At 46.6% G+C, this 144,179-nt stretch overlaps 6 protein-coding genes and 2 pseudogenes across 6 annotated transcripts; 3 read left to right on the top strand and 5 right to left on the bottom strand.

The window, feature by feature from the left end:
* Positions 1 to 47,361: 47,361 nt before the first annotated feature.
* On the bottom strand, positions 47,362 to 47,964 carry LOC136465120 (uncharacterized). Its single transcript, XM_066463982.1, has one exon. It carries the CDS (start codon positions 47,962 to 47,964, stop codon positions 47,362 to 47,364), a length of 603 nt encoding a protein of 200 aa, XP_066320079.1.
* A 4,256-nt stretch (positions 47,965 to 52,220) lies between these two features.
* LOC136465119 (receptor like protein 22-like) lies at positions 52,221 to 64,613 on the bottom strand. Its single transcript, XM_066463981.1, has 3 exons — positions 62,906 to 64,613; positions 57,942 to 59,751; positions 52,221 to 52,239 (listed from the first exon to the last, which is right to left on the bottom strand). The coding sequence occupies exons 1-3, from the start codon at positions 64,599 to 64,601 to the stop codon at positions 52,221 to 52,223; spliced, it is 3,525 nt and encodes a 1,174-aa protein (XP_066320078.1). The 5' UTR covers positions 64,602 to 64,613.
* LOC136466573 (3-isopropylmalate dehydratase large subunit, chloroplastic-like) lies at positions 52,287 to 57,047 on the top strand. The gene is made up of 14 exons (XM_066465017.1): positions 52,287 to 52,452; positions 52,538 to 52,663; positions 52,772 to 53,095; positions 53,236 to 53,304; positions 53,396 to 53,512; positions 53,944 to 54,018; positions 54,107 to 54,184; positions 54,266 to 54,361; positions 54,536 to 54,585; positions 55,254 to 55,308; positions 55,395 to 55,526; positions 55,629 to 55,676; positions 55,768 to 55,926; positions 56,546 to 57,047. The coding sequence occupies exons 1-14, from the start codon at positions 52,399 to 52,401 to the stop codon at positions 56,684 to 56,686; spliced, it is 1,524 nt and encodes a 507-aa protein (XP_066321114.1). The 5' UTR covers positions 52,287 to 52,398; the 3' UTR covers positions 56,687 to 57,047.
* Positions 64,614 to 66,224: 1,611 nt separating the features above from the next.
* LOC136465117 (uncharacterized) lies at positions 66,225 to 71,963 on the bottom strand (annotated as a pseudogene).
* Positions 71,964 to 72,107: 144 nt separating this feature from the next.
* Positions 72,108 to 73,149, top strand: LOC136465116 (uncharacterized). Its single transcript, XM_066463979.1, has 2 exons — positions 72,108 to 72,113; positions 72,685 to 73,149. The coding sequence occupies exons 1-2, from the start codon at positions 72,108 to 72,110 to the stop codon at positions 73,147 to 73,149; spliced, it is 471 nt and encodes a 156-aa protein (XP_066320076.1).
* Positions 73,150 to 89,444: 16,295 nt separating this feature from the next.
* On the top strand, positions 89,445 to 94,198 carry LOC136466572 (3-isopropylmalate dehydratase large subunit, chloroplastic-like). The gene is made up of 14 exons (XM_066465016.1): positions 89,445 to 89,626; positions 89,698 to 89,823; positions 89,941 to 90,264; positions 90,404 to 90,472; positions 90,564 to 90,680; positions 91,095 to 91,169; positions 91,258 to 91,335; positions 91,417 to 91,512; positions 91,687 to 91,736; positions 92,403 to 92,457; positions 92,544 to 92,675; positions 92,778 to 92,825; positions 92,917 to 93,075; positions 93,698 to 94,198. The coding sequence occupies exons 1-14, from the start codon at positions 89,573 to 89,575 to the stop codon at positions 93,836 to 93,838; spliced, it is 1,524 nt and encodes a 507-aa protein (XP_066321113.1). The 5' UTR covers positions 89,445 to 89,572; the 3' UTR covers positions 93,839 to 94,198.
* A 485-nt stretch (positions 94,199 to 94,683) lies between these two features.
* LOC136465115 (receptor like protein 22-like) lies at positions 94,684 to 107,614 on the bottom strand. Its single transcript, XM_066463978.1, has 4 exons — positions 107,567 to 107,614; positions 107,172 to 107,311; positions 102,929 to 104,517; positions 94,684 to 96,947 (listed from the first exon to the last, which is right to left on the bottom strand). The coding sequence occupies exons 1-4, from the start codon at positions 107,612 to 107,614 to the stop codon at positions 95,038 to 95,040; spliced, it is 3,687 nt and encodes a 1,228-aa protein (XP_066320075.1). The 3' UTR covers positions 94,684 to 95,037.
* Positions 107,615 to 108,102: 488 nt separating this feature from the next.
* On the bottom strand, positions 108,103 to 109,439 carry LOC136465114 (receptor-like protein 9DC3; annotated as a pseudogene).
* Positions 109,440 to 144,179: the final 34,740 nt, after the last annotated feature.

The following is a 144,179-nucleotide window of genomic DNA, read 5'->3' as shown; positions in this document are numbered from 1 at the left end:
CGGTGCGCGGCCATGTGCGACAGTGGCACGACTATGCCGGCCACCCTAAACCACTGCACAGCTACTGGCTAGCATGAGAGCATCACTAGCTTACCCTAGTCATGGCTACGGTGATGGTTTGGTTGGAGATACCCTGAGCAGGGCTGGCCACGTGCGGGCAACGGGAGGCAGCGGCGCTCCACGATGGCGCGACCATGTCAGCAGCACCGGTGTGGGGGGTATGACCTCGGATACCCACGACAGACCACATGGGCACAACTCTGGTCGGCGGCTTCCGCAAGACATCTGGACAATATCCTGAAGATACTACGAGATCTGTTAGGATTTGTATGATCCCAAGATTTCTGTAATCAGTTATTACTTTTCGGCTATCTCTCAGATCTAACCGACTTGTAACCCTGCTCCCCGGACTATATAAGGCAGGCAGGGACCCCCCCTCCAAACGCACGTAATATCATACGATAGCTAATACAAACCAACAGACCACAGGAGTAGGGTATTACGTCATACTAACGGCCTGAACCTGTCTAACTCGTGTGTCTCTATTGCCTTCTTATTCTAGATCTCACGCTCCTCTGCCGATCAATCTACCTTCATGGGAAACCCCTCGGAGGACTACCGATGATATTCTATCGACAGTTGGTGTGCCAGGTAGGGGACTGCGTTCTGTTTCCTTGTCGGACAAGATGGTTTTTTCCGTAGGCTCTTCGTCCCTCCCATAGCCTAGCTAGATCTTCACGGTCAGATCGATCTCCTGGATCATCAACGCTGACGGAGTCGGAGAGCTCCTCGAGCCGGTGCAGATCATTTCTACGTCGATCATCCCCGCACCTGCGACTGCAGATCCGATCTCGGAATCACTTCCGAGGTCACCTTCATCAGCAACTCGCTGCACGCTTCCTCGGTACCAGAGGAGGCAGATCAACAATGACGATCTGGTCGAGTCCATCGATTGGGTCGGTGTGAAGCTTTCCGATTGCCTCTCCATCGCCGAATCGGCCCTGGACACTTTGGTTCAGCGCCGACCACCCTTCGATCCAAATCTATCAGAGGCTGCTCAAAAAACTCCAGGAGTTGCGGCTATGCCCTTTGTGCTCACCAACATTGCCGCCACTTACCAAGATGCCCTGAGGGGAAATTTCGCCAACCAGGTGGAAGACGCCCATCCACCCGCCGACCAGCTCGCCATCCAGCCTTCGCCAGCCGTCAACATGCTACACATAGGCCGGTGCCCCGGGGCATCCCTCCAGACCATCCCAAAGGAAAACCCGGGCTCTAAGTCTCAGGGCTCTACGGAGACCCTTGCCAAACCTTCACCGAGCAACTCCTCCTACCCTTCCGGGGTGGCGCGATCTTCAACGTCAGCGTCGACAGCCCTCCTCAGAATGACAAAACTGAGGAGGAACGTGTCACTCATGAGAACCGAAATGTGTCACTCGTGAGAACCAAAACATCAACCGAAATGTCAACTAGTATAGTTCGTTGATCAGCTGCGCCGAGATCCAATCGCTGCCCCAGTCAAAGCCATTTTGCTAATCAGTCATTACCTCTCCAGGGGGGAGCCAAGGGCCACCACGCCGAACACCATCGCCAACATGACCAGGAGGTCGAACAGGACGCTCGAGTGCACCTCAGCAACCTCCGGGATGCACGATGGCATATCGAGCAACATCGCTTCGGTCACCATGAAGACGAAGTACGCCGCCGCCAGGAGTACGAGCACAAGTACGGAAACTCGGACTTAGCTCTCGAGCCGATCAACGTCGGCAACGCTACGGCCGATGCCGACCACAACCCTGAAGGGCCCCTAGCGTTTATGAGGGTGCTTCAAACACTTCAGTGGCCCCGTGGTTTCAAAATCACTAGGGTCGAGCCCTACGAGGGAAGGATGAATCCAACACTATGGCTACAGGCTTACACCACCGCTGTCCGCGCTGCTGGAGGAGACACTTGTGTCATGGCAAACTATCTCCCCATCATGCTCACTCCACCCGCCATGAGTTGGTTTACTAGCCTTGCCTCGGACTCCATCAGATCCTGGGAAGAGCTAAAAAAAGTCTTCACCGACAATTATAAGGCTACGTGTACTCGGCCGGGCACCAAGCATGATCTCAACCGCATCAACCAGAAGCCATCCGAGCTCCTCCGTAGCTACATCCGACACTTTTCCAAGATGAGGAATTCTATTCCCAACATTACGGAAGCTGAGGTCATCATCGTCTTCACCCGAGGACTCCACCATCGCGAGCTTCACTCCAAGTTCAACCGCAAGCCGCCACATGCATTGGTGAGATGATCACTACTGCCAACCAATACGCCGACGCCGAGGAAGTTGAGGTGCCCTTCAATGAGGATGCGGGCACTCATCGCCCACCTCACCACTATGGTGACAGCCCCGATGACCGACGCCACAATGACTGCCGCTTCGACGACCGCAGTTACCATCGTGACAGCGGCCATGATCGAGTAGAAGGACCCAAGTCTAGCCAAAATTGCCGCCGCCGACCAGACCACATTGTTGCCGTTGTCAGTCAACCTCACGCCAAGCGCAACTACAACGAGCAGTACCAAAAGATCCTTGATAGCCCGTGCCCTCTTCACAAGAACACCAAGCACACGATGAAGAACTGCCTCATCTTGGCTAAGCAGTTTCAGGACAAAAAGCTAGAAGACAACACCAACGATGGAGCCTTAGGCCACCGACCGCCAGGGGGCAACAACAATGCCATCTAGGACCACGACAAGGTGGTTGCCACCATCTTTGGGGGCCTCGCCTCCACCGAAAGTAGAAGAGAACGGAAGCTCGCCGCATGGCAGGTGCTCTCTGTCGCTACGGAAGACGCCACCGCCAACCCCAGTTATCGCCCATGGTCCGAGGTACCCATCAGCTTCAGCAGCGCCGACCAGTGGGTGGACATCCCCTACACAGGGCGTTTCCCCCTCGTCCTCGACGCAACCATCCAGAAGGTGCTTTTTAGAAAGGTGCTCGTTGAAGGGACCGTGACACCTAAGAGGGGGGGGGGGGTGAATTAGGCAACTTAAAAAAACTAACTCAAAACTATGGCCTCTTTTTCTAACCTTAGCAAAACCTATGCAAAAGATAAACTATCTAAATGTGCAACTACGGTTTTGCTAGTGTGTTGCTATCTCTACCGCAAAAGTAGTAAAGTAATCAATGTAAATGCAGAAGCTAAAGAGCAAGGTAGAGATATGCAAACTCCCGTCGACGACTCCGGTATTTTTACCGAGGTATCAAGAAGCGCGCAAGCTTCCCCCTAGTCCTCGTTGGAGCCCCTCGCAAGGAATCCTCGTAAGGGCCAAGCTCCCGGTTGGGTAACTCCATGGATAGCCTCGGGCCTTCCCCACGCACAAGTGGGTCTCTGATGTGCCTCTCGGCAAGCCTCTCTTGGATGCTCCCCGCCGTCTTCACTATCAAGCTTCCGACCGAAATGCCGCGGCCCTTGTTCCCTCCGGTACACGGTGGCGGCCACACCACAAACGCGGTTGGTGTGATCTCGCAAGACTTCAAGCCCCTTCAATGTACAATACTTGTGCTCGCAAGCATGGGGTGGCAAGAGGTATGCAAACCTCACTAAACACTAGGCATAAACCTAGAGCAAGCGCATAAGCGGTGGTCTAATCAACCTAAGCACTTCACAAAGCACTTATGCTAATCACCTAATAAAACACTAAGCACTATGCATGTGGAGATCACTAAAATGATGTATCAACACCCTTGGTATGTTTCCTCAGTTCCACACATCTCAAATGGCCAGTTGGGGGTTGTATTTATAAGCCCCCCTGAGAAAGTAGCCGTTGGGGTCGAATTCCCGCGAAACTGCTACTGACCGGACGCTGAATCGTCCTGACCGGATGCGTCCGGTCGTCCCGACCATTGAGCCGGCAATGTGCTGATCGGACGCTGGCCAGCGTCCGGTCGCCTGCCACAGAACGCGTCCGGTCACAGATATGCCGCTCTGGAACCTTTCTGTACTCGATCGGACGCTGCGTTCCTACGTCCGGTCGGTTGCCGCCAGCGTCTGGTCCTTGTGTCCGGTCGCCTGTCTGCCGAGCCACCGGTCCAGCGTCCGGTCGCGCTTCCAGCGTCCAGTCCAGCGTCCGGTCGCCTCTATGAGCTCATTTCTTCGCGATCTTGTGTACGGCTTGGTTCCTATCTTCATGCTTTGACTTTGCTTGATATCTTGGGTCTTTTCTTGTGCTCCTAAAGTCTTGCTTAAGGTGTTGATCATCGGATCATCACGTCGCCTTTGTCCAAGTCATGTCTTGCACCCTGTTGGACTACAAAACAAACACTTGCAAATTCATTAGTCCTATTTGGTTGTGTTGGTCATCAAACACCAAAATCCAAAGTAAATGGGCCTAAGGTCCATTTTCCTTACAATCTCCCCCTTTTTGGTGATTGATGACAACACGACCAAAGCAAGCAAATAATAAGAATTTGGAAGTTAAAAACTACCTACTTGCTAGGATGCAATGCGAAGGGCAAGGTTATATGATACTAATTGACAGATACCAATTAAAACTTTACTTAAAAGCTTATCTTGCCCTTGCAAATGTCCCCATGTGATATTATGGATTAAGGCCTAGCTTTCTAAAAAAAAATTCTCCCATTACTTATACTAACCCATAATTCACTTTCCTCCCTTTTTTAGACCATTACCACTTGTAGACATCAACTTGATGCTTGCCTTTGGTCCTTCAAATTCTCCCCCTTTGGCATCAAACACCGAAAAGGAAGACATTTGTAGTACAAGGAAGGGTCAAATTTCGTGATTCTTTGTGTAGAGAGTGAAATGGATCACAAAATTTGACTCTCACATTATATAGACTAAGCTCCCCCTAAATATATGCATACATATGGTAGAAAGCAAAGCATATGCATAATTAGCAATTTATTGCACAAGGGAGGTTAATCTATATAATGCATGGAGAAAGCAAATAAATATCAAAGAGAGATCAACATGGTGATATTGGTTTAGAAATACCACATGTGAAAATCAATTTGATTTCTACCAATTGAAGTATAATGCTTTCCTCCGGGGACTCCATTTTCCTTGCAATGAGACCACTACACACAAGATAAGCTTAAAAATGTGTTAGTCTCAAGGCATCCAACTTGCAGATTAAGCTCCCCCTAAATTTGTGCACACAAGTGTTGAATACTTGTAAAATTTGTGCACATTGATTTAAGTATCAAAATACCATTTGAAAGATGATATTTGGGAGAGATTATCTACAATTTGGACTTTGGCACATATTAGATAAATAATTGTAAAACAAGCTATGTGCCATGCTCCTAAACAATTTTAAACCATGTAGGTTTGCTCCAAGGGTTGATCATGAAACCGAGCAAGCCTACCATATGATATACCTATTGAATGCATGACAAAAGATTTAAGCATGTAGATGCAAACATAGGTATGAAAGATAACTAGATGCTTTAAGGGTAAATCAATTGAAAAACAATACCAATTGAAATAAAAACTAATTGAAAGTAATGACATCTAGTTACCTAACATGGGAAGGGGAATTTGGGTCCATAGTATTCACTAACCCACTTGGCAATGACTTTGTCCATCATGATGCACCCCATGAAATGCACCCAAACTTTGCCAAGTCTCCAAATTCCCCGATTTCCAACGGACTCCTCACTTCCCTTTCGGGATCCAAACCTTCTTGGTGCTCTTCATGTTTGAGATGATCTCCTTTGGCACCCAAAAGCGTTTGACCCCATTGTTGGCTTGCTTGTTCACCTTGATGGCCACCACTTTGTCATTTTTCTTCTTCTTCAAGAGATAAGGTGTGGAGGCCTTCTTGTCCACCATGTTGGTGTAGGTGTTGGAGAACTTGCTTGTTTGCTTTTTCTCCTTCTTCTTTGCTCCTCCCCCATTCTTCACCTTGCACTCATAGGACTTGTGACCTTCCTTGTGGCATACGTAACAAACCACGGTTTGTCCTTCATCAAGCTTCTTCACTCCCTTGACGGTGTTATCTTGATGAAGTTGGGTTTACTTCGCCTTGCCTTTCACTTGAGTCAAGTCCTTGGTGAGGCAAGCTACTTCTTGCTTGAGTTGCTCATTTTCCTTTGCAACCTCTTGTGTGTATGTATCTACAACAACTTTCTCAACACAAACTTGGTTGCACAAAGGAGAGTCTAAACATAAATCATTGCAAGAAGTAGAGACATCCTTTTTAATGATAGAACTTTTCTTTTTAGATGCCTTGGTGGGGGTATTTTTGATGGCTTCAAGATTAGCAACTTTAATAGTTAGCTCATCACAATGTTTGCACATGATTTCCAATTTAGCAAGCAAACTTTGATAATCATTTTCTGAGCTAGCTAACTTTTCTTTTAATTTTTCATTTTTCTTTAAAAGTTGCTCATCATTGATTGTGCATGCATTTGTTGTTGCACTAGCCTCAAGTTGCTCAATTTTAGTAGATAGTTCAACATTGAGATTTGCAAAGTTTTCATATTGTACAAGCAAATTTTTGTATGCTTCTTGTGAACTACCTAGCTCTTCTTTTAAATTTTTGAGCTTCTTTTGTTGACTAGTGCAAACTTTAGCATATTTAAGATTTTGTTGCACAATTGTATTATAAGAAGGCAAATCATCATCACTATCGCTCTCACTAGAGGATGAGCTTTCATTACCTCGTGCCATAAGGCACACACGAGAAGAGCTTGATGATGAGTGCTTGCGCCCTTGCCTCTTGTGATAATCTTCTTCACTTGAAGAATCATCCCATGACCTTATTGATGTGAGAGCTTTGTTCTTGCATGCCTTCTTCTTTGCCTTGGGTGTGGGCTTGTTTGGACAAACTTCCACAAAGTGCCCCAACTCGCCGCATCCATAGCATCCTCTCTTTCTTTGCTCGTTTCTTTGATTAGTGAAAACGAGGTCTTGAATTTGGATGGGCACACCCTTGACATTGAGCCTTACGATCATCTTCTCCACCTTTTTGATAAGTTTGATTGATTCTTCATCAAGGTCGGAGGTGGACGAGGAAGATTGATCATCATCACTTGATTCTTGTTCATCATCATCATCATCCTCATCTTCTTTTTCTTCACTTGAGGAGCTTGAGCTTGAGCTTGACTCAACTTTCTTGCCCTTCATCTTTTTCTTTTCGCTACAAGCGAGAGCTTTGCCTTTGCTTGATGAAGATGCTTCTCCTTGACCCATCTTACGTGACATTTCAAATGCCACTAGCTTGCCAATGACAATGCCCGGGGTCATGGTGCTCAAGTTCTCCGTGTTGTGAAGGATGGTGATGATGCTTGCATATTTCTTTTGTGGTAGAATGGAGATGATCTTCCTCACGATGTCCGCATCATCTAGCTTTAATAATCCTATTGAATGGAGCTCATTGATAATTAGATTCAATCGAGAATACATATCACGAACAAGCTCATCATCATTCATAGCAAAGGAATCATAATGTTGCTTAGCTAGACAATGTTTTTGCTCACGGACATTACTTGTGCCATCATGGAGCTCTTGGAGTTTTAACCAAATTTCATGTGCCGTATTTAAGGTGAACACTTGGTTAAACACATCCATGCTAAATGATTCAAACAAGCAATTCTTAGCTCTAGCATTAAAATGCATTTCTTTTTCGTCACTCCTTGTGGGCTTTTCGGGATTCTTAATGGGTTTCATCACGTCACGAGTGACTCTCCATACACCTAAATCAACTGCCTCAAGGTGGCAAGCCATTCTGGCCTTATAGTAGAGGAAGTTAGTGCCATCAAATTGTGGAGGCCTAGTGGTATCCATCCCAACCACTCTACAATAGCGTCGGCTCAACGACGGTTAAGCCAAAGGTCCAAATATGAGCCAACCGGCTCTGATACCAATTGAAGGGACCGTGATGCCTAAGAGGGGGGGGGGGGTGAATTAGGCAACTTCAAAAAATTAACTCAAAACTATGGCCTCTTTTTCTAACCTTAGCAAAACCTATGCAAAAGATAAACTATCTAAATGTGCAACTACGATTTTGCTAGTGTGTTGCTATCTCTACCGCAAAAGTAGTAAAGTAATCAATGTAAATGCGGAAGCTAAAGAGCAAGGTAGAGATATGCAAACTCCCGTCGACGACTCCGGTATTTTTACCGAGGTATCGAGAAGCGCGCAAGCTTTCCCCTAGTCCTCATTGGAGCCCCTCGCAAGGGCCAAGCTCCTGGTCGGGTAACTCCGTGGATAGCCTCGGGCCTTCCCCACACGCAAGTGGGTCTCTGATGTGCCTCTCGGCAAGCCTCTCCCAGATGCTCCCCGCCGTCTTCACTATCAAGCTTCCGGCTAAAACGCCATAGGCCTTGTTCCCTTCGGTACACGGTGGTGGCCACACCACAAACGCGGTTGGTGTGATCTCGCAAGATTTCAAGCCCCTTCGATGTACAACACTTGTGCTCACAAGCACGGGGTGGCAAGATGTATGCAAACCTCACTAAACACTAGGCATAAACCTAGAGCAAGCGCATAAGCGGTGGTCTAATCAACCTAAGCACTTCGCAAAGCACTTATGCTAATCACCTAATAAAACACTAAGCACTATGCATGTGGAGATCACTAAAATGGTGTATCAACACCCTTGGTATGTTTCCTCAGTTCCACACACCTCAAATGGCCGGTTGGGGGTTGTATTTATAAGCCCCCCCGAGAAAGTAGCCGTTGGGGTCGAATTCCCACGAAACTGCTACTGACCGGACGCTGAATCGTCCTGACCAGACACGTTCGGTCGTCCCGATCATTGAGCCGGCAATGTGCTGATCGGACGCTGGCCAGCGTCCGGTCGCCTGCCACCGAACGCGTCCGGTCGCAGATATGCCGCTCTGGAACCTTTCTGTACTCGATCGGACGCTGCGTTCCTACGTCCGGTTGGTTGCCGCCAGCGTCCGATCCTTGCGTCCGGTCGCCTGTCTGTCGAGCCACCGGTCCAGCGTCCGATCGCGCTTCCAGCGTCTAGTTTAGCGTCCGATCGCTTCTACGAGCTCGTTTCTTCACGATCTTGCGTACGGCTTGGTTCCTATCTTCATGCTTGGACTTTGCTTGATATCTTGGGTCTATTCTTGTGCTCCTAAAGTCTTGCTTAAGGTGTTGATCATCGGATCATCACGCCGCCTTCGTCCAAGTCACGTCTTGCACCCTGTTGGACTACAAAACAAACACTTGCAAATTCATTAGTCCTATTTGGTTGTGTTGGTCATCAAACACCAAAATCCAAAGTAAATGGGCCTAGGGTCCATTTTCCTTACACTCATTGACGGTGGGAGCATTCTGAATCTCGTCTTCGCCGAAGCCCTAAAGGAGCCGGGCCTTGGGTTGTCAGATCTCACACTCTTTGACTCCTCCTTTTGGGGTGTGGTACCTGGCAGGGCCTCCAAACCGCTTGGAGAGATCACCCTACCAGTATAGTTTGGCACGGCAGGCAACTACCGCATCGAGTGCCGAACACATCAACTTCTACGTCGCCGACTTCAACACCGACTATCATGCCATACTTGGTTGGCTAGCTCTAGCCAAGTTCATGTCTATACCACACTACACATATCTAGTGATGAAGATGCCTTCTCCTACAGGAGTTCTGGCCCTGTGGGCCAACATCTCCATCTCCTACGCCTACAAGACAGGGAGTCTCGCTCTCGCCGAAGACACCGACCTCTCCATCCAGATGGCCAGCGTGGTCACCGAAGCCAAGATGTTGCCCGCCGATGACATGGAGATCCCAGAGCTGGAGCCTCCCCGTGCCTCCGCCAAGTCCAAGAAAATAAAGGAGGTCGGCCTCAGCCTCGACGACCCCTCCAAGAATGTGAAGATTGGGGCTCACCTTGACCCCAAATAGGAAAGCACGCTCGTCTCCTTCCTACGTGCCAACGCCAACGTGTTTGCTTGGAAACCTGCAGACATGCCAGGGGTACCACGGGAGAATATCGAGCACTCCTTGAATGTCTCGCCGACCGCCAAACTGATCAAGCAGAAACTCCGATGATTCACACCAGACAAGAAGGAGGCTATTAGGGTATAAATAAAATGGCTCTAAGTTGCTAGATTTATAAAAGAAGTGTATCATCTTGAGTGGTTGGCAAACCCTGTTCTCATTCGAAAAAAGAATAAAGAATGGAGAATGTGCGTTGATTACACTGATCTTAACAAGCACTGCCCTAAAGACCCCTTCGGTTTGCCTTGGATAGACGAGGTTGTAGACTCCACCGTCGGCTGTGAACTGTTCTCCTTCCTTGGCTGTTACTCCGGCTATCACCAGATATCCCTCTAGGAAGTAGATCATATCAAGACATCGTTCATCACACCCTTTGGTGCATATTGCTACACCACCATGTCCTTTGGACTCAAGAACACCGGGGTGACCTATCAAAGGGCCATCTAGATGTGCCTCGATCAACAGATCGGCTGCAACGTCGAAGCTTACATCGATGATGTGGTCGTCAAGTCTAGGACTACCGACAATCTTATTGCCGACCTCAAAGAAACGTTCGCCAACCTAAAAAAGTACCGATGGAAGTTGAACCCTTCAAAGTGGATCTTTGGAGTTCCATCCGGAATACTGCTGGGCTACATCGTCAGCGCCCGTGGTATCGAACCCAACCCTGACAAGGTCTCCGCCATCACCAACATGAAATGGCCAACATGCGCCAAGGATATATAGAAGCTTATAGGCTGCATGGCTGCTTTAAGCCGCTTTATATCATGCCTCGATGAAAAAGGGCTACCGTTCTTCAAACTCCTCAAGGCCTCTGAGCGTTTTCCTAGTCGGAGGAGGCATATACGGCTTTCGAGCAGCTCAAGTTGTTTCTAACAAAGCCTCCGATCATGAAGGCACCACGGCCAGACAAAACTCTCTTGATCTACATTGCTGCTACTTCTCGCGTCGTCAGCACAGCCATCGTGGTCAAACACGAGGAGGCTGGGCACGCCTATAAGGTGCAACGTACGGTATACTTCATCAGTGAGGTCCTTAACGAGCCCAAAACTCGTTATCCTTAGGTCCAAAAGCTGCTATACGCCATCCTGATTACATCACGTAAGCTCCGCCACTACTTCGAGTATTATAGGATCGCTATGGTCACCGAGTTCCCTCTGGGGGACATCATCCATAACAAAGAGGCCAATGCCTGTATCATCAAGGGGGCTATTGAGCTCGGCACTTACTCCATTGAATTCAGAAGCAGGCCTACGATCAAGTCTCAAGCGCTTGCTGATTTCATCGCTGAGTGGACCGAGATCCAAGAGCCCATCGTCGCCACCTGCCCCGAGCACTAGGTGATGTACTTCAACGACGCCCTTAACATCAATGGTGTTGGTGCGGGCATTCTGTTCATTATGCCAACCAAGGATAAGCTCCGATACGTTCTCTAGATACACTTTTTGGCCTCGAACAACACCGCCAAATATGAAGCATGTCTCCATGGACTCCGTATAGCTATTGAGCTCAACGTCAAATGCCTCATGGTATACGGGGACTCCGCGCTAGTCATCAACCAGCTTAACAAAGACTGGTCTTGCTCCAGCAAGAAGATGGATGTATATTGCGCCGAAATTAGGAAGCTTGAAGGAAAATTCTATTGCATCGAGTACCACCATGTGGTACGCGACCAGAATCAGCTCACCGACCATTTATCCAAGTTGGGCTCTTCTCGCACCGTGATCCTGCTGGGGGTCTTCATTCAAGATCTCCTAGCGCCATCCATTAAAGAAGATAAGGAAGTTCAGCCCGCCGAGCAGCTGGTACTAGCGGTACCTTCGCCAGTCGCTGATTGGAGGGAACAATTCATCAAGTACCTCACCAGCATCGACATACCCGCCGATAAGACTAAAACCGAACGCCTAATCCATTGAAGCAAACATTACATGCTGGTGGACGGCAACTTGATGAGGAAAAGTGCCAAGAAAGGGATTCTACAAAAATGCATCACCCAAGATGATGGAGTGAAGTTACTTCTCGAAATTCACGCTGGTTCCTATGGGAACCACGCGGCTTCAAGAACACTGATCGGTAAAGCTTTCTGAGCTGGTTTTTACTAGCCCACGGCCATCTCCGATGCAGAAGACCTCGTCTGACATTGTGAAGGATGCCAATTTTTCGCCAAGCAAATACACGTGCCGGCACAAGAGCTACAGACCATTCCAGCTTCCTGGCCCTTTGCATGCTAGGGACTGGACATGATTGGCCCTTTTAAGCTAGCGCCAGGTGGCTTCCCGTACGTATACGTTGCCATTGATAAGTTCTCCAAATGGATTGAGTATAAACCGCTCGTCTCAGCTACTGCAAAGAAAGCAGTCGAGCTCTTTGAAGATATCATCCACAGATTCAGTCTCTCGAACAGCATCATCACCGACCTCGAAACTACGTTTACTGGACATCACTTTTGGGATTTCTACGAAGACCGTTGCATCTCCATCAAATATGTCTCCGTTGCTCATCCTAGAGCCAACGACCAGGTCGAACGAGTGAACGACATGATCCTTGATGCCCTCAAAAAGAGACTATATCAGAAAGAAGAAAAACACTCGGGCAGATGGATCAAGGAGCTACCAGCTATAGTCTAGGGACTGCATACTCAAGCTAGTCGCAGCACCAGTGTGTCTCCATACTTCTTGGTCTATGGCTCGGAAGCCATACTACCAGCGAACATTGCCTTCCGAGCACCTAGGGTAGAAAACTATGATGAAGGGTAGGCCATAGTTGTTCGGACGAAGGACGTCGATAGGGCCAAGGAAGAACACCTAATCACCTGTGTCCGCACAGCCAAATATCTGGAAGGCTTGCGGAGGTACTACAACCGCAACGTCAAAGGTCGTTCATTTGCTATCGGCGACCTCGTTCTCCACAGAAAACAAAAAAAGAAGGGATGCACAAGCTCTCCTCCCCTTAGGAAGGGCCTTACGTCGTCAAAGAGGTCACCCGACTAGGGTCTTATCGCCTATGTGACTTAGAAGGAATCGATGTTCCCAACTCATGGCACATCGAGCACCTCATATGTTTCTATCCTTGAAACACCCCAGATATGTACTCTCCACTTTATGATGAACAAAGTTTTGGTCTCCATAAATTGTCTCCACTTTTTCTCCATTATGATTTAATCTCCACTTATGGTCGTCGAGCTCCATGCTACTCCATAGCGAACTCCAATACAAAATCGCCATAACTGCGGCGACCACGTTTCTCCAAATCTCCAACGTTATCGCCGAACGGTTTTCTCCAAATCGCCGAATGATTTCTCCAAATCGCCGAACGATTTCTCCAAATCGCCGGCACATTTTTGCCAAAAATCATCGAATAAGTTTTTTCCAAATCGCCGAACACATCTTCTCCAAATTGCCAACGTATTTCGCCACAAGTTTTCTCCAAATCACTGAACATGTCTTCTCCAAATCGCCAACGTATTTCGCCACACGTTTTCTCCAAAGCGCCGAACACGTCTTCTCCAAATCGCCAACGTATTTCGCCACATGTTTTCTCCAAACCGCCGAACACTTTGCTCCAAATCTCCAAGATTTTTTGCCCATCAGCGAGCAACATACTTTATTTTCTGTTCTCTTCGGAGAAGACCTAGTCTCCGATCTCTCCCTACACGTGCCACGGGCTCTGCGCTCTACGTTATGGGTGGTCGGCTATGGTTCCTTGGTCATGCCTATTCCTCCTACATGTCCACGGGCTCCTCGCTCGACGTTATGGACTATGGGCTGGCCAAGGCTGAGAGCTCAGCACAAAACTAATTGCTCGGACGCCGCTTATACTATATATATCTCCAAGTTATTTCGATAACCGCCGAGCAGCACACGTTCTGCTCTTTTCTCTGTGGAGAAGACCTAGTCTTTGATCCCTCCCTACATGTGCCATAGGCTCCACGCTCTGCGTTATGGGTGGTCGGCTGCGGTTCCTTGGTCATGCCTGTTCCTGCTACACGTGCACGGGCTCCGCGCTTGATTATTTAGACTATGGGCTAGCCGAGGCCATGGGGGTCAGTAGGGAATCAACTGCTTGGACGCTACTTGTACTATGTATAATTGCATTATGGTTAAAACTATGAAGATTTTTTCGCCAAAATATAAGCTAATTGCATACACATGCACCTTATAACATTTATCATATACATAAGTGTTTTTTGCGCTTTCGCGCGTTCTAACTACCCCAACCAGATGTTATAGATGTTACCCTCCGAGCAGATCACCGAGATTCACCATCGCCATCTATCTCACCAAACAGGTCAATGTCGTCGGCCAGCTCTTTCGCCACGTCCTCCACCTTGTCCTCCAGCTGCTGAATCTCCGCCTCGCCCATCCTTTGGTGAATCTAGCCCCTATCGCCTGAAGGTCAGTGGCTGGATAGTGGGACCGAACCACAGCAAGGGTGTGGGTAGCGGCGGAAACAACGGCGTCATGGCTAAAGCTCTTGAAGCTCTCCCATGCCGCCTTGCACCTTTCGATAACGATGTCCGGGCGCAGCGGCCTACCATCGGGCTGAGGAACCACCTCTGTGTTGATGCAGTCGAGCACTGGTTTGATGCTGGCAACTACGGCATCAAACTAGTCCCTCTGGGTCCGGGCATCCTGCTCCAGCACATCGAACTGTGCCTTGACCCTCTGATGATAGTCTGCAAGCATTACAAAGTTCCATCAAGCAAGGAAATTACTACAGCAGTAACCCCGACTAGGGAGTACTCACCGTTTAGCTCTTCGACCAGTTTGTTCGCTTGCCCTGTCTCCTTCACCTTCTCCTCTCGAAGTTGTTCGAGGACCTGGCGTAGCTGGCTGAGCTCCATCTTGCTCAACAAGCACAACAGTCATCACCAAAAATAAGCATATCCAACTATGCAAAGTGCTTTCGTCGATCACACGTACCTTTCTTCTGCTCGGAGATTTTCTACAGCTGCTCCAACTGCTTGGAAGTGTCCTTCAGTTGTGTGGAGGCAGTGGCCACCTGCTCAGACTTGCTCCGTAGCTGTTCAGACGTAGCTGCTAGCTGCTTAGACAGGACCCCCCTCTGGTGTTCTAGGTCCCGCGCGTAGGACTCAGCGAGGTCTCACACGCGCCGGGCCCTCTAGGTATTTCTCTTCAAGAGGTTCATTGCATCCTTGAGTTTTTGGTTCTCATCAGCAAGGGGCTCCATCCTCTTTATCAACTGGTGCCGGTGTTCCGCAGTCCGAGTTATCCCCTAAAAATGCACGGTGACAATGATGGAATTCGATCTCCAACGTCAAAGATGAGTACTCAGGATTTAGTACTAACCTCGATTTGTTTTATTACTCCGCACGAGGGTAGATTTCAATCTTCTCGTCTCCTTGGGGGTGTCCTTCTCTTCGACAATTACCACTTCATCACTGTGCTTGTGGAGGATTCGGACAGATTGGATTTGAGGTTCGGCATGAACGATCTCTTCCACTTCGTCCTGCTCCGCTGCAGCTGGAGGCACCACTGGGGGGCTCTATGGCCAGACAGCGTGACCGACCATGCCCTGCGACGCCTCAAGCGGTGCCGTTAGCTCCTCAGACGCCACTAGATTCACCGACCTAGATTCTAGTGCATCGCCGTCAACTCTAGCTTCTGCTCCTGAGGGTCTAGTTGTACCTGCCATTGCTTTGGGTATTGTCAATGACCCGCCCCCCGGTGCCGACCTCTCGCCATCACCAAGTCCACCCCCACTGGTGGTTGACTCTTCTGCCAGCTGCCGAGCACTCAGGGATTCCGATACGGGAACCGTCGGTGCTGCCTCCGCTCCAGGATCAGCCCAAGGCTACTCGTTAGTGTGGGTGGATGGGTCCGAACCCTTCGTATGCCTTGCACTACATCAGATCATTTCATCAAAGCTCCAAAAAAGCTAAGATAAGACAGCAAAGTAAATCCAACATAAGGATACTTATCGTTTGTTCTGCCAGTAAATTTTTTTGATCAGCGATGCTCGCCCGAGCCCCCAGAAGGGGCTGTGGGGTCGACTCCCATGCACTGGGGTAGAGGTCTTGCCTCTTCCACAGTCGGCCTCTGCTATGCCTGCTGCTCCGGGACTTCCCCCGCCCGTCGCTCTAGGTTTACCTCCGCCTGTTGCTCTGGGACTCCCATCGCCCGCCCAGCGGGGACTTCTGTCGTCTGCTGCGTGGGGATTTTCTTTGCCTGATGCTCGGGGAATCCACTTGCCCACTGCTTGGGGACTTCTTCATTTCCCCTTGATTGCTCCTCCACGCGTGTGCTTCGCGAAGGTGCCTGTGTGCTCGGAGAAGGAGCAATTGGAGTTTCGTCGTCATCAGACCACTCGATCACCATGGTCCTTCACGTTCGAGTGGTCTAGTCACCTTCAAGCGAGATGCCACCCAATTTGAGGGGAGTGGCAGTCGCTGTCTTTCAATTCTTCTAGGCCGGCTCGTCTACCGCTGCCCTCTTTCCCTAGACTTTCTCTAACACTGGGGGCAAACTCTCCGTCTGACCAACATCGGTGCCTCCAGACTCTGAGGAGGCACTAGCAGCATCTTCCTTAGGCCGAGCCGGTGGCCGGGCATCTACCCCCCTCAGCCAATCACCCCTAGGCACGCCAGAGAAATACACCGTTGTTTCCTATGAATGGATCTTTGCATAAGTGAATCAGTTCACTGCTCGGCAATGCTTCAGGGTTAAAAGTATCGGGAATAAAAAATCGAGATGATTACCTGAGGAGGCGGATATGTGCAATTGAAGGCCCTCGTTTGCTTTGGCCAGATGAATGAAATGTTGGGATTGAACAGCTCTATGACCCGCTCTAGGACATTCTTCTTTGTCAGCCGCTTCATCCTCTCCCGGGTCCCGTCGTCATCACCTCTGTAGTCAAAGCCTGGGTGGGCCCTCTCCTTGCATGGCTGGACGCGGCGCACTATGAAGCTTGTTGCCACTAGTTTGCCTCTAATTTCCACGCCTTTAATCAGGTCGAGGAGCTCTCTCACTTATTCCATGTCAGTACTATGCAGTTTCTCTGACTAGCTCCTCTGGTTCTTCAGGATATGGTGGACATCGTAGCGGATTGCAGGGTGACTCTGTTTCATGTAGAACCACTTGGAATTCCACCCTTTTAGAGAAGTGTTCAGCGGTACATTAATGTACTCACTGGCCATTCCATCCCAGAGCTGTAGATATACGCCATCGACCACCTTAGAACCACCGCCGCCTTTCTTCTTCAACTAGAATAGGTGTCTAAAGAGGTTGAAGTGCGGTAGAACCCCCAGAAATGTCTCACAGAAATGGATAAAGATCGAGATGTGTAATATGGTGTTGGGGTGGAGATTGCATAGACTACTCACTCAAAACTCCAGCAGATCTCGCAAGAACGGATGAACAGGGAACCCCAACTCACGCCAGAAATAATCCTCAAAGACTACAGCTTCATCAGTGTTGGGCATCGAGAAGGGCTCACCGCTGGCTGGCCACCATCCGGCGGTGACGTGGTCAGGAAGCACGCCCGCCTCCACCAATCTCTCGAGCTCCGCTTCCCCCATGCGCGATGGCACCCACTCTTCGTCACGACTGGCTCCTACTCCTGCTTTCTTTGGGCTCGCCTTCTTCAGGTTCACAGCTCTCCTCTTCGGCACCATCTCTTAGATCTGGATGGGGACTGGCATCGGGAGCATGCATGGATTCGAATCTAGAAATGTGAGGACTGAGGATGAAGACGGGATGACAAAGTGGCAAAGGTATGAACGTGGGCTGCGGCGGTGCTGTTATAAAGCACTTTTCCCATCCTTTCGCATTCGAGGGTTTTTAGGAAACCATTCCCGTGATTTGTGCCCCTCCAAATTCTCCGACGTGGCTTAATGGGCCATAGCCTGGGCTTTCACGCAATCGCAGCCCATGTCACTCATTTATCGCCGCCGATTGGTTATTACTTGCCGAATAATCGCTGACTTCTCCGCCATTTATTGAGGCTCAAAAACAGTTACTGTACAACCATTACTCTAGTTTTCTCTCCACGGTTGGGTTTTTCAGATATGTCTGTAAATGACTCGAGGACTGGCTGCCTGCTCGGCTGGTCTTTTACTATTCTTCTACTTTGGACCCTGACACCACATGACTACGTCATCTACTTTTAGGCTCGGGGACTAAGTGGGCACACTTCACCTTGCGATGAATGTTCTCTCTCTCATTTTAGGGCTACGCTCGAGGATAGGCTACCTGCTCGGCTGGTCTTTTACTATTCTTCTACTTTGGACCCTGGCACCACATGACTACGTCATCTACTGTTAGGCTCGGGGACTAAGTGGGCACACTTCACCTCGCGGTGAATGTGCTTGCTTTATTCTGGAAGACTCCACGTCTCTTGAAGTTGAAGAAGACTATCTCCTTTTCTCGTGGTCGGACTCTAAGTGGGCACACTTGTTCCACTACGAAGAAATTTTTGATTCTAAAGTTGAGCTCCTTACACCTTTATGGCAAGCCGTGCTTGGGTTATGCTGCTCAGCTATGGTTTGTGCTGCTTGGTTACAATATGCGCTGCTCGGCAACTGCTAACAACTGCTTGGTAACTCTTCAATGTGGTCGGACCATGAGTTTCGACTGCTCGGCTTCGTTCGCACCTGCTCGGACAAGCTCAAGATGGTGTTCACTATGGGTACAAGGCGCTCGAGGACTAGCTATGGGGGGTACGACCCCAGATACCCGTGGTAGACCACATGGGCTATGCCCTTAGGGGTGGCCCAGCCCACAAGACAAAGCCTTGCGGGGCACAACTCTAGTCGGTGGCTTCCGCAAGACATCTGGATGATATCCTGAAGATACTATGAGATTTGTTAGGATATGTATGATCCCAAGATTCTTGTAATTAGTTATTACTTTCTAGTTATCTCTTAGATCTAACCGACTTGTAACCCTGCTCCCCGGACTATATAAGGCGGACAGGGACCCCTCCAAACGCACGCAATATCATACGATAGCTAATACAAACTAACAGACCACAGGAGTAGGGTATTATATCATACTGATGGCCTGAACCTATCTAACTCATGTGTCTCTATTGCCTTCTTGTTCTTGATCTCTCGCTCCTCTGCCGATCAATCTACCTTCGTGGGAAACACCTCGAAGAACTACCGATGATACTCTGTCGACAACCGGCGAGGCGGTAAGGGTGCAAGCGAGGCATGCAGGGTGTAGTGGAGGTGGAGGTGAAGCTCATGGGGCAGTTGGCTAGGCGTGGGATGGTGCGGTTGTAGGTTGCCCTTAGCCATGGCCGAACTCAGCCTTAATGGCATGGTAGCGGGAAAACTACAAAATTGGAGCTTGACAGTGCCTCCATCACGGCTTGGTAGGGTCAGATAGCAAGTAGGTGTGATGACTGAACTGTAGACATGCTGAATTGAGGTGAGGTGATCCCTCACTGGCTAACCACGTGGGCGTGGCTCCGACGGTAGCAGCGGAGAGGGAGAAAGAAAGACATGATGGGGCGACGGGGGGGTTTGGCATTGCTTTGGCTCTGCGGGACGCGAGCGACGCGATGTGAACGTACTCGCGTAGGCGCTATAGACAACATGCGCGTCCTCGACTGGCCATGGCCCGCGCAGCCGTAGTGCCATAAATGGCAAGCGACGGTGAGCTCGGGCACGTGCGCGCGACATCAAACTAGGCTAGCGGCGAGGAGCGGGCACAACAGACAGACATGAGCTCAACGGATAGGATAGTAGCCACAGCGACTGCGGCGTGGCATGAGGCAGTGGTGGTGTGTCAGCGCACGGAGAAGGGTAGTGCCACCCCGTAGTGTGAGCAGCAGCAGCGATGGCTCCACGTAGTCGAGCCAAGGCGGCCAAGACAGGGCAGCCGTGGCCGGCCAAGCGCGGCAACGTGCGTGCATGCGCAGAGCGCCCGACACGGTGGCGACATGTCCTCGAGGCATGGTGACTGCGCTCACATGGCGAACTCCCGTGAGAACATGTCATGCATAAATTTTAAAGCTCTCACCACGACAAAATGGTTGCCCCTAAACTTAAACAGTCTTCACTACACTCCAGATAGTATATAAGACTACCAATTCGAGCTTTAACACTACATCAGTCCTAAACCCTATTCCTCAAAATAAATTGCTAAACTTAGCAATGTCCAGCTGTCCACAACCTTGTAAATTCTTCTAAGTTTTTTAGCTGAACTTAATTTCAAGTTTCATTTCTAGGCCATTAGAAATATTAGCTGGCAAGGTTATTTTTTAACAACAAGTATTTCATTGTTATCTACAAAGTTTGTACTTCTAACCTTATTAAAGTTCCGTATATACATTCTATAGTATTTTCGTTCAATAAAAATTTGCGAACATACTTACTTGATAATTTCATAAGTCGCGAACAACGATCTTTCGTTTTAAGTTTTTATGGTTTGTTTAAATTACACTGCTTCACTTGTTCATATTATCACATGCAATAACATTTAAACATGATGCTTATGACAGGTTTTAGTAAATGATTTATGGTGTAACACCGAGGGTGTTACACCGAGGGTGTTACAACTCTCCCCCTTTAAATAAAATCTCGTCCCAAGATTTCCTATGCCTAGTGTGGAAAAAAGAGAGATAAGAATAAATTTTGATTTAAAATGATTACCTCGATGAACTAGCAAGAAGATGGGGATAATGCTTTGAGATATAGCTTTCTAGCTCCTAAGTTGCTTCGTCCTCCGAATGATTTTGCCACTGAACTTTATAGAACTTCACCACCTTGTTTCTAGTCACTCTTTCTTTCTCATCTAAGATCTTGACGGGATGCTCAATATAAGACAAGTCAGGCTGGAGGGGAAGTCCTTCAATTTCCACAGCTTCATCGGAAACTCAAAAACATTTCTTCAACTAAGAAACATGGAAAACATTGTGGACTGCTGACAAAATACCACGGAGTTGGAGGCGATAAGCAACAGGACCACATTGCTCCAAAACCTTATAAGGACCAATATAGAGAGGGGCTAGCTTTCCACGAACACCAAAGCGATGCACCCCTCTCATGGGAGATACCTTGATATACACATGATCTCCAACTGCAAATTGCAAAGGCCTTCTTCGCTTGTCAGCATAAGTTTTCTGTCGACTCCGAGTTGCCTTCAAATAGCTCTAAATAATACTAACTTGCTCTTGAGCCTCTTTGATAAAATCAGGTCCAAAATATCCACGGTCACCCACTTCAACCCAGTTAAGCGGGGTTCTACATTTCTTTCCATATAGAGCTTTCAAAAGGTGCCATATGAATGCTTTCTTGATAGCTATTGTTGTAAGAAAACTCAGCTAAGTTCAAGCATTCGTCCCACTTCTCAGGGAAAGAGATGACACAAGCTCTCAACATATCTTCAAGCACCTAACTTACCTTTTCTGTTTGCCCATCCGTCTACGGATGATAAGCTGAACTTTAGAGGAGATGAGTACAAAGACATTTATGGAGCTGCTCCCAGAATCAGGAGATAAAGTCTGACCCTCTATCAAAGACGATAGTAAGAGGAACTCCATGTAGGGTCACAATCCGGTCTAAATATAACTTGGCATATTTCTTGGCTGAATATCTGGTATCCACCGGAAGAAAATGAGCGGACTTAGTGAGGCATCCACAATGACCCAAATAGATTCGTAGTCCTTGGAAGTACGAGGTAAACCCATAATAAAATCCATGGAAATATCCTCCCATTTCCAAACAGAAATAGGCAAGGGCTGTAAAAATCCAGGCGTACGCATGTGGTCCGCCTTAACTCTTCCACAAGTATCATTCCACGATGTACTGGGTGATATCCTACTTCATATTTGACCACCAATATAAGTGGCACAAATCATGGTACATCTTGTTACTGCCAGGATGAATGGACAACTTGGAATTATGAGCTTCCTCCAAAATCTTTCTTCTAAGCTCCTCATTTGACGGAACCACCAATCTGTTCTTGAACTTCACTACCTCTTGGTCATCAATACTAAAATGGGGACCACGCCCTTCGTCAATCAACTTCTTTATGTGAGGAATTTCTGAAGTATCTTGCTTTTGCTCACTAATAATTTGCTCAAGTAATTTCGAGACTAGAGCAATGTGAGCTAGCACCTCCGCATGGTTGAGAGACAAGGCTACTTCTTCTGTCTGGTGTGACTTTTGACTCAAAGCATCAGCTACCACATTAGCTTTTCTAGGATGGTAATGAACCTCCAAATTATAATTCTTGATTAATTCCAACCATCTCCTTTGACTCATATTTAACTCGGACTGAGTGAAAATATATTAGAGGCTCTTGTGATCGATAAAAATATGAACTTTGTTTCCCGACAAATAATGCCTCTAAATTTTTAGAGCGTGCACCACAACAGCTAGCTCTAAATCATGGGTGGGATAATTCACCTCGTGCCTTTTTAGCTAACATGAAGCATAAGCTATCACACGCCCATCCTGCATAAGCACACATCCCAACCCCATCTTCGAGGCATCACAATATACATCAAAAGGTTTGTCAATATCTGGTTGGGCTAGAACAGGAGCAGTGGTATGAAAATGCTTCAGAGATCAGAAAACTTCCTCACAAGCTGGACTCCATACAAACTTGGCGTCTTTCTGGAGCAACTTGGGCATAGGTTGGGCTATCTTGGAGAAATCAGAAATGAAACGCCGATAATACCCAATAAGACCAAGGAACCGACGGATCTGATGCACTGACTTTGGAGACTTCCAATTTAACACATCTTGTACCTTGCTTGGATCCACCGTGATGCCTTCGGGAGTCAACATATGTCCCAAAAACTACACTCGATCCAACCAAAACTCACATTTGCTGAATTTGGCATACAGCTTGTGTTCCCTCAATCGAGTCAACACTATCCAGAGATGTTGGGCATGCTCTTCTTTGTTCTTGGAGTAGATCAAAATATCATCAATAAACACCACTACAAACTTGTCCAACTCTAGCACGAAGACTGAATTCATGAGATACATGAAGAATGCAGGAGCATTGGTGAGGCCAAAAGATATGACTAGGTATTCATACAACCCATACCTAGTAGAGAAAGTTGTCTTTGGTACATCCCGGGGTCTGATCTTAATTTGATGACAACCTAAATGAAGGTCAATCTTGGAAAACACCTTTGCACCAGCCAACTGATCGAACAAAGTATCAACACGAGGTAAATGATACTTGTTCTTAATGGTTACCGCATTGAGAGGGCGGTAATCCACACACATCCGAAGAGTGCCATCCTTCTTCTTCACAAAATGGCTAGACAACTCCATGGTGAAGAGCTAGGATGGATGAATCCCTTTTCTAGCAACTCCTCTAACTGGTTCTTCATTTCTGCCAATTCCTTCAAAGCCTTGCGGTAAGGACGCCGCAAAATAGGAGTGGTGCCAGGTTCTAACTCAATAGTAAACTCCACATCCCTATCTAGTGGTAACCCAGGTAGATCATCAGGAAAGACATCCAGAAACTCACAGACCACAGGAATGGAGGCAAGATCAGAAGAAGCTTCTGCATGAGCAACAACTGGTGAAGTTGGCTCAAAAAGCATAAGAAGAGATATTCTATCCTCAGAACAAGGAAGCCGTAGCTCAACAACTTTCTGTTTAAGGTTTAGAACTACCCCATAAACTCATAATCAGTTCATACCCAGAATTGCATCTATGCCTTATCCAGGCAGCACCATGAACTGGAGACAATAAGTGTGAGTGGCTAACACCAATTTGACTATGTCTGTCCTGGTATTAATGCACAACTGCGCCCCTAGAGTGCTGATTCTATAGGTGATAGGAATAGCCATAAGAGATATATTGTGCTTCTGTACGAACCCCATGCTCATGAATGAATGTGATGCACCAGAATCAAACAATACATATGCAGGGTGGGAATCAATGGTAAACATACCAGCCATAACAGGTTCAGTCTGCAAGATTTCCTCAGCCTCGGTGAAGTTGACTTACCCAGAGCGGCTCACTGGTACCTTCTTCTTGATAATCATCTGCTTGATCAGATAGGAGTTAGCTGAAGGATAGAAAGACTGTGCAGGCTGGCTCTACGGACACTCCCGAGCATAGTGGCCCTCCTTGCCACACTTGAAACCTGTCGCAGACAAGGCAAAACCTGCTGTCTCTGAGGCTATGGTTGCTCCTATGGAGTAGGCGCACGGTACTGCATGGGAGGTGGCTGGTGGGTTTGCTAAGGCTGACGGAACGACTGCCCACCTAAAGACTGATAAGGCAATCGTCTGACAACCTGAACCTTCTAAGCCTGCGAGTGCCTAGAAGACCCATAAATCACCCTCTTGCGCTTCCACTCAGCCTGGGAGTCATGCTGAAGTCCCTCCATGGCGATAGCTGCATTCATCATGGTGCCAAAAGTCTGGTAGTTTCCTGTGTATAGCTCCTTCTACAGACTACAAGAGAGGTGTCGACATAGAATTTCGTCCTATGCCGAGGACACATGCAGCAAGCTAGAAGGGTCCGCTCGAGGGAGCAGATCCGCCTAGCTTTAGTGCAAGGGTGGTCGATCCTACGCAATCCTCCCGAGACGTGCCAGTCAATTTGACCCTGTAATTGACAAGGAGAGAAAGTTTATCAGTAATTAAGGGCGGAACATGCCGGTCTTACCAAACAGTCCTGAATGTGCGGCTCTGAGAGCCGATATGAGAGGAGATCGACTAAATAGTCGATTCCAGCATATTCGTAAGAATAAATCAGTTAAAGCTTATGGGGTTGTGTAAGAAGAATCGGTTATCATTTAGAATAAATATCATTTAAGCAAACATTAATCAATGGCAACAAGATATCGATGATGGTCGGTTTATACTGAGCCAATGATTACAAGTAACCGAACTCCTGTTTATATAAAGAAACAATTCAACACCACTCAACTATCTAATAAAGATAAATCTAATGAACATGTTAGATCTCATCTATCGCTATGACCAGTGGGACATGAGGCAGAATAATGCAGGCTATAGAAACAACAATAAACTCGATGACCCTAACTCATTACTAATATCAGTGGGGCATGAGGCAGAATTATGCAGGTCGTAATACAATAACAAGATCATGGGGCCAACATATCTTTCAACTTATCTCTACTACAATGGTCTCATAATGTGATCTGTTCGTGAGAGCGCTCGATATCGGCTAAACAGCCGATTCAGGCATAGCGCACAGTTAAGGTCATGCCTTCTCAGGAACGGATCTATCAACTAGCGATCCCCACTCCACGGTGCTAACAGTGGGGTGAGAGGCAGAATCCCACAGGCCATGATAATGGGCCATGGAACGGTTCTCGCTAACCAATAGATCTACTCAGGATCGAACATGCCTTAACCGCACACTATGTACGATTAAGATTGATATAAAACAACCGATAAAAACATAACTCATCGTTGAAGATGTAGATTAGATCAGTTTTAGATTAGCAAACGATGGGTTAAATAAGATATAAGGCTGATCTAGATCAATCTCAATCGGGCAGAGTGATATTGCTGTAATTAGATAAACAATGCAAGCAATAAGCAATATCGGTAACTTAATGAATCTACCAAAGACTGCCATTCAAAGGTAGAGCTGATAACTTGACCTCGATCTAATTCCAGCAGTGGGGTGTGAGGCAGAATCACACAGGCCATACTTGAACTAGGCAAGAGTCGATAAATAGCCTATACCAGAGTCGCAGTGGGGGTCGACCGGATCGATGCAGCCATACGAACAGAGGTATAAACCATGACGGTACTTACAAACAAGCAGTAGAGGTCGACCGGATCGATGCAGCCGTACTCGCTGAAGAACTCGTCGAGATCTACTCTACTCCTACTCCTAAGGGGTGGCCAAAGCCAAAAAAGTAAATTGACTTGTATTTGATTGATTGTGTTCCTCTTACAATAGCCGGGGTTTGATATTTATACCCGGAGTCTAGACATGAATCCTACTCGAGCACGATTTGTTACAATCTTTGGCATAAAAATGAAAACATTCCTAATTTAAGATAACTTGGACTCTAATCTTTCCCTTTTTGTAGAGTCCAGCATGCCTCATCCCAGTGCCGATCATAGCTTCTGTCGTTGTCCGCTGGCGCTATCTAAAGAAAGCCGATTCTAGTGTTGTATCCGAATCAGCTGTTTTCAATCTACATGCAATTGATTCCTTGCTGACGTGGTTTTGGGAGCTTTCGAGCCTCTAAAATCCTTCTTCCAAATTCTGGTGTAAACACATGCCCCCCAATTTTGGGATAAAAGTAATTTGATTCCAAAATTATCCTGTCTGCATCCCTGATTGGTCCACAGTCACGGGTAGAGAACCTTGATCTGGGGTCCACCGTTCGTCACCGCTTGCGTCCATTCATGAGCCTATGCCCCAAAACTTTTGTGAGAGCACCACTGTTTCACGGGCATTTGGATTCATCTTCCCGGGCCAGCTGTAAAATGCTTATTCGACCCTAGCAAGAGCAACTCACTACTTTAGCCATGTTTCTTTTCCATCCGTCTTTTCGAGTGCTCCCAACTCCGCTGGACCCTCCATGGTCTATCCTTTTGTTATGATGATCTCGAGCGGTTAGAAGAATTCTTGTGTATAGGGTGATTGTGTCACTTATTCTAGCGCTTTGTTGAGCAAGAAGACCAGCCATCACGGTTAGAAGAATTCTTGTGATATTACCTAAGTCTTCTCTCCATGCTCACAAAGCTGTTTTAGTGTTCTGTGAAGGCTAGAATATGTGGACACCTTTCCCTTGTTCGTTCCATCAAATGCCTATCGGGAAAGCCACAAGCTTCTTTCTAGTGGCCTCCCAGTTACCGAGGAATTAGCTGGGTACCTGTTAGGCAGGTGGCTCTTCCCTTTCTCTTGCACAATCTTATCAATGGGCCAATGTGACTTGGTTTACGATGACCCTCGGCCTTATGGGGATCCAGACTCCCTTCAATCCAAAGAAGCCTTGGTGGGTAAATCTCTAGTCAATGTAGATTCTTTGTATCCGTCTCACGATGCTTCGTAATTTTGGGAAACAATAAGTTTGAATTTGTTATCTTTCTGTTATCCGTCCCCTGAATTCCTGGAGTGTCGATCCGCTTCTATTTCTGATTTCAATTTCATATCTCCTGGTGAAATCTATCTTCTCACCTTCCTGGGCTATATAAACGGGCCTTGGCAGTGGATCCAAGTATAACTCACTTTGCCCCAAACCCTCTGCACCCTTAGCATAGTTCCTACTTTTTCATAGGTCAGAGATCATGGAGAATAGCAAGAGGTCTCCTGAGAAGGTCTTCATCGTATCTGCATCATCGCATTAGTGCCTTCATCGTCAGGAAGGTGTATCTCGTGATGCCTCCGCTACCTTGGGGAATAGGGCTGACTCTGTTTGGCCTTCAGGGCCTTCCTCATCGATGGCTTGTCGCCAGCCCCCTTGCCATCAGATGAGGTAGATTGATAATGATGATCTACTTGCCTCCATTGATCGACATGGCCAGAGTCTCACTGAGTGTCTATCCCTCGTAGAATCGGCCCTGGCCATGGTTCGATGCCGGTCACCTCCTGTGGTCGATTCGGTGGAGGATAGGTTGGCCAAGGCCGAGGCCAGAATTATGGGTGAGATACTTGTCGTAACCTCTACTTCTTTTCAATTTTGTCTCCAAGACACTGATCACCTCCCCTTTGAACCTTTTAGATCTATCTGCCCAACTGGAGAGCCTTCGATCAGCTACAGATCATGCGGTAGGATTTGTCAATGCCAGGGGCGCCGTTCTGGTGGTTCGTTTGCATGACATCCCGAATTGTGTCAGGGAGGTTGCCCTCCATGGTGTTCGTCATGGTGCTGCCACGGCGTTGGCTACCGCCCAAGCCCGTTCGGGTCAAAACCTTCAGCTGCTTCCTCACGGTTTTCTAGATGCAGCATACCCTGGGGAGTAGGAGCGCTTGGTTGAGGATTTCATGAGTGTTGCCAATTCTGTAGCTTTTAATACCTTAGCCGATGATAAAGTAGGCAAGGTTTTCCTTGGCTAGTAGTTTGTAATAGGCGACATTTAGCAGATATTTTTCTTGTCTTGGCACTATGCGTATTACTTTGTTTATGCTTGCTTTGCCTCCATGGATGATACGCATTGTACCGGCTTTTACCCTTCTGGGTCTATTTTCGCACCAGCAGCGATACCTTTCTGGTATCGGCTATTAGAGCTGTCAGTCGAGCGGATTGGTCATTGAGTATCAATCCAAATGTTAGGGTAATATTCCTTCAAATATTTCCTATTGATCTGCTGAATCCTTCTTCTCCTCCCAACGTCTCCAAAATGTACCAAGCACGTAATGCCTGAGCCGATAAGGTTTCCCCTGATTAGGCGACCATACTGGCCATCTCGCCTTTTGGTCGTCATAAGTGTGTCTTCGAGAGCACTTCTAGATCAGCTAGAGAAGTCAACAGCCTATGGGAGCTGATGCTATTTGACTAGAAATACCGAGAGCGACCCATGGTGTCCCAAACTTGAAAGCTGCATGTCATCGCAGATCTTGTGTAGAACCGATCATATTCTCTGTTATTTACTCATGCTTCCTTCTTCGGCTAAAGAGCCGATTTGATACGGCCGATCCAGGTCCTTAGTTTAATCAAGTCTAAAAACAAGGCTTTTATTAAGAGAACCCTTCGATTTCTGGCCTTTCAGTTGCTCAACGCCGTATTCCCATCGACATTAGTGAAGTGGCGCTTCGCCTTCCATTAATTGTTGTTGCCTTTTACATGTCCCGAGACGTCCATTCCTTCGCTTCAGGTCTTCAAATATCGGCTGGTGGTTTTGGCCTCGAATACACCCCTACTCACAACTGTTTCTCCGTTCTTCTCCGCCTGTCGAAACCCAGTAGCGGTTCTCTTTCTCCCTTTTGTGGATCCAATCGTTCTTCATGGTCGGCGAAGATAACCGAGGCAAGCGCGCGGTGGAGGAAATCCTAGAAGAGAATATGCCGATGAATTAGCGTCTCCGGCACATGAGGTGAGATCGACATTTCTTGTTTATGATGATGAACAGTTCTGATTCACATATAGGTTTGTTGTGAATGACAGTCTCCGTCCCCTTCCCAGGGCTGGTAGTCCTTCTAATGCCGCATCTTCTGTGCCAGCCTCGTCGTCAGATTCTTCTGATTCCTACAACGGCGACGACGCCCGGCGCTATCTTCATGAGTGGAGGATGGCTCAAAACTGTTACTCCGAGGCAACTTGGGAGAACGACCAACTAGAGATTCGCCTCAGGGTTTCCCAGGCTGCCCTTCACGTGGTTGAGGAGGAGGCCAGCGCCGTCCGAGCGCGGCTAGCCGAATCCGACGCCATGGTGGCGGGTAAGATGAATCCCATGAAGGCTTTTGTTCTGACTTCCATTATCTTCATCTTGACCGTCTTCTTGTTCTCGTGATTATCAGCCTTGACAGCGTAGTTGGAATCTTTCCAACTGGCAGCGCCGTCAATGCCCAGGGTTCCTCCATCGATGCTTGTCTCTAGGACATCCCGGTCCACGTTTGAGAGATCGCCCTCCATGGCGTTCGTCATGGTGCAGCGGTGGCGCTAACCGTGGCACAAGTCCAAACGGGGTACAAGCTTCACGCCATGGAAATAGGTTTCCCAATGGGTGACGGCCCTAAGGAGCACGAGGACCTACTTGAAGAATTCACTATTGTAGCGGAGGCCGTAGTAGACATCACATCCGCTCAGGATGTGGTGAACAAGATCTTTGGTTAGTCTGTACTTAGGGCAATCTGATAAACAAAGACTCCTGTTCTTTCATAAATATGCCTTAATGCAATGCTCTTGTGTATGACTGTTAATGTTTCTTGTTCTTTTGTCTTTCGCTCTGTAGGCGATACATACCGTATCGGCTATTACCATCTTTGAAGATGTTTACCTTTTGAACTAGACGCGATACCCTCTTGGTACCGGCTATTAGAGCCGAGAATGAATTGGCTACCAAGTGTTGATCAGACGCTAGGATAACGTCCTGCAGAACTTTCAATATAAAAGGTTAGATGAGTAATCAACCCAGGTCAAGCATCCTATTAAGCGAAACATAACTTCTCTTAAGAAATCCATTAACTCTGAATCGCACTTACACTTTAACTCAGCCTTCACATACGTCGGCCTAAACCCATCTCCAAGATTTAATACTCATTTTCTTTTGATCCAACGGCCGACGTGAAGCTGTGACTTTTCTACTAAAACACACTCTCAGAGCCGATCGCTTGCCTCGGCTGTTGGCTTTCATTACTGATTTTAATGAAGCCTCCTTCCCATGTCTTGCCAGAGAAACATTCGAAACCTCCTAGTTCCCAAAAGACTGGATCGGCTATTGCAATGCTCATGGATTCATTAGCGTGAACCAATTTGACATCATCTCCATGCCGTTGAATCAAACACTGATGCATGGTCGACGGTATGTAGCAATTCGCATGAATCCAATCACAACCGAGGAGTAAACTATATGATCCTTTCCCATCAATGACAAAGAACGTGGTGGGCAGAGTCTTGCTTCCAATTGTTAGTTTGACATTTATTACCCCTGGGTCTTAGACGTTTTACATCCGAAGTCTCTGAGCATCATGTCGATTTCCAACAGATCTTCTGGTCCTTTGCCAAGCTTACGAAAAGTAGTATAAGACATAAGATTGATAGATGCACCTCCATCCACCAACATCTTGCTCATCGACTTTCCATTAACAAGACCTTTCATATACAACGCCTTCAAGTGCCGATGTTTGACTGGTCTGTCAAATATCGCTTGCTGCACGACTGTCAACTTGGCAACCATCTCTTCATACTCTGATTCATCGAAATCCAAATAAACTTCTTGATTTGCCGGAGCTCTGAACTCTGATGGCAACAGAAAAGCCATTTGGATACTAGCCGATGGTTGCTTTCTATTGGCTATTTGATTGGCATGCCATACTTGAGGTTTACCGGATACTTGAGCCTGTTCCAACTCTTTATTCCTTAGGCGCTGCACCCTCCTCTTCTGGCTTCTTGTCAATCCTCCGGGGCACCATTGGCCTTCCTGCTAGACATGCTCCCTTTGGTTGCTTCCTTCTTCATGATCAGCCCAGTCTTGGTCAATAATTCTTTTTCCTAGCTGATCATGAATATTTTTATTTTTTAAGCGCCGATCCATGTTATTATGATGATATGCATCCTGGGCATGGATAGAACGGTGGTTGATCTGAGATTGCCTAAACTCTCAATATTGATTGCTGCATTCTAAACAGTCATGTCTAGTAGGCAACTTCAAACCTTCATTCTAGCAGTATCTGAAGAAAGGACAATTACAATGTGATTTGGCTTGCCTCCTTTCATACCTCTCCTAGTTGACGCTGGTATTCTTGATCCTTTAACCATCGCTGATAATCCTTTTCCTTCTGCCACTGCCACTTATTCAATAAGATTTCGAGATGTAACTCACGGCTTTGTCGCCCCATCCTTTGACGCTTCCCCCTGTTCATATCAGCTCTTTTTCTGATCACGACGTTTTCTAATCTCTCTGTATTCATCGGCCAATATTTGCATCTTGGGATCAACTGTTCCAGCTTCTCTTGATTTGGCTGATGTTAGAACCTTAGTTTTTTCTTTGAACAACCCAGCATCAACCATGTTCTGATCTCCTAGGAAAGGATTATCATTGACTTTCATCTTCCGAGGTGTATCGAATTTGAGCCTCTCTTGCTGAATAGCTCTCTGTATATGCTGCCTGAAGATTCTGCATTTATTAGTGGAATGAGAAGTAGCATTATGGAATTTGTAGAACTTCTTGTTCTTCAACTGATCAGGGGGCAACATGACATGACTATCGGGCAACTTGATCTACCCCTTCTCAAGCAAGAAATCGAAGAGCTTGTCCGATTTGGTAACATCAAAGTCATAACTCTCCTCAACTCCTCTTCCCTAAGGATTTGGCACCATCACTGTCTTCTTGCCCCAATTCCATTCAGCTGCAGCAACCTCTTCTTCTTCATCTTCATAGCCGTCATCGACTGAATATGGATCGTAAGCTTCGGCCACTGAGGTACTCTTCTAGAATCGGGTATCTCTGCGTATGCTCTGGAATTGGCTATTAAGTGCTGCCACTCGTTGAGCCAATTGACCCAAGTTGTCAAATTCCTATCCCAGTAGTTTCTCTTTCCACATCGACAACATTCCTTAGACGGCTAAAGCAACTAACTGATCATCTGCTAAGCTCAACGAGAAACACAGATTCTTAGTCTCTCAGAATCTCTGAAGAAACTTAGTGCCTGATTCATTAGTCCTTTGTCTCATGGTTGTCAAATCGGTTATTTTCTTCTCTCCAGTCCTAGTGTAGAAATATGTATGAAACTTCTTCTCCAGGTCAGCCCAATTGGTAATGGAGTTGACTGGTAGTGACGAGAACCAAGTGAAGGCCGGCCCTGACAGGGACAAGGAGAAGAAATGAACTCGATGGGCATCCTCAACTGATGCTTCGCCCAATTGTGTAAGATACCGACTAACATGTTCTATTGTGCTTGTACCGTCTTGACTAGTGAACTTGGCGAATTCAGGGAGCCTGTAATTTGTAGGAAGAGCGACCAAATCATACCACTCTGGATATGGGTGTTTGTACGAAAAGGTTAGCCCTTTTGGCTTCAGGCCAAACTGATTCTTCATCATCTCGGTCACCTTCAGCAACAACTCGTCAGCTTGTGGATTTGGATTTCTTGGTACTTGCTGACCCATCTGTGGATTGAAATCCCGCGTGCCTTGATATTCTGGATTTGGTATCATGTGGAGGGTGTTATAATCCGTGCCATAATGATAGCCTTGTGGAATCTCAATCTGTTGGGTCCTTTGCTGGCTTGCTGCTTGAAGTCTTTGATTATAGACATAATGATCCATATCTCTATGGATCCTCTGAACGGATGGTGCTATCTTCTGAGCCAATGATGGTGTGTGGCCTAATGTGCCAAAATTGATCATCTGGTTATGACTTTTTCCCACCGGCTGTTGCACATGCTGTATTGACGGTCCAGGATTGTACTGTATCTGATTCATAGTAGTACCTGGAGTTTGTTTAGATGAACCTTGAAGTAACTGGACTTCACCATTACCAGCTGGTGCTGCTTCTTGATGGCTGGTGCCGACTTGATCTGGAATGTTGTCACAAGTCGATCCAACCTGACTAACTGGAATTCCATGAATCGCCTCTTTCATGGCGTTGTGAAATGCATCAACAAAAGCTTCATTGTGGCTTGATAGGGCATCACGAATAGATTTGTCTATGGCTTCCGCAAAGAAACGCCTGTCTTCAGCTTCAACTGTATCTGTCTGTCCATGTAGCAGAACTCTTGGTAGTGGAAATTTCCACATAACTGTGCTATCACGTGTTTTGGTGTAGGACAACGAACACTTCTTCTGAAATTCTTCCGTAGCTTTGTTGATGGTATCCCAATCTTCATCAGTTAGGTCTTCATAATGTACCATAAGGATGTTGTCATTGTTGTGAACCACCATGACGATTGTGGGGTCCCACCAAGCGTTCCAGAAATATGTGTCGACACAGAATTTCGTCCTGTGCCGAGGACACACGCAGCAAGCCAGAAGGGTCTGCTCGAGGGAGCAGATCCGCCTAGCTTCAGCACAAGGGTGGTCGATCCTACGCAATCCTTCTGAGATGTGCCAGTCAATTTGACCCTGCAATTAACAAGGAGAGAAAGTTTATCAGTAATTAAGGGAGGAACATGTCGGTGTTACCAGATAGTCCCGAATGTGCGGCTCTGAGAGCCGATATGAGAGGAGATCGACTAAATAGTCAATTCTAGCATATTCATAAGAATAAATCAGTTAAAGCTTATGGGGTTGTGTAAGAAGAATCGGTTATCATTCAGAATAAATATCATTTAAGCAAACTTTAATCAATGGCAATAAGATATCGATGATGGTCGGTTTATACCGAGCCAATGATTACAAGTAACCAAACTCCTGTTTATGTAAAGAAACAATTCAACACCACTAAACCATCTAATAAAGATAAATCTAATGAACATGTTAGATCTCATCTATCGCTATGACCAGTGGGGCATGAGGCAGAATCATGCTAGCCGTAGAAGCAACAATAGATTCGACGACCCTAACTCATTACTAATATCAGTGGGGCATGAGGCAGAATCATGCAGGCCATAATACAATAACAACATCATGGGGCTAACATATCTTTCAACTTATCTCTACTTTAATGGTCTCGTAATATGATCTGTTCGTGAGAGCGCTCGATATCGGCTAAACAGCCGATTCAGGCATAGCGCACAGTTAAGGTCATGCCTTCTCAGGAACGGATCTATCAACTAACGATCCCCACTCCACGGTGCTAATAGTGGGGTGAGAGGCAGAATCCCACAGGCTGTGATAACGGGCCAGGGAACAGTTCTCGCTAACCAATAGATCTACTCAAGATCGAACATGCCTTAACCGCACACTATGCACGATTAAGATTGATATAAAATAGTCGATAAAAACATAACTCGTCATTTAAGATGTAGATTAGATCAGTTTTAGATTAGCAAACAATGGGTTAAATAAGATATAAGGCCAATCCAGATCAATCTCAATCGGGCAGAGTGATATTGCTGTAATTAGATAAATAATGCAAGCAATAAGCAATATCGGTAACTTAATGAATCTACCAAAGACTACCATTCAAAGATAGAGCCGATAACTTGACCTCGATCTAATTCAAGCAGTGGGGTGTGAGGCAGAATCACACATGTCATACTTGAACTAGGCAAGAGTTGAAAACTAGCCTATACCAGAGTCGTAGTAGGGGTCGACCGGATCGATGCAGCCATACGAACAGTGGTATAAACCATGACAGTACTTACAGACAAGTAGTGGAGGTCGACCGAATCGATGCAGCCATACTCACTGAAGAACTCACCGAGATCTACTGTACTCCTACTCCTAAGGGGTGTCCGGAGCCAAAAAAAGTAAATTGACTTGTATTTGATTGATTGTGTTCCTCTTACAATAGCTAGGGTTTGATATTTATACCCGGAGTCTAGACATGAATCCTACTCGAGCACGATTTGTTACAATCTTCGGCATAAAAATGAAAACACTACTAATTTAAGATAACTTAGACTTTAATCTTTCCCTTTTTGTAGAGTCCAGCATGCCTCGTCCCAGCACCGATCATAGCTTCTGTCGTTGTCCGCTGGCGCTATCTGAAGAAAGTCGATTCTAGTGTTGTATCCGAATCAGCCGTTTCGATCTACACGCAATTGATTCCTTGCTGATGTGGTTTTGGGAGCTTTTGAGCCTCTAAAATCCTTCTTCCAAATTCTAGTGTAAACAAGAGGCCACGATAGAAACGGTCCCTGTTCTTCTCATTAGTGTTGATGTGGATCCTAGCATACTATGCCAGATGGTTGAACTTGTTCACATAATCCATCATAGACATACTCCCTTGCTTCAGGTCTAGGAACTCAGTCAACTTCCTATTTAGCAACCCAGCAGGGACGTAGTACTCTCTGAAAGCAGTAGTAAACTCCTACCAAGTCACACGGTGGTCCCCCAGCTACATGGCATTGAACGTGTCCCACCTTGCACTGGCGGAACCTAGAAGCTGCTGCGCCACAAAGTGCACCTTCTGCTCATCAGTTATGTTGAGCAACTGGAACTTTTGCTCCATAATACGAAGCCAATGCTTCGCATCCAGAGGCTCAGCAGTCGGTGTGAACATGGGTGGGTGCGTCTTCAAGAAGTTCTGGTAAGAACAAGGCCCCTCAGAACCATGGGCACCACCCCCGTTCCCGCCATTGCCTCCGTGGCCTCCACAAACGAAGCCACCAATAGCCTATGCCAATAGCTCCATGGCACGGGTCGACCCGTGATGAGCAGCCAACATCTCTGCCATCATCTCCGCATGAGTCATTGGAGGTGGTGGTGGTGGAGGAGGAGGTGCCAACAGTGGGGCCTCGTGGTTGTCTCCATTGGTGCCATTTTCCTCGCCACGACCATTCTCACCCCGATCTGCCCCAACGCTAGTACTCCCGTGACCAGACCTTAGGTTCATCTATAAACAGATAAGAACCAACCATTAGGGACAACTCCTCCAGATTAGGATCAAGAGACTAGAAAAATCATAAGGCTTTCTACAACATTCTTTTTAGTTATCTTGCCAATTTACTAATCAAAGTTATACGTGTGGGGAAGTTAATTTAAACAAGATTCTCTTATCATGATGCATGCATCGTCCTAACGTTTGCTCAAGCCGAAATATAGCGGCATTCAAATTTTTTTTGGCACACCGCACACTCACTTTTCGCTTGCTAAATGATTCTTACACAGCGTAAGTTAGTGTACCTATAGAAAATTGATTAGATAAAACTAGTGCGGCTATTCTAGATAAACCATATTGCTAGGGCTTATACTTATTTACATAATTTATCACATCCTACTTTTTCAAAAAACTTTTGTTGGTCAAATTTTAGGTTTTTGAAAAGACTTATGAAACTCGTAGCTCATTATTGGCTCTGATACCACCTATGGCAGAACCGTCCGAAATAGCACACTTACGGAGGCGCTCGTCTTCTATTAGACACTAAGCACCCCGAAAGTGGGTTACCTCTAGTGGTTCCATCGGGCACACCCCAAGGGAGAACCCGAATAATCCACATTTTTCATCTAGGATTCAATAATAAGAACGAGTTTACAATACTTAGTCCATTCCATACAATAAAAGTTCTTGGAAATAAATTATTACAATACCAGAGTTCAGAGTACGGAAATTAAATATCAGAATTAAAATAAACATCTAGCGATAAGATACAAGGATTCATCTGTGCCCACCAGAAGAATCCTCCACTCAAAAGCCATCCTTAAGCTGCACCTACAACAGGGGTAAATAAACCCTGAGTACACAATGTACTCACAGTTTCCCGACTCCTGGGAATAGTTTCCCAACTCCAAAGAATATGATAGGCTTTATGGCTTGCTGGTTTTCTTTTAGCGGAAAGCATTACTAATAGTAAATCCTTATGTTTGTATTTTATTAGCATTCAGGATTAGTGCATTAGCTAACCATTCTATGTAAGCACATGTTCAACTTTCAAGCATGAATTGAGTAATCAGATCCATTCTTCACCTTTCATCTTCCAGTTCTTACTACGATGCTAGATCATAGTCATGCCGTACCGCATCACATGGTGATTCGTGAACCAATGTAGTTCAGCTGGGTACCCTGAAACACCTGCCCCACATGTACCGTAGGCACAAGCGAGACCAACCCACTACCCTCCTGTCATGGGGTCTAGGTCCCCGTCCAAACTTGGACTCCAAGCCCCCGCTTCTGAGTCTCGGCCTCAGTGCAGTGCTTAGACCTCCACCATCACCGCCTCCAATTAGTCGGTCCGAAAAGTGCCAGAACTCATGACAAGAGAGCAATGAGCCTTCCCACGCCCATACACAAGTACACGTTTAGGATAATAAGTCTATGACCTGACTACCATCCATTGCAACGAACGGTCCTTAACCGACACGGATAGGGAAAATAGTGCGACCCAGTTATGCCCTTTTGGCCGTGGAACACAACCCGTTACACCCACCGAAACCCATACCATATCCCTGCCCAGCCTCCATTTTTCCTTTCACCATGTTATTATGAGAGTAATAGTAATAACCATCTATTGTGAGTAACGGCATGTTACTCACGCTACCGAAAACCTAAGCATAACAACTACACAGCTTGTGCTAGTAGGACTCATAGGTAGGAATATCTATGCATGTAGTTTTCATATAACTCCTGAAATGTAAATGCACACAACACACACACGCATATATATATATATATATATATATCCAATAACCATTTCAAAAATAAGGGTTATGCACCGGGGCTTGCCTTCAGCGGGCACGGTGTCAGCAAAGTCAATCACTGGTAGCTCCAGGGCTCCCTCCTATATGAGAACCTCCTCATACTCCTCGATCACCTCCTCGTACTCCTGCTCGCCCATGGTCACGAACTCCACCAACTCGTTCTCTATATGCATGCAATGATGATGCGACACTTAGTATTACAACAACAACAACTCTTAAAATAGTAATACACCTACCAAGCAACTAAGCTAATGCTAATGGCTATTATGCTAAGATACCCATCATTTCCACTAAACAAGTACGAAACCTATCAAGCACTACTTAGCAACTAAAATGCCTTCTCATTTCTATTAATGATTTAATATACACTTAAAAGGGGTAATTAGCTACCTTATTTCCCATTCTATCCTAGGGCTACAAAAATTACAGTGAGCACATAATAATACAATGAACATACTATAAAAGTTTTAGAGCCAAAGCTATTATCAATTAGCCACAAAAATTCCTACAATATTATCCTAAATAATACTAAGCTCTTTCAAATGAATTAATATACCTTAGCATCAAGTTAGACATGTATCCACTAATCATACCATCAGATAGACAATATTTTTAGGAACCAAACAGAATTTATTTCATCATTTTTGGACGTCTATGTGAATTGGTATGATTTTTCAAAGTCTAGCTCAGAATCTAAAAATAAAACCTATTTCTATTTTCTAGAAAAAGGAAAACGAATTCCACCCGCGGCCCACCACCAATCAACCCGCACGGATGCGGCCCAATGCAAGGCGGCCCACAATAGGGAGGCCCACGCACGCGTGACACATATGCAAAAACACCCCTAAACTCTAGGCAAACTAACCCGCAGTCCATGTCACTATATCTAGAGATAGCAACTATGCAACGAAACCCTTGAAAACTCCCTCCTTTACAACGACATGGTCCTCTGCCACCCACGTGCATGCCGGTGTGGCGGCGATGGCATTGTATGGCCATGCCACTAACAGGCCAACCCTTGTCTACAACCCAAGCGCCTACACTAGCCTAGGTTATAGGAGCGGTGGAGCTCATGGAAGTGGTGACCATAGCGTGCGGTCATGCGCGACAGTGGCGTGACTATGCCGGCCACCCTAAACCACCGCGTGGCTACTGGCTAGCACGAGAGCATCACTAGCTTACCCTAGTCATGGCTGTGGTGATGGTTTGGTCGGAGATACCTTGAGCAGGGTTGGCCACGTGCAGGCAGCGAGAGGCGGCGGCGGTCCACGATGGTGCGACCACGTTAGTAGCACCGGCGAGGCGGTAAGGGTGCAAGCGAGGCGCGCAGGGTGTAGTGGAGGTGGAGGTGAAGCTTGTGGGGTAGTTGGCTAGGTGTGGGATGGTGCGGTGGTAGGTTGCCCTCGGCCATGGCCAAACCCAGCCTTAATGGCACGACAGAGGGAAAACTACAAAATTGGAGCTTGGTAGTGCCTCCATCATGGCTTGGTAGGGTCAGATAGCAAGTAAGCGTGATGACTAAACTATAGACACACCAAATTGAGGTGAGGTGATCCCTCACTGGCTAACCATGTGGGTGCGGCTCCAATGACAATAGCGGAGAGGGAGGGAGAGAGAGAAATGATGGGGCAATGGGTGGGCTCGGCACTGCTTTGGCTCGACGGGACGTGGGCGACGCGATGCAAACGTACCCACGTAGGTGCTACGGACAACATGCACGTCCTCGACCGGCCATGGCCCGTGCAGCCACAGTGCCATAAATGGCAAGCGATGACGAGCTCAGCCACGTGCGCACAACATCAAACTAGGCTAGCGGCGAGGAGCGGGAACAATAGACAGACATGAGCTCAATGGATAGGACGGTAGCCACAGCGACTGTGGCGTGGCATGAGGCAGTGGCGGCATGTCAGCGTGCGGAGCAAGGCAGTGCCACCCCACAGTGCGAGCAGCAGCAGCGATGGCTCCACGTAGTTGAGCCAAGGCGGCCAAGACAGGGCAGCCATGGCTGGCCAAGCGCGGCAACACGCTTGCATGCGTAGAGCGCCCGGCATGGTGGCGATGTGCCCTCGAGGCATGGTGACCGCGCTCACATGGCGAACTCCCCCGAGAACGTGTCGTGCATGAATTTTAAAGCTCTCACCGCGACTAAATCATTGCCCCTAAACTTAAACGGTCTTCACTACACTCCAGATAGTATATAAGACAACCAAATCGAGCTTTAACGCTACATCAGTCCTAAACCCTATTCCTCAAAATAAATTGGTAAACTTAGCAATGTCCAGCTGTCCACAACCTTGGAAATTCTTCTAAGTTTTTTAGCTGAACTTAATTTCAAGTTGCATTTCTAGGCTATTAGAAATATTAGCTAGCAAGGTTATTTTTCAACAACAAGTATTTAATTGTCATCCACAAAGTTTGTACTTCCAACCTTATTAAAGTTCCATATATACATTCTATAGTGTTTTCATTCAATAAAAATTTGCGAACATACTTACTTGATAATTTCATAAGTCACGAACAACGATCTTTTGTTTTAAGTTTTTACGGTTCGTTTAAATTACACTGCTTCACTTGTTCATATTATCACATGCAATAACATTTAAACATGATGCTTATGACATGTTTTAGTAAGTGATTTACGGTGTAACACCGAGGGTGTTACACATCGAAGGAGAAGTGGACCCTTGCATACGACACCAGAGGTTGGAGATGGGGCTTTATGACTAGTAACATGGCAGAGATGTTCAATTGTCTTCTTAGAGGCTGCTGGGGTCTTCCTGTGATTGCTATTGCCTCGTTCATGTTCTACAAGTTGAGTGCTTGGTTTGTTGCAAGGAAAAAACATGCGAGACCTCTATGGATAGCAAACAAACCTTGGCCACTGTTAGTATCTCAACAACTGTCTTTCTCAAAGAAGAAGTCTAAAACACAAAAGGGAGCATGTTTTGATCCTTTGAACAACGGATATGAGATTCTATAGAGCGGTGGAACTAACATCGGTGGTGAAGACCATGGTGCTGCAAAGCATGAAGTAATAATCAATGATAACAAATGTTCATGTGGGAAACCAACCATATACCATAGGCCTTGCTCCCACATGATTACGGCTTGTCGGATTAGACGTGTTGATGCTGAGATCCCTCCCTATTTGGCAACTGAGTTCTCATTGAGAAACCTTATGAGCACTTGGAATCCTCTGTTTGAGCCATTTCTAGACGAAGACTAATGGCCGTTGTATGATGGCTTGAAGTATGTGGCTGATATTGCCTTGCTTTGTGAGAGTAGAGGGCCCAGGAGGCGGAAGTGGTTCAAGATGTACATGGACCGAGCCGCCAAAGGAAGATCAACCGCGAGTAAGATTGGGACACATTTTGTAGAGGACACTCAATGTAGCCGTTGCTCAAAGTGCCATAAGCTGGGCCACAATAGAAGGAAATGTCCCGAAGTACTTAGAGAACAGGTATCCAATGCATTTGTTTGCTTAGAAGTTACTAGGTTTCTTATTAATGTTTTGTTATCTTTTGCTGCACTTGTTTTTGTCACTGGTATATATTGATGTATTTGTTTTTCTTAGTGGTTACTGATGCAGTGTTTACTAGTTGCTATAGTGTTGTTATTTAACTTTTGTTACTTGTTCTCTTACCAATGTTTGTTAATTATTGTCATCAACACTAATGCTTTGTCACTTGTTAACATGCAGGATGGACCAGTTCCCCCTACTTAACCCATGGTATGATGAGAAGCACTAGGCTTGGAGGATTGAGTAGGGAGAGGTAAATTTCATTTGCCTCCATTTCTATGAATTCAACAAATGTAATACTTATTGTCTATTCTATTTGTTTTGCAGGTTCTGAACGTCTTGAGGCCAATGACACATGAGTCCGCTATGACCATGGTCTATGACAAGTGCTACATGCCCATCCTAAAGCATGCAAAGCTTGCTACCGTTGCTCATGTCTGTCGTCGTGGGGTGCCACCTTTCAACCCAGCGGCGCTGACAACGATGATTGATAGGTGGCGACTAGAGACACACAACTTCCACCTACCGTGTGGAGAGATGACGATCACTTTGGAGGATGCAACCATGATCCTTGGGCTAAAAATCTAAGGATTCCCAGTCACAGGAGACATGAAGTCTGCTGGATGGGAGGACCATGTGGCTCAGTTCTTAGGACGTCCCCTACCAGAGCTTTAGCCTAGCAAGAAGCGACGTAGCAGTGGTGTGCCACTGAAGTGGCTTCGGGAGGAGTTTCAGTAGTGCCCACCCTTAGCAGATGAGGTGACCATGAACTACTATTGTAGGGCCTGGGTCCTGCACATGTTTGGTACCATTCTATTCCCTGATGGCACCAAAGACACGGCGTCGTGGATGTACATCCCATGCCTTCTTAACTGGGATGATGCCAGGAATAGGAGCTGGGGCTTGATGGTACTTTCCTTCCTATACCGTTAGCTATGCGACACTTGCCGGCGGCCTGCAGGCGTGCACACTACAATGTCAGGGTGCACCACACTATTACAGGTAAATCAAAACTTGTCTAAGTATGAATTCTTCGATTGTTGTTTGTTTAACACATTTCTGTAACTTTTCAGATTTGGATGTGGGAGAGACTTCCAGTTAGGAGGCCACATAAGATTGAACACCCTTAGGCTTGGTTCCTAGCTAGAGAACCAGTCATTGCCCCTATTGTGGCACACCTCTACAAGCGAGCCTACAGTACTTACCACGTCTCCCGCCATGCGTACATCAGCTACACGAACGAGCTCGACATCCTATTGCCACAACACGTAAGTTTGCGAACACACTAACTAATATTTGTATTTGTGTACATAGTTCTCACCACATTGTATGCAGGTTGAATGGCATCCATATACTCAGGAAAGGATTACGGGGATGAATTTGAGCACACTATGCAAGGAAGATGAGGAGTTGTGGACGATGAGGTGCCCGCTCATTTGTTTCTACGCAGTGGAGTACCATCTTCCTCACCATGTTGGTAGGCTGCAGCCTTGTCCTCTGAAGGACTTCTACATGAGCTAGCAGCTCCACAAGTATGTAACCTCCACCATGTCACGTGTCATTGCAACATATCATTTTCTTTGAATTGCTGTCAATATTGCAGGTTGAATCGACAATGCCAAAAGAAGGTCACGAACTGGCAGAGCGAACACCAATGTTTCATCGATGAGTGGCATTTGTTTGAGCAGAACAACATGCGAATCCATGCCATTGATCGAGATAAGGCATTCTATGAGTACCTTGTTTAACTAGGGGAAATGACAAGGTTACATTTGAAGCCAGCCTAGACGGAGCAAGATATTGCTGAGATGGTGAGCTCGGATGAAGGTGACAACCCCTATGACCAAGCTACTCAAAGAGGATGACAAGTTGAGGTCACCCCTCTCTTAACCCGAGCGATGAGTGAGAACCAAAGTTTGTTTTTTAGTTTTGGTGGGCAACGTATTAACGAATTGCTTGATTAGGGCAAGGAAATCATGAGGACAGTAGCAGAGCAAGGGGTGGCATTGATGATCCTAAGGGTGATCCTGATGAGGCTAGCCTGCTACGACAGGCCCTTCAGGTGGTCCTCAAACTTTTTTTGTCTTTAGACTAGGATATTCAACATTTGGTTTACTTGCATTGTGTTTGAGAGCGAATAGGTCTCGGGAATTGATTGATAGATTAGCAGCAGTACATGGTACAATATATAGGCAAGGATCAATAGGGTTTATAGAAACACCCAATCAATGGTGATCCTTGCCTTATCAATGTAATCTATCTATCTTAACCCCTAAGGCAGCCAGCCTAACAGGCTAGGCATCAGGCCCAAGGCCAGCACATTAGGGCGCCTATTCTAACATGCCCCCACAGTCAAATCATCAGCCACTCTACACGTTTAGACTAGACCTAAACTCGGTGAAAACTGAAGTATGCAGCCCTTTGGTGAAGATATCTGCATATTGCGAAGAGGTGGGAACATGCAGAACACGAAGATCACCAACGGTGACTCGCTCCTAGACGAAGTGAAGATCGATCTCAATGTGCTTGGTGCGCTGATGCTGAACCGGGTTGGAGGTCATGTAGATGGCACTGATGTTGTCACAATACACCAGTGTGGTGTGTCGTAGAGGGGCATGCAGCTCCAGAAGAAGCTGGCGGTGCCAAGTAGCCTCTGCAACTCCGTTGGCCACTGCGCGATACTCGGCTTCAGCACTGGATCTTGACACTGTGTTCTAGCGCTTTGAGGACCAGGAAACAAGGTTGTCACCAAGGAACATCGCATAGCCTAAGGTGGACTTGCGAGTGTCCGGACAACTAGCCCAGTCAGCGTCGGTGTAGATGACAAGATCAGTCGAAGTAGACGGTCGCAGCAGGAGACCAAGGTGAAGAGTGCCTCGAACGTAGCGAAGAATCCTCTTCAGGGTAGCAAGGTGAGGCTCACGAGGATCATGCATGTGGAGGTAGACCTACTGAACTGCATATGCAATGTCTGGGCGGGTGAACGTCAGGTACTAGAGAGCTCCAGCAAGGCTGCGGAAGTCTATAGCATCAAACACAGGGCCCCATTAGTTGCAGCAACCTTCGGATTGGTGTCAACTGGAGTAGAGCATGGCTTGCACTCTGTCATCCCTGCATGTTCTAGAATGTCCAGCATATACTGTCGCTGTGAGAGGAGGCCATCACCACTTCGCTGAACCTGCATACCAAGGAAGTGATGCAATGCACCTAGGTCTTTCATGGTGAACTCCTGCTGAAGCGCTGAGATAATCCACCAAAGGAGATCGGGTGAGGAAGCTATGAGGACAATGTCATCCACATAGAGCAACAAGTAGGCTGTATCTGATCCACGCTGGTAAATAAAGAGTGAGGTGTCTGACTTGGCTTCAACAAACCCAATAGACAGCAGGAATGAGGCCATCCAGTTATACCATGCGCGAGGAGCCTGCTTCAGGCCGTATAGGGATTTCTTCAGAAGGCAGACAAAGTCCGGGTGAGCTGGATCTTTGAACCCGGATGACTGTTGGCAATACACAATCTCAGACAGATTGCCATGAAGGAAGGCATTCTTCACATCTAGCTGGTGGATGGGCTAGGTGCAAGAGAGCGCCAAGGAGAGCACCGTGCGGACAGTAGCGGGCTTCACCACAGGACTGAACGTCTCATCGAAGTCAACACCAGGCTACTGGGTAAAGCCACAAAGAACCTAGCGTGCCTTGTACCGCTCAAGGGAGCCATCGGACTGAAACTTGTGCTTGAAAATCCACTTGCCAGTGACAATGTTGGCCCGAGGAGGTCGAGGCACGAGGTCCCAAGTGTGATTCTGCAAGAGAGCACTGTGTTCTTCTTCCATAGCCGCTCGCTAATTGGGGTCAGCGACAGCGCTACAAAAGGTCTTTGGCACTGCAGAGAGGGGGGCGGCATGGTAGGCGGCAGGCATCCGATAGCCGCTCTTCGACCGTGTGCCCATAGCATGCTGGTTTGTCACTAGAGTGACAGCAACTGTGCCCTTGGGTAGCTGGGCGGTCGGTGCAGGAGCAGCCGGAGTAGGCGGTGTCGGGGTGGCTGGTAGATGAGTAGCCAACAGTCGGGGTCGACGCGTGTAGTGGTACATGAAGGCCTGATCCGATCGGAGAGGTGGGAACCCGGGCGGGGGTCCTGCGCCTACACGTAGGGCAGGCAGGATGTAGAGCAGGGAGGCCTCTCCAGGCGTGTTGGGCAACATCGTGGCCACACGTGGCGCGGTAGGAGTCCCCGACGCCCGCAGCGCTGGTGGAATGTAGAGCGCGGGCGCCGGTGGATCATCAACATCATCAGCAGGCAGGGGCGCCCCAGGCACAGTCGTAGTGGGACCGGTAGGGGCGCTGGAGACATCAGCGGCGCTGGGTGGTGTTCCTGTAGACAAAAACTTGTGCATCAGTCCAATAGGAGGGAGCACAGGGTTAGTAATATTGTCATCGAGGAACTATAGGTCCGCTGGAGCACTAGGACCATGGCGCTCAGCAAAGGGAAAGGCTGTTTCATCGAAGATTACGTGCTGGGAGAGGATGACTCTATTGGAGGAGAGGTCAAGGCAGCGGTACCCTTTGTGATGAGCGGAATAGCCTAGGAAGACACACAGGATAGACCTAGGGGCGAGTTTGTGGGGTGCAGTAGCTGACATGTTTGGGTAACATTTGCAACCGAAGACTCGTAAATGATCATATGCTGGTGGCTTGCCGAACAGGGCAAGGTGTGGCGTGGAAAACTGTAGAGTCTTGGTAGGCAGTATGTTGAGCAGAACAGTGGCTGTAGAGAGGGCCTCTACCCAGTAGGACGGAGGCATGGACGCCTGAAAGAGCAGTGAGCGAACAACATTATTGATGGAGCGAATAATGCGTTCAGCTTTACCATTTTGAGATGATGTGTAGGGATAGGACATGTGAAGGTGGATGCCCTGAGTGAGGAAAAACTGACGGGAGCTAGAGTTGTCAAACTCTCTCCTGTTGTCGCACTGAACAACCTTGACCCGGGCACCAAACTGGGTGGAGGCATGAGCGATGAAGTGAGCAAGCGTGCTGAAAGTGTCAGATTTAAGCCGCAAAGGAAACATCCACAAATAATGAGTGTAATCATCAAGTATGATCAGGTAGTATTTATAACCAGAAATGCTAACAACTGGACAGGTCCATAAATCACAATGTATAAGATCAAACTTGCTAGCCGCATGAGAGGTGGACTCATGAAAGGGCAAACGAACATGACGCCCTAACTGACAAGCATGACATAACTCTGAGCAATCCTGAATATGACAGGAGACACTAGACGCGAGCTTCGACAACGCCTCATGACCGGGGTGGCCAAGACGCCGATGCCACAGCGGGGAGGAAGCCTAGGCGATAAGGGAGTGTGCTGGGGGTAGGCGCAGAGGGTATAGCGGCCTAGAGCTATTGCACCTGATGATCTCAGTCCGAGATGGAAGAACCTTCATAGAACAACCAGCGGGGTCAAACTCAACAGAACAATTATTATCGGTAGTAAATTGGCGAACAAAGATAAGATTCTTAATAATTTGTGGCAGTGACAGGAAGAAGAGAGCCATTACCGACAACAATGGATGAAGGAGTAGGGTACCATGGGAGAAGAACATGTGAAAGAGAGGAGTACCGAGATGTCATATGTGAAGTAGCACCCGAGTCAAAGTACCACTCATTGGACGTAGGAGGGGTCAGCGACGTTGTGTTGAAGGCGGAGGCGAGGGCCGTTGGGTCCCAAGAGGGGAGTCCGGCCACCGGGTTGTAATACCTGGGGGCGACCCACTGTCTAGTGCCATCAGGAGCAGGGAGGGCAGCGACCTGCTAGTGGGCAGCAAGGGCGTGCTGCTGTGGTTGGGTGAGGAAGGCCTGTTGCTGCGCCTGCTGCTGCGTGTGTTGTTGTGCCTACTGTTGTGCCTGCTGCTGCACCTACAAGTGAGGAGGCACTGGGATGGGTGCCAGCGGTGGACGAGGTCCCCCCTGGCCACATCTGAATGGTCCCGGTCCAGGGGTTGTAGATGCTAGGCCATGGCCACCTGCCAGCCGGCTGCTGCTATTGTTGTTGTGCGCCACTAGTGGGGCGTGACCCCTGTCCAGGAGGGCCACCGCCGCCGCTGCCTTTGCCGCCACCGCCGCGCTTGCTGCGACGGTTGTTAGGCGGCTTGGAGTTCTCGCATGCGCCCGTGCCGGAGGACGCAGGGGCAGGGCTGGGAGTGGTGGAGGCAACGAGCGCAGTGGCAGGTGCGTCCTTGCGGGTCTCCATGGTGAGTTCCTCAAGGATGAGGTCATCACGAGCCTCCAGGAAGGTGGGGAACGGTCGAGCGTGACGAAGGAGCATCCCAACGTGGTTGAAGCGCTCGTTGAGGCCACATATCACGTTGAGGACGAGCATGCGGTCGGTGACGACCTCGCCAAGGGCCGTGAGATCATCGGCCATCTTTTTTAGCTTGCGGCAGTAGTCGGTGACGTAGAGGTCACCCTGGACAAAGTTGCGAAACCGCATCTCGAGGTGGATGGAGTGAGCCTCACGGTTGCCAAGGAACTGCGACTCGACGGCGAGCCAGGCATGCCGAGCGGTGGAGCCCTGGGCAGAGATGATCTCGCCAAGGTCGTCAGTGAGCGTGGCGACGATCCAGGACTTGATGACGTAGTCCATCCGGGCCTAATTAGGAGGAATTGGGGCTAGAGGTTCCTCTCGAACGTGATCCTAGAGGGAGAACTTGCCGAGCATGAGAAGAAACTGATCACGCCAGCGGTTGAAGTTACCGAAATCGACGTCGAGGATGGTGGTGATGTGGTTCCGGATGTTGCTGACCGCAACAGCCTGAGCATGGAGCTGTAGAAGGGCAACGGCCTCGTGATGCAGCATGGCAGCCCAAAGATCGGGTGGCGGCGCTAAAGTGCCTCTAGGTGCGGCGCCAAAGGGTTCCAGAGCAACGGCGGCCACCCGCTCCTTGACAGCGCGCGCTAGTGCCTCGCTAGCGCACTGGGCAGTGGCGTCGCGATCCTTAGTCGCGGTTGTGGCCTCCTCCTCGGCCTGTAAGGTGCGTGCTAAGGCAGCATCACGCGCAGCCTGACGCTCGCGCTCGAGACGCTGAGCAGTAGTGGTAGCCTCGTTGGCCTTCTCCGTGGCAAGGCATTGGGCGACGGCGTCTGCCTGGATGGTGGCAGAGGAGGCGTCCAGATCTTCCCCAGCCCTGGGGGTTGCTGGAAGGGTGGAGGGCATGGTGGCGCAGCACGGTGGGTACCGGCGCGCGGAGGGGCGCAGCGCGGCGAGGGGCCAGCGGCGTGGAGTGGGCAGCGGAAGAGGAGACCTAAACCTAGGCGGCTGATACCATGAGAGCGAATAGGTCTCGGGAATTGATTGATAGATTAGCAGCAGTACATGGTACAATATATAGGCAAGGATCAATAGGGTTTATAGAAACACCCAATCAATGGTGATCCTTGCCTTATTAATGTAATCTATCTATCTTAACCCCTAAGGCAGCCAGCCTAACAGGCTAGGCGCCAGGCCCAAGGCCAGCCCATTAGGGCGCCTATTCTAACAGTGTTGACAACCACAACGTGCCATGTATCGCCTACGCAAAATAGCAGCATGCATCAGATGTCGACATGGCCAAGATGTTGTAGTCCCACCATAGCTTGTTGTTGCTCCATCTGGTTCACATGGTGCAGGCCCATTGGCTTCACATGGTGGTGTAGGTACGTCCAACACTGCCCATGAAGATGACGAAGGAGAACACCAAGGAGGCAACCAAGGAGAAGATGATGATGATGACTATGACAATGACAATGACAACAATGACTATGATGAGCTAGGCATGTCATAGCTTGATGATGCACCTTAGGGAACTCAGGGATCCTCTACTACTAGACGTCCGCATAGGACGTCCAAACCAGTCGATAGGTTCACTCTAGGGACGTATGCACTTGGTAGAGGCAAGCATAGGACTCGGCGTTCACGTTAAGGTACAATCCTTGCCTTTGAATGTTACATTGGTAAACCCCTTTGTGCTATTACTCCAAGCCTTACTCAAAGCCCCTTTGTGCCTTTCAGTGGTTCACTCTTGTATAATGCATCATGTTAAGTGAAGTGGGCAAAGTTGAGCCAATGCCATCTTACGACGCACACGAGTGGTTCCTTTTGATGTGCCAACTTTTGTGTGTATTGTTGGCAACATGTATTGCCTATGTTGAAACAAAATGGATGGATTATGTTGCAAACTTGTATGGACCATTCTACCTCTTTGAATAATTACTAGGAACTATGTATGCAACTTGTATGAACTATGTTGTATGAACTATGTTCAAATGCTATGTCTGGAAATGGTGTGTATTCAGTTATGTGCAATCCTTTAATTTGTGTTGCCAATACCTACTAAAAAAGGTCGGCGGTCAATCAAAAAGCGCCGAGATATGTAACCTCGGCGTCACACTATTTACAACCAAAGTGGCCGCCCGGAACCAGTTCCTTACTGAATTTGGGGTGCTCATGGCGCCGATATGCCCTACCTCGGCGTGTGGTCCAAAGACGCCGACCCATAGAGCTCGACGCTGCCCAACTCGACGCCGAGCTCTGCCGACCCCTCCTGCATGTCAATGGGCCGAGTCCCATATCTCGGCATTGCGCTATTAGGCCCAATGCTTGACGTGAGGTCAAAAGATGCCGATATGCCCTACCTCGGCGTGCGGTCAAAAGGCAACGACCCACAGAGCTCAGCGCTGCCCGACTCGACGTCGAGCTCCGCCAACCCCCAACCTGCATGTCAATGGGCTAAGGCCCATATCTTGGCATTGCGCTGCTGGGCCCAACGCTCGGCGCTCAAAGACTCATCGCCGAGAACTAAGCCGTGTTGCGTTGGTGGGCCCAACGGTTGGCACTCAAGCACTGACCGCCGAGGCCCAGCTGCCGGCGTGGCCCGACTCAGCATCGAGCCATCATCCGCTTCGCTCTGCTGGGCCAACCATCAGCTGGGCCCAAACCTCGGCACACAACGATTCAACGCTGAGCCCCAATCTAAAAGAGGCGTCTGGTCTCTTCCAAGGCCCCCCTTCCTCATTCCAATCCCCATCGCACCACGCCTAGGGTTTTGGGTCGCCGCTAGCCACCACGCTACGTCGTCAGCGGTGCACCGATGCCCCACACCGCCGCCGTCACCAGTGTGAGCAACCGACTTGCTCTACCATGAGCAGTGCACCCCCGCCACACACCACCGCCGTGAGCCACATCGGCAGCCACCATGCTCCGCCGTCAGCGGAGCACCCACGCCATGTATCGCCGTCGTACAGCCATGCCAGTAGCCGCCTTCGCCCCTTATCCTCGTCTCCGCTCTGTGCTCTTGCCTTGACCATGCCGCTAGCAGCTCGATGTCATTGCTTTCTCTCCCGATCCGGTACGTACACTACTTTTGCTCGTTCAATTTTTCTTCCCTCTTGCAGATCTAGACTGTTCTCAAATTGTGAACTCTAACATTTTCTTCCCTCTTCCGTCTGGCTATCCAGACAACTCTGGCACCATCATCAACAACTTCCTGCTCACCGTCGGAAGCTACTAGGCAGAAGTTGCATGCAAAACGTGCGTAGCGAACAAGCAAGACAGGTTTACTGTGATGCACATTCCATCATGTCGTATTTTTAGTGATGTCCCGCTGGCCTTAGCTATGTGAAAACTTTTGCATCATATTCCATCATATTCTAACCACGGCGCCGAGCTGCCTGTAAACTCAGCGTCAGCAACGATGGCGTCGAGTCTAGAGTGAAAAATTTTCAAAAAAAAACTAAAAAATAAAAAATTCGGGCGGCCTCGCTGCTGTCACCGCGGCGTCGGCCGAGGCGCGTGCGCAGTTCACCTACATCATTCACCTGTGACCTGGCCATCCGGCGCTGTCCGTCGCGCGCCAACGGTGACGGCGAGGCGGTCCTCCGCCGCCTCCTTCCGCGCCGAGGCCGTGCGTGCTCTACTCCTACCAGCACGTTGCCACGGGCATCGCCGCGGGGCTCACGCCCGAGCATGCCTTTCACGCCGCGGCCCGGGAGGGCGTCCTGGCCATATGTACCTCGACCAGGCGCGGCAGCTGCACATCACCCGCGCTGGCTGCCGAGCTGCCGGACGCCCTCCGCGGATCCGTGCATGAGAGCGTGCAGGCGCAGCCACGCAGCGCAGGCCACCGCGCAGTCCAAATGGCTTCACCTTGGGCTCCGGTGTCCTAAAGTGGGCCGTTTGCGTCGTTGCGCTGGGCTGAGCTTCAGTGGGCTGCCAAATTAGCATACGTGGGAAGAAGAGAACGCAAGTGAGTGGACATGGACCACGTGCGCGTATTCATCCACGGGCTGGCAAGACAAAATGAGCAAGCGTAGCGGCCAAGTTTGCAAATGCTGCTTGCTTCTCCAGTAGTTTTGTCCAAGTTTGCAAATGCCAATCGGGGAGAGTAGTGGCCAAGGAACCATGAGTTCCAAAAGATGAACCAAATAATTAGCTAGCAAAAGAGAACACATGGCTGTTAGCAATAGCTGAGTAGATTTGTTCTTTTTTTTTGTTAAGGTAGTTCTGATGAAATTTGGAACGGGTTGACAAAATTATTACTCTATATATAACAAGTCATAAATTATAGGTCACTATGTAAGTTTATCCTCGACAATCAGTAAAATCATACACATGTTTCTAGTACAAAGTCCATGCCCGGATTATGCTGTTTTGTAACAATTGGTAAATATTGGAATATAAACAGTGAAGCTCAACGATTTTGAAGATCTTTTTTATTTATACTCAAATGTGCTTTTGGAGGGAGGAAACCCTCCAAGTAAATGCCATTTTTTTCCATGTCATGTCAAAGCTAGCCTAAACAGCTCATAGCTCAATGGGTCATATACCGACATCAAAGCCGTGCTCATTTTGCAAACCCATTCACCTCAGCTCTTTCCCCACCGTTATATATTGGTCCCACTCGCAGTCGCAGCTACCACCGCCTCGTGTGCTCGCCCACTTCCCACCTCACCCGGTGACCCTCACGGGCCCACACGCCGCACCATCCCGCCCCAATCCCTCCCTCTCTCTCGCTTGACCCGGCCGACCGCGCGCCGCCACGCCATGGCTTCCTCCATCTCCACCGCCGCCAAGGCCTCCGCGGCCTTCGCCCACAAGGTCCGTCCTCTCCCCCCTTTTCTCTCTCCCTCCTCGCCCGCTCGCGCCCCGTTACTGACCGGCCCCCTTCCCTTTCCCGTCCCAGAAGGAGCTGGCCGCGCCGGCGCCGTCGCAGCACCGCGCGGGCTCGAGCCGCCGGACCAAGCCGTGCCGCGTGCGCGCCGTCGCCTCGCCCGCGCGCGCCCCCCGCGCCCCGTCGTCCACCGGCTCGGTACGCCCCCCTCTCCTCCCTGAATCCCGAACTGCTGTCGCTGTCGCCGCGTTCGATTCACACACACACGAACTCGCGCGGCCGCCCCGCCCGCCTGCCCCTCTCCAGGTGAAGAGCGCGATGACGATGACGGAGAAGATCCTGGCGCGGGCGTCGGAGCGCGCGGCGCTGGAGCCCGGGGAGAACGTGTGGGTGGACGTCGACGTGCTCATGACGCACGACGTCTGCGGGCCCGGCACCATCGGCATCTTCAAGAACGAGTTCGGGGAGGACGCCAAGGTCTGGGACCGCGAGAAGGTCGTCATCATCCCGGACCACTACATCTTCACCAGCGACGAGCGCGCCAACCGCAATGTCGATATCATCAGGGACTTCTGTGTGGAGCAGAACATCAAGTACTTCTATGACATCAAGGACCTCAGCAATTTCAAGGTATGCCTCCCACTCCTTTGCTTCTCGGTTCATTTCAATTCATTCATATCTTAGCTTCTCTGCCTCATAGTACTAAAGTTTAGGTTCCTTCTAGTTTTTTCACCCTTCCGGAACAGTTTACATTTCAGAGTTGTTTGCAGGCTAATCCAGACTACAAAGGCGTCTGCCACGTCGCACTTGCTCAGGAAGGCCACTGCCGACCAGGCGAGGTACCTTGCTGTTTTTCAAGTATACAGGTCACCTGTGATTGTACAACATCAGCATGTTGGGGAGCGCTAACCTGCTCCAATTGCTGTCTAGGTTCTCCTGGGTACTGATTCTCATACATGCAATGCTGGAGCCTTCGGTCAATTTGCAACCGGAATTGGAAACACCGATGCAGGTTTTGTGTTGGGCACTGGAAAAGCTCTTCTCAAGGTATGCCCATGGTTCTTGTTACTCTCCGAAGGTAAAATTTTGAAATCAGTCTTACAGAACCAAAATCATAAAAGAAAAGAAAATAAAAGAAAAAAAGACAGGGTATACGCAAACTGAACTGTACCTCTATTTCTTCTATCGGTCAGGAGAGTGACAATTTTTTTATATATTACAAATCAAAGTTCAAGATAGATGAGAATCAATAAAATATTATTGTTGTTACACTGACTTGCATTTCATCAAAGGATAACAATAATAGAAATATTGAGTATTGTATCCAGTATTTCAGTTAGCACTACTTATGCATCAGTTATATTTATCTTATCGCATTGTCATATATTGTGGATACTGGATACTGGATACGCTTCACAGCTTCAGTCAACTCCAGAAAAAGAATACAGTGTTTTGATCTGTTTTAATGTTCATTTCAGGTGCCCCCTACTATCAGGTTTGTATTAGACGGAGAAATGCCGCCTTATTTACTTGCGAAGGATCTGATTTTGCAAGTAAGCTTACAAGCTGTGCTAAATTTGTTCCTTTCTTAGGATCTACCTGTAATCGGGACTTCTTATTCTTGTTAATTGCTACTTACAGATTATTGGTGAGATTTCAGTATCTGGTGCAACCTACAAATCAATGGAGTTTGTTGGATCAACTGTAGAAAGTCTAACTGTGCGTTTCCTGCTCAAGATTATCTTAATTAATTGCCACACTTCGTAACATTGAACTTAGTCCTTTTCACACACTTGCTAGATGGAAGAGCGTATGACACTATGCAACATGGTTATTGAAGCTGGTGGAAAGAACGGTGTTGTGCCTGCTGATGAAACTACATTTAAATACCTTGAGGCACAAAACTAGTCCCCTTGAAATGCTCATAATAAAGCTGGACCAATATGCTTTTCTTTCATAACATTCCAATAACTTTGAGAGAGTGCTCAGAACAATTTGCAAAAATGAGCTTCTACTGTTTAGTTTGTAGAATAGTTCTGACATCATTGTTGTTATGCTGGTATACTGCAGGGTAAGACATCAATTGATTATGAACCTGTCTACAGTGATGCTCAGGCCAGGTGACTATAGGCTGTCCCTGCTTTTCTTGACCTTTAGCTCATGTTATGTATGCATCTATGTGCATGTTTTCAGTTTTAAAGTTATTTGCCTTACAGATCACGAGTCCTTGTTAGACAACATCAAACTTCGAAAGTAAATGGATAAAAGATACACCACTAGTTTTTCCATATTCTCTTATCTCTTGTCTTTAAAAGTTGATTATGTTATGCACATACAAGAAGTACAATTTGTTGTCTAATTCTTTCCTTCCAGACATTTGGCTCTGTAGTCTCTGTGTGATCATCTTTTTTTTGAGCGAGAATACAGCAGGGGAAGCCCCCACTGTAAGATTTTTTTTATTAAATAAAAAAGAGGAAAAAGGAACAAGCCTGTACAACTATACAACAGACACCAAAACAGAAAGAGCAACAGGTCTAAGGATGATGGAAGAAGAAGAAACTAAGCTAGGGAGTCTATACAAAGAGAGAGCCGGTCGTTTAGCATCACTGAATCTCAAAGCTTGCAGTTTAGCTTCCTCCATGAATAGCCTCTTCCAAGAACTAAAGGAGGGACATCCTCTATCAAAGATGAAGTCATTTCTTTGCTTCCAAATTTGCCTCTGTGTGATCATCTGATACGGCTTGCGCATGATTTATTGCTTATTTTATTTGATTGCCTTTGTTCCCAGATTTTTTAGTGACTACCGTTTCGATGTATCAAAACTGGAGCCAGTAGTTGCCAAGGTTTGTTGATGTAGTATTTTGCAATCTTCATCTTTTGTTGATTTTCCTATAGAAACGAAGCAATAATAACTGTCTTGAATCTGCAGCCACATTCGCCCGACAACCGTGCTCTAGCAAGAGAATGCAAGGATGTCAAGATCGACCGAGTCTATATTGGTTCTTGCACTGGTGGTAAGACTGAGGACTTCCTTGCTGCTGCAAAGGTGTTCTTAGCCTCGGTAAGAAGCTTGAATCCTATCATGGTGTACGTACTTGTTATCTTTCAGACCTCCTATCCCATGGCTACTTGACTTACTGGAAACTTTTTCTTTTTAATCCAGGGAAAGAAGGTTAAAGTTCCCACATTTCTTGTCCCTGCTACACAAAAGGTGACATTTAGAATAAAAATATTCCAATGTGATCACCATGTAGAGTGTAGACTTGTTCATAATTTGGAAATATTGTGATAAATCTCTGCAGGTGTGGATGGACGTATATAGCCTCCCTGTACCAGGATCTGGTGGCAAAACTTGCTCCCAGATATTTGAGGAGGCTGGTTGTGATACACCAGCAAGTCCTAGCTGTGGTGCTTGTTTGGGTGGCCCTCGTGATACATATGCACGGATGAATGAACCTATGGTAAGTATCACATGCAAATCTAGAAGCATTTCTATATAATAGGCATGGTACTTAGTATATACCTAGGGTGGGGAACTATGGTTCTAGTGCACAAATTAGTATGTTGCTATGTTATCTTAACTATTGAATGATAAAGCTCTGCCTGTTACCTTAAAAAGCAAAGAACTATCAAATGATAAAATATATCTTGTGCACATACAAATTTCACACTCTGACTGGCTAACTGATGCGCAAATTATGCTTACTTGGGTACATAACTGTACCTCCATCTCAGTTATGTGCTAGGTTGCTGTTCTAATGTTGTTACTGAATAGTTATGGCTGTAATCACTAAACAATAATGCACCCTGTGCAGATTTAGCACTAGCACCTTCTTATTACTACTAGACCCCTCCGCCCTCCTGTTGGGGGATGCATATTCTTTTTCCTTTCTTTTTTTTTCTCTACGTGTATAGATGCTATCAATGCCAGTTGAAACTACAAGTATTGTAGAATTTTTTGTCATTGATTGAAGTCCTTCAGTCTGTGAAGGAAAACAAGTACTCTGAAATTCTAGTATGTTGACATGTGCGGCTTTGATGAGATGAATTTAACATATGGATCTGGTAACCTGGATGCAGGTCTGCGTGTCCACTACGAACAGGAACTTCCCAGGCAGGATGGGGCACAAGGAAGGGCAGATCTACCTGGCGTCCTCCTACACCGCCGCCGCCTCGGCCCTGACGGGGTACGTCACGGACCCCAGGGACTTCCTCATGTAACCATCTTGAAACAACAGAGATCATGATGTAACACAGTTACACAGTGCGTGTAGGCTGTACTGCGGTTTTTTTATATATATATAATGTACTGCTGTTTTTCGTGTTGAACCTTAGTTTAGGCATGTCTTTCGTTGAGGAATAAACTGCATGTCGGGAGGTTCGCATGTAAGGTTTTTCATTATTACAGTGTACTACCAAGAATATACTTGACTGTTTCAAGGAAAATACATTCTTGTGGTTCATACAAAAGGTAGTTCCTAGACTCCCTACTTCTTACAAAAGGCCTGTTGAGAGATCTTGTGGTTCACACTGGATGCTTTTCTTACAATGAATATGAGAAAGAAGCTCAACTGATCTTTCATATTCTGCATGTCAGTGCTCTGTACTAGGTGCGAATGTCATATTGTGAGTATTAATAATCAACCCATATAAATGACAGAATCTATAGCCTAGTTGGAAGGCTAATATATACACTCCATACATCATGTTACTCATGAGAAGAAAGGAAAACATGCGCCTTCATCCAGGAGCAGGATCCCCTGGGGAATCCTGCTGGGGTTTTGCAGTATGTCATGCTTCCCACGGAACCCACTTCTATCTTGCAAGCCATTGCAATTCTACTAGTAGCATACTTTTTTTTTTTGGAAAGTACTAGCTAGTAGCATAATCTTGACTGACATTCACAGATGATATAGCGTACTCTCGTCTGGGTGTCACCACAAGCCTAATGACACACCCGGGATATATACTTCCTCATCAATCCTAATTATATATACCTCTTGTTACCGTATTTGGTGAGTGGTATGCAGGCCCAATCTGCCATCAATGTAAAGGAACATGGGAAAGGAAACACATGCATTTAGTTTATAATAGGTTTGATTTAGAGCAAAAGTCACTGACAAAGTAGCAGTTTCTTGGACATTGACAAAATGTGTACTTGTCATCTACATGACACCACTTTGATGAGCAATGATCACTGATAACATATAGTAACAAGACCAGCAAGTACTAGTAAGCCAAGGTGCCAAACAAACCTAGGTTCCACAAGATTACATACACAAAACAACTAACACTTATCTTGATGTGCTAAGGATAGCCTAAACCATACTGTATAATTAGGTACCGTAGAATATGCAGTACCACCAAGTTGTTTGTGCATGACATATTGCACCTCCTTTATAGCAATCAGGCACCTTCAAGTCAACATAGAATCCTGAAAATATGGAACCACCTGCTGATCCAATAATCCAGTTTCAATAGAATAGCTGCTGCAAATCCCACTCCAAAGCCCACACCAACAAAGAGAAACAAAACAACATCGACACCATGAGAGGAGTTTTTCAGATGTGTTTCACTTGGAATATCCGAAGGGCCACATTTTTTGGATAGAGGGGGTCCACAGAGTCCTGCATTGCCATCAAATGAGCTCTCATGGAACGTCTCGAATTGACGTGATTGTGGTATCCTTCCATCCAATTGGTTATTGCTCAAATTCAAGATGCTAAGGAAGGTGAGATCAGTTAGCTCTTGTGGAATCTCACCTGATAACATGTTTGAAGACAAGTCCAGGGATTCCAAAGCAATTATGCTGCCAAGTTGGGGTGGAATTTCTCCCGTGAAGGCATTGTGAGACATGTTAAGTACATGTAGTGAAACTAGATTTCCAATCGACATAGGAACACTACCTTCTAGTGCATTATCTGATAGGTCTATTGATGTTAAGGTAGTTAAGATCCTTTCAAAGCTCATGGTGAACCCTTTGTATGATATTGTGATAGAGTCTTGGTAAAGTACTCCTATGTTTGAATGATATATGATATCTCCACTATTGTTATCCTGCCTCATTGATTTCAAATTTTCAAACCATTGCGGATGCAATTTTCCAGAGAAATTGTTTGAGGCCAGATCAATGATTTGCAAGCTTGAGAAGTGTCGTCCTCTGTATTTTTCATCTTCAAGATGACCTATTGAACCATGGAACTTGTTGGATCTCAAGATAAGGACACGAAGATTCAAAAGGCCCCCTAGCCAGGATGGAAAAGTGTCTGTAATTTGATTCCTTCCGAGGTCAAGAACCTCTAAGTCAGTGCATTTAGAGAGTGTCCTTGGAAGCTGACCTTCCATCTTATTGCCATTCAAATTTATTGTCTGGATAGGACATCCAATTGAAATATTGGAAGGTAGCATCCCTTTGAATTGATTCTCCCTCAAATTTATTATGCTCAGACTATTTTCCATCAAGCATCGTGGTAATAGTCCACTAAAGTTGTTATACGATAAGTCAAGGACTTCCAAAGGTGAATGGCAAATTGAACGTGGCAAATAACCACTTATATTATTGTGTGACAACATAAGATACGCAGTGGAGCTAAGGTATAACGTGAAGTTTGGAAGAAGGGAAGAGAAACTATTATTTGAATAATCCAATATTTCAGCTGATGAGTATGGCATAGGAATCAACCCCTGAAGCCTGTTGGAGCTAAGATTGAAACTATAATAGACGGTGTTACTGAATGGGACAACATATGAATTGAGTTCCATACCAGTGAACATGTTGTCTGCAAGACTTATCCACATGGGGTCATAATTCCATCTCTCCCATATCCAACTTGGTATATCCCCGCTGATTTTATTACTTGAAAGGTCTAGATAACTCATGTGCTTGGCATGCATTATTAACTTTGGTATTTTTATCATATTGCAACTAGCAAGACCTAGCTCCACAAGCTGATAGGGATAGGTGGATAAAGAATTATTAATGCCTTCCCCTTCTATTACAGTCAGCTTATTGTATGATAGAAATAAAGAAGTGAGGTTCTTCCCCCATAGTGACGCAAGATCCACTGAGCCCATTAAGTTGTTGCCCTCAATATTGAGATCCTTCAAATTTGGGAGTACCAACAATGACTGGGGGATTTGCCGTGTCAGATTATTCATTTCCAAGTATACACTCTTCAAGCATGAAGATGCAGCATCGAATTCATTTATGGGACCAGAAAGTTGGTTTTCTGAAAGATCTAAGTAGCCTAGAGCTGGAAGAGTGAAAAGAGATGTTGGGATTTCTCCTGCACAAAGAAAATAAATTTAGTTACACCGTGGATTTCTAAATACTTTTTATAAGTATACACCTAAATAAATCTATAACTAAGTTATATATGATCCAATGAGTATGAAATTTTTACTACAGTTCAAGCATACAATAATTAGCCCAACATAAAAATTTCACCACAATTGGATTATAGAACTGCAGCTATGAATTAATTATAGAAAAACATAGATCTAAAGCAATAACAAAAAAAATTATACTAAAGCATATCATATTATATGTTCAATGTGTAGATATACTCATGTGGAGTCCAACAAAATTATAATTTTTTTATTTTATGATTTTTCTGTAATTTATTATGATTTTTTCAAAGATTCGGCTGAAATAAATAAAAAAGAAAAAGATAAAACCACATTTGAAAACCGCTTATAACGGGTCAAGGAGGTAAAACGAATGGTTTTAAAAGTTCAGGGAGGTGGTTTATCCGGTTTTAGAGCATCTCCAAGAGTTGCCTAAATCCATTCCTTATCCTTGGTTTTTAGGAAGATGAGAAAAAATCTCTCTCCAACAACTCCTAATCCATCGTCCTAATCTTTTAGAACTTGAGAAAAGTCATCATGTTCCGCGTAAAGTTACGCGCTTCCGAGTCACGCGTATCTTCTCTCACCCAACGTGTTTGTCGGCCAATCTAAAGGTGGAAGGGCGTGGAAAGAATAAAGAGTAGAAAAGGGTTCCAGATGCAAATGTACATGAGAGAAAGAATATATAAAAGTGGTTATGATAATTTAGAAATAGTATAAGATTCCTGATGTAAAATTGTCTTCTGTATTTTAGGAGTGGATTATTAGAAACTTTTGGAGATGGCCTTCTTTATTCTTTTTAATACTTTTTTAGGAGTTGTAAAACTCCATGTTTTTAGAAAGAAAATATTATGTACTCTTGTAGAACGTGGAATTTTTCCCTTCGAAAAAAACATGAGGATAATGAAGGAGACCAACACTGAACTATGGGCCCAGATTTCCCGCCTTTCATTTTCCTTTTTTTCTTCTAATATTTCAATTAATTATTAACCATTTAGATGTTTTATGTATTTTATAGACCAAAGGCTAAGATTTATTTAAAATATTAGCTCCCATGAGGTATTGGGAATATATTCGGTATATTTTTTATTTGATTTTCAAAATGATACTGACCGATGTTTCTAATTCGGGTTTTTAAAGATCTGGAACCATTCGACGTATATATTAGTAAAAAGAGGAGAATTGATCCTGTTTATAAAAGAAACCGGGCCTGGAAATCGTCCAACAAAGGACCTCAGCCTTATCTCGAAAGCTTAGATCAACCACGAGACAAAAACATCGTCAAAGCACCAAACAGCTACGACGCACGGTCAAATACGAAGTCTACCACTAAGATCCTTGTTCTATCCACTGTCCACGACTAATCACAACTATGAGTCATCGTTGTTGAGCTCATTGACACCTTAACACAGTAGCTCCAACTTCTCAACAAGATGTAATTAGGTGCCACCACCAGCCGAGGAACTAAGCACGATGCAAGATGTACAAGACGATGCCACCATCGCCAGCCCACAAATAGGTTAGGTTTTCACCTATTGAAACTCAGCAGGGTTGGGCAGGGTGGATGCCTCCGAGGAGGAAGCGGCGCCCAGTCGCCGTCCGAGCTTTCAACCTGATCTCAACCTACCAACCCCCGTAGAACGCAGCTGAGGCACAGCAGCGAGGCTGCGCACCAACTCAACGGAAGACTGAGTGCAAGACAGAGCAGGGGCACGAAGAACTAAATGGAGACCACGAAATTGACGCGAGCTGCTCGGTCTCACTGCCGGATAAACAGCACCACCTGCAGGAGTAAGCAGCACCACCATGCTTCTCCGGCTTCTTATAAGATCCGGCCACCAACACGCAGATCTGGCCTCCAACGCCACACCATCCAGATCCACGTCACCATTTCAAGCCTCATCGGTTGGCCGAGTCATCGACCACCGCGCTCACCATGTGTTGCTGGCCAACTCGCGCACAACCCGCTTGCTGCTGCGCTGCCGCGTCTAGAGCTCGCAAGCAAGGCACGGGCACGCCGCCCGCGCGATCTCTGCGTCGCCACCCATGCGGGTTCTGTGGCTCGAGCTCCACCGCTGCTGCCCAGGCCGATATTGCCGGAATCAAGCTCCAACCCACCGGATATGGCCGCCCCTCGCAGATCCGGCCGGGGGAAAAGTGGATCCACCCGCCGGAGCCAAAAGAGCCGCCACCACTGTCACTGGAGCTTGCTTGGACCTCAACTTTGCAGGAGGAAAAAGCACGAGCCTCTGGGGACCCGACCCGCTTGGGCGGCAGCGAGGCAGGGGGGGGGGGGGGTGATGTGGGCACCAGCGCTGGGGATTGAGGGCTAGTTTGGATGCCAAAATTTTTGGCAAAACACTACTGTAGCGTTTTCGTTATTATTTGGTAATTAGTGTTCAATCTAATTAGGTTTAAAAGATTCGTCTCGTATATTTCGTCTAAACTGTGTAATTAGTTTTATTTTTTATTTATATTTAATACTTCATGCATGCCTTCAAAGATTCGATGTGACGAGGAATCTTGAAAAATTTGGTATTTTGGGGTGCAACTAAACAGGGTGTGAGGTTTCCGCCCCAAGGAGGAGCGATGCGGGGGCCAGTTTGTCCTAATTCGGTTTCTAGGTTGAAAAATTGAACTGGCCTAATAAATTAACTGCATGGTTATTTGCATCACAGAAGGAATCATTTTGGACCAACCCCCAAAAAATTATGCAATAGCTATACCATAACCCCTTGAATCCCTTCCACTTTGCAATCACCGTAGCACATAATGCATTGCCCCTCCAAGGAGATACTATGCTTGCATAAGGAATTACATTCTACGCAAAACAATGAATGATGCACATTGAAATTTAGTCCTAGTTTATCCTTTCACACTCAAACCTATTCAATATAAATTTCATAAGGTTTGGTTTTAAACAACCAAATTTCTACATCAATGCACTGGCTCTATTACTGTAGTTCAATACAAGATCAGAAGAATCAGTATAGGAAACACAAACAAAAAGAGCAATTTAGGAGTTCCAAATAGTACGGAGTGAGCTTTTATTTACAAAAACTAGGTGTAAATGAGCGAGTGAGCTAACCGTACCGCTGAGATGATTTCCGTGAAGCCGCAGCTCAGTCAACTGAGTCAAATTAGCAATTGTACTTGGTATTCTGCCAGAAAGACCCATAGAATGTAGTACAAGTGATTCCAGCTTCTTCAGTGCGCCAACTTCATGTGGTATTGGGCCTATTGGCCGAGAACTCCAACAATTCAGGATGTGCAATCTTTCCAAGTTAGTCATATTCCCAATAGCAGATGGAATAGCAAAGAAGCTATCATAGCACTCGATTTTGAGAAATTTTAGGTCTATAATATTGGTAATTGATGATAATGTTTGTGTTGTCAGGTTGCTCTCAGAAATGACTAAACTTGTTAAGTTTTTGAGATTTCCAATGGATGAAGGTATTGTCATGGACAAGTCGCAGGAGTCGAACTCCAAGCTTCTCAGGTTCTTGATGCCTCCAAACCAAGAAAAGAGTGACTCCAATTGTCTCGGTGAATCTAGTTGTGTCACGAACAATCTGCGCAAGGATGCAAGCATACCAAATGCATAGAGGAAATCCGTGGAAATAATTTTTCCATCAATAGACAATTCTGTTAATGCCTTGAAACCACAATAGCTTGATTTAACATAGGTAATGTTGGTCCAGTCTATCCATAGTGTTTCTAAAGAAGCTGCATTAGAAAAGTTTGGTAGGTGGCCTGAGAGATCTGGATTCCAGGACAAGTCGAGTACCCTTAGATTTTTTGATAGAAACGTTCCTCGAGGAAACCACCCTTGGAGATTAATACAAGAAAGTTGGAGCACTCTTAAATTGGGAAAATTCATGAGAAACTCAGGAAATGGACCGGGGGTGATACCATCATTCCCACTGAGGTTGATCACTGCCAGAGACTTCAACCTTGAGAGAGAGCTATCAATATTACCTTGGAGGTCACAGTACCCCAAGCTAAGAACCCGCAGATGTGGCACAGATTTAGCTAGAGCTTTGAAGCAATCTTGTACAGATGAAGATATACTCACAAGATCAAGGTAAAGCTCTGTCAAATTGCTCAGATTCGCCACTATGTTGAGGAAATAGGGTACCGAGAGGCCATAATTAGGTGCAACGGAGATGGCATCGATATCATAGTCGTCTTCTGCGTCTTCAATATCATTAGAACGATACGAAATGTCCAAGGAGATAAGGTTTGTGAGTTTGCTAATGCCAATAGGTACCTGACCGCTGATTCCTGAACTGGAGAGGTTGAGGTGCCTGAGCAAAACGAGCCTCTCCAAACCAACTGATGGGATGTCGTATCCCCTAAAATTGTTCATGCTCAGGTCGAGCATCCTGAGGGAGGTGAGATTAAACAGCACGGGGTGAATTCCATCACTGTTCAATCGAAACCCACTGAGGTCGAGAGCTGTGACGACATGATGGCCTGAGGAGGAGTTGCTGCAGCCGACGCCCTCCCAGAGACAGCAGTCCGTGCCAGGTTTCCACGACGGAAGAGTGGTGGTGGACTCCAAGTCATATGGGAACCTTCCGTTTGGGTGGAAGCTGAAAGACTGCTTGAGTGTAAGCAGAGTGTTTGCCTGATCTGGACGGCATAGCCAAGGAGCAGAGTGGTGGCGAGTGAGGTTGGCATGCCCGTGAGGATGGACACCGGAGGCGGAGGCGGCATGTGTGTGGAAGTGGAGGAGCTGTACGAGACAGAGCAGCAATGGCGTCCAACCAATGCAACTGGAAGCCATTTTTGCATGCTAGGCTACTGTCTGGCTGGTAACACAAGGATGGCATATTTGCATTTGTAATTGAAGTTGACAGTCTTGTTCAAGTTTCCAAGTCATCGTCGGTCATCGCACGCGCATTACACCCACAATGGCATGCTGCACATTCATGTGCGTGGTGGATCGTGAACTGAAAGCACTCCACTAGTGTATTACGTTCTCTTTGTTTAATTTCACTCTGTGGAAACAGTAGAATGACCACATTAACATTAGTCATCACTCCATGCACGGCCCCTTTCCTTTTCTTCATAAGGTCCTAATCGGCGGCTAGTTTCGGGCACCGAGTCAAAGTCTTGTTTTCTCTTTTCATACACAGAGGAACTATCATATCTGTTGCCTTTTCCCGCTTCTAAATTCACAATAATACTCCGTAGTTGTCTCAACGCCTCTGATGTTTTTTTTCAAAAAGCTTATGGCGGACGGGCTTACACCGAATAATGGTGCCAGACCTAATTTTGACCGACTATTCCCTAACTTGACATACTTATCTCAGAAGCTGCAAATCTATATCTATATGTATACATATACATGTATATCTATACTTTCTATGTTTAAGTCTTTATTTAAGAGCAAACTTTTTTTTATTCCCTCTCACTCTCTCCCCCTGTCCGTTCACAACTCTTCGTCGCCGCTTACTCTTACCTTTCTTGTTTTGAGTTTGGAGCTACAAAACTAGTGCTGGCCCTAGGGGTAGGACACGAGGTGCGACGGCCGTGGGCCCAAGCGGAGGAGGGGCCTAAGCCCAGGTATACAAACCCCAGGTCATATAGTTCATTCGGCATTAGCAAACGAATGAGAAGAGAGACATAAAACAGGTCAGGCTGCCCAAAAAGACAACATCGATATTTCTTTCCTAGTTTTCTTTCCCCACGGCCCTCGGGTAGAGAGGAGGCGAGGAGTCACGCTGCACACAGCACACTCTGATCGTGAGTTCGCGACGTGCGTCTTACACACGCGGAGCTGGCGAGCCGCGCCGCCACGAAGAGCTAGACTACCGGAGACACGGACATGGCGCACGAGGACGGCGACCAGGCAGGGCTCCACGACGACAATCTCTTGATTCTTAGCTTCTTACGAATTGCGACCACCGAACAGTTGTTTAGGCCCAAGGTATTTTTTTCTTTTTATTTTTAATCCAAATTAATTATTTGTATAATATTCTAGACTTAATACTTTGTACCCATATAGTCATATTTTTCTTTTAATTTAGGTGTCAGAATTTTAGAATGTTACCTAAGAAACATTTGTCATGGGTGAGAAAAGAAAACGAATATATTGTTTTTTTAATCTATATTGTTCCTCCATAATTATTATACATCTACAAATATATTGCTTAATCTACATTGTTCCTCGATAATTATCAGACATGTTAATTTTTTTTCTCGAATACGCAAAAGATTTGCGTATCATTGTAATTAAGAAGAGGAAGAGTTTAACCATACATACAACACGCTTCTAATGAGCACCCTAGGATGTCTTACAGTTATGACTGGACCTTCCTAGCAGACTATTTCAAACTTCGATATTACATAAAAGTAACAACCGAACTACGAGCAGCGCAGTAACCTACGGAGCTGGGCGTCTCCGCTAGCGGCCGCGCGACTCTGCTCCGTCATTCGAGAAGAGCCTTCTACCAGTCGTAGCATTGGTCGCCGGGAACAGCACGTCCAGTGCTTCCATTTCGCTCGACGTCAAGTTCCTTGCGAAAAAGTCGTCGTAAGCTCTCTTGGACGCGGATGAGATTGGACCTGCCGGCGGTGCAAAGCCCATCCTCCGCATGAGGAGCACCTCGCCCCGCTTGGAGATCGGAATGTGCGCCAGTGGCTGAGTGACAATCCGTCTGCTCCGTTTTGGCATGGGTTGCCTTATGGTCGCCACCTTCTGCCTGGGTGGGCTGGCTATTAATGGCGGCATTCGCTCGAGCTGCACCTCCTCAGTGAACCGTGCGAGACGTCGGGCAGCTTCGCATGGTGTGGGCGTCGCGTCGCTGGGGGTGGTGCAACCCTCTGCGACGCTGGGTGCCCCCGCTCGTGGTGGCGTGAGTTGTGGCGGCCCCTGCACCGGTGACATCAGACATGTTAAATTAAAAATATGTTATTGAATTTGCTTTCGTTTTACAAGTAAAATTAGTGCCTACAAGATTTTATACATAGTCCAGAGGGGCCGTTGCGACGAGATCGCCAGATGACCCTAAAATCCTAGAACCGGCACTGTACAAAACCTACATCGATGCCACACCACTCATGCCATGACCTGGCTACTCGAGCCTGTTCGTGTAACCGTGTTGCGGCACACATGCCAAACTAGACCAGAGCACCTCTCTTCTAATCATCAAGGTCACATAAGCCAACTAGTGACAGATTAACCCTAGTTTCTTAAAACCACACTGTAGAAGCAAAATAAGCAAGGTCTGGAACAAAAGACAAGCACACTGTAGAAGCTAACCACAAGCTGAAAATAAAAACAAAAAACTTTTGTGTACTAAAAACAAGCTGCAAACAAAGAGGAACCAAATGCACTACTACTGGCTGACGACGTACTACAGAGCAAAAACTCGAAAGACATTCAGACAGACATACTGCTACAGCAAAAACAAGAACAAACTGAGGTGAACTAAGTACGTGGCTACGTGCTCGAATTGGCTTACAGACAGATATACTATGAGGAGCTGTACAGGATGGTCAGAGACACTGACTGTACAGTAGCTGACTGTTGGGAAGAAGGGGAGTGGCAGATAGAATTTAGAAAAGCCCTCTCCTTGAGAGAGTTTGAGTTGTGGAAGGAGCTGTTGGAGGACTTGGATGAGGTTAACTTGGAAAGCCATTCTACTGTGTGATATGGGCCTTGGAGAAGAAGGACTAATTCTCTACGAAATCCCTGTATAGATTTTTGTCTGGTGGGGGGGTTGCAAGTAGGGTGGTTGGAATCATTTGGAAATGTAAGGTTCCCTTGAAAATCATTTTTTTGTGGCAATTTTTTAACAACAAACTTCAGGTGGCCCATAGCTTGGCCAAAAGGGGTGGAACGGCAGTGACAGATGCTGTCTTTGTGGGGAGCTGGAATCAGTGAATCATATCTTTTTTGGGTGTTTAATGGCTAAACTAATTTGGGGTATTGCTAAGGAGGTGTTTCACCTTGTTACATATCCAAGATCGGTGGATCATTTTTCTGGGGTGTGGTTACAGGGCAAGGGGCTGTTACCTGTTTTTTTGACAGTCAACGGGGTGGGGGTGGGGGTGGGGGGGGGGGGTGGCGTTCCCCACCTGATTTATTTGATTAAAATGGCTCCGAACGGCCTCATAATGTACAGATATTGTTTATAGAAGCACCTAGGTGGTTACAATTTGTCTAAGCGATTAAAGCAGCCTAAGGTGCAACGTTTCAGCCCTGGCCTGTTCTAGCCATTTCTAAGATATGACACCATACGTCGGCGACTTGCTTTTCCTTTCTCGGAAGTCTGAACCTCCATTGTTTTGCAGCAATCTTGCAGTTTATTAGCACCTGATCAACCGAAGTGGATTCTTGTCTGAAGACTTTTCCATTCCTGGCCTTCCACAGGTGCCAGCAACCCAGCGCTATGAAGGCAGAGAACTCATCAGTGGGTATGCCTCCAGTCGTTGAGATGGTATGTAAGGATTGAGTTGTGAGTTGCAGCATTTCTGGTAGATGAAGCCTCTGCCAGAACATAGTCGCAATGGGGCAGCCGTTGATGATGTGCTCCGGTGTTTCGTCGGCGTCGTTACATACCTCACAGGCTTTATCATCCAGTATTCTCTTGTTTTGTAGCACCGATCGTGCATGGATTCTTCCTTGAACTAGAAGCCACATGAAAAGCTGCACTCTAGGCGGTGCATGGTTGTCCCAGACGAACTTAGCCCTAGGGTCATCCGGTTGGCCCTTAGCCTTCAGTAGTTTATAAATAGCACCACTGTCCAGCCCTGAATCTCCCTTGCTAAATAAAGATGTCCGTTGGTCCGGTGTTTGCGAAAGTGTGGTTGCCTGGATGATCTGTAGTAGGTGATGCAGGTCCAAGCATGCCCTTTGAGACAGGCGCGGTACCAGAGTCAGCTGCAGGCCGGTGTGTAACATCTGGGATACCGTAGCCTCCTTGAATGTACAATGACTGAAGAGTGCCGGGTAGGTGTCAGTAAGGGCCTCATCTCTAGTCCAAACATCAGACCAAAAGGAGCAGTTGTTTCCATCTCTGAGGGCAACCGTTGTGATAGCTTGATACAGAGGTAGAATTTGTCGAAGCACCCGCCAGTGGTCACCATGAATATCACCACTGAGCATTGCAATTGAGGCCCGTCCCTGGACCCATTGTGCCCATGCAGAAAATTCGGGGTGATGGAGCTTATGTATGAGTTTGAGCAGCAGGCATATGTTCTGTGTGTCCATGTCCTTATCCCCAGACCACCTAGGTCTCTTGGCTTGCACACATTGATCCATGCAATAAGGTAGTTTGCCGGGTTTTATTTTCCTGTTTTTTCTGCACTCCACAGAAAGGCACGTCTTCTCCTATCAAGTTGATCGATCACTGATGGAGGCAACTGCAGTGAGCTCATGAATTAGACCAGTTGAGAATCTAGAACTGAGTTAACCATCACAGCTCTACCCATAGTGTTCAGTAAGCTTGCTTGCCATGTACTAAGATATCTATCAGTCTTCTGGATATAAAGCGTGTATGCAGATAGTGGGAGCTTGTGCACCGACAGTGGCAGCCCCAGGTAAGGCTGTGGGAAGGATTCTTGCCTGCAACCCAGAACCTGAACACATTCCTGGGTTATATTGTCAGTCATATGAATTGGCACCAACGTGCTCTTGCAATAATTTATATGCAAGCCAGAGAAAGATGCAAAATCATCCAGAATGTTCTTCGGAGCAGCAACCCCAGTGGTGTTGCCTTGAAGGACGATTAACGTGTCATCCGCATATTGGAGAACTGCACATGGTAAGCCATCTTCCGATGGGTGTTTGATCTCAGAGCATCTAGCAATCATACCCTGAAGAGTCTCTGCAACCAGCAAGAACAGGTAAGGTGAAATAGGATCACCCTGACGAAGACCTCTCTTGCATGTGATCCAAGGCCCCGGGCATCCATTGACTAGCACTGCGGATTTCGAGGAGGTTAGGAGAGAACTGATCCACTGAATCCATTTGTCTGTGAATCCCCTCATGGATAGGATACTGAACAAACCATCCCAGTTCACTATGTCAAAGGCCTTAGCAAAGTCCAGTTTCAGAACTATTGCAGGTTTCTTTCTCTTGTGACACACTTGAACCAGTTCCAAAGCATATACGAAGGTATCTGAGATGGATCTTCCCTTGATGAAACCTATCTGGTTGATGTTGATTAGCTTTGGAATCTCACCCTGCAGTCTCTTGGTTAGCACTTTTGAAAGAATTTTGACGCTGCAGTTCTGTAAGCATATCGACCTAAATGAGTCAACATCCACCGCTGCCAGCTTCTTGGGTATCAACACCATATGTGATCTGTTAATCGGATCTAGGCTGATCTGTCCCCCATGAAAAGCAGACACGAAGTTCATAACCTGCACCTTTACTGTCTCCTATGCTGCTCTGTAAAAGGCCGGGCCAAAACCATCAGGTCCTAGAGCACTGTTCATGTTCATTGACAACAGAGCTGACTTTGTTTCTTGCTTAGTGAAGGGCGCTGTTATCGATCTGCTTGGTGTGCTCCTGTCTACGTAGATGTGCACCAGATTCAAGGGCACCAAGACACCAGGGACCTCGATAATGGACTTGAAGAAATCTGTCAGTGCCGCTGTCTTGCCCTCATGACTGATGACCTCTTGACCATCAACCCTCACCATTTTGATATAGTTGCTCCGCAGGCGTTGGGTTGCCTGTGCATGATGGAAGGCGGTGTTGGAGTCACATTCTTTGATTGGCCGTTGCTTACTTCTATGCTTCCAGTAGGTTGCTTTAGCTTTGAGCTGTTCCTGCAAGGTTTCTTGAGCTTGTCTGCGAGCCTGAAACTCATGTGTTGACAGTGCTCTCATCTCTTCAAAGAAATCAAAGAGTTGAATAATGAATTTGCAGTTGTGAATTAGGTAATTGGGTGCCCTTATACACCTTGACCAGACCTTCGCCATCGCACGCGTCGACTTGATGCACGAGGCCAGTTGCCCGGCGACGTCTGCTCGGTCATGCGTCTGTTGCCAACCCGCCAGGATAGTAGGAAGAAAGGATTGATTTCGAAGCCAGGCACGTTTGAAACGGAAAAAGCATGACTTAGGAAGGCTTGTGGAAAGCGACAGCAGAAGCGGAGTGTGATCCGAGGTCGGTTTAGGGAGGGAGGAAAGGCTAGTGAGTGGGAAGATCAAGTCGAGATCGTTGTTAGTGAAGACCCTGTCCAGCCATGCTAGGATAGGGTGTGGCTGGCCGTTGGTCCAGGTCTACAACCAATCAGAAAGCTCGACTTCAGACAACTGAAGGCCTTGGATGGTTTCGTTGAAAGCATTGGAGAGTGGCACACTAAACTGCCCATTGTTCTTGTCAGTGGCGCAGCGCACAAGATTGAAGTCCCCTAGGAGGATTCAGGGGCCCTGAATAAGATTCTAGGTTGTGAAGTCGCGCATACCGTGTAGGAACGGTATTGAGCCCGCTCGGTCCGATGGACTGTAAGTGTTGGTGACAGTGAAGTCGAGGTCTGAAGCATTACAGACAAAGACAGCGGTTAGAGTGTGAGGTCTGATGAAATGCCGTTTCAAAGTGAATAGGGTGGGATCCCAGGCCGTCAGAATCCCCCCTTGTGCCGTCAGCCAGCGCAAACACATAGGAAGAGGAGAAGTTGATAGGTAGGAAGGCTTTGGCTTTGTACAAGTTTATGGCGTCGAGTTTGGTCCTATTTGAAAATATTTTTTTACAAATAACCCCCTAGCGAAACATTTTCTGGAAATAGACCAAACACTCGGTGTGTTAGGACACAACGCCGTGGTCTGTGCCTCGGTGCAATGTCAGTTGACGCCGAGGTACCGCCACGTCAGCGCTGACTCTGGTCGTATTATTTACCGTGGCACTGGGGCTCGCAGAGCTCGGCGTGGGCTTAGTTAATGCCGAACCCCATACCTCGGCGTGGCCCGATTCAACGCCGTGGTCTAGGCACATAAGGCCGCACCGTGGCCCCCTCACTGGGGCCCGTAGAGCTCGGCATGGGTTTAGTTAACGCCAATCCCCATACCTCGGCGCAGCCCGATTCAATGCCGAGGTCTGGGCACATAAGGCCGTACCGCGGCCTTCTTCCTCGCTCCCTTCATTCTTCTTCTCTGTTAGTTGCGGCTCCCTGCTGTCTCTCTCTCCCATCTGCCCCCCAACAAACCCTAACTCCCAAATGCTCCTCTAGGTGGCCGGATCTCGCCTGTCGATGGTTCCCCGAGGTAACGCTCCTTCCCCTCTTCCAATCTATCCGCATAGATTTACTTGCATTGTCTCTAAAATTGTGGAACCATGGGGGTATGTTGCTATGGTATTTTTGTAGATGTATTTGTGTAATGTATGACTTAGTTTGATTTGGTAGGTCATTTGAGGTCTGTTTTTAGGTTGTTCTTGTTAAATATTGGTTAGTTTGCCTAAGAGTTGTTAAATTGGCATTAGGGTTTCATGTTGATTGGTGTAAAAATTACTATTATTGATTATTTGGTGTATGCTATAATTGTACTAGGCATCAGTGTGTTAATTAATACCTAGTGGTAAATTTAGTTAATTGATTTATTGATTTGCTTATTACTTATGTCGGATTTGTTATTAGTTCGGCTCTGATTGAATGATATTTGCTTGATATGTGACAATATTTGTTGTGTGATGGCTATAGATGGACAAATTAGTGAGGTTGCATCACGGAGGACGTGTTGTTAGGACAAGAGATGATAGTGTGAAATTTGAGGACATGTTTGAGGATGTGTTGATTTTTTTTGAGTCAACCTCTTTGACCTAGTTAGTGGACCGAGTGAAAGTAAGGCTAGGTTGGTCCGAAGGAGACGTGCATGTTCAGTTTCAAAGGGTCATAGATATTGGGTCGTCTCAGGGTCCACGCATCAAGAGGTTGCTCAAAATTACTAGCGAGTCCGAATGGAATGATTACAAGGTAGTTGTGTTGGCATCCGAAGTGCGATCTTTGGATTTGGTGATAATTAAGGAGTATGTCATAGGAATTGAGAACATTGAAGCATGCCCATCGCTCACAGATCACATAGAGAATGGTCCTTCAGTAGAAGAAGAAATAGTTCTCACACAACCAACCTACGGCGTCAGAGATGATCACGAGAACACGGTAGCCGATGGTGATGAGAATCATGATAGTGATGATGATGATGAGTCTTATGGAGTTGGTGAGGGAGAAGAAGGTTTGGATGACGCTAGCGGAGATGAATTAATTGATGATGATCTTAGTGACGAAGCTGATCTTAGTTGTGAAGATGAGTTTGGCGATGCCAGGGCTAGGAACCAGTTTGATATGGAGGTAGCTGGAGATGATGAAACCTTTGTATAGGAATTAGCTGAAGACTCTAACAACGATCGTCTATTTGTCATCTTAATGATAGGGAAATAGAGATATTTAGGAGGGTGTTGCCTGGGAGGGATCCACTAGTTCCTGATTTCAAGGACCTAAGCCAAGGGCATAGGGCAGTAGCTGATGGAGGTCCAAGTGATACAACAGTACCTGATGTTAGCGGTTGCAACATCATAAGGAAGGGCATTTTGTTTGGTACCATAGATCACTTGAAATCATGGTTGCAAGAGTACTCCATTGTTCACAACCGTCCATATAGGGTCATCAATTCGTGCAAGGATTCTAGGTACACTGTTGCTTGTGAAGAACAAAATTGCGGGTGGAGAGTATGCTCTAGAAAAACAAAGGCAGGCACATGGAAGATTACTTCACTAAAGCAACCACATGTTTGTGCAACGGCTGAGGCAGAAGAAAACCATTTGCAACTGAATTCTAGGTTCATCGCAAGGCAATTATGTGTCGTGGTGATGCATTTGCCAACCATTACGGTGTTCACATTGGTTGAGATCATCTTCCTACGTTACAATTACTATGTCAAGTATGGAAAAGCATGGAGGGCAAAGCAACGTGCACTTGAACTTATCTTTGGAGATTGGGAACAAGCGTATGAGCGTCTTCCTATAATGTTGAACGCAATGAAAGTTGTAAATCTCGGGATGCACTTTGAGTATTTGCCTAAGGAGGGTGAAATGAGGAATGGGAGGCAAGTTTTTGGTTGGGCATTCTGGGCTTTTGGCCAGAGCATCGAAGCATTCAAGCATTGTAGGCCTATCGTCTCAATTGATGGCACGTTTCTTACAGGAAAATTTAAAGGCACAATGCTTATATGTATTGGAACTGATTTAGAACACCAACTTGTTCCATTGTCCTTTGCGATTATTCGGAAGGAGGACACGAATAGCTAGTGTTGGTTCCTCAGACTAGTAAGACAAGTGGTTATTGGGCTGGGGCATGATGTTTGTGTCATATCAGACAGGCATGCTGGCATTCTATGCTCTGTTCGCTTGAGCTTATCAAGCCAGAATCAGCCAGCCAGAAAACAGTGTTTTTCTCTCACAAATCAGCCATTCAAATCAGCTGGAGCCAAAATAAGTCCTGCCGAACAGACCCCTAAATGTTGTACAAGAAGAAATGCCCGGTTATGGCCAAATACATCACCGGTGGTGCACGAGACACCTTGCTCAGAATCTTATAAGGCATGATGGCACAAAGGACAACTTTAAGTTATTTGAGGAGGTTTGCAGGCAGCTTGAGGTTAAGTTATTCAATGAGAAGCTAGACGCCCTGAAGTTAGCCACAAATGCTAGTGGAAGATAGTTCGTCGCTGAGTTGATGCCGTCGTGTGGCAGAACCGCCCGAAATAGCACACTTACAGAGGCGCTCGTCTTCCATTAGACACTAAGCACCCTGAAAGTGGGTTACCTCTAGCGGTTCCGTCAGGCACACCCCATGGGAGAACTCGAATAATCCATATTTTTCATCTAGGATCCAATAATGAGAACGAGTTCACAATACTTAGTCCATTCCATACAACAAGAGTTCTTGGAAATAAATTATTACAATACCAGAGTTCAGAGTGCGGAAATTAAACAGCGGAATTAAAATAAACATCTAGCGATAAGATATAGGGATCCTTCTGTGCCCACCAGAAGAATCCTCCACTCAAAAGCCATCCTTAAGCTGCACCTGCAATAGGGGTAAATAAACCCTGAGTACACAATGTACTCACAAGACTTACCTGACTAGTGGGAATAGTTTCCTGATTCCAAAGGATATGATAGGCTTTATGGCTTGCTGGTTTTCTTTTAGCGGAAAGCATTACTAATAGTAAATCCTTATGTTTGTATTTTATTAGCATTCAGGATTAGTGCATTAGCTAACCATTCTATGTAAGCACCTGTTCAACTTTCAAGCATGAGTTGAGTAATCAGATCCATTCTTCACCTTTCATCTTCCAGTTCTTACTACAATGCTAGATCATAGTCATGCCGTACCACATCACGTGGCGATTCACGAACCAATGTATCCTAGCTAGGTACCCTAAAACACATACCCTACTTGTACCCCAGGCACAAGCGATACCAACCCACTACCCTCTTGTCACGGGGTCTAGGTCCCCGTCCAAACTTGGACTCCAAGCCCCCGCTTCTGAGTCCCGGACTCAGTGCGGTGCTTAGACCTCCACCATCCCCACCTCCGATCAGTCAGTCTGGAAAGAGCCAGAACCCATGATAAGAGAGCAATGAGCCTTCCCATGATCATACACAAGTATGTGTTCAGGATAATAAGTCTGTGACCTAACTACCATCCATTGCAACGAACGGTCCTTAACCGACACGGACAGAGAAAATAGTGCAACCCAGTTATGCCCCGTTGGCCGTGGAACACAACCCGTTACACCCACCGAAACCCATACCATATCTCTATCCGGTCTCCATTTTTCCTTTCACCATGTTATTATGAGAGTAATAGTAATAACCATCTATTGTGAGTAACGGCAGGTTACTCACGCTATCGAAAACCTAAGCATAACAACTACATGGCATGTGCTAGTAGGACTCATAGGTAGGAATATCTATGCATGTACTTTTCAATATAACTCCTGAAACATAAATGCACACAACATATATATATATATATCCAATAACCATTTCAAAAATAAGGGTTATGCACCGGGGTTTGCCTTCAGCAGGCATGGTGTCAGCAAAGTCAATCGCTGGTAGCTCTGAGGCTCCCTCCTATATGAGAACCTTCTCCTCATACTCCTCGATCACCTCCTCGTACTCCTGCTCGCCCGCGGTCACGAACTCCACCAACTCGTTCTCTATATGCATGCAATGATGATGCAACACTTAGTATTACGGCAACAACAACTCTTAAAATAGTAATACACCTACCAAGCAACTAAGCTAACTCTAATGGCTATTATGCTAAGATACCCATCATTTCCACTAAACAAGTATGAAACCTATCAAGCACTACTTAGCAACTAAAATGCCTTCTCATTTCTATTAATGATTTAATATACAATTAAAAGGGGTAATTAGCTACCTTATTTCCCACTCTATCCTATAGCTACAAAAATTATAGTGAGCACATAATAATACAATGAACCTACTGTAAAAGTTTTAGAGCCAAAGCTATTATCAATTAGCCACAAAAAAACCTACAATATTATCCTAAATAATACTAAGCTCTTTCAAATGAATTAATATACCTTAGCATCAAGTTAGACATGTATCCACTAATCATACCATCAGATAGACAATATTTTTAGGAACCAAACAGAATTTATTTCATCATTTTTGGACATCTATGTGAATTGATATGATTTTTCAATGTCTAGCAAAGAATCTAAAAATAAAACCTATTTCTATTTTCTAGAAAAAAGGAAAATGAATTCCACCCGTAGCCCACCACTGCGTGACCCGCGTGGACGTGGCCCAACGCGAGGCGGCCCACAACGGGGAGGCCTGTGTGCGCGACACATATACAAAAACACCCCTAAACTCTAGGCAAACTAACCCGCAGTCCGTGTCACTATTCCTAAAGAGAGCAACTATGCAACGAAACCCTCGAAAACTCCCTCCTTTACAACGGCATGGTCCTTGGCCACCTGCGCATGCGCTGGCATGGCGGCGATGGCATTGGATGGCCACGCCATCTAGCTGGGACCCACGCTGGCTCCACTGACGGGCCGACCCCCGTCTACAACCCTAGCGCCTACACTAGCCTAGGTTACAGGAGCGACAAAGCTTGTGGAAGTGGTGACCATGGCATGCGGCCATGCGCGACAGTGGCACGACCATGCCGGTGACCCTAAACCACCGCGCAGCTACTGGCTAGCATGAGAGCATCACTAGCTTACCCTGGTCACGGCTACGGTGATGGTTCGGTCGAAGATACCCCGAGCAGGGCTGGCCACGTGCGGCCAGCGAGAGGCTACAGCGCTCTGCGACGGCGCGGCCACGTCAGCAGCACCGGCGAGGTGGTAAGGGTGCAAGCGAGGCATGCAGGGTACAGTGGAGGTGGAGGCGAACCTCGTGGGGCAGTTGGCTGGGCGTGGGATGGTGCGGTAGTTGGTTGCCCTCGGCCATGGCTGAACTCAGCCTTAATGGCACGGCGAAGGGAAAACTCCAAAATTGGAGCTTGGTAGTGCCTCCATCATGGCTTGGTAGGGTCAGATAGCAAGTAGGCATGATGACTGAATTGCAGACACACCGAATTGAGGTGAGGTGATCCCTCGCTGGCTAACCACGTGGGCCTGGCTCCGACGGCAGCAGCGGAGAGGGAGAGAGAGAGAAATGATGGGGCGGCGGGTGGGCTCGGCACTACTTTGGCTCAGCGGGACGCGGGCGACACGATGCGAATGTACCCGTGTAGGCACTATGGACAACGCGCGTGTCCTCGACCGGCCATGGCCTGCGTGGCCACAGTGCCATAAATGGCAAGCGGCGAGGAGCGGGCTCATAGATAGACGTGAGCTCGATGGATGAGACGGTAATGGCAGCGACTGTGGTGTGGCACGAGGTGGTGGTGGCGCGTCAGCGTGTGGAGCAGGGCAGTGCCACCCCGCAGTGCGAGCGGCAGCAGCGATGACTCCACGTAGTCGAGCCAAGGCGGCCCAGACAGGGCAGCCATGGTCGGTCAAGCGCGGCAACGCGCGTGCGCGCGCAGAGCGCCCGGCGTGGCAGCAATGCGCCCCCGAGGCATGGCGACCGCGCTCACATGACAAACTCCCCCGAGGATGTGTCGTGCATGAATTTTAAAGCTCTCACCACGACTAAATCGTTGCCCCTAAACTTAAACGGTCTTCACTACACTCCAGACAGTATATAAGACTACCAAATCAAGCTTTAACACTACATCACTCCTAAACCCTATTCCTCAAAATAAATTGCTAAACTTAACAATGTCTAGCTATCCACAACCTTGGAAATTCTTCTAAGTTTTTGAGCTGAACTTAATTTCAAGTTGCATTTCTAGGCCATTAGAAATATTAGCTAGCAAGGTTATTTTTCAACAATAAGTATTTCATTGTCATCTACAAAGTTTGTACTTCCAACCTTATTAAAGTTTCATATATACGTTCTATAGTGTTTTTGTTCAATAAAAATTTGCCAACATACTTACTTGATAATTTCATAAGTCGCGAACAAGGATCTTTCGTTTTAAGTTTTTACGGTTTATTTAAATTACACTGCTTCACTTGTTCATATTATCACATGCAATAACATTTAAACATGATGCTTATGACATGTTTTAGTAAGTGATTTACGGTGTAACGTCGAAGGAGAAGTGGACCCTTGCATACGACACCAGAGGTTGGAGATGGGGCTTTATGACTAGTAACATGGCAGAGATGTTCAATAGTCTTCTTAGAGGCTGCTGGGGTCTTCCTGTGACTGATATTGCCTCATTCACGTTCTACAAGTTGAATGCTTGGTTTGTTGCGAGGAAAAAACGTACGAGATCTCTATGGATAGCAAACAAACCTTTGCCACTGTTAGTATCTCAACAACTCTCTTTCTCAAAGAAGAAGTCTAAAACATAAAAGGGAGCATGTTTCGATCCTTTGAACAACAGATATGAGATTCTAGAGAGCGGTGGAACTAACATCGGTGGTGAAGACCATGGTGCTGCAAAGCATGAAGTAATAATCAATGAGAACAAATGTTCATATGGGAAACCAACCATATACCATAGGCCTTGCTCCCACATGATTACGGCTTGTTGAATTAGACGTGTTGATGCTGAGGTCCCTCCCTGTTTGGCAACTGAGTTCTCATTGAGAAACCTTATGAGCACTTGAAATCCTTAGTTTGAGCCATTTCTAGACGAAGACCAATGGCCGTTGTATGATGGCTCGAAGTATGTGGCTGATATTGCCTTGCTTTGGAAGAGTAGAGGACCCAGGAGGCAGAAGCGGTTCAAGATGTACATGGACCGAGCCACCAAAGGAAGATCAACTGCGAGTAAGGTTGGGACACATTTTGTAGAGGACACTCAATGTAGCCGTTGCTCAAAGTGCCATAAGCCAGGCCATAATAGAAGGAAATGTCCTTAAGTACTTAGAGAATAGGTATCCAATGCATTTGTTTGCTTAGTAGTTACTAGGTTTCTTATTAATGTTTTGTTATCTTTTGCTGCACTTGTTTTTGTCACTAGTATATATTGTTGTATTTGTTTTTCTTAGTGGTTACTCATGCAGTGTTTACTAGTTGCTATAGTGTTGTTATTTAACTTTTGTTACTTGTTCTCTTACCAATGTTTGTTAATTATTGTCATCAACACTAATGCTTTGTCACTTGTTAACATGCAGGATGGACCAGTTCCCCCTACTTGACCCATGGTACGATGAGAAGCACTGGGCTCGGAGGATTGAGTAGGGAGAGGTAAACTTCAATTGCCTCCATTTATGTGAATTCAACAAATGTAATACTTACTGTCTATTCTATTTGTTTTGCAGGTTCTAAACGTCTTGAGGCTAATGACACATGAGTCCGCTATTGTAACACCCTCGGTGTTACATTGTACTGTTTTGTTAAAACATTGCATGAGCATCATACTTGTTTGTACCTGTGTGTAATTTAGAGTATAAATCAATATACATCACTTGACACGTTTATCTAAAACAAGAAACAATGTTACATTTCATGTCGTTTAATATTGTTAGTATTCTGAGCGAATTTTTATCGAGCGAAAATGCTATAGAATGCTTATGCGAACTTTGTTAGAGTTGGTAGTGCGTACTTCGTAGGCAACAATGAAATATGTGCGGACAAGGTTCGTTAGCTAGCATATCCAACAGGTCAGAATTGGAATTCGACGCGAAACCGTTCGGAGTTACGTCATTCCGTGTAAGTTTAAAAATGGGTCGACAAAGCCATTTTTCGTAATTTTTGTAGAGAGATCGGCTTAAGAAGTGGTGTGGTGTCACGGCTTAGGTCGATAGCTCTACGTACCCACTAGAGTATGGAAGAAGTAGTTTGGCATTTGGACCTTCAGATAGGGTTTTGCGACCGCTTTAATAACCGTGCACGTCACCTATTTCGGACAAAGCCAGCGCTGACCGCGGTCACCACTGCTGCTTGGCCTGGTACCACTGATGGCTCGCCCAGCACGTGTCGAAGCACCGGCCATGTCCGCATTGCCGTCCTTTGCTAGCCCGTCGCGTGCTTGGTCCTGGCGCTGCTGCCTCGGCTGCCGGCTGCTACGCGCTAGCGCGTGGTTCACATCACCACGGCTGACGTGCTTGTTCAAGCACCGCCCACGCCTTGCCTTGCTCTGGCCGGGAGTGCACCGAGTCCCACGTCACAGCTCAGGCGATCGTATCTGCCGGCACTCACCACACACGCATGCAAGCGCACTATGTTCGGACTCTGGCGGCTCTGCCTCGCCGTCGCATCGCACGGTACTCCGGGCGCGCTGCACGCCACCCATCGCCGTGCCTAGCACTGGTCCCGTTGACTCACTGTGGCTGCACGCGCATGGGACGACCGCCTGCTCCACCATCGCTTTGGCGTCATGTTGCGCTAGTGTTTCCTTTGTCCAGCATCATCTGTTGTGCCGCATCACCGAGCTTCGTCGGTTTGCGGGTTTGGCCGTGCGGACAGCCGCCTGGAGCACGCCTCACTGTTCCTGTCGTTATGTGCACGAGTATGTTGCGTTGACGACCATGACTGTACCGAGCCATGCCGCGCCAGAACCCCCTGTCCTCGCTATAGCCATGACCGGCGGGACCTCCTTCCTTCAATTCGCCGTGACCGCAGCACTATAATCAAATTCATCGCATCCTCGGCTCCACTGGGTAGCTGGCCGCGCAACCATCCCCACCTCGCTGCACATACCGCCACACAGAGCCTCAATTGGAAATCGCCGCTCCGCCGGGTCCATAAGATCGGGGTGGCCTGCACCGTCGACAAGCCGCGCAACCAAAGCTCGCCATTTCAATTCATTGCACGGCTAGCCTCTCCTCTAGCTGCTTATCGCCCTGCTCACCTCATTCGAAGCTCTACCACCGTATAGCATCCTCTCCGCAGCCAGCGTGAACCGGAACCACGCCCGAGCAGAGCAAGCAGAGCAGCCGGCGGTGCGTACTGTTGTTATTAGCTTGTTGACATCAGCCTGACTTCATCCTTGCGTCACACCCATTTTAGGGCCATTTTTGTGTAGGAAAATAAATCAGTGAATACATTTGAAATACGCCGTGGCCAGCTCTGTTCATTTGGGCCAGCTCGCTCCACGGTCTGCGCTCCTGCCTGCGCCGCTTGCGCTAGCGTCGCGCCCCCGCTGTGGGCCGGCCTGCCCGCTGCCGCGCTCGTGTCGTGCCCCCACCGTGGGCCGGCCTGTCCGCTGCGTCGCTCGGTCCGCTATGCTTGCGTCCGCGCCGCAGCCGCCTGGGCCAGTCCGCGCTCGCCGCGTGGGCCGCTGACCTCGCTTGTGGCCGTGCGCGCGCCCCGGCCGCGACCGGGCTGTCCGCCCCATGTTGGGCCGCCGCCGCTCCCGCCTAGGCCGATCGTGTGCGGGCCGCTCACGCGCGCACCCTACCCGTCTTGCTGGGCCGAGCCGCTCGGGTTGGGCCGCGCAGTAGGATTTCGTTTTCCAAGTTCCAGTAAAATGTAAATGCTTATTCAATTTAGTTTTCAAGCTAAACTTTGATAAATTATGGTAAATCTTGTAGATGTCCAAAAATAATAAAACCAAGTTTGCTAGGTTCACAAAAATACCATCTACCTGTTAGTGTATTTAGATTAGAGTTAGCTGTTGTGATGCTAGGTTCGTGAAGTCAAAATAGAAAAACTTAATATTAGTTAGCTTAATGTTGTAGGAATTCTTGTGGCAAATCGGTAATAGTTTTAGCTTTGAAAATTTTACAGTAGGTTCACTAGGATATTATGTACTTACTGTAAATTTTGTAGGCTTAGATCGAGTTGCTAAATAAAGTAGTTATTACCCTTGCTTTATCGTATATAGCGTAAATCAGCATTAGGAGTAAGAATATCTGTAGTTGATATAATAATAATGAATGTCATATTTCAAACTTGTTATCAGATAGCTTAGCACCGTGGTCGGTAGCACTAGCTTAGTAGTTAAATTGATCTACTATTATTTTAAGAGTTGCTGTTGTTATATTCCTAAGCATTGCATCGTTATTTCATGCATGTAGATCACGAGCTGGTAGACTTCGTGCCCGTCGGCAAGCCGGAGTACGACGAGGTGATCGAGGAGTACGAGGAGGAGATCCTCGTGCAGGAGGGAGCCCTGGAGCCTGCTGGTGTTGACCTTGCTGACCTGTCGCCTGCCCAAGGCAAGCCCCGGTGCATAACCTCTATTTTAATGATCACTGAATATATATACGTGATGTGCATTTAAGTTACAGGCATTTTATGGAAACTACATGCATAAATATATCTACCCATGAGTCCTACTAGTACAGGCCGAGTAGCTGCTATGCTTAGGATATCGGTAGCGTGAGTAACCTGCCGTTACTCGCAAATAGGTGATAAAATATGAGCACTCATGATAAAATAGTGGAAAGGTAAATGGTGACCGGGCAGAGATATGGTTTGGGTATTGGTGTGTGTAAAGGGTTATGTCCTGCGGCCAACAGGGCATAGCTCGGTTACACTTTTTCCCTATCTATATCGATTAAGGACCGGACGTTGCATATGACTCTAGGCAAGTCACAGATTTATTGTCCCAAGCACATACTTAGGTATGGGCGTAGGGAAGACTTGTTGCTCTCTTGTCGCGGATCCGGCTCTTTCCGGACCAACTGATTGGAGGCGGAGATGGTGGAGGTCCTTGCACCACACTGAGTCCGGGACTCAGGAGTGAGGGCTTGGAGTCCAAGTTTGGACGGGGACCTGGACACCCGGGACAGGAGAGTGATGGGTTAGTCCTGCTTGTGCCTAGGGTACAAACGGGGCATGTGTTTTCAGGGCACCCAGCTGGGCACATTGATTCATGAATCGTCGGGCGATCCGGTACGACTTGTCTGTGGTTTAGCACCGTAGTAAGAACTGAAAGTTGAAAGGAGAAGAAATGGAACTGATTGCTCAACTCTTGCTTAAAAATAGAACATGTGCTTATATAGACGGGCTAGGTGATAACTTAATATGGCTGATAATAATACATAAATAAGGACTCACTATTAGTATGGCTTTCTGCAAAAAGAAACCAGCAAACCATAAAGCTTATCATATTCCTTGGAGTCAGGAAATTATTCCCACTAGTCGGTTAAGTCTTGCGAGTACATTGTGTACTCAGGGTTTATTTACCCCTGTTGCAGGTGATGCTTGAGAAGTACCTTGTGTGGAGGATTCTTCTGGTGGGCTCAGATGAATCCTCGTCCCTATCGCTAGATGTATATTTTTAAATTCCGCTGTTTATCATTCCGCACTCTGATATTTGGTATTGTAATAATGTACTTTTTAAGAAACTCTGATTTACAAAATGGACTTGTATTGTAACTCGTTCTCATTATTGGATCCTTGGGAAAAATGTGGATCTTTTGGGTTCTCCCTTAGGGTGTGCCCGACAGATATCGTCCGCTGTAGCTTGCTTTCGGGGTGCTTAATGTCTGGTGGAAGACGAGCGCCTTCGTAAGTGTGCTATTTCGGACGGTTCTGCCACAGCTACAACCATGGTCTATGATGAGCGCTACACGCCCCTCTTGAAGCATGAGAAGCTTGCTACTGTTGCTCATGTCTATCGTCGTGGGGTGCCACCTTTCAACCCAGCGACGTTGACAGCGATGATTGATAGGTGGCGACTAGAGACACACAGCTTCCACCTACCGTGCGGAGAGATGACGATCACTTTGGAGGATGCAGCCATGATCCTTGGGCTAAAAATCCAAGGATTCTCAGTCATAGGAGACACAGAGTCCGCTAGATGGGAGGACCGTGTGGCTCAGTTCTTGGGACGTCCCCTACTAGAGCTTCAGCCTGGCAAGAAGCGGCACAACAGTGGTATGACACTGAAGTGGCTTCGAGAGGAGTTTCAATAGTGCCCACCCTTAGCAGATGAGGCAACCATGAACTACTATTGCAAGGCCTGGGTCCTACACATGTTTGGTATTGTTCTATCCCCTGACGGCACCGGAGACATGACGTCATGGATGTACATCCCCGTGCCTTCTTAACTGGGACGATGCCGGGAACAGGAGCTGGGGCTCGATAGTACTTTCCTTCCTATACCGTTAGCTGTGCGACGCTTGCCGGTGGCCTGCAGGCACGCACACTACAATGTCAGGGTGCACCACACTATTCCAGGTAAATCAAAACTTGTGTAAGTATGAATTCTTTGATTGTTGTTTGTTTAACACATTTCTATAACTTTTCAGATTTGGATGTGGGAGAGACTTCCAGTTGGGAGGCCGCATAAGATTGAACACCCTCAGGCTTGGTTCCCAGCCAGAGACCCAGTCGTCGCCCCTACTGTGGCACACCTCTACGAGTGAGCTTGCGGTACTTACCACGTCTCCCGCCGCGCGTACATCAGCTACATGAATGAGTTCGACATCCTATTGCCACAACACGTAAGTTTGTGAACACGCTAACTCGTATTTGTATTTGTGTACATAGTTCTCACCACATTGTATGCAGGTTGAATGGCGTCCATATACTCGGGAAAGGATTACGGGGATGAATTTGAGCACACTATGCAAGGAAGACGAGGAGTTGTGGACGATGAGGTGCCCGCTCATTTGTTTCTACGCAGTGGAGTACCATCTTCCTCACCGTGTCGCATGACAGTTTGGTAGGATACAGCCTTGTCCTCCGAAGGACTTCTCCATGAGCTGGCAGCTCCACAAGTATGTAACCTCCACTATGTCACGTGTCATTGAAACGTATCATTTTCTTTGAATTGTTGTCAATATTGCAGGTTGAATCGACAACGCCAAAAGAAGGTCACGAACTGGCAGAGTGAACACCAGTGTTTCATCGATGAGTGGCATTTGTTTGAGCAGAACAACATGCGAATCCACGCTGTTGATCGAGATAAGGCATTCCGTGAGTACCTTGTTTAGCTAGGGGAAAGGATAAGGCTACATTTGAAGCCAGCCTGGACAGAGCAAGATATTGCTGAGATGGTGAGCTCGGATGAAGGTGACAACCCCTATGACCAAGCTACTCGAGGAGGATAACAAGTTGAGGTCGCCCCTCTCTTAACCCGAGCGGTGAGTGAGAACCAAAGCTTGTTTTTTTAGTTTTGGTGGGCAATGTACTAACGAATTGCTTGATTAGGGCAAGGGAATCATGAGGACAATAGCAGAGCAAGGGGTGGCGTTGATGATCCCCGAGGGTGATCCTAATGAGGCTATCCTGCTACGACAGGCCCTTCAGGTGGTCCTCAAACTTTTGTTGTCTTTAGACTAGGATATTCAACATTTGGTTTACTTGCATCGTGTTGACAACCGCAGTGTGCCATTTATCGCCTACGCAAAATAGCAGCACGCATCGGATGTCGACATGGCCAAGATGTTGCAGTCCCACCACAGCTTGTTGCTGCTCCATCTGGTTCACATGGTGCAGGCCCATCGGCTTCACATGGTGGTGTAGGTACGTCCAGCGCTGCCCATGATGATGACGAAGGAGAACACCAAGGAGGCGACCAAGGAGAAGATGATGACGATGACTATGACAATGACGACATCGACTATGATGAGCTAGGCATGTCATAGCTTGATGATGCACCTCAGGGAACTCAAGGATCCTCTGCTACTAGATGTCCGCATAGGACGTCCAAACCAGTCGACAGGTTCACTCCAGGGACGTATGCACTTGGTAGAGGCAAGCGTAGGACTCGGCGTCCACGTTAAGGTACAATCCTTGCCTTTGAATGTTACATTGGTAAACCCCTTTGTGCTATTACTCCAAGCCTTACACGAAGCCCCTTTGTGCCTTTCAGTGGTCCACTCTTGTAGAATGCATCACGTCAAGTGAAGTGGGCAAAGTTGAGCCAATGCCATCTTACGACGCGCACGAGTGGTTCCTTTTGATGTGCTAACTTTTGTGTGTATTATTGGCAACATGTATTGCCCATGTTGGAAACAAAATGGATGGATTATGTTGCAAACTTGTATGGACCATTCTATCTCTTTGAATAATTACTGGGAACTTTGTATGCAACTTGTATGAACTATGTTCAAATGCTATGTCTGGAAATGGTGTGTATTCAGTTATGTGCAATTCCTTTAATTTGTGTTGCCAATACCTACTAAAAAGGTCGACGGTCTATCAAAAAGCGTCGAGATATGTAACCTCGGCGTCACACTATTTCACACCGAGGTGCCAGCATGACTTTGTCGCAAATAAGAAGTTATGTAGTGTATGAGAAGGATCATCACAATTTTTTCTGTGCAGAGAAAATACATTGTCAAATTCAGTTCAGCAACTGAACAAAACATGTTTTTTCATTGAACAAACATTGCGTTAGATTATCCGGTAGAAGATGAAATTGCACTGCAGCAATGAACAAAACTAATGGATATGGCAGCTAACTGAAAGGAGAAAGTAATTTATTGGCTAATGGACAACTAACATCTATGTGTTTGAATGACATACACAAAGATTCGTTTTTCTGAATGCTCAGAGATGTAAATGAGCTTGCAGAACCAAAATGAGTAAACGTGATTTTCCTCGTGCCTGTCACATGATGCAGGAGGAGGTGGTAGACACTATCAGCGAGAGGTAGTGGCCCTGCAAATGAATTTTCATGTGCATATCAATATATCATATGGGAAAAATTGAGGATATAAAAAGAGAGAAAAAGAAGAGCCTACCTGCTGCTCACATCTCCCTGGGCGACGGCGGAGGACGCTTGGTGCCTCCCTGCGCCTGCGGGCGGTGGGCGCGGCCGTCGCTGCTGCAGGAGTACGCGAGGACGAAGCTGCAGGAGTATGCGAGGACGAAGCTCCGCGAGGGAGATGGCCGGAGGCGGGCCGGCGCTGTTGTGGGGCCGCGGTGTGCCCCGGCCACGTTGGTGCAGCGTGGCGCCGCGGCGCCCTGCGTGCCGCGCCGCGCGGCCGGGGGAGGGCGTAGGCAGGAGGGGAGGGGGGGCGCTCCGGCGTGGTGTCGTCGCATCTGGCCGGAGGTGGGCCGGAGCGCCGCCACGCCCTGCGGGCCGCGCAGCGTTCGGCGGAGGGCACGGGCAGTGGAGGTCGCAGACGGGGGAGAGGAAGAGCAGGCGGAGGCTGCGAGGCGGCGATGCGCAGATGACGGATGCGACGGCGAGGCGAGGGAGGAGAAAAAAGAGGGAGAAGGCTCGGGCAGGGGCGGGGTTAAAACACCACCTCGGCGTTAATAACCACGGCGCCAGGATCTACGGTGCTGAGCTGACTGCCAAGTCACCGCCACGTCTGCGTTGAGCCCAAGACCTCGGCGCCAGCAACGATAACGCCGAGAAGTGTAAGCTCGGCGCCAGCAACGATGACGCCGAGTCAAGAGTCCAGATTTTAAAATCTTACCTCTCTATGGTGAAAATTTTTCAAAAAAAAAAAAGCTAAAAAATAAAAAATTCGGGCGGCCTCGCTGCTGTCACCGCGGCGTCGGCCAAGGCGCGTGCGCAGTTCACCTACATCATTCACCTGTGACCTGACCATCCGGCGCTGTCCGTCGCGCGCCAACGGTGACGGCGAGGCGGTCCTCCGCCGCCTCCTTCCGCGCCGAGGCCGTGCGTGCTCTACTCCTACCAGCACGTTGCCACGGGCATCGCCGCGGGGCTCACGCCCGAGCATGCCTTTCACGCCGCGGCCCGGGAGGGCGTCCTGGCCATATGTACCTCGACCAGGCGCGGCAGCTGCACATCACCCGCGCTGGCTGCCGAGCTGCCGGACGCGCTCCGCGGATCCGTGCATGAGAGCGTGCAGGCGCAGCCACGCAGCGCAGGCCACCGCGCAGTCCAAATGGCTTCACCTTGTGCTCCGGTGTCCTAAAGTGGGCCGTTCAAACCCTGCGTCGTTGCGCTGGGCTGCGCTTCCGTGGGCTGCCAAATTAGCATACGTGGGAAGAACAGAACGCAAGTGGGTGGACATGGACCACGTGCGCGTATTCATCCACGGGCTGGCAAGACAAAATGAGCAAGCGTAGCGGCCAAGTTGGCAAATGCCGCTTGTCCAGCAGTTTTGTCCAAGTTTGCAAATGCCAATTGGGGAGAGTAGTGGCCAAGGAACCATGAGTTCCAAAAGATGAACCAAATAATTAGCTAGCAAAAGAGAAACATGGCTGTTAGCAATAGCTGAGTAGATTTGTTCTTTTTTTTTTGTTAAGGTAGTTCTGATGAAATTTGGAACCGGTTGACAAAATTATTACTCTATATATAATAAGTCGTAAATTATAGGTCACTTTGGCTTTGTACTAAACCAACCTTCTCCAACTTTAGCCACGTCTTTAAAGAATATATATTGACACCTATAAGTTCGAATAAATGCAGTACTAGAACATACTATATGTAATGAAATGAGAAAACAATCAATAAGAGTAATCTGATGTTAAATATGTTTCTATATCTTTTCTATAAACTTTCAAAATTAAAGAAATTTGATTTAGGACAACCACCTATAATTTTGGATCGAGAGGGTAAAAACCATAATTGATCATCGGTTGTAAATATTTAGTTCTCCATAACTACATGAATAAATAGCTTTGTTAGGCTCCACTTGTTGTGGCTAGCAATTGTAGCAGCGACAAGAAGTGCAGCCAAGCACTCCTGGTATCGCTATAATCTTCTCACCTACTCTATATGTTTATCAATGTGAGATGCATTTTTTATATAGACCGATTATACTACTCCCTTCTTTCCAAATTATATGTTGTTTTGGTTTTTCTAGATGCGTAGCTTTTGTTATACACTTATATATATATATATATTAAAATTCAATTTTTTTATAATTTAAAATGGAGGGAATACTATGTAAGTTTATGCTCGACAATCAGTAAAATCATACACATGTTTCTAGTACAAAGTCCATGACCGGATTATGCTGTTTTGTAACAACTGGTAAATATTGGAATATAAACAGTGAAGCTCAACGATTTTGAAGACCTTTTTTATTTATACTCAAATGTGCTTTTGGAGGGAGAAAACACTAAGTAAAATGCCATTTTTTTTCCATGTCATGTCAAAGCTAGCCTAAACAGCTCATAGCTCAATGGGTCATATACCGACATCAAAGCCGTCATTTTGCAAACCCATTCACCTGAGCCCTTTCCCCACCGTTATATATTGGTCCCACTCGCAGTCGCAGCTACCACCGCCTCGTGCTCGCCCACTTCCCACCTCACCCGGTGACCCTCACGGGCCCACACGCCGCACCACCCCGCCCCAATCCCTCCCTCTCTCTCGCTTGACCTGACGACCCCCGCCGACCCGGCCGACCGCGCGCCGCCACGCCATGGCTTCCTCCATCTCCACCGCCGCCAAGGCCTCCGCGGCCTTCGCCCACAAGGTCCGTCCTCTCTCCCTCCTCGCCCTTTCGCGCCCCGTTACTGACCGGCCCCCTTCCCTTTCCCTTCCCAGAAGGAGCTGGCCGCGCCGGCGCCGTCGCAGCACCGCGCGGGCTCGAGCCGCCGGACCAAGCCGTGCCGCGTGCGCGCCGTCGCCTCTCCCGCGCGCGCCCCCCGCGCCCCGTCGTCCACCGGCTCGGTACGCCCCCCTCTCCTCCCTGAATCCCGAACTGCTGTCGCTGTTGCTCTGCGCGCCGCGTTCGATTCACACACACACGAACTCGCGCGGCCGCCCCGCCCGCCTGCCCCTCTCCAGGTGAAGAGCGCGATGACGATGACGGAGAAGATCCTGGCGCGGGCGTCGGAGCGCGCGGCGCTGGAGCCCGGGGAGAACGTGTGGGTGGACGTCGACGTGCTCATGACGCACGACGTCTGCGGGCCCGGCACCATCGGCATCTTCAAGAAGGAGTTCGGGGAGGACGCCAAGGTCTGGGACCGCGAGAAGGTCGTCATCATCCCGGACCACTACATCTTCACCAGCGACGAGCGCGCCAACCGCAATGTCGATATCATCAGGGACTTCTGTGTGGAGCAGAACATCAAGTACTTCTATGACATCAAGGACCTCAGCAATTTCAAGGTATGCCTCCCACTCCTTTGCTTCTCGGTTCATTTCAATTCATTCATATCTTAGCTTCTCTGCCTCATAGTACTAAAGTTTAGGTTCCTTCTAGTTTTTTGCCCTTCCGGAACAGTTTACATTTCAGAGTTGTTTGCAGGCTAATCCAGACTACAAAGGCGTCTGCCACGTCGCACTTGCTCAGGAAGGCCACTGCCGACCAGGCGAGGTACCTTGCTGTTTTTCAAGTATACAGGTCACCTGTGATTGTACAACATCAGCATGTCGGGGAGCGCTAACCTGCTCCAATTGCTGTCTAGGTTCTCCTGGGTACTGATTCTCATACATGCAATGCTGGAGCCTTCGGTCAATTTGCAACCGGAATTGGAAACACCGATGCAGGTTTTGTGTTGGGCACTGGAAAAGCTCTTCTCAAGGTATGCCCATGGTTCTTGTTACTCTCCGAAGGTAAAATTTTGAAATCAGTCTTACAGAACCAAAATCATAAAAGAAAAGAAAATAAAAGAAAAAAAGACAGGGTATACGCAAACTGAACTGTACCTCTATTTCTTCTATCGGTCAGGAGAGTGACAATTTTTTTTATATTACAAATCAAAGTATGAGAATCAATAAAATATTATTGTTGTTACACTGACTCGCATTTCATCAAAGGATAACGATAATAGAAATATTGCCTATTGTATCCAGTATTTCAGGTAGCACTACTTATACATCAGTTATATTTATCTTATCGCATTGTCATATATTGTGGATACTGGATACGCTTCACGGCTTCAGTCAACTCCAGAAAAAGAATACAGTGTTTTGATCTGTTTTAATGTTCATTTCAGGTGCCCCCTACTATCAGGTTTGTATTAGACGGAGAAATGCCGCCTTATTTACTTGCGAAGGATCTGATTTTGCAAGTAAGCTTACAAGCTGTGCTAAATTTGTTCCTTTCTTAGGATCTACCTGTAATCAGGACTTCTTATTCTTGTTAATTGCTACTTACAGATTATTGGTGAGATTTCAGTATCTGGTGCAACCTACAAATCAATGGAGTTTGTTGGATCAACTGTAGAAAGTCTAACTGTGCGTTTCCTGCTCAAGATTATCTTAATTAATTGCCACACTTCGTAACATTGAACTTAGTCCTTTTCACACACTTGCTAGATGGAAGAGCGTATGACACTATGCAACATGGTTATTGAAGCTGGTGGAAAGAACGGTGTTGTGCCTGCTGATGAAACTACATTTAAATACCTTGAGGTACAAAACTAGTCCCCTTGAAATGCTCATAATAAAGCTGGACCAATATGCTTTTCTTTCATAACATTCCAATAACTTTGAGAGAGTGCTCAGAACAATTTGCAAAAATGAGCTTGTACTGTTTAGTTTGTAGAATAGTTCTGACATCATTGTTGTTATGCTGGTATACTGCAGGGTAAGACATCAATTGATTATGAACCTGTCTACAGTGATGCTCAGGCCAGGTGACTATAGGCTGTCCCTGCTTTTCTTGACCTTTAGCTCATGTTATGTATGCATCTATGTGCATGTTTTCAGTTTTATAGTTATTTGCCTTACAGATCACGAGTCCTTGTTAGACAACATCGAACTTCGAAAGTAAATGGATAAAAGATACACCACTAGTTTTTCCATATTCTCTTATCTCTTGTCTTCAAAAGTTGATTATGTTATGCACATTCAAGAAGTATAATTTGTTGTCTAGTTCTTTCCTTCCAGACATTTGGCTCTGTTGTCTCTGTGTGATCATCTTTTTTTTGAGCGAGAATACAGCAGGGGAAGCCCCCACTGTAAGATTTTTTTTTATTAAATAAAAAAGGGGAAAAAGGAACAAGCCTGTACAACTATACAACAGACACCAAAACAGAAAGAGCAACAGGTCTAAGGATGATGGAAGAAGAAACTAAGCTAGGGAGTCTATACAAAGAGAGAGCCGGTCGTTTAGCATCACTGAATCTCAAAGCTTGCAGTTTAGCTTCCTCCATGAATAGCCTCTTCCAAGAACTAAAGGAGGGACGTCCTCTATCAAAGATGAAGTCATTTCTTTGCTTCCAAATTTGCCTCTGTGTGATCATCTGATACGTCATGCGCATGATTTATTGCTTATTTTATTTGTTTGCCTTTGTTCCCAGATTTTTTAGTGACTACCGTTTCGATGTATCAAAACTGGAGCCAGTAGTTGCCAAGGTTTGTTGATGTAGTATTTTGCAATCTTAATCTTTTGTTGATTTTCCTATAAAAACGAAGCAATAATAACTTTCTTGAATCTGCAGCCACATTCGCCCGACAACCGTGCTCTAGCAAGAGAATGCAAGGATGTCAAGATCGACCGAGTCTATATTGGTTCTTGCACTGGTGGTAAGACTGAGGACTTCCTTGCTGCTGCAAAGGTGTTCTTAGCCTCGGTAAGAAGCTTGAATCCTATCATGGTGTACGTACTTGTTATCTTTCAGACCTCCTATCCCATGGCTACTTGACTTACTGGAAACTTTTTCTTTTTAATCCAGGGAAAGAAGGTTAAAGTTCCCACATTTCTTGTCCCTGCTACACAAAAGGTGACATTTAGAATAAAAATATTCCAATGTGATCACCATTTAGAGTGTAGACTTGTTCATAATTTGGAAATATTGTGATAAATCTCTGCAGGTGTGGATGGACGTATATAGCCTCCCTGTACCAGGATCTGGTGGCAAAACTTGCTCCCAGATATTTGAGGAGGCTGGTTGTGATACACCCGCAAGTCCTAGCTGTGGTGCTTGTTTGGGTGGCCCTCGTGATACATATGCACGGATGAATGAACCTATGGTAAGTATCACATGCAAATCTAGAAGCATTTCTATATAATAGGCATGGTACTTAGTATATACCTAGGGTGGGGAACTATGGTTCTAGTGCACAAATTAGTATGTTGCTATGTTATCTTAACTATTGAATGATAAAGCTCTGCCTGTTACCTTAAAAAGCAAAGAACTATCAAATGATAAAATATATCTTGTGCACATACAAATTTCACACTCTGACTGGCTAACTGATGCGCAAATTATGCTTACTTGGGTACATAACTGTACCTCCATCTCAGTTATGTGCTAGGTTGCTGTTCTAATGTTGTTACTGAATAGTTATGGCTGGAATCACTAAACAATAATGCACCCTGTGCAAATTTAGCACTAGCACCTTCTTATTACTACTAGACCCCTCCCCCCTCCTGTTGGGGGATGCATATTCTTTTTCCTTTCTTTTTTCTCTCTCTCTACGTGTATAGATGCTATCAATGCCAGTTGAAACTACAAGTATTGTAGAACTTTTTGTCATTGATTGAAGTCCTTCAGTCTGTGAAGGAAAACAAGTACTCTGAAATTCTAGTATGTTGACGTGTGCGGCTTTGATGAGATGAATTTAACATATGGATCTGGTAACCTGGATGCAGGTCTGCGTGTCCACTACGAACAGGAACTTCCCAGGCAGGATGGGGCACAAGGAAGGGCAGATCTACCTGGCGTCCCCCTACACCGCCGCCGCCTCGGCCCTGACGGGGTACGTCACGGACCCCAGGGACTTCCTCATGTAACCATCTTGAAACAACAGAGTTCATGATGTAACACAGTTACACAGTGCCTGTAGGCTGTACTGCTGTTTTTTTTATATATATAATGTACTGCTGTTTTTCGTGTTGAACCTTAGTTTAGGCATGTCTTTCGTTGAGGAATAAACTGCATGTCGGGAGGTTCGCATGTAAGGTTTTTCATTATTACAGTGTACTACCAAGAATATACTTGACTGTTTCAAGGAAAATACATTCTTGTGGTTCATACAAAAGGTAGTTCCTAGACTCCCTACTTCTTACAAAAGGCCTGTTGAGAGATCTTGTGGTTCACACTGGATGCTTTTCTTACAATGAATATGAGAAAGAAGCTCAACTGATCTTTCATATTCTGCATGTCAGTGCTCTGTACTAGGTGCGAATGTCATATTGTGAGTATTAATAATCAACCCATATAAATGACAGAATCTATAGCCTAGTTGGAAGGCTAATATATACACTCCATACATCATGTTACTCATGAGAAGAAAGGAAAACATGCGCCTTCATCCAGGAGCAGGATCCCCTGGGGAATCCTGCTGGGGTTTTGCAGTATGTCATGCTTCCCACGGAACCCACTTCTATCTTGCAAGCCATTGCAATTCTACTAGTAGCATGCTTTTTTTTTTGTTTTGGAAAGTACTAGCTAGTAGCATAATCTTGACTGACATTCACAGATGATATAGCGTACTCTCTTCTGGGTGTCACCACAAGCCTAATGACACACCCGGGATACTTCCTCATCAATCCTAATTATATATACCTCTTGTTACCGTATTTGGTGAGTGGTATGCAGGCCCAATCTGCCATCGATGTAAAGGAACATGGGAAAGGAAACACATGCATTTAGTTTATAATAGGTTTGATTTAGAGCAAAAGTCACTGACAAAGTAGCAGTTTCTTGGACATTGACAAAATGTGTACTTGTCATCTACATGACACCACTTTGATGAGCAATGATCACTGATAACATATAGTAACAAGACCAGCAAGTACTAGTAAGCCAAGGTGCCAAACAAACCTAGGTTCCACAAGATTACATACACAAAACAACTAACACTTATCTTGATGTGCTAAGGATAGCCTAAACCATACTGTATAATTAGGTACCGTAGAATATGCAGTACCACCAAGTTGTTTGTGCATGACATATTGCACCTCCTTTATAGCAATCAGGCACCTTCAAGTCAACATAGAATCCTGAAAATATGGAACCACCTGCTGATCCAATAATCCAGTTTCAATAGAATAGCTGCTGCAAATCCCACTCCAAAGCCCACACCAACAAAGAGAAACAAAACAACATCAACACCATGAGAGGAGTTTTTCAGATGTGTTTCACTTGGAATATCCGAAGGGCCACATTTTTTGGATAGAGGGGGTCCACAGAGTCCTGCATTGCCATCAAATGAACTCTCTTGGAACGTGTCGAATTGACGTGATTGTGGTATCCTTCCATCCAATTGATTATTGCTCAAATTCAAGGTGCTAAGGAAGGTGAGATCAGTTAACTCTTGCGGAATCTCACCTGATAGCATGTTGGAAGACAGGTCCAGGGACTCCAGAGCAGTTATGCTACCAAGTTGGGGTGGAATTTGTCCAGTGAAGGCATTATGAGACATGTTTAGTACATGCAGTGAAAGCAGATTTCCAATCGAAGTAGGAATATTTCCTTCCAGTGCATTGTCTGATATGTCTATTGCAGTTAAGGTAGTTAAGATCCTTTCAAAGCTCATGGTGAACCCTTTGTATGATATTGTGATAGAGTCTTGGTAAAGGCCCGGTATGTTTGGATGATATATGATATCTTCACTGTCTTGGTAAAGTGCCGCTATTGGATGATATATGATATCTCCACTATTGTTATCCTGCCTCATTGATTTCAAATTTTCAAACCATTGCGGATGCAATTTTCCAGAGAAATTGTTTGAGGCCAGATCAATGATTTGCAAGCTTGAGAAGTGTCCTCCTCTGTATTTTTCATCTTCAAGATGACCTATTGAACCATGGAACTTGTTCGATCTCAAGATAAGGACACGAAGATTCAAAAGGCCCCCTAGCCAGGATGGAAAAGTGTCTGTAATTTGATTCCTTCCGAGGTCAAGAACCTCTAAGTCAGTGCATTTAGAGAGTGTCCTTGGAAGCTGACCTTCAATCTTATTGCCATTCAAATTTATTGTCTCGATAGGACATCCAATTGAAATATTGGAAGGTAGCATCCCTTTGAATTGATTCTCCCTCAAATTTATTATGCTCAGACTATTTTCCATCAAGCATCGTGGTAATAGTCCATTAAAGTTGTTATACGATAAGTCAAGGACTTCCAAAAGTGGATGGCAAATTGAACGTGGCAAATAACCACTTATATTATTGTGTGACAACATAAGATACTGAGTGGAGCTAAGGTATAACGTGAAGTTTGGAAGAAGGGAAGAGAAACTATTATTTGAATAATCCAATATTTCAGCTGATGAGTATGGCATAGGAATCAACCCCTGAAGCCTGTTGGAGCTAAGATTGAAACTATAATAGAAGGTGTTACTGAATGGGATAACATATGAATTGAGTTCCATACCAGTGAACATGTTGTCTGCAAGACTTATCCACATGGGGTCATAATTCCATCTCTCCCATATCCAACTTGGTATATCCCCGATGATTTTATTACTTGAAAGGTCTAGAAAAATCATGTGCTTGGCATGCATTATTAACTTTGGTATTTTTATCATATTGCAACTAGCAAGACCTAGCTTCACAAGCTGATAGGGATTGGTGGATAAAGAATTATTAATACCTTCCCCTTCTATTACAGTCAGCTTATTGTATGATAGAAATAAAGAAGTGAGGTTCTTCCCCCATAGTGACGCAAGATCCACTGAGCCCATTAAGTTGTTGCCCTCAATATTGAGATTCTTCAAATTTGGGAGTACCCACAATGACTGGGGGATTTGCCCTGTCAGATTATTCATTTCCAAGTATACATTCTTCAAGCATGAAGATGCAGCATCGAATTCATTTATGGGACCAGAAAGTTGGTTTTCTGAAAGATCTAAGTAGCCTAGAGCTGGAAGAGTGAAAAGAGATGTTGGGATTTCTCCTGCACAAAGAAAATAAATTTAGTTACAATGTGGATTTCTAAATACTTTTTACAGGTATATACCTAAATAAATCTATAACTAAGTTATACATGATCCAATGAGTATGAAATTTTTACTACAGTTCAAGCATACAATAATTAGCCCAACATAAAAATTTCACCATAATTGGATTATAGAAACTGCAGCTATGAATTAATTATAGAAAAGCATAGATCCAAAGCTATAACAAAAAAAAATTTGTACTAAAGCATATCATATTATATGTTTACTGTGTAGATCTACTCATGTGGAGTCCAACAAAATTGGAATTTTTCCATTTTATGATTTTTCTGTATTTTACTATGATTTTTTCTAAGATTCGACCGAAATAAATAAAAAAGAAAAAGACAAAACCGTCTTTGAAAACCGCTTATAACGGGTCAGGGATGTAAAACGAACGGTTTTAAAAGTTCACGGAGGTGGTTTACCTAGTTTTAGAGCATCTCCGAGAGTTGCCTAAATCCATTCCTAATCCTTGGTTTTTAGCAAAATGAGAAAAAACCTCTCTCCAACAACTCCTAATCCATCCTCCTAATCTTTTAGAACTTGGGAAAAGTCACCCCGTTCCATGTAAAGTTACGCGCTTCCGAGTCACGCGTATCTTCTCTCACCCAACGTGTTTGTCGCCCAATCTAAAGGTGGAAGGGCTTGGAAAGAATAAAGAGTAGGAAAAGGTTCCAGATACAAATGTACAAGAGAGAAAGAATATATAAAAGTGGTTATGATAATTTAGAAATAGTATAGGATTCCTGATGTAAAATTATCTTCTATATTTTAGGAGTGGATTATTAGAAACTCTTGGAGATGGCCTTCTTTATTCTTTTTAATACTTTTTTAGGAGTTGTAAAACTCCATGTTTTTAGGAAGAAAATATTAGGTACTCTTGGAGAATGTGGATTTTTTCCCTTCGAAAAAAACATGAGGATAATGAAGGAGACCAACACTGAACTATGGGCCGAGATTTCCCGCCTTTAATTTTCCTTTTTTCTTCTTCTAATATTTCAATTAATTATTAATCATTTAAATGTTTTATGTATTTTATAGACCAAAGGCTAAGATTTATTTAAAATATTAGCTCCTATGAGGTATTGGGAATATATTCGGTATATTTTTTATTTGATTTTCAAAATATTAGCGCACTGTAGCATTTCTTTTGTATTTAGTAATAATTGTCCAATCGTTGACTAATTAGGCTCAAAACGTTCGTCTCGCAAAGTACAACCAAACTGTGTAATTAGTTTTTGATTTCGTCAACATTTAGTACTCCATACACGTATCGCAAGTTTGATGTGACAGGGAATCTTTTTTTGCATAGTGCCAAAGTTTGGGTTCTGGGATTCTGGGTAACTAAACACCCCCCTAATGGAGACCACGAAATTGACGCGCAGCTGCTCGGCCTCACTGCCGGATAAACAGCACCACCTGCACGAGTAAGCAGCACCACCAACCGACATTGCCACCCCTGAAGGTTGCAGCATCACCATGCTTCTCCGGCTTCTTATAAGATCCGGCCACCAACACGCAGATCTAGCCTCCAACGCCACACCATCCAGATCCACATCACCATGCCAAGCCTCATCGGTTGGCCGAGTCATCGACCACCGCGCTCACCATGTGTTGCTGGCCAACTCGCGCACAACCCGCTGGCTGCCGCGCTGCCGCGTCTAGAGCTCGCAAGCAAGGCACGGGCACGCCGCCCGCGCGGCCTCCGTGCCAATGAGCCAGGCGCCGCCGGCCGCCACTTGGGGCAACTTCCACGCCACCCGCACGATCTCTGCGTCGCCACCCATGCGGGTTCTGTGGCTCGAGCTCCACCGCTGCTGCCCAGGCCGATATTGCCGGAATCAAGCTCCAACCCACCGGATATGGCCGCCCCTCGCAGATCCGGCCGGGGGAAAAGTGGATCCACCCGCCGGAGCCAAAAGAGCCGCCACCACTGTCACTGGAGCTTGCTTGGACCTCAACTTTGCGGGAGGAAAAAGCACGAGCCTCTGGGGACCCGACCCGCTTGGGCGGCAGCGAGGCAGGGGAGGGGGGGGGGGGGGGTGATGTGGGCACCAGCGCTGGGGATTGAGGGCTAGTTTGGATGCCAAAATTTTTGGCAAAACACTACTGTAGCGTTTTCGTTATTATTTGGTAATTAGTGTTCAATCTAATTAGGTTTAAAAGATTCGTCTCGTATATTTCGTCTAAACTGTGTAATTAGTTTTATTTTTTATTTATATTTAATACTTCATGCATGCCTTCAAAGATTCGATGTGACGAGGAATCTTGAAAAATTTGGTATTTTGGGGTGCAACTAAACAGGGTGTGAGGTTTCCGCCCCAAGGAGGAGCGATGCGGGGGCCAGTTTGTCCTAATTCGGTTTCTAGGTTGAAAAATTGAACTGGCCTAATAAATTAACTGCATGGTTATTTGCATCACAGAAGGAATCATTTTGGACCAACCCCCAAAAAATTATGCAATAGCTATACCATAACCCCTTGAATCCCTTCCACTTTGCAATCACCGTAGCACATAATGCATTGCCCCTCCAAGGAGATACTATGCTTGCATAAGGAATTACATTCTACGCAAAACAATGAATGATGCACATTGAAATTTAGTCCTAGTTTATCCTTTCACACTCAAACCTATTCGGTATATTTTTTATTTGATTTTCAAAATGATACTGACCGATGTTTCTGATTTGGGTTTTTAAAGATCTGGAACCATTCGACGTATATATTAGTAAAAAGAGGAAAATTGATCATGTTTATAAAAGAAACCGGGCCTGGAAATCGTCCAACAAAGGACCTCAGCATCACCATGCTTCTCCGGCTTCTTATAAGATCCGGCCACCAACACGCAGATCTGTGGCCTCCAACGCCACGCCATCCAGATCCACGTCACCATGCCAAGCCTCATCGGTTGGCCGAGTCATCGACCACCGCGCTCACCATGTGTTGCTGGCCAACTCGCGCACAACCCGCTTGCTGCTGCGCTGCCGCGTCTAGAGCTCGCAAGCAAGGCACGGGCACGCCGCCCGCGCGGCCTCCGTGCCAATGAGCCAGGCGCCGCCGGCCGCCACTTGGGGCAACTTCCACGCCACCCGCACGATCTCTGCGTCGCCACCCATGCGGGTTCTGTGGCTCGAGCTCCACCGCTGCTGCCCAGGCCGATATTGCCGGAATCAAGCTCCAACCCACCGGATATGGCCGCCCCTCGCAGATCCGGCCGGGGGAAAAGTGGATCCACCCGCCGGAGCCAAAAGAGCCGCCACCACTGTCACTGGAGCTTGCTTGGACCTCAACTTTGCGGGAGGAAAAAGCACGAGCCTCTGGGGACCCGACCCGCTTGGGCGGCAGCGAGGCAGGGGAGGGGGGGGGGGGGGTGATGTGGGCACCAGCGCTGGGGATTGAGGGCTAGTTTGGATGCCAAAATTTTTGGCAAAACACTACTGTAGCGTTTTCGTTATTATTTGGTAATTAGTGTTCAATCTAATTAGGTTTAAAAGATTCGTCTCGTATATTTCGTCTAAACTGTGTAATTAGTTTTATTTTTTATTTATATTTAATACTTCATGCATGCCTTCAAAGATTCGATGTGACGAGGAATCTTGAAAAATTTGGTATTTTGGGGTGCAACTAAACAGGGTGTGAGGTTTCCGCCCCAAGGAGGAGCGATGCGGGGGCCAGTTTGTCCTAATTCGGTTTCTAGGTTGAAAAATTGAACTGGCCTAATAAATTAACTGCATGGTTATTTGCATCACAGAAGGAATCATTTTGGACCAACCCCCAAAAAATTATGCAATAGCTATACCATAACCCCTTGAATCCCTTCCACTTTGCAATCACCGTAGCACATAATGCATTGCCCCTCCAAGGAGATACTATGCTTGCATAAGGAATTACATTCTACGCAAAACAATGAATGATGCACATTGAAATTTAGTCCTAGTTTATCCTTTCACACTCAAACCTATTCGGTATATTTTTTATTTGATTTTCAAAATGATACTGACCGATGTTTCTGATTTGGGTTTTTAAAGATCTGGAACCATTCGACGTATATATTAGTAAAAAGAGGAAAATTGATCATGTTTATAAAAGAAACCGGGCCTGGAAATCGTCCAACAAAGGACCTCAGCATCACCATGCTTCTCCGGCTTCTTATAAGATCCGGCCACCAACACGCAGATCTGTGGCCTCCAACGCCACGCCATCCAGATCCACGTCACCATGCCAAGCCTCATCGGTTGGCCGAGTCATCGACCACCGCGCTCACCATGTGTTGCTGGCCAACTCGCGCACAACCCGCTTGCTGCTGCGCTGCCGCGTCTAGAGCTCGCAAGCAAGGCACGGGCACGCCGCCCGCGCGGCCTCCGTGCCAATGAGCCAGGCGCCGCCGGCCGCCACTTGGGGCAACTTCCACGCCACCCGCACGATCTCTGCGTCGCCACCCATGCGGGTTCTGTGGCTCGAGCTCCACCGCTGCTGCCCAGGCCGATATTGCCGGAATCAAGCTCCAACCCACCGGATATGGCCGCCCCTCGCAGATCCGGCCGGGGGAAAAGTGGATCCACCCGCCGGAGCCAAAAGAGCCGCCACCACTGTCACTGGAGCTTGCTTGGACCTCAACTTTGCGGGAGGAAAAAGCACGAGCCTCTGGGGACCCGACCCGCTTGGGCGGCAGCGAGGCAGGGGGGGGGTGATGTGGGCACCAGCGCTGGGGATTGAGGGCTAGTTTGGATGCCAAAATTTTTGGCAAAACACTACTGTAGCGTTTTCGTTATTATTTGGTAATTAGTGTTCAATCTAATTAGGTTTAAAAGATTCGTCTCGTATATTTCGTCTAAACTGTGTAATTAGTTTTATTTTTTATTTATATTTAATACTTCATGCATGCCTTCAAAGATTCGATGTGACGAGGAATCTTGAAAAATTTGGTATTTTGGGGTGCAACTAAACAGGGTGTGAGGTTTCCGCCCCAAGGAGGAGCGATGCGGGGGCCAGTTTGTCCTAATTCGGTTTCTAGGTTGAAAAATTGAACTGGCCTAATAAATTAACTGCATGGTTATTTGCATCACAGAAGGAATCATTTTGGACCAACCCCCCAAAAATTATGCAATAGCTATACCATAACCCCTTGAATCCCTTCCACTTTGCAATCACCGTACGTAGCACATAATGCATTGCCCCTCCAAGGAGATACTATGCTTGCATAAGGAATTAGTACATTCTACGCAAAACAATGAATGATGCACATTGAACGGGCTGTTAGTCCTAGTTTATCCTTTCACACTCAAACCTATTCAATATAAATTTCATAAGGTTTTAAACAACCAAATTTCTACATCAATGCACTGGCTCTATTACTGTAGTTCATTACAAGATCAGAAGAATCAGTATAGGAAACACAAACAAAAAGAGCAATTTAGGAGTTCCAAATAGTACGGAGTGAGCTTATAGAGCATCTCCAAGAGTTTGCTATCTCAACTTGGCATCCATATAATTTTGGCAAAACAAAAAAAATAGCCTCCAACAATTTAGCAAAACAACTTAGCATCAATAGCAACTTGGCAAATCTTCCCTCCGCGCGCGCAAATATACGCGCGCGTATACGGCTTGGCATCCGGGGCTCTTCGTTTCTTAGCGGGGCTCTTCGTTCGCTTAGCGGGGCTCTTCGTTCGCTTAGCGGGCCTCTTCGTTTTGTTAACGGTTTTTTTTATTTTACCAAGTCAAAAATGCCAAACTCTTGAAGATATATTATTTTTTTACTTGGCATATAATTTTGGGAGTTGGCAAATCACAAGTAAAATTTGACAAACTCTTGGAGATGCTCTTATTTACAAAAACTAGGTGTAAATGAGCGAGTGAGCTAACCGTACCGCTGAGATGATTTCCTTCAAGCCGCAGCTCAGTCAACTGAGTCAAATTAGCAATTGTACTTGGTATTCTACCGCTGAGATGATTTCCTTCAAGCTGCAGCTCAGTCAACTGAGTCAAATTAGCAATTGTACTTGGTATTCTACCACTGAAATAATTTCCTCCAAGCTGCAGCTCAGTCAGTTGAGTCAAATTAGCAATTGTACTTGGTATTGTGCCAGAAAGACCCATAGAAGGTAGTACTAGTGATTCCAGCTTCTTCAGTGCGCCAACTTCATGTGGTATTGGGCCTATTGGCCGAGAACTCCAACAATTCAGGATGTGCAATCTTTCCAAGTTAGTCATATTCCCAATAGCAGATGGAATAGCAAAGAAGCCATCATCGCACTCGATTTTGAGAAATTTTAGGTTTATAATATTGGTAATTGATGATAATGTTTGTGTTGTGAGGTTGCTCTCAGAAATGACTAAACTTGTTAAGTTTTTGAGATTTCCAATGGATGAAGGTATTGTCATGGAGAAGTCGCAGTAGTCGAACTCCAAGCTTCTCAGGTTCTTGATGCCTCCAAACCAAGAAAAGAGTGACTCCAATTGTCTTGGTGAATATAGTCCTATCACGGTCAATCTGCGCAAGGATGCAAGCATACCAAATGAAGAACGGAAATTTGTGGAAATTATTTCTCCATCGATAACCAATTCTGTCAATGCCTTGAAATTGCTACAATTGCTTGATTTATCATAGGAAAAGTTGGTCGAGTCTATCCATAGTGTTTCTAAAGAAGCTGCATTAGAAAAGTTTGGTAGGTGGCCTGAGAGATCTGGATTCCCGGACAAGTCGAGTACCCTTAGATTTTTTGATAGAAATGTTCCTCGAGGAAACCACCCTTGAAGATTAATACCAGATAGTTGGAGCACTCTTAAATTGGGAAAATTCATGAGAAACTCAGGAAATGGACCGGGGGTGATATCATAATTGCCGCTGAGGTTGATCACGACTAGAGACTTCAACCTTGAGAGAGAGCTGATATCACCTTGGAGGTCACAGTACCCCAAGCTAAGAACCCGCAGATGTGGCACAGATTTAGCTAGAGCTTTGAAGCAACCTTGTGCAGACGAATTTATACTCACACCATCAAGGTAAAGCTCTCTCAAATTGCTTAGATTCGCCACTATGTTGTGGAAATAGGGTACTGAGAGGTCATACCCATACCCATCAGCTGCGACGGAGATGGCATCGATATCGTAGTCATCATCTTCCGCGTCTTCAATATCAATAGAACGATCGGAAATATCCAAGGAGACAAGGTTTGTGAGTTTGCTAATGCCAATAGGTACCTGACCGCTGATTACTGAAGTGGAGAGGTTGAGGTGGGTAAGCGAACTGAGTCTCTCGAAACCAACTGATGGGATGTCGTCGTAGCCCCTAAAATTGTTCATGCTCAGGTCGAGCATCCTGAGGGAGGTGAGATTAAACAGCACGGGGTGAATTCCATCACTGTTCAATCGAAACCCACTGAGGTCGAGAGCTGTGACGACATGATGGCCTGAGGAGGAGTTGCTGCAGCCGACGCCCTCCCAGAGACAGCAGTCCTTGCCAGGTTTCCACGACGGAAGAGTGGTGGTGGACTCCAAGTCATAGGGGAACCTTCCGTTTGGGTGGAAGCTGAAAGACTGCTTGAGTGTAAGCAGAGTGTTTGCCTGATCTGGACGGCATAGCCAAGGAGCAGAGTGGTGGCGAGTGAGGTTGGCATGCCCGTGATGATGGACACCGGAGGCGGAGGCGGCATGTGTGTGGAAGTGGAGGAGCTGTACGAGACAGAGCAGCAATGGCGTCCAACCAATGCAACTGGAAGCCATTTTTGCATGCTAGGCTACTGTCTGGCTGGTAACACAAGGATGGCATATTTGCATTTGTAATTGAAGTTGATAGTCTTGTTCAAGTTTCCAAGTCATCGTCGGTCATCGCACGCGCATTACACCCACAATGGCATGCTGCACATTCATGTGCGTGGTGGATCGTGAACTGAAAGCACTCCACTAGTGTATTACTTTCTCTTTGTTTAATTTCACTCAGTGGAAACAGTTGAATGACCACATTAACATTAATCATCACTCCATGCACGGCCCCTTTCCTTTTCTTCATAAGGTCCTAATCGGCGGCTAGTTTCGGGCACCGAGTCAAAGTCTTGTTTTCTCTTTTCATACACAGAGGAACTATCATATCTGTTGCCTTTTCCCTCTTCTAAATTCACAATAATACTCCGTAGTTGTCTCAACGCCTCTGATGTTTTTTTCAAAAAGCTTATGGCGTTTGAGACGGGCTTACACCTAATAATGGTGCCAGACCTAATTTTGACCGACTATTCCCTAACTTGACATACTTAGCTCAGAAGCTGCAAATCTATATCTATATGTATACATATACATGTATATCTATACTTTCTATGTTTAAGTCTTTATTTAAGAGCAAACTTTTTTTTTTATTCCCTCTCACTCTCTCCCCCTGTCCGTTCACAACTCTTCGTCGCCGCTTACTCTTCTTGTTTTGAGTTTGGAGCTACAAAACCTACATCGATGCCACACCTCTCATGCCATGACCTGGCTACTCGAGCCTGTTCGTGTAACCATGTTGCGGCACACATGCCAAACTAGACCAGAGCACCTCCCTTCTGATCATCAAGGTCACATAAGCCAACTAGTGACAGATTAACCCTAGTTTCTTAAAACCACACTGTAGAAGCAAAATAAGCAAGGTCTGAAACAAAAGACAAGCACACTGTAGAAGCTAACCACAAGCTGAAAATAAAAATAAAAAAACTTTTCTGTACTAAAAACAAGCTGCAAACAAAGAGGAACCAAATGCACTACTACTGGCTGACGACGTACTACAGAGCAAAAACTCGAAAGACATTCAGACAGACATACTGCTACAGCAAAAACAAGAACAAACTGAGGTGAACTAAGTACGTGGCTACGTGCTCGAATTGGCTTACAGACAGATATACTATGAGGAGCTGTACAGGTTGGTCAGAGACACTGACTGTACAGTAGCTGACTGTTGGGAAGAAGGGGAGTGGCAGATAGAATTTAGAAAAGCCCTCTCCCTGAGAGAGTTTGAGTTGTGGAAGGAGCTGTTGGAGGACTTGGATGAGGTTAACTTGGAAAGGCATTCTACTGATAGTGTGATATGGGCCTTGGAGAAGAAGGGCTAATTCTCTACGAAATCCCTGTATAGATTTTTGTCTGATGGGGGGGTTGCAAGTAGGGTGGTTGGAATCATTTGGAAATGTAAGGTTCCCTTGAAAATCATTTTTTTTTGTGGCAATTTTTTAACAACAAACTTCAGGTGGCCCATAGCTTGGCCAAAAGGGGGTGGAACGGCAGTGACAGATGCTGTCTTTGTGGGGAGCTGGAATCAGTGAATCATATCTTTTTTGGGTGTTTAATGGCTAAACTAATTTGGGGTATTGCTAAGGAGGTGTTTCACCTTGTTACATATCCAAGATCGGTGGATCATTTTTCTGGGGTGTGGTTACAGGGCAAGGGGCTGTTACCTGTTAAACTTCTTATGTTTGTTTTTGCAGGTTTTAGTTGGGCTATTTGGACTACTAGAAACAAGATGGCAATTGAGAAGAGGTCTGCAAGGGCGCCAACTGATGTGGTATATGTTGCTTTGACTTTACTGCAGAAATGGAGTATTCTGCTAAAGGAGGTAGACGGGGAGCGAATTCTGAGTGTGAAGGAGGAGGTGCTCCAATGGATGAAGTCTTTCAAGCCTAGCGTGGTGGAGCTGTCGGACATCGGAGAAAATTAGGGCCTCTGTAGCTTGGCTTTATGTTCCCTGTTTTGTTATCCTTGCTTTGAACTGCTTAGTGTTTGCCGAGGCTGTTATATGTTTGTATCAACTTAAACTGGTAACCCCAGTCTTGTATCAAACATGGTGCTTTCTTATAAGCAGAGGTCAAACTCTTTTTTAAAAACAAGTACGTGCTCGAATTAACAGAAACATGCGACACTATTGCAAGAAGAACATCATAACACAGGTTCAGAACTGTACTGATAATTAATAGGAATACGGAGAAGCTTTGAGCCTTTGAACTAACTGAAAAGCAGAGAGAGCAGCTAATTCAGACAACTACTGAAACATAACACAGATCCTATGTCAAAAGGAGCGAAAGAGCTGCTGACCAAAAAGATGTATGCAATGATTACTTAAACGATTTACCAGTGTATCTTGAAAAGGACTTGTCACAAATCTGAGAAAATAGATAGGCTGAGATTCTGCACTTACTCCGAAGCCATTGTCGATCTGCTTACCTGCTGTTCTTGCACAGACTAACTTGCAGAACAAATAAAACTGAGAGCAGAGCAAAGAAATAGAGCAGCAGAACTGGTGAATGCTGAGAAACTAAAAGAAGTGCAGGTCTGAAATAACGATACAGAACTGCTGCTGCACGCTGAATGCATTTCAGAAAAGATACAGGAGTGCAGGGAAAAAACTGCGTACCTCCAGAACTCAACAGAATTGAGCCAATCTCAAAGCAAAGAAACAAGGATTTAAATGCAGCTTCGACTCGTTTCACCAAGATCCATCGGCAAGGTTAAAGCTTTTTTGCGAAAAACTCAAATCTCGGGAAAAACCTAGAAGGGGAGAAATTTGGGGGAAATTCAAAATCTGAGGTGCTCGTGAGAGGAATGGATCAATTGATCACCAAGAGGTCTTCCTCCTTGCCGGCGCCATTGCGCGTCACGGCGCCCATCGCGGAACGCGCACGCTCCTGGCCGGCCACACAGCGCACCTCCTTGATCGCCACACACATGCACACGCGCACGCTCCTGCATGGCCGCATCTTCCTCACCACTACCTGTCTGCGCCACTCGCTGCTCCCGCCGCCGATCCCCAAAACCATCTCCTTCCCCCGATTAGTCCAACCCACAGATCGGCGGTGGTAGGGACATACCTTTTCCATTTGAAATGCATGTGTGCAAAAAAAAAGGTCTAATTCTCATCTCGAGAATGCCACTGTGATGAATAATTCTGATCACTGGTAACATATTTAATACCAGAAAGTAGTAGTAAGCAAAAATACCAACAATTACAAGATTCCACAAGATTACATACACACAAGAACTAACACTTTATCTTTATGTGCTAAGGATAACGTAACTGTATGAGCAGCAACCTCTTTTATATCATCCCTTTTTGGTAAATCAAAGTTGCAAACAACTGGTCGGCTTCAGGCCAAGGTCATAGAATCCTTATAATATGCAACCACCTCCACATCCAATCTTGCTTCATTAGAATAGCTACTGCAAATCCCACTCCGAATCCCATACCAACAAAGAGAAACAAAACAATGTCAAAGGAGTTTTGTGGATGCTCTTCAGTCTGAGTATTTGTCGGAGTGCCACATGGCTTGGATAGAGGGGGTCCACAGAGTCCGACATTGCCATCAAATGAGCTATTCTGGAATGTCGTGAATTGATGCGATTGTGGTATCTGACCTACCAACTGGTTGTTGCTCAGGTTCAAGATGCTAAGGAAGGTGAGATCTGTCAACTCTTGCGGGATCTCACCTGATAGCATGTTTGAAGATAGGCCGAGAGACTCCAAAGCAGCGATGCTACCAAGTTGGGGAGGAATTTCTTCACTGAGGGCATTGTGAGACAAGTTCAGTACATGTAGAGAACAAAGATTTCCAATTGACACAGGAATTCTACCTTCCAAAGCATTATCTGATATGTCTATTGCTGTTAAGGTAGTTAAGATCCTTTCAAATGTCACCATAGACCCTTTATATGATATTGTGACAGAGTCATGGTAAAATCCACTTGTTAGGATTCCATGGCCTATGATTTGTCCTGTATTGTTATACTTCTTCATTGGTTTCAAATTTTCAAACCAATGTGGATGCAACTCACCAGAAAAATTGTTTGAGGCTAGGTCAATTATTTGCAAACTTGCGAATTGATCTCCCGATTTCTCATCTTCAAGAGAACCTATTGAACCATGGAACTGATTGGATCTCAAGACAAGGACACGAAGATTCAAAAGGCCCCCTAGCCAAGATGGAAATGTATCCGCAATTTTATTCCTTCCAAGGTCAAGAAGCCCCAAGTCGGTGCAGTGAGTGCTTTTGGAAGGTGACCTTCAATCTTATTGCCATGCAATTCTATTGTCTGGACAGAACATGCACTTGAAATATTGGAGGGTAACATCCCTTTGAATTGATTCTCCCCCAAATTTATTATTCTCAAAACTCCATTTTCCATCCGGCATGATGGTACCGGTCCAGTAAAATTGTTATATGACAGATCAAGGATTTCCATGGTTGAATCACAAATTGAATGTGGTAAATGACCACTTATATTATTGTTTGACAACCTAAGATAACTAGTGTTGCTAAGTTATAATGTGAAGCTTTGAAGAAGGGAAGAGAATGTATTATTTGAATAGTCCAAGAGTTTAGTTGACGACTGCGGCATAGGAACTTGCCCCTCAAACCTATTGTAACTAAGATCCAAAATAGCTAAGGTATCATTGAACGGGATAACAGATGAATTGAGTCCCATGCCAGTGAACATATCCTTTTTGGTACATCTCCACTTATTTTATTACTTGAAAGGTCTAGATACTTCACGAGGTTAAGACACATCAATAAGTTTGGTATTTTTGCTATATTGCAACTAGCAAGTTCTAGGTGCACGAGCTGAGATAGGTAGGTAGATGAAGAGTTACTACCTTCCCCTTCCATTACAGTTAGCTTATTGTGTGAAAGAAATAAATAAGTGAGGTTTTCTAACCTCCATAGTGAGTCAAGATCCACTAATCCCATCAAGTTGTTCCTAGAAATATGAAGTCGTATAAAATTTGGGAGTACCAGCAAATGACCGGGGTATTGTCACACCCGATTTTAAGGACAAAATCGAATGTAGAATCATACGTGTGCCCAGAAATAAATCACACACATTTGACGACAAATTAACAATAGTATCAAGAGACAATGCTTTATATAGAGACAAGATATTTTTCAGAGTAGCGGAAATACACATTCTAATCTTCAAGTGAAGCCTCCAGAGCCACAGTTACAGTTGACTGGGGGTAACATACGCTCAACACTCCTAAAAAACTTTAACCAAGATCCATCTTCTGTTACCCATCCAGGATTTTTTTTTCCAAAAGTTGAATATAAAGCAAGCGTAAGTACATATCGTACTCAGTAATATAACATGGGGTTCAAGAGGCTCAAAAGGTTGGCACTAGTTTACTGTGATTAGCTTTTAGTGAGTCATAATTTTAGCAATTGAGTAGCAACACGTTTAGCAACCCCCTCGGTTAATCACATGAAACTGATAACATGAATAATGAGATAGCATTTAAAAAACATCAGCGATTATTTGTTATTATTCAATAAGGAGTCCAGGGCCGCTCTTAACCGCGAGCACGGCTATTATAACAGTTTTACACTCTGTAGAGGTTGTACATCTTTACCCTTGAGCCGTGATTTTCCCTTTCGCCCGAGAGGATCAGCGTCTTGAACGACTTCCAGGAAGGTCGGCAGGGTTCACTATGAAACCTTTCAAAGGTTTCCCTAATAAGTTAGTAGCCGTTAGGTTTCCGTGGCATGTAGATATAGAGCCCCCCTTTCGACATGGCACACACATAGGAACACAGACCGCACTATACCCATCGTGTCAAACCCTTTTGCGCCTTTCTGTAACCACTAGCAAGCAAGAAAAGATCCTCGTACTTGACTAAAGCCAGAGCCATATAAAACTCATGATTGTAATGTAAGTCTCGGGTGATCACTTACAGATAAGTTCTTAGGGAGGACAAGAGCATCATGTATAAAGCCAAATGCTCTCACCCTTTATTCTTGTTGCTAAAAAGCATCTTTTATTTTTTGTTGCATATTCCATTAGACAAGTTACAGTCCATGATCATAATTAATTGAGCACTAGCATCAGTTGCCCATATGCAAATAATTCCCAAGGTGACAAGGAACCAGGATATCAAATAGCTAGGAGAATTCCGTACGTGTATCAAGGTAGACACATGCATATGATTAAAAAGTTATTAAGGTGAATATGACAACAAGGATGATCCCATGCTATACTTGCCTTAAACTTGCTTTTCACCCAAAGCAACTTGCTTAGAGAATCTTCAAACTTCATCTTCCATATTGTAACTTCTGGCACTCAGCTTCTGGTCCCCAACGCTTACGTACGGTTCTCGTTCTACTCGTAGCAAGCACCACACATAGGCAAACATACAAGCAAGAAATAAAAGCAACTAAGAACACCACACCACACAAGAGGAAGCAATGTACTCCCTCCATTCCAAATTATAAGTCGCTTTGACTTTTTTGGTTCATCCATTTTGCTATGCATATCTAGCAAAATGGATGTACCAAAAAAATCAAAGCGACTTATAATTTGGTACGGTGGGAGTACTAAAAGAGAACTAGTTCTACGGTGTGGGGGGTACGACCCCGGATACCCACGGTAGACCACATGGGCTGCGGCCCCAGGGGCGGCCCAGCCCACAAGATGAAGCCTTGCGGGGCACGACTCTGCTCGGCGCCTCCCGCAAGACACCGGGAAGATATCTTGAAGACATTATGAGATCTGTTAGGATACGTATGATCCCAAAATTCCTGTAACCTGGTATTACTTTTCGGTTATCTCTCAGATCTAACCGACTTGTAACCCTACCCCCCGGACTATATAAGGTGGGCAGGGACCCCCTCCAAACACACGCAATATCATACGATAGCCAATACAAACCAACAGACCACAGGAGTAGGGTATTACGTCATACTAACGGCCTGAACCTGTCTAACTTGTGTGTCTATGTTGCCTTCTTATTCTTGATTACACGCCTCTCTGCCGATCAATCTACCTTCGTGGGATACCCCTCGAAGGACTACCGATGATATTCTGTCGATAGTTGACGCGCCAGGTAGGGGTGTGCGTGCTGTTTCTATATCGAACAAGATGGTACGTTCCGCAGGCTCTTTGTCCCTCCCGCAGCCCGGCTAGATCTTCACGGTCGGATAGATCTCATGGATCATCAACGCTGACGGAGTCGGAGAGCTCATCGAGCCGGTGCAGATCGATTCTACGCTGATCACCCCAATACCTGCGACTGCAGATCTGATCTCAGAACTGCCTTCGAGGTCACCTTCATCAATAACTCGCCACCCGCTTCCTCGCTACCAGAGGAGGCAGATCAACAATGATGATCTGATCGCATCCATCAATCAGGCTGGTCTGAAGCTCGCCGATTGCCTCTCCATTGCCGAATCAGCTCTGGACACTTTGGTTCAGCGCTGACCACCCTCCGATCTAGATCTGTCGGAGGCTGCTCGGGAAACTCTAGGGGTTACGGCCCTACCCTTTGGGTTCACCAACGTCGCCGCCACTTACCAAGATGCCCTAAGGGGCAAATTCGCCGACTAGGTTGGAGCTGTCCATCTTCTCGCCGACCAGATCGCCGACTAGCCTCTACCGGCCGTCAACATGCTACATGTCGGCCGATGCCCTAGAGCATCCCTCCAAACCATCCTGGAGGAGAATCCAGACTCCGAGTCCTAGGGCTCTATGGAGACCGTCGCCGAAACCACCACCGAACTACTTCCCATCCCTCCTTTCCGTGGTGGCACAATCTTCAACATCAGCATCGACAGCCCCCTCAGAACGGTGAAACAGAGGAGGAATGAGCTGCTCGCGAGAATCGGAACGTCAACCGTGCGCAGCGCGGAGCAAATGAGGTTGCCCTTGCGATGGCCGAGTAGCAGCTTGACTCGCAAGGAAGGCCACTCCAACCCAATCTCGACGACGAGTTTGTTCGCGTTGACGGCCACGACGTCTACAAGACCCCAAGCGCTAATCTGGCAGTGGCTGCCAACGAGCTTGCCCGGCTCCCGCTGACACCCGAGGTCACCAAGGTCGCTGCCATGCTTAAAGTGGCGCACTGTCAGGTCAATGAGATCCACTAGGATCAGAGACCTTCATACTCCACAACCTTGTTTCGCCGATCAGCTGCCCAAGTCGCTTCACCGACCAGCACTGCGACGACAGGCAACCCCTCCAGGGCAGAGCTAGGGGGAACCGCATTGAACATCACCGCCAACATGACCAGGAGGTCGACTAGGACGTCGGAGTGCACCTCAACAATCTTTGAGATGCACGACGACGTATCGATGAACGCCGCTTCGGTCACTATGAAGAAGAAGTACGCCACCGCTAGGAGTACGAGCAAGAGTACGGTAACCTGGACTCAGCTCTCGAGCCGCTCCACGCCGGCAATGCTGTAGACGATGGCATCGACAACCCCAAAGGGCCCCCAGCATTCACAAGGGTGCTCCGAACACTTCAGTGGCCCCATGGTTTTAAAATCACTGGGGTCGAGCCCTATGAAGGAAGGATAAACCCGACACAGTGGCTACAGGCTTACGGCACTATTGTCCGCACTGCCGGAGGAGACACCAGTGTCATGATGAACTATCTTCATGTCATGCTCACGCCAACCGCCATGAACTGGTTCACAAGCCTTGCCCTGGATTCCATTGGATCCTAGGAAGAGCTAAAAAAAGTCTTCACCGACAATTATATGGCTACATGTACTCGACCGGGCACCAAGCATGATCTCAACCGCATCAACCAGAAGCCATCCGAGCTCCTCCGTAGCTACATCAGATGCTTTTTCGAGATGAGGAATTCTATTCCCAACATCACAGAAGTTGAGGTCATCACCACCTTCATTCGAGGACTCCATCACCGTGAGCTTCGCTCCAAGTTCAACCGCAAGCCACCCACAGGGATTGGTGAGATGATCACGATCGCCAACCAGTACATCGATGCCGAGGAAGCCGAGGTGCGCTTCAACGAGGATGCGGGCACTCATCGCCCAACATGCCACTACGACGACCGCCCTGACGACCAATGCCACAATGACCACAGTTACCATCATGACAGTGGCTGTGATCGGCCAGAAGGACCCAAGTCTAGTCAAAATCGCTGCCACCGGCCAGACCACATCGTCGCCGCCGTTAATGAAACTCGTGCCAAGTGCAACTACGACGAGCAATATAAGAAGATCCTCAACGGCCCATGCCCTCTCCACAAGAACGCCAAGCATAAGATGAAGGATTGTCTCAGTTTGGCTAAGGAGTTCTAGGACAAAAAGCTAGACGACGACACCAACGACGGAGCCAGAGGCCGCCGACCACCTGGGGGCAATAACAATGCCTTCTAGGACCACGACAAGGTGGTCACCACCATCTTCGGGGGCCTCGCTTCCACCAAGAGCAGAAGAGAACGGAAGCTCGCCATCACTACGGAAGATGTCACCGCCAACCCTAGCTATCGCCCATGGTCCGAGGTCCAAATCACCTTCGGCAGGGCCGACCAGTGGGCGAACATCCCCTACATAGGGCGTTTCCCCCTCATCCTCGACGCAACCGTCCAGAAAGTGCTTTTTAGAAAAGTGCTCGTCGACGGTGGGAGCGCTCTGAATCTCCTCTTCGCCGGAGCCCTAAAGGAGTTGGGCCTCAGGATAACAGATCTCGCACCCTTAGATTCCTCCTTCTAGGGTGCGGTACCTGGCAGGGCATCAAAACCGCTTGGAGAGATCACCCTACCAGTACAGTTCGGCAAGGCAAGCAACTACTGTGTTGAGCACATCAACTTCTACGTCGCCAACTTCAACACCACCTACCACGCCATACTTGGTCGGCCAGTGAAAGGATCAGGATGCCCAAGAGGGGGGGGGTGAATTGGGTTAATTACAAGTTTCTTTGGAATAATTAAATCCTATGGTTAGCCCAATTAACCCCTTGTGCCTAGAAAGTGTTCCTAGTTGTTCTACCGCACAAAAGACTTGCAACCTAAGTTCCAAACCTACTCTAGCATGACAATTCTATGAATGTAAGAACAAGAATTGAATTGCTCAAAGTAAATAGAGAGGGAGGAACACGGCGATGTTTTGCCGAGGTATCAGAGAGTCGCCACTCCCCACTAGTCCTCGTTGGAGCACCCACGCAAGGGTGTAGCTCCCCCTTGATCCGTGCAAGGATCAAGTGCTCTCTATGGGTTGATTCTTTGACACTCCGTCGTGGTGAATCACCCACAACTGCTCACAACTTGAGTTGGGTCATCCACAAGCTCTCTGGATGATCACCAAGCTCCCAATCACCACCAAGCCATCTAGGTGATGGCAATCACCAAGAGTAACAAGCACGAACTCTCACTTGACCACACAAGCCTAATGAGAAGGGTGGATGCACACTTTGCTACTCTTGATCTCACAAATGAGGGCTCTCTTTAGGATTATCAAATCTCAATCATCTCACTAGGACCTTGCTCTTCTTGGCAATCTCTAAGGTGTTTCTCAGCTGTTGGAATGAGCAAAAGTACCCCCACACATGAGTGGAGGTGGTATTTATAACATGGGCTTAAAAACGAACCGTTATGTGCCTTGCGGGGTGATCGGACGCTCCGGTCAGTACACCCCGAACTCCAGTGTTTGCAGTGTGACCGGACGCTGGCTAGTGTCCGGTCAGCACTGACCGGATGCATCTAGTCATGATTTTCCCTCTCTGGAACCTTACTGGAGTCGACCGGATGCTGGCCCTCAGCGTCTGGTCACTTCACCTCTCAGCGTCCGGTCACGCCAGACGATTTCACCTTGGTCAAATGAAGTGACCGGACTCTGAGCCAGCGTCCGGTCACACCGGAGCCAACGTCCGGTCAGTGTTTGACCCTCCATTCACTTCCAACTCTCGATCATATCTGAATGAAGTTTGCTCCATTGGATCTAAGGGCTATTTTGGAGCTACCTAGTGCTAGATTTAGCAAGTGTGCACCACACCTAACTCACTAGACTCACCTAGATCAAGCTACCCGTCCATACCCCCTTAATAGTATGGCTAAAGGAAAAACAAAGTCCTAAACTACTCTAAATGTCTCGCCAACTCTAGTCGACACTTAGAACTAGTCCATCCTTAACCTTGTCGTCCATCCTTTGAAAACCGAAACGATTTCCATCGTAGGGGCATGACCACCATGATTGCCCAATCGATCTCCATTACCATGACCTAACTTAATTGCCTCTGCAAAACACACGTTAGTCATAGTAATCTTGTATTGTCATTAATCACCGAAACCCAACTAGGGGCCTAGATGCTTTCAATCTCCTCCTTTTTGGTGATTGATGACAATACCACCTCGAGTATGTGAAAGAGATGAGGTTTTTAACATGCTTGGATCATATAAGTTTTTGCCGATAAGAACAAAAGTGTTAGGCAAGCTTATATGGACCAAGCCAACATGATGTACTCAAAAGATATGAAATAAGCATGAGTACAAGTAATAAAGCTCATTTGAATCAGAGTAAAACACGGAAGCAAAGTCAAATGAGCATAACACAAGTGATATGACATATAAATAAATCAAAGTAGAGAGCACATATGTCATATATCACGATCACGTAGATATCACTATCACATAAATATAGTTTTAATGCATAAGAGTAAACACACGACGAATGCATAATAGTGTATCACACATAAAACTCCAAATGTAATAGATAGGCTAATATAATAACTAAGCTCCCCTAAATATGTTGCCCCCCCTAAGACTAGCATACTCGAACCCTCTCCCCCTTTGGCATCAAACGCCAAAACCTAAGGGTCGGTCGGTGGGGCTACAGCGGATGAGCTGGGCGCTGAGGTACGAGGAGCGAGCTGAAACTACGTGCCATCATCATCTGATCCTGAACTCTGAGCTATCTAGCCCTCTATAGCAGGAAGCGATGCAGTAGCAGTCTGGGTCGGATTAGGGACTGGAGCTGCTGTAGGCTGTGCTGGTATAACTGAAGCAGCTGGCTCTGATGATGCCACTGACAAAGGGAGCGTCTCTTTAGTCCCGGTAATAGGTGCAACAATGGAAGGACCTGGGACATGTAGATATGGAGGAGTAGGCTTCCCTATCAACTCATTGAAGGAAGCACCAAGGCTCTTGAACACTGTGGTCTCTAGCACTAGCAGCGAGGACGTCTCAGCCGGTGTAAAGCCCATCTGAAAAGGTGTGAACTATGGGGCTAGCACCGGCAAAGCAAAATACTGGGACACCTGCTCTGTAGGTGAAGCAAACTATGCTGGTGGCTGTCCCTAACTCTAAAGTCCACTAGGCTGTAACGCTGGAGTCATAGAAGTAGTGGCGGTCTGACCAAGCTAGGGCAAAGGCTATGGCGGTGGAGCCCCAATAGCTGTCACAACATGCTGCATAAATCCAAGAAGCTGTTGCTGCATGAGGATCTGCTGCTACTGCATGGCTTGCTGCTGCTGCTGTAGAGCCTAAGTCTGCTGCTGAATAGCTAGCTGTTGTCTCTGAAACTCGTCCTACCGAGTCTAGAACTATGCAAATGTAGCAGCTGTCTCCTGAGCCTAGCGTGCCTGATCCTGCCTGATCTGCTTAAGTATGGCAAGAAGAGCGGGGTCTGTCTGCGATGCAGGTGGAGCTGAACTGGAGCTACCAGCCTCATGATCAAGTCGACATGCAGGCATATGAGGGATGTCACGGTAGTCCTCATCTAAGATGTCGCTGGGGTCGCTCTCGACCACTCCCTCCTGCTGAGCAAGCTGCTCCTCCTCGGTAGCTGCAATACCCCTGATAATATCATCTTGCTAAGCTGCAGTCTCTGGCACCTCAGGACGATGGCGCGGCTGACTAGGTGCTATAGGTGTACTATGCCGAATCATCTAAGATAGGTTATAAGATGGGAACTCTGTGGTGGCACCATTGTACTTAGCAAGCATCTCAGGCGGCCTCACTATGACTGCTCTGTGGATAAGGAATGTGATCTAGTGAGCATAGGGTAGCTGCCTATGACCTCTGAAGCCCTCAACTATAGTGTCCTCTATCTCTAACAAAAGAAGATCCCAAATATCAAAGACTATCTGCTGCATCAGAGAGTTGATAAGCCACAACTGTGTGCGAGTCAAGCCCTCGTGATACCCCATCCTCGGTAGCAAAGTCCTCCTCATAATAGCCTCAAGCACACAAGTAGTAGGAGTAAGATCACCGAGGTTCCTATGTGACCCTTCACCGAAGGGCTCAGTGAAGCAGTGGCAAACCAAGTCTGTAGGGGGCACCATACCGCCATGAGGGCGTCTAGGAGGCGCTGTCTGTCCATAGCAAACCTCATATAACCTGACAGGCTACTCCTAAAGCCTGAGTATCTCCCTAACCCTGGTGCTTGTCAGCCTGTAATCTCTGCCTCTGAATGCAAAGTGAATAAAGTTATGGTGCGGGTCAATCCAGAGAGAAGCATAGAACTAACAAACCCAAGATGGAACATATAATCCGGTCCGTACAATCAAGTCTGTCAGCCCCGGTAGATATGCAAGGTAGGGGCAAATGTTCTCTCCAGCTGCTGCTACTATAGACTCAATGCTGTAGACTCTCTGAGATCTGAAAACTGCCCCACTGTTGAGATAGGCATTATAGAAATCTTCCTACAGAGGTGTGTAGAAACCCTCAGATGCACGCTCATCTCTCCTTGGAGGAAACCACACCTCAAACTCCACAAATCTCAGCTGCTGCACCTGCTTGGCTGTGGCGGCCCTCAAGTCCAAGTGTGTCATAGGAGGTGGACCCTATGGTCTAGGCGGTGGATGAGAACCCCTCTGCTATGTATCAGCCCTCGGTGTGGCTAGAGCACGGGTACGACCAGAGTGGCGAAGCTGTGGCAGAGGTGCCTGCTCTGTCTCCTCGGCCTACTGTCCCTCCTGAGTCTACTCTGCTGGCGGTGCCTGCTGTTGTGACTCCCCCTGAGGCTAACCCTCATCCAAGACAACTTGCCGTCCTGCAACCATGACAGTCCTAGGTGGACCACCAAGACAGCGCTTGAACTGCACTAGGACTTCTCTTGTAGCTGGTGGAAGCTGCTGATCTACAATGACTACTCCACTACGAGCACCTCCTCTCTTGGCATGCTCTGCAGCCTCTGCAAACGGCGACTGCTCTATCTGTCTCTGCATCTGGGTACTTTCGCTTCCTGGTTGCCAGCTTCTTTGTTGCCTTGCCTTTTGGATCTGTAGGCTGGCGAGGCGGGGGCCTCTGATCCTCATCACCAGGACCACCTCCGACATTCTTCACATGAGCCATCTGAAGGATCTAAGAAGAATCAACTGCCGCTAATAAGAAACAACTGCCTCTGACACTTTCGAGGCTTGGCCTCGATCCGTTCTCGTGAGCTTGGCCCCGAGTTAACTGACAACTGCCACAGCGACCTCAACGGCACCGACTCGCTGCATGATAGAATAGATAGGATATACAAATAATTTTAATTATGCATCTAGAGATACAAAATCCTAAGAAAGCAAGCAATTAGGTATGAAATTGAAATGTAGGGCTTGCTACCTGACGAACCGGCGATCCAAAGAAAAGAGAAGCGACACACGGGGAACCACCGAATCGGCTAGGGTTATGGTTCTAGCTCGACAAAGATCGGTGACTGAGCAATGCAATGAGAGCACTCAAGCTTGGCTACTATGAGGGTGGAGCTAGGGCACGAGCTCATTGGTGCTGGAACAGGGGCTCGACGGCGCTGGCGCTCGGGCAGGGCATGGCGGCGGCGTTAGGCAGGGCGCGGTGGTGTGGAGAGCACGGGCGCGGGCGTTGACAGAGCGAATGCGGCGGTGCGGGGAGCTATGGTGGTGCGGGCACCTAGGCGCAGCAGAGCTTGCTGCGCGGCGGATGGGGTTGCGGCAGTGCTAGCACGGGGAACAGTTGTTCGATGATGTCGGCGTGGCGTGGATGCGGAATATGGTTTAGGTTAACGCGCGCGGTGATTTATGGTGGCCCCAGTGGATCAGAAAAGGAAATGGGAAAAGAGTCCTAAAACCGCACGCATTCTACTGATCGGATGCTCCGGTGGTAGTGACCGGACGCTGCCACCCAGCGTCCGGTCGATTCCAGAGAGGTCCAAATCCCCTGGAATCATGATCGGACGCGTCCGGTGGACACCGACCAGATGCAGCCAGAGTCCGGTCACCTTGTCTTGCCGCCTTCATGATCTACCGGACGCTGAACCTCCATCTGACCGGATGCTGGGAAAACACTGTTTCAGCTTCTGGTCACTCCTTCTTGGCAGCTGTTCACCTCCTGTGAATTGACCGGACGCTGGACTTCAGAGTCCGGTGCAGCGTCCGGTCACTCCTTTTCCAGCAATTCTTCAAAGTTCTTCGTGCTGCTTGTTCCCAATCAAGTCCGAACTCAAATAAGATCCAAATAAACACCAATTGGGACTGATGTGAGTGACCTCTCTCAAACCCTCATGTTTTTCAAAAATATTTTGCCTTAGGCTATAATTCTTTTTAAGAAAATAGGCAAATAAGAGGGCAAATTAAGATAAACGATAAAACAACATTCATGCATATGCAATTCTTGTAAGTAAATCTAGTTGCTTGTCAAGTTTGATCCAAGGTTAAGCTTCCTCACACGCTTTTTGGTGGTTATCTTAACCATGTTAGACAAGTCCTATATGCATTACAAAATATTAAACGTGATGTATATTACAATACAATGCAAGGGACAACACAAGCTCATCTTTTAGTGAAGTTACTAAAATCAAGCACATTGAGCTCATTCCGCAATCTACAAAATGTAGCCTCATCTAGCGGTTTAGTGAAGATATCCGCCAATTGATCCTCGGTCCTTACACATTCTAGTGAAATATTATTCTTTGCAACATGATCTCTAAGAAAGTGATGGCGGATATCTATGTGCTTGGTGCGAGAGTGTTGAACCGGATTATTTGCAAGTTTTACCGCACTTTCATTGTCGCACAAAAGATGTACCTTTTCTAGAACTACACCATAGTCTAGCAAAGTTTGTTTCATGTAAAGTATTTGTGCACAACAAGCACCCGTGGCAATGTATTCCGCTTCAGCGGTGGACAAAGCCACACTATTTTGTTTCTTGGAGGACCAAGACATAAGTGATCTACCAAGCAAATGGCACCCTCCAAATGTGTTTTTTCTATCAACTTTGCATTCGGCATAATCCGAATCGGAATAGCCAATTAATTCAAATCTAGCTCCTTTGGGATACCAAAGGCCAATGCTTGGTGTGTGCTTAAGATACCTAAGGATTCTTTTTACAACAATTAAATGAGTTTCCTTAGGATTAGCTTGAAATCTAGCACACATACACACACTAAACATGATGTCGGGCCTAGATGCGGTTAAATATAACAAGCTACCAATCATAGAGTGGTAGAGAGTTTGATCAACCTTGTTACCTCCCTCATCTAGGTCGAGATGTCCATTAGTTTGCATTTGTGTCTTGATTGGCTTACATTCATCCATCTTGAATCTCTTGAGAAGATCTTTTGTATATTTCTCTTGAGAGATGAAGATCCCTTCTCTCATTTGCTTGACTTGAAAACCAAGAAAGAATGTAAGCTCACCAATCATGGACATTTCGAACTCCTTCGACATCAATTCACCAAACTCTTTGCAAGAATCTTCATTTGATGATCCAAAGATGATATCATCAACATACACTTGACAAATGAAGATATGTCCATCAAGCTTCTTGGTGAATAGTGTGGTGTCGACCTTCCCAATAGCGAAGCCCTTCTCAATGAGGAAGTCCCGTAGGCGCTCATACCAAGCTCTTGGGGCTTGCTTATGCCCATATAATGCCTTGGACAACCTATAAACATGATTAGGATATCTAGGGTCTTCAAACCCAGGAGGTTGATCAACATAGACTAGTTCATTAATAAAGCCATTTAAAAATGCACTTTTCACATCCATTTGATATAATTTCATTTCATGATGTGATGCATATGCAAGGAGGATACGAATGGCTTCTAGTCTTGCAACCGGTGCAAAAGTCTCTCCAAAATCCAAACCTTCAACTTGAGAGAACCCCTTTGGAACTAGTCTTGCCTTGTTTCTCACAACAACACCTTGATCATCATGCTTGTTTCGGAACACCCACTTTGTTCCAATGACTCTTGCACCTTTTGGCCACTATTCAAGAGTCCAAACTTCATTGCGGGTGAAGTTGTTCAACTCTTCATGCATGGCATTTATCCAATCTAGATCTTGAAGAGCTTCTTCTACCTTAGTAGGCTCAAAGCAAGAGACAAAAGAGTGATGAGCAATAAATGAAGCAAGTTTTTGTGAGCGAGTCATTACACCCTTTGATGGACTCCCTATGATGAGATCTTGTGGATGATCTTGTAGTAGAGGTGTATTTCTTCTATTGACCACTTGAGGAGGAGGTTGTGGAGCATCAACATCTTGTGCTTGTACCGCCATTTGCTCATGGGAGACATGAGTGTCTTCATTTTCTACTGTCCCATCTTTTTCACCATCTTGTGGCACATTTGATGAAGAGGGTGGATCAATCACTTGTACATCATCTTCATCATCTTTAGGCTTGATGTCTCCAACTGGAATGTTCTTCATAGCCTCCCTCAATAGTTCATCACCTACATCATCAAGATTCTCATGTGCTCCTTGGGAGCCGTTAGATTCATCAAATTCCACATCATATGTTTCTTCAACCAAGCCGATGGCATGATTAAATACTCTATATGCTTTGGACTTTGATGAGTAACCAACAAGAAAACCAATATCACAATATCTTTGAAACTTCCCTAGGTGTTGCCGCTTCTTGTAGATGTAGCATTTGCAACCAAACACCCTAAAGAAGGAGACGTCTAGCTTCTTCCCATTGAGCAACTCATAAGGTGTCTTGCCAAGGAACTTTTGAAGGAATAGGTGGTTGGATGCATAGCATGTAGTATTGATTGCTTCCGCCCATAGAGCTTCGGGGGTGTTGTACTCATCAAGCATTGTTCTTTCAAGAGTGATCAAAGTCTGGTTCTTTCTCTCAACTACACCATTTTGTTGAGGAGTATATGTTGCAGAGACCTCATGTTTGATTCCAACTTCATCACAATAGGCTTCTATGTTTATGTTGTCAAATTCTTTGCCGTTGTCACTTCTTATCTTCTTGAGCTTCACTTCAAATTCATTTTGTGCTCTCTTGGCAAACTTCTTGAAACAAGATGCAACTTCAGATTTGTCATGAAGGAAGAATACCCATGTATACCTTGAATAATCATCAACAATCACAAGACAATAAAGATTTCCTCCCAAACTCTTGTATGTTGTTGGTCCAAATAAATCCATGTGAAGGAGTTCTACCACTCTTGTGGTTGACATGAAAGCTTTGGTTGGATGAGTATTTGCATCTTGCTTGCCGGCTTGACATGCACTAGAAAGCTTGTCCTTCTCAAACTTCACATCCTTCAACCCTCTCACCAAATCATTCTTCATTAGCTTCTTGAGTGAGCTCATCCCAACATGAGCAAGTCTTCTATGTCATAGCCACCCAAGTGTTGTTTTAGTGAATAGGCAAGTCTTCAAGTTTGCATCTTCAGAGGTGAAGTCCACTAGATATAGGTCATTGTATCTAAATCCTTTGAATATCACTTGTTCATCATCCTTCTTAGATACAACAACTTCCTTCTCGGTAAACAAGCATTGAAAGCCAAGATCACACAATTGTCCAACAGATAACAAGTTGAAACTCAATGAAGCAACATATAGCACATTTGAGATAGAATGATCATTTGATATTGCCACTTTGCCCAATCCTTTAACCTTGCCCTTTGAGTTATCTCCAAATGTGATTCTTTCTTGTCCATCTACTTCTTCATCTAGTGAGGTGAACATACGAGGATCACCGGTCATATGTTGAGTGCAACCACTATCAATAACCCAATGACTTCCATTGGTCTTGTAGTTCACCTACACACAAGAGATCAAGCTTTAGGAACCCAAACTTGTTGAGGGCCCTTCACCTTCTCAACAAGTGACTTTGCAACCCAAATTTTCTTAGGCCTATTCTTGTTGGGAGGTCCTAAGAATATCACTTTCATTTTCCCACTAGAATCCTTTCTAAGCATGTAGTGAGCATTGAAGGCAAAAGGTCGCATGCTTAGGCAAGGGTTGTGGTGGTGGAGTTTGGCACTCATGAGCAAAGTGGCCTTCTTGTCCACACTCAAAACACTTCTTTGGCTTTGGCTTTTGTTGATGTTGAGCTTGAGCCTTCTTCTCTTTGTTTGCCATGTACCCAATGCCACTTCTATCCATCTTCATGACAGTGTTCATTAGAAGCTCACTTTGAAGATACTTGCCTCTAGTGAACTTGCTCAAACCAATCTTGAGATGCTCTTTTTCCAACTTGAGCTTCTTGTTCTCTTCCTTAAGAGCATCATTGTTTTTTTCTTCCTTAAGCTTCTTGTTTTCTTCTTTGAGCTTCTTATTCTCAAGGATCAAGTCACCATCATGATCAAGAGTTTCTAGCACAATGGTGTTGTGGCTTTTGATCTCTTCAAGATCTTTCTTGAGCTTTGCATTGTCATTCTTGAGCTTAACAAACTCATCATAATCATCGGCCTCAACCACTTGCTTGCCCTTGCTACTAGAACCTTGCTCAATGCTCTCAATGATCAAATCATCACATGATGTAGCTATATCAATCTTAACAACATCGTTAATAGCATCATGTGGCTCATTGGATAAAAATTCTTGAGCAATGACAAGACTATCATGATTAATCTTAAGAGTTGTATATTCTTCTTTTAGCTTGTTGTGGCTAGTGATGAGTTCTTTGTGCACCCACTCAAGTTTATCATGTTTATCTTTAAGCTCTTTCTTAGAAGATTTGAGCTCCTTGAGTTTGGATGACATAGCATCATTTGCTTCTCTAAGCTCAACACTAGCCTTTTCTGCTATATCACATTTTGCTAAAAGTGTATCATTTTTAGCCTCTAGCTTTTCATTCTTGGCTCTAGTCTTTATAATGATCTTAGTGTATTGTTTAAGCAATCTAGCAAGATCATCATAAGAAGGTGATTCATATTCATCATCATCACTATCGCTATCATCATTACTAGCATGTTCATCACCACTACTATCATCATCATTTGTTACCCTGCGTTCACCTTTGGCCATAAGGCATAGGTGTGTAGAGGATGATGGCGGTGGTAGCGGTGAAGATGATGAAGAGTCAATAACAATAGCGGCCACCTTCTCGTTGTCACTATCATCATCGGATGATCCACTAGATGAATCAATGTCCATGAGCCAATCACCGACGATGTAAGCCTTTTCACTCTTCTTCTTCTTGTGGAAGTCCTTCTTATTGCCATCTCTTTTCTTGTATGGCTTGTTCTTTTTCTTCTCATCTTCATCTTCATTGCTTGAGTCATCTTTCTTGCCCTTGTTCTTGTACTTGAACTTGTCTTTCTTGGGCTTTGTGCATTGGTGAGCTAGATGACCAAGTTCTCCACAATTGTAACAATCCATCTCAGAGATTGGCTTCCTTCTAGAGCTTGTGAAGAACTTCTTCTTTTTGCCATCGAACTTGATGCCACTCTTGTTGAGCTTCTTTAGCATCTTGGTGGTTTTCTTCACCATGAGAGCAAGGCTTGCATCATCAACTTCATCATCACTTGAGCTCTCATACTCAAGCCTTGCTTTGCCCTTCTCTTGGCTAGCTTTGAATGCTAAGTCTTTTTCTTTCTTCTTTGTAGAGGATGAGCCATCTTGAGGTGTGATGTGCATGTACATCTCATGAGCATTGATCTTTCCCAAGATTTGTGTCGGTGTAGCGGTGGAAAGATCACCTTGATGTAGCACGGTCACAATATGCTCATATTTATCAATGGGGAGGACACTCAAGATCTTTCTTACAACATCAGATGGTTGCATTTGAGTGAGTCCAAGCCCATTAACTTCCTCTACAAGAACATTCAAACGTGAATACATTTCATTAGCACATTCTTTAGGAAGCATTTCAAAAGAGTTGAGCTTTTTCATGACAAGATGATAGCGTTCCTCACGCTCACTCTTTGTTCCCTCATGGAGCGCACAAACGTCCGACCATAGTGCATGGGCGTCTTTGTGGTTCCTCACCCGGTTGAACACATCTTTACAAATGCCTCTAAAAATGGTGTTTCTAGCCTTTGCATTCCATTTTTCGTAATTCAACTCATCGCCTTGTGGGTGTGCCGCATCCTTAGGTCTTGGGAAGCCTTGAGAGGCGGCTCTAAGTATTCCAACATCTAGAGCTTATAAGTACACCTCCATGCGAATTTTCCAATAAGGAAAATCATCCCCCTCAAAGATAGGAGGAAGTCCATCCCCGTGAGACATCTTTCTCTAGGCGGTTAAGCCTAGAAATGTGAGCATGAGGCTCTGATACCAATTGAAAGGATCAAGATGCCCAAGCGGGGGGGGGGGGGGGGGGGGGGGGTGAATTTGGCTAATTACAAATTTCTTTGCAATAATTAAATCCTGTGGTTAGCCCAATTAACCCCTTGTGCCTAGAAAGTGTTCCTAGTTGTTCTACTGCACAAAAGACTTGCAACCTAAGTTCCAAACCTACTCTAGCATGGCAATTCTATGAATGTAAGAACAAGAATTGAATTGCTCAAAGTAAATGCTGAAAGTAAATAGAGAGGGAGGAACATGGCGATGTTTTGCTAAGGTATCGGAGAGTCGCCACTCCCCACTAGTCCTCGTTGGAGCACCCGCGCAAAGGTGTAGCTCCCCCTTGATCCGCACAAGGATCAAGTGCTCTCTATGGGTTGATTCTTTGACACTCCGTCGCGGTGAATCACCCACAACCGCTCACAACTTGAGTTGGGTCATCCACAAGCTCTCCGGATGATGACCAAGCTCCTAATCACCACCAAGCCGTCTAGGTGATGGCGATCACCAAGAGTAACAAGCACGAACTCTCACTTGACCATGACAAGCCTAATGAGAAGGGTGGATGCACACTTTGCTACTCTTGATCTCACTAATGAGGGCTCTCTTTGGAATTCTCAAATCTCAATCATCTCACTAGGACCTTGCTCTTCTTGGCACTCTCTAAGGTGTTTCTCAGCTGTTGGAATGAGCAAAAGTACCCCCACACACGAGTGGAGGTGGTATTTATAACATGGGCTGAAAAACGAACCGTTATGTACCTCTGCGGGGTGACCGGACGCTCCGGTCATGTCGACCGGACGCTCCGGTCAGTACACCTTGAACTCCAGTGTTTGTAGTGTGACCGGATGCATTCGGTCATGATTTTCCCTCTCTGGAACCTTACTGGAGTCGACCGAACACTGGCCCTCAGTGTTCGGTCACTTCACCTCTCAGCGTCCGGTCGTGCGAGATGATTTCACCTTGGTCAAATGAACTGACTGGACTCTGAGCCAGCGTCCGGTCACACCGGAGCCAGCGTCCGGTCAGTATTTGACCCTCCATTCACTTCCAACTCTCGATCATATGTGAATGAAGTTTGCTCCATTGGATCTAAGGTCTATTTTGGAGCTACCTAGTGCTAGATTTAGCAAGTGTGCACCACACCTAACTCACTAGACTCACCTAGGTCAAGCTACCCATCTATACCCCCCTTAATAGTATGGCCAAAGGAAAAACAAAGTCCTAAACTACTCTAAGTGTCTCTCCAACTCCAATCGACACTTTGAACTAGTCCATCCTTAACCTTGTCGTCCATCCTTTGAAAATCGAAACGATTTCCATCGTAGGGGCATGACCACCATGATTGCCCAATCGATCTCCATTACCATGACCTAACTTAATTGCCTCTACAAAACACACGTTAGTCATAGTAATCTTGTATTGTCATTAATCATCGAAACCCAACTAGGGGCCTAGATGCTTTCAGCCAGCTCTGGCCAAGTTCATGGTTGTACCACACTATGCTTATCTGGTGCTAAAGATGCCTTCGCCTGTAGGAGTCCTGGCCTTGCGGGCCAACCTCTCCATCGCCTACACCTGCGAGACAAAGAGTCTCGCCCTCACCGAAGCCATCGACCTCTCCATCCAGATGGCCAGTGTGGTCACCGACGCCAAGACGGTGCCTGCCGATGACCTAGAGATCCCATCGCTGGATCCTCCTCACGCCTCCACCAAGTCCAAGGAAACCAAGGAGGTTGGCCTCAGCCTCGACGACCCCTCCAAGACTATTCAGATTGGGGCTCATCTCGACCCCAAATAGGAAAGCGTGTTCGTCTCCTTCCTACGTGCCAACACTGACGTGTTTGCTTGGAAACCAGTAGACATGCTAGGGGTACCATGGGAGAAGATCGAGCACTCCTTGAATGTCTCGCCGACCACCAAACTGATCAAGCAGAAACTCCGCCGATTCACGCCAGACAAGAAGGAGGCTATTAGGGTAGAAATAAAATGGCTCCTAGTTGTCGGATTCATAAAAGAAGTGTATCATCCTGAGTGGTTAGCAAACCCTGTTCTCATTCAAAAAAAGAATAAAGAATGGAGAATGTGTGTTGATTACATTGATCTTAACAAACACTATCCTAAAGACCCCTTTGGTCTGCCTCGGATAGATGAGGTTGTAGACTCCACCGCCGGCTATGAACTGCTCTCCTTCCTCGACTGTTACTTCGGCTATCACCAGATTTCCCTCAAGGAAGAAGATCAGATCAAGACGTCGTTCATCACGCCCTTTAGTGTGTACTGCTACACCACCATGTCCTTTGGACTCAAGAACGTCGGGGCGACCTATCAAAGGGCCATCCAGATGTGCCTCGATCAACAGATCGGTCGCAATGTCGAGGCTTACATCGACGATGTGGTCATCAAGTCTAAGACCACTGACAATCTTATCGCCGACCTTGAGGAAATGTTCGCCAACCTGAAAAGGTACCGATGGAAGCTAAACCCTTCAAAGTGCTTCTTTGGAGTTCCATCTGGTATACTGCTGGGCTACATCGTCAGCTCTCATGGTATCAAGCCCAACCCGATAAGGTCTCCGCCATCACCAACACGAAATGGCCAACATGTGTTAAGGATATACAGAAGCTTACAAGCTGCATGGCTGCTTTAAGCCGCTTCATATCGTGCCTCGATGAAAAAGGGCTACCGTTCTTCAAACTCCTCAAGGCCTCGGAGCACTTTTCCTGGTCGGAGGAGGCAGACATAGCTTTTGAGCAGCTCAAGCTATTCCTAACAAAGCCTCCGATCATGATGGCGCCATGGCTAGACGAAACTCTCTTGATCTACATCGCCGCTACTTCTCGCGTCGTCAGCACAGCCATTATGGTCGAGCACGAGGAGGCTGGGCACACCTATAAGGTGCAACGTCCGGTATACTTCACCAGCGAGGTCCTTAATGAGCCCAAGACTCGTTATCCTCAGGTCCAAAAGCTGCTATATGCCATCCTGATTACGTCGCGCAAGCTCCGCCACTACTTCGAGTATTACAAGATCACCGTGGTCACCGAGTTCCCTTTGGGGGACATTCTTCGCAACAAAGAGGCCAACAGCCACATCATCAAGTGGGCTATCGAGCTCGACACTTACTCCATCAAATTTAGAAGTAGGCCAGGCCTACCATCAAGTCTTAGGCACTTGCCGATTTCGTCGCTGAGTGGACCGAGATTCAAGAGCCCATCGCCGCTACTTGCACTGAGCACTAGGTGATGTACTTTGACGGTGCTCTCAACATCAACAGTGCTAGTGCGGGCATTTTGTTCGTCACACCCACCAAGGATAAGCTCCGATACGTTCTCCGAATACATTTTCTGGCCTCCAATAACACCGCCGAATATGAAGCATATTTCCACGGACTCCATATAGCCGTTGAGCTCGGCATTAAATGCATCATGGTATACGGGGACTCCGTGCTGGTCATCAACCAACTCAATAAAGACTGGTCCTGCTCTAGTGAGAAGATGGATGCATACTGCGCCGAAATTAGGAAGCTTGAAGGGAAGTTGTACGGTATCGAGTATCACCACATGGTACGAGATCAAAATCGGCTCGCCGACCACCTATCCAAGTTAGGCTCCTCTCATGCCGTGATTCCGCCGGGGGTCTTCGTTCAAGATCTTTTGGTGTCATCCATTAAGGAAGAGAGAGAAGTTCAGGAAATTCCCCCCGCCGAGCAGTTGGTACTTACGGTACCTTCACCGGCCGCCGGTTGGAGGGAACAGTTCATCAAGTACCTCACCAGCACCGAAGTACCCACCGACAAGACTGAAACCAAACACCTAATTCATCAAAGCAAGCATTATGTGCTGGTAGACGGCAACTTGATGAGGAAAAGTGCCAAGGAAGGGGTACTGTAGAAATGCATCACCCAAGAAGAGGGAGTGAAGCTACTTCTTGAAATTCACTCTGGTTCCTATGGCAACCACGTGGCCTCGAGAAACCTAGTCGGCAAGGCTTTCCGAGCTAGTTTTTACTGGCCCACGGCCATCTCCGATGCAGAAGACCTCATCTAACGTTGTGAAGGATGTCAATTTTTTGCCAAGCAAATACAAGTGCCGGCTCAAGAACTGCAGACCATCCTAGCTTCCTGGCCCTTCACATGCTAGGGACTAGATATGATCAGGCCTTTCAAGCCAGCGCCAGGCAGTTTTCGGTATGTATACATCACCATCGACAAGTTCTCCAAGTGGATCGAGTACAAACCGCTCATCTCGGCTACTGCAAAGAAAGCAGTCGAGCTCTTAAAGATATCATCCACAGATTCGGTTTCCCGAACAGCATTATCACCGACCTCGAAACTATGTTTACTAGCCATCATTTTTTGGACTTCTGTGAATTCCGATGCATCTCCGTCAAATACGTCTCTATTGCCCATCCTAGAGCCAACAGTCAGGTCGAATGGGTGAACGGCATGATCCTTGATGCCCTCAAAAAGAGGCTATATCAGAAAGAAGAAAAGCGTCCGGGTAGATGGCTCAAAGAGTTACCAGCTGTGGTCTGGGGACTGTGCACTCAAGCTAGTCGTAGCACCAGTGTGTCTCCATATTTCTTGGTTTACGGCTCAGAAGCCATACTACCAGCGGACATTGCTTTCGGAGCACCTAGGGTGGAAAATTATGATGAAGGGCAAGCCGCAGCTGTTCGGACAGAGGATGTCGACAGGGCTGAGGAGGAACGCCTGATCACCTATGTCCGCATAGCCAAATAGCTAGAAGGCTTGCGGAGGTACTACAACCACAACATCAAAGGTCGTTCATTTGCTGTCGGCGACCTCGTTCTCCACAGAAAACAAAAAACCGAAGGGATGCACAAGTTCTCCTCCCCATGGGAAGGGCCTTATGTCGTCAAAGAGGTTACCTGACTAGGGTCTTATCGCCTATGTGACTTAGATGGAATCGATGTCCCCAACTCATGGCACATTGAGAACCTTATACGTTTCTATCCTTGAAACGCTCCACATATGTACTTTCCACTTCATGATGAATAAAGTTTTGGTCTCCATAATTTGTCTCCATTTTTTCTCCATTACGGTTTAATCTCCACTTACGGTCGCCGAGCTCTAAGCTACTCCTTAACAAACTCCAGTACGAGATCGCCATAACCGCTCCGCCATGTTTCTCCAAATCTCCAACGTTTTTCGCCGAACAGTTTTCTCCAAATCGCCGACCACGTTTCTCTAAATCTCCACTTTTTTCGCCGAACAGTTTTTCTCCAAATCGCCGACCACGTTTCTCCAAATCCCCAACGTTTTTCACCGAACAGTTTTCTCCAAATCGCCGATCACTTTTGTCCAAATCTCCAAGATATTTCGCCGATCGCCGAGCAACATACGTTCCGCTCTGTTCTCTATGGAAAAGACCTAGTCTCTGATCTCTCCCTACACGTGCTACGGGCTCCGCGCTCTGCGTTATGGGTGGTCGGCTATGGTTCCTTGGTCATGCCTGTTCCTCCTACATGTGCACGGGCTCCGCGCTTGATGTTATGGACTATGGGCTAGCCAAGGCTGAGATCTCAGTAAAGAACTAACTACTCGGACGCCACTTATACTATGTTTATCTCCATGTTATTTCGCCAACCGCCAAGCAGCACACGTTCCACTCTGTTCTCTATGGAGAAGACCCAGTCTCCGATCTCTCCCTACACGTGCTACGAGCTCCGCGCTCTACGTTATGGGTGGTCGGCTATGGTTCCTTGGTCACGCCTATTCCTCCTACATGTGCACGGGCTCCGCACTCGACGTTATGGACTATGGGCTAGCTAAGGCCAAAGAGTTCAGTAACGAACTAATTGCTCGAACGCTACTTATACTGCATATAATTGCATTAGGGTTAATACTACAATGATTACTTCACCGCAACATTACAAACTACATAAACATGCACATGTTAACATTTATACATATACATAAATGTTTGTTTGCGCCCTTGCACATTCTAACTACTTTCTCCAGATAATACAACGTGACTCTCTGAGCAGATCACTGAGCTTTGCCATCACCGACTGTCTCACCGAGCAGGTCGATGTCACTGGCCAGCTTCTTCGCCGCGTCCTCCACCTCATCCTCCAGCTGTTGGTGCTCCGCCTCGCCCATCCCTTCAGCGAATCTGACCCCTATCGCCTGAAGGTCAACGGCTGGATAGTGGGACCGAACCACCACAAGGGCATGGGTAATGGCGGTCACAATGGCGTTGCGGTTGAAGCCCTTGAAATTTTCCCACGCCGCCTTGCACCTCTGGATGATGGTGTCCGAACGCGGCGGCCTGCCGTCGGGCTGAGGAGCCGCCTCTAGGTTGACGCAGTCGAGCATCAGTTTAAGTTCAGCGACTACGGCGTCGAACTTGTTCCTTTGGGTCTTGGCCTCCTGCACCAGCACATCAAACTGTGCCTTGACCCTCTAATGGTAGTCTGCAAGCATTTCAAGGTTCCATCAAGCAAGGAAACACTTCAACAGTAACTCTGACCAGGAGGTACCCACCTTTTAGCTCCTTGGCCAGTTTGTCTGCTCGCCCTATCTCCTTCGCCTTCTCCTCTCAGAGTTGGTCGACGGTTTGGCGCAGCTAGCCGAGCTTCGCATCTTGCTCTACAAGCAAAACAATCATCACCAAAGATATGGCTGTTCAACAGTACAAAGCATATTCACCGATAAGTCATACCTACTTTTTGCTCGGATATGTTCCTGAGCTGCTCGGACTTCTGCTCCAGCTGCTCGGAAGCACTCGACAGCTGCTCCGACTTGCCACGTAGCTGCTCGGACACAGTTGCCAGCTGCTCAGATAGGACACGCTTTTGGTATTCCAGGTACCGCGCATTGGACTCCGCAAGGTCTCGCTCGCGCTGGGCCCTCTGGATGTTTCTCTCCATAAGATTTATCACCTCTTTGAGTTTCTCATTCTCCTCGGCGAGGGGCTCCATCCTCTTTATCAGCTAGCGCCGCTGCTCGACAGTCTGAGTTATCCCCTTCATAAACGCTAAGATCATGAAGAAGAACAATCTCCAACGTCAAAGATGAACATTACAGATGTAGTACAGACCTTGATTTGTCTCATCACTCCAGCAAGGGCGGACTCTAGTCTCTTCAGCTCCCTGGTGGTGTCCTCCTCTTCAACGACCACCACATCGTCGCTGCGTCTGCGGAGGATTTGGACAGCCTGGGGTCGAGATTCCTCGCGTTCGATCTCTTCCACCTTGTCCTCCTCCACCGCGGCTAGAGGCACCACCGGGGGGCTCCGTGGTCGGATAGCGGGTCCGACCACACCCTATGACGCCTTGGGAGGCACTGGTTGGTCCTTAGGCGCCACCGACTTTGCTGCCCTAGACTCAGGCACGACACCAGCATCTCCTGCATTCGCCGCTGAAGACCCGGTGGTTTCTGCCGTTGCCTCGGGCATCACCGCCGAACCATCCACCATCGGCGCCGACTGTTCGCCACTGCCAAGTCCGCTAGCAGCAGCGGTTGACTCCTCCATAGGCTGCCGAGCACCTAGGGACTCCGGGATGGAGTCCGCTGGCATCGCCTCCGTCCCGGGGCTAGCCTTTGGTTGCTTGTCAGTCTGGACAGGCGGGGCCAGATCCTCCATGCGCCTTGCTCTGCATCAGATCAGCTCGTTAATTGCCAAAAAAGGATAAGAAAATGACAACAAAATAATTCCAAGACAAGGGTACTTACGTAGCGGCTTTCTGGTAGATTTTTCTGAATCGGCGCTGCCTACCGAAGCCCCCAGCCGCGGCCTTGGGGTCGACGCCTGCATCTTGGGGTGGAGGTCCTGTAGTTTCTACCATCGGCCTCTCCTCCTCCCGCTGCTCTAGGGATTCCCTTGCCTGCTGCTCAGGGACTCCCTCCGTCCACCGCTCCGGGGCTCCCCTCGCCTGCTGCTTGGGGACTCCATCCGCCCACCGCTCTAGGACTCCCCCCGCCTGCTGCTTGGGGACTCCCTTCACCTGCTGCTTGGGGGCTCCCATCGCCTGCTATTGGGGAACTTCTTCCCCTCCCCTCGATTGTTCCTCCGTGCGCGTGCTGCGCGGAGGTGCCTTCGTGCTCGGTGGAGGAGCAACTGGAACTTCGTCGTCATCCGACCACTCGAACATCATGGTCCTCCGCGTCCAAGTGGTTGGGTCACCGCCAAGCGAGATGCCACCGGCTTGAGGGGAGCAGCACCCATAGTCTTTCTCTTCTTTCAGGCTGGCTCGTCTACCGCTGCCCTCTTCCCCTGGATTTTTTCTGACACCGGGGATGGACTCTCCGACGAGATGCTGACGGCATCCTCCTCGGGGTACGTCGGTGGCCGGGCATCTACCGCCTGTGGCCAATCACCCCTCGGCACGCCCGAGAAGTACACAGCTCTTTCCTATGAATGGATCTTCGCATAAGTGAATCAGTCCACTACTCGGCAATGACAGAAGATAAAAAGCATCAGGAACACACAATTGAGATATTTACCTGAGGAGGCAGATTTTTGCAGTGAAAGGGTCTCATATGCCCTGGCAAGTTGAACGAGGCAAATGGAGTGAACAGTTCTGCAGCCCGCTCTTGCACTACGTCCCTCGACAGCATCTCCGTCCTCTCTGTCGGTCTCCCCCTTGAAATCAAAGGCTGTGTGAGCTCTCTCCTTGCAGGGTTGGATGCGGCGCACTATAAAGCTCGGCGTCACCAATCCACCATTGGTCTTCACGCCTTTTATTAAGCCAAGGAGCTCCCTCACTTGCTCCATATCAGCGCTGCTTGGCATCTCTAACCAGCTCTTCTAGCTCTCCGGGATGTGGTCGGCGTCGCAGCAGATGGTAGGCTAGCTCTGCTTCATGTAGAACCACCTGGCGTTCCACCTCTTTTGCGACGTGTTTAGCGGCACAGTAAGGTACTCGCCCACCATTCCATCACACAGCTAAAGGTACACTCCGCCGACCACCTTGGAACCATCGCCGCCTCTCTTCTTCAGCCAGAACAGGTGGCGTAAGAGGTTGAAGTGGGGAAGGATTCCGAGATACGCCTCACAGAAATGGATGAAGATTGAGATGTGCAAAATGGTATTTGGGTGGAGATTGCACAGACTAACCACCCAGAACTCCAACAGATCCCTCAAGAATGGATGAACAGGAAATCCCAACTCGTGCCAGAAATAATCCTCAAATACCACTACTTCATCAGTATGAGGCATTGGGAAGGGCTCACCGAGGGCCGGCCGCCATCCGGTGGTAACGCCATCAGGAAGAACGCCCGCCTCCACCAATCTGTTGAGCTTCGCCTCTCCTGTTCATGATGGCACCCACTCTTCATCACGTCGGGCTTTGATGCTCGCCTTCTTAGGGCTCGTCTTCTTTGGTTTCACAGCTCCCTTCTTTAGCGCCATCTCTCAGATCTGGTTAGGGTTTGGCGGCGGAAGCAAGTGTGGATGCGGATCTGGAAATGCGAGGGTAAGGAGGAAGATGAAAAGGCAAAGTGGCAAAGGTGGGAGCTTGGGGTGCGGCGACACAGTTATAAAGCACTCCCCCAACCTTTTCGCATTCGAGGGTTTTGGGAAACCATTCCCGCGATTTACGCTTCTCCAAATTCTCCGCAATAACAAGGTGGGCCGTTACCTGGGCCCTCACGCAACCGCAGCCGTATTGCTGATTTATCTCCGCAATTTGTTATGGCTCGCTGAATATTCGTCGACTTCTCCGCAAAATGTTATGGCTCAGTAATTACTACTGTATAGCCATTACTCCGGTATTTTCTCCCTGATTTTGTTTTCTCCAAGATTTCCTCTTGTGGCTCAGGGACTACGTCAGCATTACATCTCGGTTCCTCACCACATTTGGGATTTTTCTTTAGTTGACTGTTGTTTCTGACCCTGGCACCATGTGACCACATCACCTACTCTCAGGCTTAGGGACTAAGTGGGCACACTTCACCTTGTGGTGAATGTGCTTTTTCTCATTTCAAGGCTACGCCCGGGGACTGGCTGCCTGCTTGGCTGGTCTTCTACTATTCTTCTACTTTGGATCCTGGCACTATATGACTACGTCATCTACTATCAGGCTCGGGGACTAAGTGGGCACAATTCACCTTGCGGTGAATGCGTTTGCTTTATTATGGAAGACTCCATGCCTCTTGAAGCCGAAGAAGACTATCTCCCATTCTCATGGTCGGACTCTAAGTGGGCACACTTGGTCCACTGCGAAGAAATTTTCTTTTCTGAACTTGAGCTCCTTACACCCTTATGGCAAGCCGTACTTGGGTTACACTGCTCGGTGATGGTTCACACTGCTTGGCGATGGTTCACGCTGCTCGGCGACAGTTCACGCTGCTCGGCGACGGTTCATGCTGCTCGGCAACTGCTCACAACTGCTCGGTAACTCATCACGGTGGTCGGACCATGAGTTTGACTGCTCAGCTTTGTTTGCACCTGCTCGGACAAGTTCAAGACGGCGTTGCACAACAGGTACAAGGCGCTCGGGAACTAGCTGTGGGGGGTACGACTCTGGATACCCATGGCAGACCACATGGGCTACGCCCCCAGGGGCAGCCCAGCCTACAAGATGAAGCCTTGCGGGGCACGACTCTGCTCGTGACTCCCGCAAGACACCGGGAAGATATCCTGAAGATATTACGAGATCTGTTAGGATACGTATGATCCTAAGATTCCTGTAATCTATTATTACTTTCCGGTTATCTCTCAGATCTAATCGACTTGTAACCCTGCCCCCTGGACTATATAAGGTGGGTAGGGACCCCCTCCAAACACACGTAATATCATACGATAGCCAATACAAACTAACAGACCATAGGAGTAGGGTATTACGTCATACTAACAGCTTGAACCTGTCTAACTCGTGTGTCTCTATTGCCTTCTTATTCTTGATTACACGCCTCTATGCCGATCAATCTACCTTCGTGGGATACCCCTCGAAGGACTGCCGATGATATTCTGTCGACATACGGTCACGAGATCATAAGAAACGCCGATAATGGCAACGACTACCGAAAGATTTATATTATAAAAGAAACAACTATAAGCCTAATTTATGTTAATTAAGAAAAACTATGTGAGTAGTATTAATTCACATTAATTATAACATATTTAATTTCAAAAATCGAGTTAAAGCTAACCATATTTTATTTATAAATGTCGTCATATAATTTAATTAGATTAAACTTTGCAAAACAAAGGTACATGTGAGAGCATCTAATACGGTTTTATATGATCTTGTTTATTCTAAGAAAATTATAATTTAGAAACACGTTTATGTTAGCAATATATTAATCATGTTAACGTTTATGTATAAAATACCAAAGTATAAAACCTATATTGATTTTAATTATAGAATTAGTTGCATTAACATTAATTAATTTAATATTTTAAATTATAAACTCAGGAACATTTAGTATGGTAAACATCATTATGAACACATAGATCACGTCGACATGAATCTAACGCAATTTGAATGGAGCAAAACAAAAATAAAACAAAGGAACGACGGAGATTACAAACTAGTGGCAGTTTTGTAAATTCGTCATCTTCTTCCTCTGGACAGTGGCCATGAAGGTGGTCTGCTGCTGCTCGCACGTGGAGGGAAAGGAGTGGCACCTCGGCTAGGGGTTCAGCTAGAGTGGGGGGCTCCGGTGAGCGGTGAGGGACGACGAGCACGACATAGTGGACTCACCGGCGGTGATCTTAGCGGTGGGGAGGCAGCGAGGAAGGAGATCAGGGCGGTGTAGTGGCTTGTGGTGGAGCTCGGGTGGTGGCAGCCACGAGGTGAAGTCAGGGGGCGGTGCTGTGAGCTAGGTTTGATGTCGCAAGGTGGTGCTACGGACTCCTTGTTCCACCGCGATGCCGACGTAGTAGACATGGAGGCGGGAGGTTGCGGGATTGGGGAGATCAGGAGCTCGACCTTCACTGGGGGAGGAGAGAGGGAACAAGGAAGGCAACATGATGAGAGGAGCCCTATGGCGGCTTGAAAGGTCCTAAATGGCTAGAGAGGGGTGAATGGCCTAATAAAACTTCTACAAATTCACTAGAGCAACTTGGTTAGTAAAACAAATGGTGCAACACAATTTTTCTCTAGCTCTACACAAATAGGCAAGCCACCTACCAATGAGCTAATGACTATGATCTCTATAGCACACACAAGAGCTAAGTTGCTACTTAACTAACTAGTGAGCTAGCAAGAACTAGTTACTACTAACTAAACAACTAGCTACACAACTAGCAAGATAAACAAGAGCTACCACTACACAAGTATATCAATGAATGTAAATACAAGGGTGGTAGTGTGGTATATCCAACCGGGCAAGCGATCAACCAATCAACATGAATACCAATGATGACACCAAGATTTATCCTAAGGTTCAATTGCTTGCCGGCAATCTAGTCCCTGTTGTGATGACCTATTCACTTGGGGTTCATGCGCTAATAGGCACCATGCCTACCCCAACACTTGGACGCTCAACATCACGAGCAATCCACTAGAGTACCTTTTGCGATCTCCTGCAGGGACAAGGTCAAGAACCCCTCACAATCACACCGGGTGTCGCCAGGAACAATCACCAACTCAAGCCAACACTCCTCCACTGCTCGAAGCCATCTAGGCAGCGGTAATCAACAAGAGTAACAAGAGAAATCCACAGCGAAACACAATTACCAAGTGCCACTAGATGCAATCACTCAAGTAATGCACTTGGATGCTCTTAAATCTCACTAAATGATGAACAAATCAAAGGAAGTGAGTGAGAGGTGAATGGCTAGGCTCACAAAGTTGTATCAGTTGTGAAAATGGCCAAGAGAGAGCCCAAGCTGGCCAACAAGCTTAAATAGAGGGGCAAGCCACGAAATAGCCATTGCCCCCTAAATCAATCGTCGGACCGAGCTCCCAACCCAGACAACGGGGCTATTAGACCATGGAGCTTGGGTCCAATGCTCAGCCGCACCCACTGCTAAACCACCACGTGTCCCAGTCAAACACTCGACCGTTGCCATGCCCCAACAATCACTTGATCCCGCATGGGGAGCAACCGTCGGATCAGCATAATACTGCTGTCGGACCAAAGAGCACTACAGTCCGACGCTTTCCGGTAAACATACCGAGAGGTAAAATCATGTCAGACTGAGTACAGCTAAACCAGCTGGAGCAAAGTGCCTTGGTCTGACACCCTACGAAAACTACACTGAGAGCTCCAAAACCGCTCAAAACCATCGAACTCAGGTCCGGCGCAGCCGACGGACCAAGCACCAGGGTTCAGAGCTTCCGTACCCTCTTTGCCAAGGATCTGCTGGACCTAGGGCTAAGAGGCTGATGCTTGAGTCCGGAGCTCACGCAGGAACAGTGCACGGCTAGGGTTAGCCGTCGAACCGGCGGCGCGTGGGTCGACACCTAGGCCAGTTAGGGTCTAACACCCCTACTTCATCTCCCTTTGCTCTATTTCAAGCACGATCTCTTCTCCCTTGCTCTCATGTGCCAACACCAAAGTGTACTCATCAACACTTGTGCACATGTGTTAGCATTTTCCAAATCATTTTGCAAGGGTATGATAGGTAACTAGTATCTAAATGCATATGCAATGAGTTAGAAATTCTAGTGGCACTTTGATAACTGCGTTTCACAATGAATTTCTCCCCTCTTCATAGTACAGCTATCAATCCTAAACCCGGTCACTCTCTATAGTGTCTTGACCGGCAAATTAAAACAAAATGGCCCTATTACAAATACTTTTGCCTTGAGCCCATTTTATTTTTCTCTTTCTTCTTTTCCAAGTTGGTACACTTGATTCACCATCTTTTGGCCACGTCCATTACCATGAGTGCCATCTAGCTCCACATCTTGGACTTGGACCAACCTACCTCAAATACACACTTAGAGCATAAGGTTAGTACAATAGGTTTCATCAATTAGCCAAAACCAAACTAGGGCTTTCATGACTTTTATAGGGGAGGAGGCAAGGGAGGAGGGAAGGGCCGTGGAGCTCGGGTGCCCGCTAATGGCAGCCTTGCCTAGCTGGGGGTGAGGGGAGGGCGCTGATCGCGTCAGGAGGGAAAAAAGGAGGGGCGTGACACGGTAGTGATGTGTGGTGAGTGCGGGGATGGGGCAGGAAGGGGTCGGGGCGTCCATCTCGGCAACAAGCTCATGCTCGGTTCCACCAGAGAGAAGGGAGTGGCGGAAGGTTAGGGATGACGGGGCTGGCCCACACGTCAACGACTGAGAGTGAGGAGGTTGGCGGGACTTGGCTATCGGTGGGAGAGCAATGGGAGCCCGGGCTAAATTATGCGTGTCTAGTGGGCCAGCCTAGGAGGAGAGGGGAAGTGGTGTTGGGGCTGCAGTGGGCTGGAGGCCCAGCCGAGGAGAAGGTGGGCTCGTGGGGTGATCTGGGCCTCGGCCAGATTCGACCCAATGGGATGGGGTGAGCTGAAAAGGAAAGTTGAAGAGGAAGAAAAGAGAAGAAGATTTTGGCCCAATCATGAAATAAAGCTTTGCCATTTTCCAAACTTGTTTTCAAAACTAAGTTTTAATATAATTTAAACTAATTTTGAAACCCTTTTTTTTAAAAAAAGAACAAAACCTACTCATATTTTTTGAATTCATTTTTCACAGAATAAAATTAATGCAAGGCATGAATACAACACCTTATGTTGACACCGTTTTTTTGCACGTGTCAAAATGATCGGAGTGGACTAATCGGCAAAGGGGAAAGTTACTGTATATTCAGATAGCCGATGAAAGCCAGCTTGTAAAGATGGTTACCGATAGCTGGTGGTGGTCGATGGAAAGGTTGATTTAGACTCGGGCGTTGCCGATGAGGTTGGAGGTGTTACTGCCGATGAAACAGGGAGTATGCCGATGAAGGAAGACTTGAAGACTACTGCCGATGAAACAGGGAGTATGCCGATGAAGGAAGACTTGAAGACTACTGCCGATGAAACAGGGAGTATGCCGATGGGAAGGAGGGCGGTGAGATTTCCATCGTAATTGAGGCGGACAGGGAAATAGATAGGAGTTGATTTCCTTTTCTATATTTGTTAGAGTATGATTCATGTAAGAGTCACGTATTTCCTTAGATATGGGCTTGGTGTCCTAGTTGTGTTTGGTTGTGTCTCTTTAGATCAGGGTATAAATATGGAGTGAGGGGCAATGTAATAGATATATCAATCAATATCAAAACCAATTTTTACTCCTATTTGCATCTACTTACTTTTCGGCGACTTTGTCAATTTGCATTATTTTTCCTTTTTACGAGTTCTCATTGATTCGGCGAGCTGCATCGCTTCAGTGCGACCTTCGGCGATCCTCGAGTTCCGCGTGAGTACCTCTTGGCCGTGACTTCCGGGAGTATCGCTATTGTCAGGACCAAAGTGCTCGTATCTTCATCCTTGTCGATTAACAGGTCAAATCGACTGGCACGCCTTGGATATCGATTCGGGTATTAGCCCTTTGTGTTTGCAGATCCACTTTTGCATCAACACCTTATCATATTAATTTATAAAAAATATTTAAAATTCATATTTTGTGCATTTAAATTACCAACAAACTATCTAAATCTTGGAAATTTTATTAAAATCATTAAATCATTTATTTTATTTAGTATTTTGTATTCACAACTCAAAATTGAAATTTTTGGTTGTGACAGGCATCTGCCCAGTTAATTCAATATTTGGTAAGTTTACTATCTTTAAGTGTGAAGATGCCCCATTGAATTCATGGATAGGACCACAAAGTTGGTTATTTGAAAGATCCAAGTGCTTTAGCGCTAGCTGGGAGAGTGAATATAGATGTTGGGATTTCTCTGCAAAAAGAAGAGAAAAATTTAGGGATGCTGTAGAATGTAGATGCTACTGAACTAATAAAACTCCGATGCTACATATCTTAGTTTTTTATTTACAAAAACTTGAGTAAGGGTGATAAGATAAATTAGTAGTGTTACGCACTAGTATCATGTTGTTTTCACACAACCATCCAGTTCGCAATCCAACCCAACGATCACAAATGCACCAGTGGAGAACTAAAAGTTAGGAAGCTGTTGGAGTCCGCTAGTGTAGAAACTACATACTAAATTCCTTTGTGGTTTAGAAGTAGAATTTTCTTATTGTCTATAATGGTCGACACACATAGCATACTTTTGTTTACACCCTTGGTGATTAAAACTATTGTTATAACAAAACATGGTCTTGCTTTAACTGGATATGGCAAGGGCTCTCTCCACCAGATGAGAGTTCAAACTTGAAGACAATAGAGGAAGAGGGCACAAGAGGGAAGAAATAGAGAGGTAAGAAAAGATTGAATGAATGGAGTGTGGCACCCTCGTCTCTAGAACTAATTCCTCTAACATAGGTTAGAGGGACTTAGGTGTCACACCCAATTTTAAGGATAAAATTGAATGCACAAAACTCGTGTGTGCCCAGGAATCAATCACACACACAAGCTGACAAATTACATATAGTAGCATCACGGTGTCTCATACATCAGAGTTATAATAAAACTTAGTCTTATACATCACAGCGGAATAATGAAAAGATAATAAAACTCTCGTGGCCGTCATCACAGGGAAGGTCAATTGGTTGACCACAAGCCTAATAATCCTCCGGGAAATCCTCATACCCGTTGTCATCTGTTACCCATCCGGGATTTTTATCCAAGTAAAGAAAATAAACAAGTGTAAGTACATTCCGTACTTAGCAAGCTAACATGGGGTTATGAAGCTCAAAGAGGGTAGACTCTGGTTTACTGCAGTTAGCATTTTTAATAGGTCAAGCTTTTATTCTCAATTATTATCAAGTTATGCTTAAGCTCCCATTTAATTCTCATAAGAACAAATATCGGGGTCAGGTGTACCATATATCATCATTGAACAACTTTAAATGATCATCAACAATTAACCAGTTATTCTGTGAGTTTTTCGGGCCGCTCGTAACCGTGAGCACGGCTGTTATAACAGTTTGTTACCCTCTGCAGAGGTGGTGCACATTCACCGCGAGTCGTGATCCCCATATGCCCGGGTTAATTACTCCCATGTCACTACCAAGGTGAGCGGGCAGGGTACACTATGAAGCCATTTCATAGGTTTCCCTAACAAGTTAGGGCCACTAGGTTTCCTTGGCAGGCAGATGTAGGGACCCCCCTTTCCTATGGCACAAATCCATCACGGCTATACTCATAGGAACAGAGACAGCCCTATACCCAAAGTGGCAAGCCCCATTTGCGCCAAAAAGGTAACCTCTAACCAGCTAGGAAAGGTCCTATTACTGAGCTAAAGTCAGAGCCATATGACTCTCCCGGTTGCACTGTCAGTCCCAGCTTTTGCCGACAGATAAGTCCTTATGGAGGACCGGGAGCAACATGAACAAAGGTCAGTTGCACTTTCGCCCTATGGAACAGTTGTTATAAGTCATATTACTCACTTTGTTCCATAGTATCATTCATCGACATGTATATCAAGTTCAGTTAGAGCACTAGCAATCTACCCATATGCATTTAACCCATAGGAGACAAGGAACAGGATAAACAATCACTAGGATGTCCTTACGGGTATCAAAATTAGACACATGCAAATGAGTAATTGATTAAAGTGAAATAGGACATCAAGGAAGGCCCATGTTATACTTGCCTTGGTTCACAAACTCGTGCTGGTCCTGCTGGTCGTCGAAGAGTTCTTGGTCTCCAACGTTTTCCTCACCGTCTGAACGCGACCAACACGGCAACATACAACATTCCAAAAGCATTCATGCAAAGCAAACATTCCTATCATTAGAACAGCACACCAACAGTATTGAAATCAAGATAAAATGTTTGTAAAACTAATCTACGTCTCGCTACGATCACGTCAATGCGAAGTTCACGAAAAACGGAGCTAAAATGCGAAAGTTATGATTTAAACGGGTTTTCCTATAGCCATATATTTAATTAAATCTAATCATGAAATTAAAAAGTTCTAAACTTGACTAACAGTAGCTCCAACATGTAGCTTATGAAATTACGAAGCTAACGCGATTTGAATGGATCAATTCGGAGCTAAAAC

Source organism: Miscanthus floridulus, chromosome 7 (assembly GCF_019320115.1).
Source record: "Miscanthus floridulus cultivar M001 chromosome 7, ASM1932011v1, whole genome shotgun sequence".
NCBI lineage: Eukaryota > Viridiplantae > Streptophyta > Magnoliopsida > Poales > Poaceae > Miscanthus > Miscanthus floridulus.
Note: the sequence above shows the minus strand (reverse complement) of the source record. Positions and strands in the feature narration are given on the sequence as shown.

Coding starts and splice junctions, on each gene's coding strand:
- LOC136465120 (XM_066463982.1), bottom strand. CDS start 47,964: ATGGACTACGTCATCAAGTCCTGGATCGTCGCCACGCTCACTGACGAC.
- LOC136466573 (XM_066465017.1), top strand. CDS start 52,399: ATGGCTTCCTCCATCTCCACCGCCGCCAAGGCCTCCGCGGCCTTCGCC. Junction 54,362..54,535: donor CTACATTTAAATACCTTGAG/GCACAAAACTAG, acceptor GGTATACTGCAG/GGTAAGACATCAATTGATTA. Junction 55,927..56,545: donor CACGGATGAATGAACCTATG/GTAAGTATCACA, acceptor ACCTGGATGCAG/GTCTGCGTGTCCACTACGAA.
- LOC136465119 (XM_066463981.1), bottom strand. CDS start 64,601: ATGGCTTCCAGTTGCATTGGTTGGACGCCATTGCTGCTCTGTCTCGTA. Junction 59,752..62,905: donor TCACGGAAATCATCTCAGCG/GTACGGTTAGCT, acceptor TTCTTTGTGCAG/GAGAAATCCCAACATCTCTT.
- LOC136466572 (XM_066465016.1), top strand. CDS start 89,573: ATGGCTTCCTCCATCTCCACCGCCGCCAAGGCCTCCGCGGCCTTCGCC. Junction 91,336..91,416: donor CAACTGTAGAAAGTCTAACT/GTGCGTTTCCTG, acceptor CACACTTGCTAG/ATGGAAGAGCGTATGACACT. Junction 91,737..92,402: donor TACAGTGATGCTCAGGCCAG/GTGACTATAGGC, acceptor CTTTGTTCCCAG/ATTTTTTAGTGACTACCGTT.
- LOC136465115 (XM_066463978.1), bottom strand. CDS start 107,614: ATGGGCGCCGTGACGCGCAATGGCGCCGGCAAGGAGGAAGACCTCTTG. Junction 107,312..107,566: donor GCAAGGAGGAAGACCTCTTG/GTGATCAATTGA, acceptor AAATGCATTCAG/CGTGCAGCAGCAGTTCTGTA. Junction 104,518..107,171: donor AGTCTGTGCAAGAACAGCAG/GTAAGCAGATCG, acceptor GCAGTCTTTCAG/CTTCCACCCAAACGGAAGGT.